At 41.4% G+C, this 144,179-nt stretch overlaps 2 protein-coding genes, 1 non-coding gene and 2 pseudogenes across 11 annotated transcripts; 1 reads left to right on the top strand and 4 right to left on the bottom strand.

The window, feature by feature from the left end:
• Positions 1–23,997: 23,997 nt before the first annotated feature.
• Positions 23,998–24,106, bottom strand: Gm26327. Its single transcript, XR_003946923.1, has one exon. It is a non-coding gene; the product is annotated as a U6 spliceosomal RNA (small nuclear RNA).
• Positions 62,796–65,993, bottom strand: Gm2058 (predicted gene 2058; annotated as a pseudogene).
• Positions 70,758–71,335, top strand: Gm17983 (predicted gene, 17983; annotated as a pseudogene).
• Gm33989 (predicted gene, 33989) lies at positions 73,910–110,070 on the bottom strand. 9 transcript variants are annotated; one of them, NM_001378669.1, is made up of 7 exons: positions 109,996–110,070; positions 109,420–109,501; positions 101,168–101,272; positions 90,672–90,798; positions 90,438–90,498; positions 89,419–89,633; positions 73,910–89,312 (listed from the first exon to the last, which is right to left on the bottom strand). In NM_001378669.1, the coding sequence occupies exons 4-7, from the start codon at positions 90,703–90,705 to the stop codon at positions 87,067–87,069; spliced, it is 2,556 nt and encodes an 851-aa protein (NP_001365598.1). In that variant the 5' UTR covers positions 90,706–90,798; positions 101,168–101,272; positions 109,420–109,501; positions 109,996–110,070; the 3' UTR covers positions 73,910–87,066. The 9 variants fall into 9 exon arrangements, with proteins under 9 accessions (NP_001365598.1, XP_030099020.1, NP_001365596.1 ...); XM_030243160.1 differs by having other exon boundaries at positions 101,168–101,276; positions 109,996–110,003; NM_001378667.1 differs by lacking the exon at positions 101,168–101,272.
• A 4,014-nt stretch (positions 110,071–114,084) lies between these two features.
• Zfp619 (zinc finger protein 619) lies at positions 114,085–136,734 on the bottom strand. The gene is made up of 4 exons (NM_001004139.2): positions 136,636–136,734; positions 120,581–120,707; positions 120,325–120,385; positions 114,085–119,761 (listed from the first exon to the last, which is right to left on the bottom strand). Exons 1-4 carry the CDS (start codon positions 136,636–136,638, stop codon positions 116,467–116,469), a joined length of 3,486 nt encoding a protein of 1,161 aa, NP_001004139.2. The 5' UTR covers positions 136,639–136,734; the 3' UTR covers positions 114,085–116,466.
• Positions 136,735–144,179: the final 7,445 nt, after the last annotated feature.

The raw sequence follows: 144,179 nt of genomic DNA, 5'->3' as shown, positions 1-144,179 counted from the left end.
GCAAGGGCTATTCCAAAAGCTGTTGCCTGTCTGTGGGATATGTTCTTCTAGCTGGACTGATTTTTCTGGTCTTAGTGGGAGAAGATGCGCCTAGCCTCACAGAGATTTATTGTGCCAGGGTGGGAGGATACCCAGGGGGCTCCCCACCTGCTCAGAGAAGTGGGGGGAGGAGAAAGGACTGTGGGAGGTGGCAGTGAGCAGGATATAAAATGAATAAGTAAAATAATAATAATAATAATAATAATAATAATAATAATAATAAAATAAGGCTGCTAGGTTTGGATTCTGGGCTACTCGTCCTACACTCAGCAGCAGCAGCCTCCCCAGTCTCCATCCTCACTGATGTAAGAGAAATGCTAGACACGCTGCTTGCTGCCATGACTGTACAATTCTCACGTTCCCAAAGGAAGCTTACCAAGCACCCCATCTATCAACGGCTGCGAGCAGCACACCTCATACCCCCTCTCTGACACATGGAACTCTCCTGAGAGCTTGCTTCGTGCTGTCTATGCTATTATTCACTCTCCTAATAAATCTCTTACACAATAGGACAATCTACCACTGTTCCTATTGAACCTGTAATCTGAGACCTTATAACAAAGTAGCTGGAATGTACAGGAGAGGAACCCAGAAGAATCAACCCAAAGAAAGTACACACTAGAAAGCCAAAATGAAGCCTGTTACATTGCATGCTGACTTAAAACAATAAGATATGTATTTCTACCAGAAAGAAAAGGGTCTGGGGAACCTAAAGGAATTTCGGTCTGAACTCTTAGCTCTTTCTTCAAATGTAAAACAAATCTTTATGCGCCTCTGTTTATTGATCTTTAAAATAAAAAGTCACTAAGTCATATTCTCTGGGATGCTTAATATGCACTGTCAGTTTGACTGGGTTTGAAACCTGTGGGTATGCCTGTGAGGGTGTGTCCAGAGAGGATTAAGTGGCAGGAAAAACTCACTGTGAACGTAGGTGACACCATCCCATACACTGGGGCCCTAGATGGAATAAAGAGGAAAGGAAAATGCCAGCTAAGTGCCAGCTTCCTACGTCTCTCCACTTTCTGTCTACTACCACACAAGTGCTCTGCCGTGCCCTTGTTGCCTTGGTGGACTGAATTCTCTTTGAGGCATTCTGTTTCTGCTTTCCAGAATGTCATTAATGTTCCACCACCATTGCTACTCACCGTAAGGTTTTCATGACATCGTGGAGCAGGCAGCCATCAGCACGGGTGTCCTAGGCATAGGATATATAACAGCATTTCTGGACAGTAGGATTCCCTCAGTGGCAGCCACTAAAATATCCCCAAGACTTGGCTTCCTCGGTGAGACTGCAACCAGTTAAACAGCTTATGAGTTATGTGAGATCAAGAAGTGCCAGCTCTTTGCCTTCTTGCCCTCGCCTTGCTAGCACATCCATCCCTTCACTGGCATTAGAGCCCACTTCTTCAAGATTCCACCATAGAAAGACCAGCCTTATTGGGACTGAGCCACTACTAGACTCTTTGATTTCCCATTCAGTAGCCATTGTTGCATTATTTGGACTGCAGCCTATGATGCATTCCAATAAATTCCATATATACATACATATATATCTGGGGAATCAGTAAGAATAATCTGAAGTAATGACATGGGTCCTCCAAAGGCCCACTCAGAAGATTTTTTTATTTTATTTTAATTGAAAATCTATTTTTTCATATACTTTTAATATAATATATTGTATCTATGGTTTCCCCTCCCTCAAGCCTCTCAGATCATTCTCTCTTTTTTTTTTCTTTTTTTTTCTTTTTTTCTTTTTTTAGGGGTTACCTGAATTTATTCCCACGGAAGATTCATTGAAGAATAAAATGGAGCTTGTGAGTAAGACAAGCAAAATGTGGACATGTGTTGAAGTCACGTGATAATTTCTTGAAGATTTATTAAACTCATATACCTCTCACATCTCAGACCACTAAAATCCATACCCTTTTCTTCTCTTGTTAGAGCACAAACAGTTATATAAATAATAATTAACAATAATAATACTGGGGTAGACAAAACAAATAGAAAAAAAAAGCCAGAGACAGAATACAAGAAACATAGACACTGATGTATGTGTATACATTAGCACATACAGAAAACCCATAATGACAAGATTGAGAGCCATAATATATAAGCAAAAGACCTGTAAGGTAAAAATAAAATAATGCCCAGACAGAGTACATGAGACAGAAAAGAAAAAAACTCCAAAAAACAAAACAAACCAAAACCATTGTGTTAGTTTTGTGTTGGCTACATACTGCTATGGGGTCTGTCCATAATTGTAGGTCCAGTGAAATTCTATTGGAGAAAAATAATTTTTCCTTTGTGAGCAGTTATCCTTTCTACTAAAAACAGATATAAAGGGAACTGTGAATATGGAAGACAGGCATTTGATACCCAAGGTTCTCTTTAGCAAAGAGGATTAACTTACTTTACTACAATGTGTTAAATTAATATTTATTTAATAAATCCTGGCCAGGGGGTTGCTACCCACCTCAATAATTTATGTTCCCAAATGAAAGACACACACAGTCTTTATATTTTAATATGCTTTAAGCAGCACAATAGCTAGGTGACTGTCTAGCCTCTCTGCTGCTAAAATCTACCTTCCGCCAACAATTCTAAGTTCCTACATACTAATTCCTATGTTCTATCTTGGCTGTGTCAGACCATTTCATGCGGCCCTCTGGGCCAAGCTTTCTCCACACTCTCCTAAAACATGGTGGAGCTCCTTCTTCCTCTTCCTCAAGGTCCCAAGCCTGGGAAATGTTAATATCTTGCCCCTCTCTCTCCTCCCCAGCTATTGGCTGTCGGCATCTTTATTTACCAATCAGAACCAATGGGGGCAGGTCCCAGAAGCTATGTGCAGACTCTCTTGTGCAAACAGTTTTTAGAGGAACATAATTAGCACTCGTAATACAAACAGCTACAACTATGAATGCCTCTGTCTCCTAGGACTTGTTTAGATCAGAGTTTCAGCAGACAAAAAGAGATTCCTCTTATCAGCCAGATCTCTGCTCAGCTTCTTGTTATTCTGTAGTACCATTCTGCCTAGGATAGTCGTGCTCAAATAATCCTGTCATGCCCTGCTGGGAACTGGGCATCGTTATGAATGCCTTGATGTGTCATGACAGTATAATTACAAAGAAAAAAGAAAGAAAGAAAGAAAGAAAGAAAGAAAGAAAGAAAGAAAGAAAGAAAGAAAGAAAGAAAGAAAGAAAGAAAGAAAGAAAGAAGAAACAAAGAAACAAAGAAACAAAGAAACAAAGAAACAAAGAAAGAAAACAAAGAAAGAAACAAAGAAAGAGAAAGAAAGAAAGAAAGAAAGAAAGAAAGAAAGAAAGAAAGAAAGAAAGAAAGAAAGAAAGAAAGAAAGAAAGAAAGAAAGAAAGAAAATGGAAAAGAAAAAGAAAAAAAAACAAGACTGGACTCACATGCTAGAATAAACAAGACACGGGAGGAAGGATTGTAGAAACTGGAGAGGCCTAGGACTCCAGGAGAGCACTGCCCACAGAATCAACTAAGCAGGGCTCATAGATGCTCACAGAGATGAAAGTGAAAGTCATGGAGCCTACGTGGATCTGTGCTAGGTCCTCTGCAGATATATTGTGGTTTATTTTAGCTTGGTGTTCTTGTGGGACTCCTAATAGTGGGAGTGGGGATGTCTCTGACCTTTGCCTGCTTGTGGGACGTCTTCCCTCCTTCTGGGTTGTCTCCTCCAGCCTTGATAGGAGGGTTTGTGCCTAATCTCATCGCATCTTGTTATGCTGTGTTCTGTGGCTCTGTGGCTCTTCCACTGACTAGCAGCTGTACCACCGCTGCTCTTCCTCCAAAGAATAAAGTCCAGGATTGCAGCAGATAAGGAAATGTAACCACAGTGGTGCTGCAGGAACAAAAATGCTGCACGGAGCTCCTGAGAAAGGAGACAAGGCCCTGACAGCAGGGCCCACAGTCAGCATGCCTTCTGCTTGTTTGTTCATTGGAAAGTTAAGAGAAAAGCATCTGAGACTGAAAGAGCAATATGTGCAGCAGCCCAGAGGCAGGGAAGAGCAAGATCATCAGCTCTGGGTATAGGGCTAGATAGACAGAGACCTTTAGAAAAAGGTGCCTTACCCTGCAGATGCAGAACTACACATTCAGTTAGTGCTGTTAACTATTGAAACGTTTGAGAATGGACATGGACTCCTCAAAGCGAAAAAATGGAATGTCACTTCTTTCTTCCTTCCTTCTTTCCTTCCTTTTTTCCTTCCTTCCTTCCTTCCTTCCTTCCTTTCTTCCTTCCTTCCTTCCTTCCTTCCTTCCTTCCTTCCTTCCTCCCTCCCTCCCTCCCTCCCTCTCTCCCTCCCTCCTTCTCTCCCTCCCTCCCTCCCTCCCTCCTTTCTTTCTTTCTTTCTTTCTTTCTTTCTTTCTCTCTCTCTCTCTTTCTCTCTCTCTCTCTTTCTTTCCTAAGATAGGCTCTCTCTCTCTCTCTCTCTCTCTCTCTCTCTCTCTCTCTCTCTCTCTCTCTCTCTCTCTCTCTCTCTCTCTTCCTCTCCTCCTGTTTCTGGATCAAGATGTAAGCTGTCAGTGATCTGCTCTAGTGTCATGACTCCAAATTAAATGCATTTTTTTATAAGTTGCCTTGGTCATGGTGCTTTATTGTAACAGTAGGAAAGTAACTCAGACAAAATCTCTGCCTCTTTGAGTTCCTGATTTGGCTTCCCTCCATGACCTGTAAGATCTAACAAACCCCTTCCTCTTCATGTTGCTATTGGCATTGATGTTCCCCAAAGGAGCAGAAAGAAAACTAGGAAACACATCCTCTTTCCATATGGAGAAACTCAAAGAAGTAATACAAATGTAAATCAAGAAAACACCCACAGGAGCTTAAAATGGGGTTTCTGTTGAGACTGGGGTCCTCCTCGACCTTTGCTCTGCTTACCTCCCACTTTGGATAACTGGAGCTGTCAATCATGGTGAGGTTAAAAGAGAAAAAGAAAAAAGAACAGGCCTCTGTGGTAAGAGTTCAGTAGAATTTCTGTAGGACTAAAAATACCTGCTGACATAATCAGTAGTTAATATCAGTGATAACAGTAATTATTGCAGAGAACAGTAGTGGCAGACAAAGCAACTATGGTGTTGAAAAAGAGGTATTCCTCATGAATATTAGAAGTCTTTTAAGAATTAGACATAGGGTATCCGATTGAATAAAAAGGCAATCATCTGCAATAGATCCTACTATGGCAATTGGTGCCGCACGCCACATAGAAAGCCTTCCTTCTAAAACTGAGGTTCCCGGAAAGTTAGCTGGAATTGGAAACCAAGTGAGTTCATATTGGTGAAAACTCCCAGTGGGGATGACTTTAAGCTAGGGTTTAACTCTTGCTCCATCAATCACTGAGAAGCAATGTGACATTTTACCATCATGCAATCCCACTGTGATTTTACTTCCCTGTCCTTTAAAATAATAATGCCTCCTTTGGGAAACTGTAAGAACTCAATAAACACATATAAAAATTGTTTTTTTTCCCCCTGTGAGTTTTATGTAGGCACTGTTTGCTTTCATTCCTTCTGTGCCCTTGCACAAATTCCTTCTCAGAAAGGTACATAAATGATGTCTTCCCCTCTTCCCAAGTTCTCAATGACAAACCAGACACTATTCCACCAAAGTTCACTCTGGGAAACCAATGAGTTTATTGGGATTCCTTACAGGGTATAAGTGAGGGGTTACCTACAGACAATAGGCCACAGCTGAAATGCTTTACCCAGCAGGGATGAGAGCTTCTATAGCACACAGACCCCTGAATCAGTCTTCCACAGAGTATATGCTGTAGTCCCTCCCCAGACCATATGCAATAAGGTAAAGACACATACAATAAGTGGTATGGAGCACCTCGATGCCGTGTGAGAGTCACATGCCCTTTCCATCCCTCTAAACAGAGTGTGTGTGATGGCTACTCTTGGTTGTCAGTTGACCATACCTGGAACTAGGTAAAACCCCAGCTGCAGGGTACATCTGTGAAGGATTTTTTTCATCATTGGATCATTAGAGGTGGAAAGGCCCACCCTAAATTCAGGTCACAGCTTCTCATGACAGCCTAAATAAAGGACATGGAGAAGGAAGTTTCCTCTTTCCCTGTGTGCCCTTACTTTCACTGACATGTTCATTCTCTCACTGGGATTGGAAGATACTTTGGGGGGCGGGGAGATTCAAGACGTCTAGCCTTACAGACTGAACAGCTATTGGATTCTTGGGTTTTTCCCTCCAGAGACAGCCTTTGTTGAACTCTTTTAAAATAGTTGATTACAGCCTGTAAGCCACTGTAATAAAACCTGTTCCTTAGTGCATATAGATTCATTCTATCAGTTCCGTTCTCTAGAGAACCCTAACTGATACAGGGCACAATCCATCAACAAGTCCACCTGGGATGGCCTTATGTGCAGCTATACACCCCAAGATGGTAATTGCTTTACTCAGAGGATAGGCATTCATAGCAGATGGCTCCTAGGCCTTATTAAGTTTTTTGATTTTTGTTTTTTTTTGTTTTTGTTTTGTTTTTTTTTGTTTTTTGTTTTTTGTTTTTTTTGGCTTGCATAGTAAAGTCAGTCTACCACTGTAACTAGGGCTAGAAAATGAAGTTCCACTGTCTAATCTGATCTTCACATAGAGAAGCAAGTTCTTATCAAACATTAAAATTATTTGCTTACTATTAAGCCTAATGGAGGATAAGAAGGCTATTTGAAAGGAACTGTGTCACTGCTGGCTTCTCAATCCCTGTAATTCTTACCTGATTGACTCATTGGTTAATACTGTTTTTTAATCCCTAGTAATCTCTGTTCACTCAAGACTTTCTTTTAACATGGGCTCTCTTCACACATGCTGCCTCTGCCCTGATCTACTCAATGCCTGACCCTACCTGCCCATGGGGATTGGAGTTGAGATGGCTCAGAATCAAGGACACAGACTCTGAGAGCAAGCTCGTCTGAACACTGCTGCAAGCTCCTTAAATACCCTCCACCTGCACCCTACTGGTCCCAACAAAGCTTTCCAAACAGCAGTTCCCAATTGGCTGGCATTGGCTGCATCAGCAATCCTTGGTCTCTCAGTCTTCAATGAAGTCCTCCTGCAGGAGATGCCTTTGTGGCTGCACCATCTCCTAGTATTTACATAGACATGGCTACTGCTGTTCCTCCTACATACACAATCTAGATAGAACTTAAAGTTAAAATCCTGCTGCCTCCTCCTCAATGCTACACCACAGGCCTCCTTGTGGGTTTTCAGTGGCCTCACAGGAATTGACTACATGGTCACACATTGTGCCAGTGAGTTTTGTGTCAAGTTGGCACAAGCTGGCGTCATCTGAGAAAGGGAAATTCAACTAAGAAAATGCCCCATCATATTGGCCTATCGGCAACACTGTGGGACATTTTCTTATTTATTGACTGATGTAGATTAACCTACCCCACTCTCAGTAGGGCTGTCCCTCATAAATAGTCCTGGGATGCTTTAAAAAAAAAATCAAACCGAGCAAGCCAGGAGGAACAAGCAAGTAAACAATATTTCTCCATGGCTTCGGCCTCAGGTTTTCTCTCCTGGTTCCTTCCCTCCTTGAACTCCTGCCTTGGCTTCACTCAGTTTATATAAGCTGGGGTATGTGAGCCATGCAAACCCTTTCCTCCTCAGGTTGCTTTAGATCATGGGGTTTATCACAGCAATAAAATGTAAACTAAGACACATCAGTACTCCTGGGTTTGGCAGAACGTGCACTTGTAGAATTCTGTACTTTCTGATAGATCTGCTTTTAAGGGGTTTTTAGTTTTATGCCATCAGCCAGCCTTGGAAACAGCACTGGCTTCACTGTTGCTTCTCAGGCCAATGATGATGTGAGGATCTAATGCCCCTAAATCTACACCCTCACACACGCCTACACATGCAAATCTCTGTGAGCACTACACAGGACACATACTTCCATTGGCACATGCCTCGATCCCAGTTGTCAACATTGAGCCCAAGTCCTCACAGTTGTAAGAATTAAGGAATCCCAGCTCACTAGGAAAGGTGGAAACTATGCATAAATTAAATGTTGCAATAACATATAATCTAGAATAATCTTAGGATTCATTAAGCCTCAAGATTTACAGAGATATTCATTTTAAGTCTCATCTAAAATTTAAGTGGCTAACACGCCCTTCTGTGACTCTCATTTGCGGGAAGGATGATGTCGTTCATCAGCACACTTAGTGTTTCCCTCTGGGGCAAATCAAATTTATCTGCAGTCATAACAAGCTTAAGCGTTATGGCATCGTTCTAGTTCTTAAAACAAGGGCTGTACCTTGCAACAGAAGACAGCTATGTGTGTGTTGGGAGTTGCCCTGGGAAGGCTTTTGAAGGTAAAGCATGAAAGGAACCTCTAGGGCAGGCATCAATCCCTTAGGTGGTTTTAACACACAGAGAACATCACTGGCACTTCAAATATAAAAATATACAAAATATACAAAATACATTTTATATATGCAAATTGGACCTAGGATCCATACCTTATCAGGGCTTTGGGGATGACAAAGGGCTTCCCTGCTGTGCCCTCTCCAACCTGTTCACCATTTCTGTTCACCCATCTATGTCTCTGATTCTTAGCTTTCTCCACCCCACCTTCTTTCTGCTCTGTAGCCTGTTGTAGCCATTGGAGATTTACCTTGTGTGTTTCACATGACCCTGTCACCTTCTCCTCTATCCTCGTAGGCATCCATCAGTCTTTTTTAAAAGACTTGACTATGTAGCTTATCTCACACTCGGGTTGCAAGTTTCTCTTTAACTGAGTACTTTCCAGACCTACTCTTTGGGAGGAGATTAGAATGTTGCCAGCACTGAAATGGTTCTGTAATTGACAAAGCCCAGATGTGAGGGGTCCTGAATGAGACTCCTTCTTAGTGAATGCCTAACCCTGACTGCCTGAACGGGTATCTGGAAGAATGATATCCTGTCTTCTTGGATAGGGAGCATACTGTGGAGACCCCCCCCCCAGACAACTCCTCCCAAATGATGTGATCTCTCAGAGTGTACTATGCAACAATATACTTTCCTGTTGTTAGGATTTTCTCCATTCTTGGAGCCCCTCCTGATCAACAGTAATTTCTCCATTTCTAAAAAATGTTGTGGTTGAGCACTCTCTGTTTCAAATCTGCAAGCTCCACTATATGTAGACTCTGCAATAGAATTTCAGGTGCAAGAAATTTATTAACGGGTCAGTGTTGGGAATCGCTGATTGCTTCATAGTTCACTTTCAACGAGTTTTCTCCAACCACTACCACTATTATCCAAGAAAAATCAGTTTCACCTATCTCTTGCCACCTTTCAGAGTCACAGGGTGCATCTGATACCTCTTGGAAAAGAAACATCTTTATCTCCACTGAGGAGGAAGTCTTTTTCTGTGGCTCTCTCATTGACTTCTCCCACAACTAACGCAGACGTTGTTTCAAAACAGAATTGAGTAAACTACATCTCATGCACCAGATACATTAATAAGTTAATATTCTGCTATTATCACAATAAATCTGAGGCTACGTGATTTTGGTGAACAGTTTTGGAGGTTAGAAAGCCCAGCCTGCACGGCGTAGGTTCCCCCACCCTCTGAATGGCATCATGGTTGATAGCACCACAATAGCAAGAACAGATGCTAGAGGGAGATATCCCAGGAGACAACAGCAAGCCAAGAGAAGGACCGGTAATGAGGCTCTTTCTCTTAAAGTATTATCATCCTATCAGCAACACATGTGCTTGGGATATACAATCAAACAACCTCCAAACCATAACCCCAACCCTCTGTTATGAATACAGTGCGGTTGGAATGAAACCATACTCCTTCAAGTATCACCTGTGATTGCTTCTGTGAGGCAGAAGCATGGGTGAGTACTTAAAACAGAGATCACATGGTTCTCAGAAGCTAAAATATTTATCATCAGATTCTTTATGGATAGGGCATGCCCACCCCTATTTTAAAGCAACAAGCCAAACTAACAGAAATAACACTGTAAAAACACAGATCCAAACAGGGCTACCTGCATGACATGAAAAAAGCAGTCAAAACCATTCTACATATCAGCCTTGAAAATGTTCATCGTGCCCCGGGGTGTCCCCTGAACTCTCATCTGTAGACACTGAAGCTACTTCTGGCAAACTCACGGTCTGGAACTTTTGTCAAACAAAGCAAGCTCTCTGTCTTAGTCAAGGGCTCTATTCCTGTAGAAAACATCATGACCAAGAAGCAAGTTGGGGAGGAAAGGGTTTATTCAGCATACACTTCTACACTGCCGTTCATCACCAAAGGAAGTCAGGACTGGAACTCACACAGGGCAGGAACCTGGAGGCAGGAGCTGATGCAGAGGCCATGGAGAGATGTTGCTTACTGTCTTGCTTCTCCTGGTTTCCTCAGCTTGCCTTCTTATAGAACCCAGGACCGCTAGTCCAGGGATGGTACCACCTACAATGAGCCCTCCTGCCTTATCACTAATTGAGAAAATGCCTTACAGCTGGATCTCATGGAGGCATTTCCTCAGGGCAGGCTCCGTTCTCTGCGATAACTCCAGCTTGTGTCAAGTTGACACACAAAATGATCCAGTACACTCTTCCTAGGGCATACATACCTTAACCATATACACATCAAGGCAGGAAGATGGGAAGCAGTGGTACTAGTATTCACTCTCCTGTTCCATTCAGGAAAGCAAAGACTCCTCAAATCCCCTTCCCAATCACCCTCGGCATTTTAAACTATACCTTATGATGACTTGGCTGCAGAGTGAATAGCTCCCTCCTCAACCTCATAGCAGAGAAGCAGGATCCAGATAGGGATTGGAAAACAGATGTTCTCTTTCACCAAATATTAGTGTTGGTCACTGTGGTGGTTTGGATGAGAAATTTCCCCATAGCCTCGTGTATTTGAACATTCAATCCCCAGTTGGTAGCACTGTTTAGAGAAGTTGTGGGGAGGTGCAAGCTTGCTGGAGGAAGTATGTCACTGGGAGCAGGCTTTGAGAACTGATAGCCTGCTTTCTAGTTAACTCTCTCTTGTTGGTATTTATATGCAGGCTTCCTGTGCCTGCCACCATGCCTACCAATCACTGCCATGTCTCCTCATCATGATGAATTCTTATCCTTCTGGAACCATAAGGTAAAATAAACTCTTTCTTCCAGAAGTTGCTTTTGGTCATGGTGTTTAACGGAACCAGGGACGCCTGATGCAAAGGGAGTGCACTTAATGTAATTTATTGAAAAAAAAAAAAAAAAGACAACAAAAAACCAAAATCACTTCCCAGCCGTACTGAAAAAAAAAAATTCTCATTTTAACAGTGTAAGAGCTTTGCAATCAAATTAAATGATATGGAATAAGAGTAGTGAGAAAATATGGTACCTTTTCTTTCTTTTTTTGCTTTCTTTCCTTTTTAGATAAAGGCTGAATAATTCACTACACTTAGTCCAGAAGTTGTTACAAGCTGTTCAATTATTTGCAGACCAGGTATAAAAGAAGATGCCCAGGGGATTTGTCTGGTGTGTTAACACATTATTATTTACACCAAGGTGACATTTTATTAGCCAGGGGAAACATGAGTCACCTCCCAACCCATACACATGTTTTGCCACATTCTTCTCTGAGTGCATGTGTCTTAGCTCTGTCAATGATAATGAAGTCTAGGAAGCAGGCACCTGCTGGGGTCCTTAAACTTTTCCTGAGAAAAATATACATAATTAAGGAATTGTGGGCACTCACCTCTGATTTATTATTAAAAAGGGCACACCTTGAGCAGCATTTGCTCCCTGGCTTGGCATTAAACAGACAAGTGATTAAGTGCCAACATGCTGGGGGTCTCCCAACATGTTCCTCATGCTTGCCACAATCAGCCCACCTGTTCTCAAGGAGAGAAAGAGGAACGGCACAGCGCGCCAGAATAGAAAGTGAAAGTCAGACATCTGTGAGCCTTCTGGACACCCACTGCCTCAGGCTTAGGGTTTTTTGGTTCTTTTTGTTTTGAATTTGTATTTTAAGAGAGTAGAGGTCACAGTTAATGGCATTCTGGGGTTGGCCTGATCTGGATTCAAATTCTGTCTGCAGTACTTTCTGAGCCGAGGTGCCTTTGCAAAATTGGATGCTGGTTTCTACCTTCTAGGATTTCTGAGAACTTTGGGAAGTCTCCTGGGCATCTACTTGCTCGTGTTCACACTTCAACTCAAGCATCATATCCACATTCAAGACAGCAAGAGTTGGGTGGTGGTGATATCAGTCTTATCTCACACACACAAAAAAAAAGTCCCTCCAACAGCAACAGGACAATATTAGTGTCGAGCTTTTCTATCCTCGGTGACATTTAGGTTACTTGTCTTGTGGCTGTGACAAAACATCCTGACCAGAGCAACTTAAAGGACGAAGGTCTTATTTTGGTTCACAGTTCCAGGGTCCAGTCCATCATGGCAGAGAAGTCATGGTGGCAGAAGCTGATGGAAGCTGATCCTACTATATCCATAGTCAGGATGCAGAGACAGACAAAAACTGGTGATCAGCTGACTTTTTCTTTTTAGTTAGTTTTCTATTTGTTTGTTTATCTTTGAAACACGGTCTCACTATGCAGCCCTGGATGGCCTGCAACTTGCCATGTAGATCAGGCTAGCCTCTAACCCCCTACATAATGAGGCTGTGGTTGGAAGCTGAACATATTATCAGCATATTAGGAAGACTCTAGACTAGATTAGACTAGACAAGGCTAGCCTAGACTAGTCTAGAGAGCAACAGCTCCCTGATAGAGACTGAGTAAAATCTTTCAAGAAACAGCTTCCTGAAAAGCTATCAAAAATCCTCAGTGCTGGTAAGCTGGAGAGGAGCTGAAAAAAGCTTTGAGCTGTCACTTACTTGCAGAGGGGAACATATAGTCCAAAAGGGAGTGTCTTAGTTAGGGTTTTACTGCTGTAAATAGACACCATGACCAAGGCAACTCTTATAAGGACATTTAATTAGGGCTGGCTCACAGGTTCAGAGGTTCAGTCCATTATCATTAAGGCAAGAAGCATGGCAACATCTAGGCAGGGATCTAGGTACAGAAGGAGCTGAGAGTTCTACCTTTTTTTAAAAAATATTTTATTAGGTATTTTCCTCATTTACATTTCCAATGCTATCCCAAAAGTTCCCCATACCCTCCCCCCACTCCCCTACCCACCCACTCACACTTTTTGGCCCTGGCATTCCCCTGTACTGGGGCATATAAAGCTTGCAAGTCCAATGGGCCTCTCTTTCCAGTGATGGCCAACTAGGCCATCTTCTGCTACATATACAGCTAGAGTCAAGAGCTCCAGGGTACTGCTTAGTTCATAATGTTGTTCCACCTATAGGGTTGCAGATCCCTTTAGCTCCTTGGGTACTTTCTCTAGCTCCTCCATTGGGGGCCCTGTGATCCATCCAATAGCTGACTGTGAGCATCCACTTCTGTGTTTGCTAGGCCCCGGCATAGTCTCACAAGAGAGAGCTATATCTGGGTTCTTTCAGCAAAATCTTGCTAGTGTATGCAATGGTGTCAGCGTTTGGAAGCTGATTATGGGATGGATCCCCGGATATGGCAGTCTCTAGATGGTCCATCTTTTCGTCACAGCTCCAAACTTTGTCTCTGGAGAGTTCTATCTTTTTATCTGAAGGCTGCTAGGAGAAGACTGGCTTCCAGACAGATAGGACTAGGGATTTAAAGCCCATGCCAAGGTAACACACTTCCCTCAGCTAGGGTTTTAAAGCCTAGTGTGTGCCCAGGTGACACACTTCCTTCAACAAGACCACACCTATTCTAACAAGGCCACACCTCCAAATAGTGCTACTCCCTGGGTCAAGGATATGCAAACCACCACAGAGAGCATGTTCCAAGCTAGAAAAGCATGAAGATGGCTTCCTAGTGCTAGAGTGACTAAGAAGGGCTAAAAGAATTACAGAGATGCTATGGGGAGTCGGGTAGGGTTGGGACAAGAATTTAAATGGCAAGAGAGATGGGGTGGGGAGGATTTTAAGAGAGAGACAAGCAGAATGAAAACCTGGGTGAGGTAGCTCACATTAGTTATCTAAGCACTTGGGAAGATGAAGCAGGAGATTAGCCACTCATTCAAAGCCAGCCTGACTTACATAGTGAGTTCATAGTGAGCTTGGGCAACAGGGACAAAACTAAACAATCAAAATACAGAATGATCTCCTAAATTACATTTCCTCAAGTATAATGCATTAATTTTGGATGAACTTTCTAAAATTCATTCAATCTCTATATCAAGCATACAAATTATAAGGTTTGTCCTAATTCCAGAGCATGTGTGAGGAATGAAAGGGGCCATGTTAGTCAGACATGTTGCTGTAGCAAAATACCTGACACAGAAATGAAAAAAGGAGAAGAAATGACTCTTCTGAGGATTCCTTTAACTGTCAGCTGCTTTTGAGTGGTTGGGCTGTCTGAGCATCTTGGGGGATATGGAAGAAAAGAGTTGTCATGTCATCTATTAGGAAGAGAGAATAAGGAAGAGGGGAAGAAGAAGGTGGGGGCAGTGAAGATGCAGTGTCCAAACACCCCTCCAGTGACTGTTGGTTAAGCATGTGGACCTGTGGAGGGACATTCTACATCCAAATCCAGCAAGTAGAGATCTGAGCAGCTCTCTCATTGGTCCATCTCATTTCTATCACTGGTCTAGAGTTATAGCCTTACTGAATCTTCACTTAGAGCAAAGCCTTGGCTGGTTCTATTTCACAGAACCAAAATTCAGGAGATCAGACGTTTTGGTGGCTTACTCCGGGCCTTCTCTAGCCCTCTCTGGCTGAAGTTCCTGGCAAAGCTCATGGGTAGGAAGAGTCACAGGCTAAGTGAAGAAGGAAAGAGTTGACCTGGCCAAGCCATCTTGATCACATCATTACCTCAGCACCCTCATAGTGACACTTGACACTTGTGTTAAACTCATGGGACTGACAAGCTCCTTCCTTGGTGGCCTGTGTCACCCCTCCCACTTCCATCTCACTTCCCTTGTCCTCAGCTATAGTGCCTTGACCCTCGTCCATGGTTCCTTGTTTTTTCTTGCCTGGAGGACTGGACACTCCCACCTCTGCCTGGGAAAGGCTCTTCTGTACTGGGGTTGAAGAAGGTGACTGCAGTGTCTGGATATGCACCTTGTTTTCCTTTGCTTTGCTTGCCCACCAGTCACAAAACTGTGGTCTCATTGCTTCCTTTAGGGCACCCTGAGGTTGTCTCCCTTCACTCTTGTTTGTATATTGTAAATCCCTCATTATATTTGTATTGCTATAAAGGGGCTCCTCTTGGAAGCAGGCCTAACTTATTTAACCCATAGTTTCACTGTGTACATTGTATCTGAATAAATGAATGTTCCCTGATGCCAGAGGTGGCATGCCTGACTATAAGCAAACCAATCACCGAGTCCCTCCATAAGGTAGAAGGTTTTACATGTGCCCTCCCACTGAGCTGCAGACATAGGCCTGGCATTCCTATTTTGCTACCATTCGCTAGCTTCTCTACGGATGCCTCATTTTCCTATTCCTTATCCTTATTCACTATTTCATTCCTCATTTGCATATTACAGTGGCTTTATAGTTGGTGTGTGCAGTGGGTTCCTGTATCACACTGATACAAATAACCATGTCCTTCAGTGTTTTCCCACTAAGGAGTGATGTTACCTTTTCTTTTTCTATTCCAGCCCACCCTCCAAAGCGGTATCATTAGCTACAGAATATCTTCTGACTTAATCGAATAAAGTGTTTAACCCATTCGGATGTTTTATTAATTTCTTAAGCTCTGGTTATTCCAGAGCTTCGACCCTACTTGCTGCCTTAACAACCTCATTGCTATTCTTCAAGTAGGACCTCTGCAATGTGATGTGGGAAGATAAGGCTCCCAGCGATCTGTTCACCAATGCGCCGTGCATGTGCCCACCTCATGCACATGCCAGGAGGGAAATGAGGAATAAAGATCTGCATATGCCTTCCAGTGGCAACTGTAACAGCCAGTCCAGCAACTGGCCTAACCAGGTCTGGAGCAAAGGGCTGACTTTAGGAAGAGTTGGGAAAGCAAGGGCTTTTTTTCTTCAGTCGGCTTCCTCTAATCCCTGACAACAAGCACAATCCTTATAAAGGCAAATTGGAATTTTTTTCAACATTTTCAAAGGCATGTGCCACAAGGAGTCCCAAAGCAGAGTGAAGACTAGGTTCAAATTCTTTAGCAAGGAATTCAAGCCCTCATGCCCTGGCCTCCGCTCTCTCTGAGGCCTTTGCTGCCCACTGCCCAACTGTCACACTTAGAGAAAGAAAAGTGTGACTTAAAATGGGAGGCATAAACAAGATAAGCAATATTCGAATGTAGTCTCTTTAAAATTCAAAATTACTGTTAAAAATGTTCATGATAAATAAAATAACACACACACACACCCCAAATGATACTGGAGATAAAGATGCTGACATCTTTGAGTTCATTGGTGAATCAACAAACCCTGTTACTAAGGAAAGACAAACGTGTGCGCGTACGTTTCTGATGTAGTCTGCTCCGTACTTGGTATGTCTCACTTCTTACTGTGTCAGATTCCTCAGCCCCCGTGGCATGGCACATACACATGAGGCTCAGGGGGAGAGGAGAGAGCAGCCTGTGAGTCTCTCTTCTTGTGGGACTTTCCAGAACCTGCCTTGACTTGGTGCAGATGCCACATCTACAGCCAGCAACTCTAAGAACAGTGGTGATGGCCCCCCAGGTTCCATCTGCATGGAGCCCACAGCCTGATGAGGGAGGTCGTGAGGCAGTCGTAACTGAATGCTGTCATTGTGAGTACCATGTCAGATGTCACTGGAAAATAAACACAGGATCTACCCTGCCTGGCATCACCCTTTGTCTTGGACTGAAGCACAAGCCTAGCTCTAGGGATGCCTTCTGGTTTTCCAAGTATACCACCATTTTTTTACATTCCCTAACCTTTGCTTGTGCCTTTTTCTCCATCTAGTCATCTTCCAGCTTTTACAAGCATGAGTGCCAGAGTAATTGTCCAAGCATGGCTTCTCTCATGCCATCATGAACTACTTTGTCAGTCTCATGCCACTGGTGTTCCAATGATGTCCGTCATGGTACTCACAATGACAGGGAACCTGCACCCATGAAATCTCAACAGCACGGCTGCCTAAACATGACCTGAACAATTCTGACACCAGCTGGCATCCCAACATAGATAGAGAATGATCTCAAACAATTAACAACTGCTGAGAAAGAATTAGTTTTCCCCAGGAACAAATCACTCATTGGTCATCCAATAATAAGTGAACTACCCTAAAATTATCTACGTACAAGCAATGCTAGTCAAACTCAGCCTGTTGTGTTTATATATTTATCATTTTTATTCAAATGTGACAACAAAGGTTAAAGAAGTGGAGGCCATGAATTTGGGAAGGAGATGGAACAGGAAGGAGGAGAAGTTGTGAGACGGGGGGTGATGTCATTATGTTCCAATTCAATTTAAAGAGTAAAAATTAGGACTGGAGAGATGGCTTGCAAGGTTAAGATCATTGACTGCTCTTCCAGAGGTCCTGAGTTCAATTCCCAGCAACCACATGGTGGCTCACAACCATCTGTAATGAGATCTGATGCCCTCTTCTGGTGTGTCTGAAGACAGCGACAGTGAACTCATTTCTCATATCAATAAAATAAATAAATCTGAAAGAAAGAAATAAAGAAAGAAAGAGAGGAAGGAAGGAAGGAAGGAAGGAAGGAAGGAAGGGAAGGGAAGGGAAGGGAAGGGAAGGGAAGGGAAGGGAAGGGAAGGGAAGGGAAGGGAAGGGAAGGGAAGGGAAGGGAAGGGAAGGGAAGGGAAGGGAAGGGAAGGGAAGGGAAGGGAAGGGAAGGGAAGGGAAGGGAAGGGAAGGGAAGGGAAGGGAAGGGAAGGGAAGGGAAGGGAAGGGAAGGGAAGGGAAGGGAAGGAAAGGGAAGGGAGGGAGAGGGAGGGAGGGAGGGAGGGAGGGAGGGAGGGAGGAAGGAAGGAAGGAAGGAAGGAAGGAAGGAAGGAAGGAAGGAAGGAAGGAAGGAAGGAAGGAAGGAAGGAGAGGTGGGAAGACTCAAAAAAACCAGAAATTCGAAGAATATGAGAAATAATTAAGACTTCATGCTGATATTTTCAAATTGCACAGATAGTGCTACATACAGCCTAGGTCCAGCCTGTGTAGGCTCTTTGGCTGGTGGTTCAGTCTCTGAGAGCCCCAAGGGTCCAGGTTAATTGACCCTCTTGGTCTTTCTGTGGAATTTCTATCTCCTTCAGGCCATCAATCCTCCCCTCAATTCTTCATCTCTCTGCCTCCTACTATCCCAAAGACCAATGAGGTGACCTTAACTGATTCCCAGTGTTTGTCTGTGGGTCTCTGCATCTGACTGAATCAGCTGCTGGGTGGAGCCTCTCACAGGACAGCCATGCTAGAGTCCTGTTGGAAACATGACAGTATCGTTAATAGTGTCAGGTTAGTGTTTGCCCATGGAATGTGTCTCTTGTACAGGTTATTGCTTGACCTTTCCCTCAGTCTCTTCTCCATCCTCCATCCCTGCATTTCTTGTAGACAGAATAAATTTTGGGCCAAAATTTTGTGGGTGGGTTGGTGTCCTTATCGCTCTACTGGGGTTTCTGCCTGGCTACAGGAGGTGGCCTCTTCAGGTTCCATATCCCCAATGCTATGAGGCCCAGTTAAGGTCACCCCATTGATTTTTTGGGTGCCTCCCCTATCACAGGTCTCTGGCATGTCTTCAAGATGCCCCCACCTCCCCAACCCCACCAGCTGCAGATTTCCATTCATTCTCATAGTCATCTGGTCATCTCTTCTGTTCTTTCCCACACCTGATCCTGAAAGCTCCCCATTCCCCTCCCCATGCCCTCTCCCATCCAGTTCCCTCCTCCATCCATCTGCCTCCTACTGCTATTTTATTCCCTCTTCTATGTGAGATTCAAGCTTCCTTGCTTGGACCGTCCTTCCTGTTTATTTTCTTTGGGTCTGTTGATTATAGCTGGCTTTACGATTAATGTCCACTTAAGTAAGTGAGTACATACCATGCACATCCTTTTGGGCCTAGGTTACCTCGCTCAGGATGATATTTTTTAGTTTCATCCATTTGCCCATAAAGTTCATGATGTCCTTGTTTTTAATAGCTGAATAGTATTCCATTGTATATATGAACATCATTTTCTTTATTCATTCTTCAGTTGAGGAACAGCTAGGTTGTTCCCAGTTTCTGGCTATTAAGGATAAAGTTGCTATGAACATAGTTGAGCAAGTATCCTTGTGGGGTGGTGGAGCATCTTTTGGGCCCAGGATTGGTATAGCTGGGCCTTGAGGTAGATTTATTCCCAGTTTTCTGAGAAGCTGTTAAATTGGTTTCCAAAGTGTCTGTACAAGTTTGCACTCCCACCAGCAATGGATAAGTGTTTCCCTTGCTCCACATAAGAGTGTGCTTTTCAACTGAAAGAGTCATGTGGAGATATTAGCACTCAACCAATGGACAGAAGCTTGGGACCCATGTGGTTGAATTGGGGAAAAACTAGAAGAAGCTGAGGAGGAGGGCGGCCCCATGGGAAGACCAGCAGTCTCAACTGACCTGAACCCCCAAGATCTTTCAGACACTGAGCCACCAACCAGGCAGCATACACCAGCTGGTATGAAGCCCCTAGCACATACAGCAGAGGACTGCCTGATCTGGCCTCAGTGAGAGAAGATTCACCTAACTCTTGAGAGACTTGAGGCCCCAGGTCAGGGGGCAGACCAGGAGGGGAATGAAGTCTGGACTGTAAATAAGGATTAAAGAATAGAAATAAATAAATTTTTAAAAGAGTAAGCTTTGCTTGATCTTACAGCACCAAGAGTCAATGAAAAAGGAGAGGTTTCCTTCATGGAATAATGCTGTTCTAAAGAAAAGGAGGAAGGGCACTCAGTGGGCAAGAACCAGAGAGAAGTCAAGACGTCTCAGAAGCCAAGCCTACAGTCCACGTCGTCTATTCTCTCTACTGTTCCATTGTTCTAACGTTTTCTACTTTTCTACTTCATGGTCTGTCTTCATGGTGTCATCTACAAGAGCTCAGGGGAAATTTCCTTTCTGTTTTCTTCTAGCAGTTACAGTTTCAGCTGCTATTTCTCAGTCTCTCATACTCTTCTGTTGATTGTTGTACATGGTGTAAGATGAGAGTTCACATTCACGCTCCTACATCTGAATATTGAGTCTCCCCCACAACGTTTCCTGGAAAGACTGTATTTCCCCACCGTGTGTTCTCTGCATCTTTGTAGAAAGTCAGTTGACGTTGAGTGCTCATGTGTGCTCCACACTTCTGTCCTGGTTTCTGTCTCATTTTTTTATGCTACTTCCATGTTTTGATTGAAATAAATTGATTCTGAATTAGAAAACACGCTGCCTATAACTTTAGTTTTTTTGTTTTTGTTTTTTTGTTTTTAGTTAAAATTAGTTATGGGATATTAGTACTATACCATTAAGATGCTGGAACTAGACATTACCTCCCAGACACTGCCACCTTAGTCCCAATGTGCTTGAATTGTCATAGTTCTTTTCTTGGAGTCTGCTATGAACGTGGCAAACACAAGGCAAGCAATTCATAGTCCCAGGCAGTGTGTGTTAGTAAAGGAAGATTTCTGAGCCATGCTGTGGGGAAGCTCTCTTTGTAGAAGCAGTCTTTTACCTCTCCCTATTAAAGAAAAAAAAATGGGCTATCCAGAAGCATCTCTTTAATAACACGTAATTTCTAGGGGTTGGGGAAATGGCTCAATGATTAAGAGAACTGGCTGCTCTTCCAAAAGACCCAGGTTTGATTCCCATCATGGTTGGTGACTTGCAACCATCTGTAACTCCAGTTCCAGGGGAATCTGACCTTCATCTGACCTCCATAAGTATCAGGCATGAAGTAGTGTATAGACATATGTGCAGGCAACATACACACACACACATACATATAAAATTTTAAAAAAAAACCTGCAATTTCTAAACATCCAGAAATACAAGGTAAGTGATTTTTCCATATGTGCAATAGTACCAAGAGGTGTCCTTAATCATGTCACAAATAGTACTGTAAGTCATCTTACACATGAACACAAAGTCCCTGTGCATGAAAATGAATAAAGTGGTTTTCAATGTGTACATATACGGTTTCAGCCTGGTCCAGGATGAGAAGGCGCTTTCTCGAGGAGATTGAACGCCTGCCTCACTGGCACTCTACTGACTTTCTTCTTGTCAGCAACCCAATTTTCCAAGCAGTGAGGAAGCCCTTGATCCCACAGCTGAGCTTTTGTCTTTATGAGGAAGAATTAGACTCTTCGGGTTGACACTTTAATTCTTCCAGCCCCTCTGCTTCTCAGTCAGACGTAGCTGCAGTTATCCTGGCAGAATGCCCAGGAACCCTGGCAACAATGGGGAGGCTACTCACAATGGAAACAGTGTCCCCACTACAATTACACAGTCCACAGCCACAACAAACACAGACAACAGGCAGTAGACTCCTCAAGCATTCAGGGTTTCTTTTTTACAAGATTAAACAAAACTTTTGAAAGAGTGTACCAGTGCATAGAAAGTCAGTGTGCATACTACAGCCTGTTTGCCCAAGACAGTCTGTCCACTTTAGTGCACAAAGGGAGCACGTCCTCAGATAAGAGTTAGTAGGAAAGAGGCTGGAGAGATGATTCAGCAGTTAAAAACTCTTTCTGCTCTTGCAGTGGATCTGGGCTTCCTCCCCAGCGCACACACAGCAATTCCTATGTGTCTGGTGCCTGCTGAAGTCAGAAGAGGATGTCAGATCCCCTGGAACTAGAGTTGCAGATGATTATGAGTCACCATAAGGTGCTAGGAATTCAGCCTAGGTCCTCCGAAAGAGCAGTCCAGGCCCTTACCTGATAAGCCAGTTCTCAACCCTTAGGATTATTTCTTGAATCGAAGCTTTCATAAACTTTGAGGAAGAGGTCAGATGTTTACACGAGAGCCTGCTTCTCTAACTAGTCTTGAGCTCCTTGATGGATGGAACAAATTTTAGTTGAAATGCAACATGGCTCCAAGAATAGCACCAGTGAGGGGAAACAGCCCTCCATGAAATCTAGGAAGATTCTGAAGAATCTGGACAGACATAGGTGTTTCTGGCTTCAGGGAAAGAGCAACAGAAGTTGTCAACCTGTTGTTTTCTCTTTTGCTAGACATTCCTTCTGGGACAAACTCTATGATCTTATAACTTCTCAATCTTAATAGAGCTGTGCCTCTTGATAGCACTCCAGAAAGGAGAAATCAGTCAAGTGAGAATATGCTTCAAGATGAAGAGACGTTTCCAGGATAGCTTGTGTCTGGAAGAATCCTCAGTGACCTCCTGGGCAAACATCTTTAGTGCCCACTCAGTGAGCACACTTGGCTGATCCTGCATGGTGCATAGCCAACGATGGCTTTGTTGGACTTGAGCCTCCACCATAGAAACCATAGTACTATTTGAGACTCATACCTGCCTGCCTTTTGCAGCACAGACCCACACCTCTGCCAACCTGAGGATCCACACAGGCCTGGGGTGGCTCAGTCATAATTGCATTCATTAGCTTGGGGGAGAGGGCATATAATACTAATTATTTCCTTGCTTCTGTGCTTTCTTAGATGAACAAATCTCTTCAAGCATGAATTCATTTTTCATCTGGGTGGCCAAATAATGTCTTACTTCTTATGATAAACAAGGCAACAGAGCATGACCAAAGGAGTCTCTCTTTGGAGGACAGAGTGGACAATACTCAGACACTGGGTTGGTGGGTAATTATTTATGATTAAAACTCTAGTTTTTAATTTTTTTATTTTGTTTGTTGTTGTTGGTGGTGGTGGTGTGTGTATGTGTGTGTGTTGGTTTGTTATTTTTTTTGTTTTGTTGTTGTTTGGGTGTTTTTTGGCATGTGATCTATATGCGATATGTCTTTCTGTTGAAGACGACATAAGTTTCCTGAATCTATTGAAAGGAAGAAAACAGGTCTAAGCATGGTGGTAAAGCCTTCTCCCTATTCTTCCTTCCATTCTCCACTCCATTTTTATTCCCTCAGATTCTGCCAGCCCATCTGGAGCACTTAGCTCTTTGGCTTCCAAGTTGGATTGGGATGGGATTCACTAACTTGCTCTGCATCTCAGCTCCCATTTACCCCTTGTGACAGTTCCTCTCGCAGAGAAAAGGGGCATGACTGCTCTTAAAGCCTAAGTGTGGTAAGTACAGTCTTGCAGTTCTAGACACCCGTCATCTTTCCCCCTGAGAGACACATAGGTTACTATAGTCAGACTGTGAGCCTCTCTCTCCTTGACATTGCTTTCCTACATGGAGATCCAAAGCACAATTTGTAGTTCCACTTCTTTAACTCCTGATGAAGTCAACCTAGGTTTTCTAAGATGATGGGGTTAAGGGAAGACTGTATAAGCACAAAGCAACCCAGGCAGTTAAATCAATATCCTCCCAATATTTTGTGTAGTAATATCCTCCCAATAGAAACACTCCTTCCTGGAGGGATCTCAAACACTCATAAGACTCAAGAATTAGAGAAAATTCAAGAATCTCCTGGAACTTACAGGACCCACAAGGCCTCCTCTCAAGACACAGCAGTAGACAATCACAAAAGAAAAAAGAGTCTCTACCTGTCAAGCTGTTTACAAGTTGTGAAGACAGCACTAGGAATACAGCTTTCCTGAGTGCCACCCACTCTGGAGTGGATTTCTAGTGATGAAGCAGCTTTTAAGTCACTGATACTCCTGTAAGTGGCCCCATGTACCTATTTCTGTAAATAACAGTAAACTCATTGCTTTACTAAATTTGACTTTGGTAAATTATTTCTATGGTCTGTCATCAGTTAAGCCATCAGGATAATGTCTCACTAGAAAAGTCCCACCACCATCAAATGTTCAGTGATTACCTCTGAAGAAGAGAGATTATGCAAGATTATTCTTTCCAACAATACTTTCTTTTTTCTTTTTTTTAATATGGAACACTTCACGAATTCTTGTGCGTGTCATCCTAGCACAGGGGCCATCCTAATCTTCTCTATACCATTCCAATTTTAGTATATGTACTGCCGAAGCAGGCACACTTTCTTATTTTTTTAAATATCATACATATATTATTTGACTGATTTTTATTTTAAAAAAAGCACAAAGCAACCCAGGCAGTTAAATCAATATCCTCCCAATATTTTGTGTAGCAATATCCTCCCAATAGAAACACTCTTTCCTGTAGGGAATCTCAAACACTCATAAGACTCAAGAATTAGAGAAAATTCCGGAAGCTCAGAATAAACCTGCCTTTGAGGTATATATCTCCACAAGTAAGGCAGTGAATGGATTCCCCAGCTCCCAGTGGTTATCTCATATGTTTCTTATCCAACTTATTGCTTTTTATTACAGGTCCAATGTCACCTGTGTAGTGGTTTATGTTCTGGCCCATAGAAGGAACACAGATGTCTCTTAGAGTGCAGTCAAACAGCAACACCGGCCCCGCTCCTGTCCAGAGTCATAGAGAAAGCATTAATTCTGCCTATCTCTGCTTAAGTCAAAGCCCAGTTCCACTCACAATGACTCAAGAACTCACACTCGGTCCATTGGTCAGGAGCTCCAAATAATCTCAGTGGAATGTCAAATAGGCCATGAAGGAGGACAGGGGAATCACAGGTACAGCTAGCTGCTCTGTACCACTCCCTACCTTTAGAGTGAAGGTCCCTCCTCACCCCATTTTACACTGCACCAATTCTCCTGACTGTGAATTCTGAGACATGGCCCCAAAAGGAGAAGCAAAATTCTACACAACTATCCTTTCTGACTGCCTCTGGGGTATTTCCAAACAGAACAACAAGCTTTACAAAGTCCCTTTCTCCTTCATGTTCCATACCTCCTTCCTCCTCTTCTGCCCCAGACCTCGGTGGATACTACAGACCACACCCAACCAGGCTATATTGCTCTAAAATGTCCATTAGTCTTTTGGGATTTTTTTTTCTGTTTCTTCCCCATCTCTCTCTCTCTCTCTTTCTCTCTCTCTCTCTCTCTCTCTCTCTCTCTCTCTCTCTCACACACACACACACACACACACACACACACACACACGCGCGCGTGCGCGCACACACACACATACACACACACACACACACACACACACAACTCTATAGTGTCCATAAGACATAAAACAGTTGAAATCACTAGCTCAAGGAATATTTTTAAGGACAGACAAGATCATCTGATCTCTTCAGTCTTAAAAAAACCAAAATGTTGAGCTGGAGAGATGGCTGAATTGTGAAGAGTACTTCCTGCTCTTCTGGCATCTAACAGAAAGATTCACAGTCACCTGTAACTTCAGTTCTAGGTAATCCAGCACTACCACCCCACCCCACACAGCCATCCACACCCACACCCACACCCACCCCTGCATGTGCTCCATAGGCACATGCACTCACATTAGTGCACATACAGACAAACAGACCGGGACACATCAACAAAAATAAAGAGTATTAAATAAAACAAAACCTAAAATAAGAACATCATCAAGTTATTTTGCTCATCTTAGAAATGAAGTAGAACTACAGAGATTGATTTTTCTGAATAACAAGTCATCCAGATGGGCACATCACGGGGTCCAAGAAAAATGTCCCTACCCACTGGGCTCAGCATTGAGACAAGCACCTGCTCTGTGCTTAAGCACATAGATTGAACCACTCTGTGGTTGAAGCTTAAATCTCTGTGCTACTAACTGCTTTCAGTACATCCATAGTTATTCAAAGTACTAGCTATGACCTAGAACTGTATTATCCCTTATCCCAACTCATGTTCCTCATGAATAAAGGCTTCAGTATTTTTATCTCTATCCCATGCTTGATCTCATATGTGTGTGTGTGTGTGTCTGTGTGTATGTACACATATTGGAATATATATGCATATGTATATATATATATATATGATTTATGATTTTTTTATTTTGTATGTGTTTGAATGTTTTGCTTCCATCACCACATCTCCTGGAACTGGAATTACAGATGATTGTGAGTGCCACATGAGTACTGGAAACTGAACTCAGGTTCTCTGTAGGAGCAATAAGTACAGTTCACTACTGAGCCATCTCTCAAGCCCCTTCACTGTCTACGTTGAGCATCTCGGCCCTGAGCACCCCAGCACACCACCTTGCACTAGCTTCAGTGATACACACTACATTGGTGTTAGTTAGCTTCATGATTCTTGCATGTGGTGTAGTGACCTGAGGCCCTACAGACTCACCTCCAGCAGGCTGCTTATGTGACCACACTCTACATTATCCTTGGACTCAGCAGTGAGGATAGTGCAGATGACCCTGAAGTAATCACAACTACCATCCAGATCCAGATTCAGGGAAGTCAAGCTTCCACATCCCCCCTGATATCTAGACACATTTTTTTCCTTCCTCATAGCTCTTTACTCTTCTTTCTCCTGCTTCTCCATCTCTCAGGTCACTCCTTGTGACTCAGGAGAACTCATCTCATTCTTTCAGTGTAAACTTCCATTGCATTTTGAAATTCTCTCCACAACACTTTAGCACTTAATAGCATCCATGTTAAAACAAGAGTTCTCTCTAAAGTATGTGGGCCCCTGTAATAGTTTGAATAAATATGGGTCCATAGACTCATGTATTTGAAGGCTTGGCCCATAGGAAATGGTACCACTAGGAAGTGTGGCCTCGTTGGAGAAGGTGTGGCCTTGTTAAAGGAAGTGCATCACTGTGGGGCTGAGCTTTGAGGTTTCCTATGCTCAAGCTCTGCCCAGTGTGGAACACAGTCCCTTTCTGCTGCCTGCAGCTCAAGATGTAGATCTCTCAGCTGCTCCAGCACCATGTCTGCCTATGTAGTCCTATGCTTCCCAGCAAGACAATAATGGACTGAACCTCTGAAACTGTAAGCCAGCTCCAATTAAATGTTTTCTTTATAAAAGTTGCCTTGGTCATGGTGTCTCTTCACAGCAATAAAACCCTAAGACAGCCCCTCTCTGTATTTCTCTTTCATCTCCAATTGTTTCAGAAATTCCAGTCTTACCCATGAGGACTATTTTCTCACCCGTAAACATCAAAAGTCCATTAAGACATTTTCCCCCAGTGCTGCCATGTTAATAGGGATAAGTTGTCTCATTCTTATTCCTGCTGCATAAAACAAATCCCCAAACCCTAAGATGATCCCCCTTACCCACAAGTGATGAGGGAGGCACAGTCTCAAAACTGGGTATCTTTCTAAATTGCCATAAAATTATGAATTACGGAAACTCCAGTCAAACTTCAGTTATTCAGAATTGCACTTTACATGAATGGGGCTGTGCAGAAGGAAAATGGCCTTTTTTGCAGGAATGGCGAATTTCTATTGTAGGACAATCAGTCTTATGCTGAAGCAGAGAAGAGAAGGAAGCCATATGTAAATCAGAAAGCACCCACAAACAAGCCACCTTTGCAGAGCAGAGTGGTAAATTCTCTCATCCTCCATGTGCCCACTAGACACTGGTGTAAATTCAGTCCCTGCCTGAGCAGAAATTCCCCAGTAAACAGGTATAAATGTAGCTTATCTTGCTTTCACTTAATGAAACCTCACATGCCCCAGAGTGTCCATTTCCTCTCTTGCTGGCATCTCAGCTTCCCCCTAGTGTGGTGTGGATTTAAAACATCTTCAGGAGATGCACGTAGTAATGTGCACCTGTAGTTCTGAAACAGGATGGACAGATGGAAAATTATCAAACCAGGGAAAGGATAATGAGCTTTTCAACTCAAGCCAGGTTAGAACTTCTCACCAGTTAACACTTGGGGACCTCAGCACAAGTAACAAGAACCACAAGATTGCCTACATAGAGACAATATTCCTTCCACTGAGTGGGAATTGAATTCAAACTAACAAACCACAAAACTGCAGATTCTATAAGGCTTGTTGACTAATTAGAACTTCTGTAAATACGAAGGGCTGAGATGTTGCAAGGTTAGAGACACGTTATCTTAGCCAAAATTCTGGCCTGTACCTCCTCCTGTCCAGCAACTGACAGTTCCGCCTGGTGAAGATGCTGAGGCAGGAGGATCAAGTGAGTTCAAGGGTCCAAGTATCACTTGAGGCTCACCTGAACAACATAGCAAGATCATACCTTGAAATAAAACCCAGCAACAGCAACAAGAAACAACCCCGAAACAGACAAATGAACAGCGAAAATAACCACTCCTCCCTGGAGACGTGTGGTGTTAACCTGGCTATAAGAGCCAAAACAGAGCCAAGAAGCTACATCTCTCAAATAACAGTTTCCAAAATGTTTGCATTTAAGGACATATTACGCAAAGTTTCCTAAATAGAATAAAATGGATCTTAGCTGTCGAAATCTCCCAGAACAAGAAGAAAACCAGAGGTGAAAATAACCTGTCCCAGATAATAAAAAATAATGAGAAATCAGAAAACCCTCCAACACCACTGGTGGGAATTTAAAATGCAATTAACACTTTGGAAAAGAGTGTGGCCACCACTCAAAAGGTTAGACATAGAGTCCCATATGACTGCAGGAACTGTGTTCCCAGACACTAGAGCAGGGAAGTTATATTCCTACAAAACATACACAAATGAACACTATACCTCTAGATGTAGGAAAAAATGCCTACTCTGTAGTGCCCTGAGCAACACTAGAAATACAGTTTCTCTTGCTCTTCAATGTGGGACCCATCGGCAAAGCTTAAAGCTGTTTTCTAGAAATTTTGCTTAAATGGTACCCAAAACATTTAGCAACATCCAGAGACATATTTGGTTGTCATAGTTACTACTCACATCTAGTAAATAGAGATTGGGGTTGTTTGTATACATTCTACCACACACAGGATATCTACTTACAGTAAGGCATTAACCATCTCAAAGCATCAATAGTGACGAAAATCAAGGAAATCTGTCCTAAGGAAATAATCAGACAAATATAGGTTTAAAAAAAAAGTTCTTGTTATATGCAGAAAAGTGAAATTTGCCCGAATGCTCATCAAATATATCATGTTTTCAAGTGTTATTAGTAAATGTAGTTGCTAGGCCCCATCAAAATAACACTGTATTTATATCATCCATGGATAAGGCCAACATTCAGTTGCTTTCTGTTCCAGCCTTGTTTATAAAGCTTTGTTCATATGTCTGTGGCTCCCAGGACAGTCTTGCTTATAAAGGCAGCTCAGTAAGTCTTTGCTGATGAGCACCTATGAACTGTCATTAAATAGTAAGGTTTTCGTTTTGTTTTGTTTAATGTGTTTTCTGTGTTCTGCCTACACGTATGTCTGTGCGTCGTGTGCATACGGTGCCCATGGAGACCAGGGAAAGCGAAGCAGACCTTCTGGAACTGGAGTTACAGAGGCTTGTGAGCTAATTATAATTCGGCTCTAAAGACTGACGCTTCAGATGCTCTCATCGAACTGTTTCAGCTGAGATGAATGTCTAACTCCATTTATACCTCTGACATAAAAGGCTTTTCCAGAGAAATCTGAGTTTTCCCAGCATTGCCCAGTCTCAAACACAGGAGTTAGAAGGTGGCTTGCAGCCCAGTTACCAACTCTCTGCCCGTGCCCAGGTACAAGGGGTGACAGATTCCCTTCATACCAGTGGCTCTCCTGCTATGAAATGGCCCTGCTGTGTGATGTTAGTGTCACTCAGTAATCCAAAGGTTAAGGACAACAGTACCCTACACTCTGTCCCCCAAACCCAACAAGGCTGCCAATCCCTTAAAGCAGTGGCTCTCAACTTTCCCGATGCTGCTGTTCTTTAATACAGCCCCTCATGTGGTGACCTCGACATAAAATTATCCCATTGCTACTTTATGATTACAATGTTTGCAACTGTCATGAATCATAATGCAAATGTCTAATATGCAGAGTATCTGATATGTGACCCTCTAAAGGGGTTGCCACCCACAGGTTGAGACCCACTGTCTTAATGGTCCCTGGTCCTTTAAAATGACACTATCATTTTCTTGTACTGTCCTTTTTTTAGAGCAAAGAACATTCACATATATCTTTTCTTTTCATCTGAGAGTAGTTTCTTTGGTATTATTTCATTCTCTGTGTCATTTTTTAATTCCGCATCCCCTATTTTAGGAGTAAGCATGGAACTGCTTCCAAAGCTTCGTTTTGGGTTGCTTATATGTCACATCTACCTGACAAGACTCGGATGGGCAGTGATAGCCTAACATAAGGTAAATTGTTCTGATTCCTACTTGGGCATCTCATTTCAGCTTGATGTATGGGGCATTAAGGGCCTACCCTTACAATGTTTTAGAAGACAGTGCAAATTTTGAGTTTTATGTAAACTCCTATGGGCTTAATTTCTTTTTTTCACACACACACACAAAAAGAATAAAAAGTTACACATGCCAAACCAAGTCTATCCATTGGGACACCAGTTGACACTATTTGAACACCAATCTTAAGTTTCATATTGACCCTAAATTTCTGTGTCCCCAGAGAGCAGAGTTTGGGTGGACAGAAGGACAAACCACTGCATTCAAGTGAGTTCACCTTGCTCTCATGGCTTTCCTCCTGCACTCCAGAAGCAAAGACTTCTCTAAAGCTAAATTGCCATTTTCTCCATATCACGTCTGTTTAGAAGTCACATTAATTACACTCCCAAATTAATTTTCTCCTCTAGTCAACTGGATAATAGGAGTGCAGGTCCTATTCCTAGGAAGGGTGCTTTGAAATTTCAAAGTTTGCCATGACCCAGATTGCCTAACTCTTCACTACCCTAAATTCTAACAAAGATGTGGAGCCAAAGTCACTCTGAACTTAGTGCTGCAACAAAAGACGTCCTCCCAGGAGCAGTGGGATAAAATACTGCCCTTAAAATCATTGCAAATGCCAGCTGTTACCCTACCAGGCACTCTAAAGCCCCTGCCCCAAATTCCTACCCTCAGCCTGCCACCTTCTGCCCAGTGCATCTATTCGTCTCACCCTAAAACTTTCTGCATCAAATTTCTAGCACATCTCTCCAGACTGCCAGGGTCAACACCTGCTCTACCAATGAACAAAGGCAAATCACTCTTCAAGGTGGTAGGATCTGACATGCTGGAGACACCTGCCACACTGTACAGTATTTGACAGAAATAAAGTCTTTGGACCAATGCCATTTTTCAGTCCCAAAAGAAATTTTACACAAAAATTCAACAAGGCTTATTTCTTTTGTGCAGAGGGAGAAACAGAAGTATAGAAAGGTCACTGTCCCCATTCACTCTCTATTGCTGTCATAAAACACTATGATCAAAGCAACTGCCTTAGTTAGGGTTTCCATTGATGTGAAGAGATGCCATGACCATGGCAACTCTTACAAAGGACAACATTTAATTGGGGCTGGCTTACAGGTTCAAAGGTTCAGTCCATCACTGTAATGGTGGGAAGTATGGTGGGAAGCATGATGGTGTGCAGGCTGACATGGTGCGAGAGAAGGAACTGAGAGCTCTACATCTGAACCTGTAGCCACTAGGAAGAAAGTGAGATACTGGTTTGAGCATCTGAAACCTCAAGGTCCACCCCAAGTAGCACACTTCCTTCATTAAGATCACAACTATTGCAACAAGGCCACACCTCCTAATAGTACCACTCTTGAGAGACCAGGCATTCAAGTCTACAAGTCTTTGGGGGCCATTCCTATTTAAGCCATCACAACTTAGGGAAGAAAGGATTTATCTGAAAGACAGGCTTATCAGCAGGAGAAGCCAAGGCAGGAAATCAAGGCAGGAGCCTGGAGGCCAGAACTAAAGCAGAGACCATGGAGGGACACTGCTTACTGACTTGCTCTCTACCATTTGCTCAGCCCGACTTTTTTATACAATATAAAACCACCTACTTAGGGATGGCCTTGCCCACCGTGGGCTGTGTCCTCCCATATCAGTCATTAATCTGGAAAACACCTCTAGACTTGCTTACAGGCAACCCCTTGAAGGCATTTTCTCAGTTGGAGTTCCCTCTTCCCAGATGGCCCTGGTCTGCATCAAATTGACAAAAACCCAGACAATTGCTAAGCAGAAAACAAAACAAAAGAAGCAAACAAAAACACTTCTATTTTTGAACTTCCATATTGATAGAGCAATCTGGGCACTGGGCCCAATCCTACCTTCCCAAACTCTCCCATCAAATGCTACTAGGCCCAGCACTAGAAGACTCTGGCAAGCATCATCGCAGAGAGTGAATACCTCACATAGTCAAGATTTAGAACAAGATGAAATGTATGCAGAGAACACTGAGCAACCATGAAACATTGGAGAGGAGGTAGCAGGACAAACAATGAGCCTGCCTAAAGAGAATTCACCAGCTACAGTTCCCCAAAGCCTGTTCCTGCTTACTGCAGGTTACTGTACATATATGGCAGGCCTGCCCAGGCCTAAAAGTCCCTTAAGTTTGTATTACTTTGCTTAGCAGTATGGAAATACTTAGGGAGGATCCACTAGGAGGGTTAAATGCCCTGGAGGCATGATGCCTGACTTCCCAGCAACTCAGGAGGCTGAGGCAGGATCACCAAGCATTCTAGCTCTGCCTTTGTTATGGAATGAGTTCAAGGCCAGGCTTGGCAACTTAGAGAGGCTCTGTCTCCAAAAGTAAAATGAAATCTCAGTGGCAAATGGCACGTTCCAAGCGTCTACAAAGTCTTGGGTTTTATCCTCAGGGCTGAAAAGGAAACCAGTGAACAACAGCCTGATAAAAGAAGCCTGAAGTGAAATAAAGGACGTGCATTTTCAAACAGAATACAGGGATTTAGCAATCCATAGATCAAGAATGAAGACAGGGTGGCTTGGCAATAATATACTAAACTTGCTCGGGAAATAAATTTTACAGAATAGTGCACTCAAGAATGAATAGTGCCATGACCTGACTTGTAGAAACTGTAGAAAGAAAAAATTGTACTTTCAACATAATTAAAGTTTAGGTTTGCTAAGCCTATGCTTCTGGTAAATTCTGTTCATTGAGATTGCTGCCAATTCCACCCTATTCCCATAAGAAAAGGAGACACCTTCAGCTCCCAACTGGCCACTATGCTTACTCCCATTTCAAAGAACACGAATCTAGTGGGCAGTTCAGTGGAGGGGCACTGAGTCAGGGCTTCCATGATTAAATCCTAATTCTCTTATCAGAAATAGTATAAATCTGCCAAGCATCAGAATAGTCTCCAAGCCATGGCTGTATTGGAATAACTACAATAGTGTTGTGACTTGGTGATTCTCCCATTTGTCCAAAACAATCCAAACTTGGAGTTCCTGTTTAATCATGTTTAATTGCTCTTAGTATAACTTGGGGCCATGAAAGCTGATGAGAATCCCAGGTCAGGGTTGGTTTCCTTTTGTACCTTAGCTTAAAAAAGCCATGTGCTTTCTTTCTTCCTTTGTTTAGTGCTGGAGTGATTTTTCCCTGGGATGGTATATTAATTCTATAAGAAAAAGATGGTGTGTGAATTCACAAGTGGCCACTCATATGAAAAGGTGTTTTCAGGAGATGATAGCAGGGATATAGGTTGTCTTTTTGCTGCCTCTTCTCAAATCTATGTAAGCAGTGGAGATATGAAATGTAGAGCAGACACCTAGGGAAAATTTTAGGGTTGTGCTCAGATTTAGTGCAATCTCTAAACAGCACACTATGATTGCCACACAGATAATCAAACAAGAAACTTTAAAATGCCCTCATATGTAAAAAAAATACACTTCTTTAGAAGTAATTAATGAAGAACAAACAGTAAAGTTAGGTTCAAGAACCCTGACACCACACCACAATAGCCTGGGCCACATTGATGGATGATCTTCCTTGTGGTGGTGTGAATGGACATGGCCACCAGAGGAGTATATATTTCAATCCTTAGTCACCAGGGAGTGGAACTGCTTGGGAAAAGATTAAAGATGTGGCCTTGTAGGAGGAGATGTGTCACTGGGAGTTGGCTTTGGAGTTTCAAAAGCTCATACCAAGCCCAGTCTCTGTCTTTCTGTCTCTCTCTGTCTCTGTCTGTCTGTCTGTCTGTCTCTGTCTCTCTGTCTCTCTGTCTCTCTGTCTCTCTGTCTGTCTCTCTCTCTCTCTCTCTCTCTGTCTCTGTCTCTCTCTCTGCCTGTTAGCTGCAGATCAGGATATAAAGCTCTCAGCTACGGCCCAAGCACTACGCCTGTCTGTTTCCCACCATGATGATCAGATCTTGAACTAACCTCTGAAAGGTAAGCAAGTATCTAATTAAATATTTTGTTTTGTAAGAATTGTAAGGTCGTGGTGTTTACTCATAGCAATAGGACAGTAACTAAGACACCCATGTTGCGTTTCAAGCCTAAAAGGTCCTTGGGGAGAAGTTTCCCCTTAGCAAGAGCACAGAGGCTTAAGGAGTTAACGGTTTTGAAGTTTGCTGAGTTCTTTGACAGGAACTGCTACACCACTATAAAGCAGTCTCTATTTGTGTCTAGTGTGGAAGTCGTCTTTTTCTCTCTGATAACTCCCTTCTATCCAGCTGGTGCTAAGAAAACCACCAAGAAGGTCTCTTCAAGAGGTCAGGCAAGAAGGCAGCTCATACAGCCTTTGCACTGAGAGCCTTAGATCCTTTCCTTCTTCGCCTAATGCACCTTGGCTAATTTTGCCCACACAGCATTACTGGTAGCACAGGTAATTCTGCTGCAATGATGGATACCATCTGAAGCTAAAACCTTTCTCCGAGAAAATGAATGCAAATAGATTCCGATCCTCAGAAAGAGCTCAATTAGTGTGAAGCTCAGCATGCTTCCGTTTCCACAGTGCTCCAGGCTCATTCCATTCCGCTGCTATGGAAGGACCTCTGACTTTAGAGTAAAACTGGCAACAAGAGCTGCCATAGCCAACCCTGGAGGCCAGCAAGCCTCCTGATTCTTCTGTACATCTTCTACAAGCCCAACAAGGGGAAGTATCCTTGTTACTAAAGCTGCTACTAAGGTCAACTCCATCAGGACATTGAGGCACCACTATACAGACCTTTCCACAGCTCTTAATCCTGTGACCACCTGAAGGACAGGAGTGTGGGTCTGTCTCCCTTTTCCCTGGGGTCAATGACCACTGGCCCACAGGAACAAAGGGAGCTGAGTAGTTTCAGACGACTTGTGAATAGGAATGGAAATATCAACATTCTGGGATCAGCTTCAGGAAGGCAGATCAACTTTATTTGGGGTGAATCAAGCGTTATATAGTTTGGGGGTCGGGGGTAGGAATATGCAAAGTAGGCAAAGATCATTGGCTGAAGGCTAACGTACTGAGATGCCTCATTCGCATGCGTAGGCATTTTAGGAATCTCAAATGTTTGCTGAGTGGGTTTCTTATTGGGAGAAAAGAGGCTGAACCTGTAATCTCACCAAAGATATACGGCATTCTGAAGGTTGAGGGTATGGGTGTTTCAAGCTCCCCAGACAGTCAGAAAAGGAGTAGCCCTGCTGACAAGCAGAGTCTGCCATTTTGCACTGAGCATGGCTTTCCAGACGTGTCAGACTTCTACCTTAGCAGGGCTCAGTACAGGAGCAGCTCTCTCAAGCTGCCAGAAACCAGCCCTTGTCCACGTGACCCCCAGCAATGAAGAGTTAACAAAATGATAACTGAGGAAAAAAAAAAAGATGGACAGGAAGCAAATGGTCAGACTTGATGTGGGTGGGTACTTGTACTGGCTTGTTTTGTGTGTCAACTTGACAAAAGGTAGAGTGGTCAGAGAGGAAGGAGCCTCAGTAGAGGAAATGCCTCCATGACATCCAGCAGACAGGCATTTACTAAAAACTAGTGATCAATAGTAGAGGAGGGCCCAGCTCATGGTGGGTGGTGCCATTCCTCACCTGGTTGTTCTGAGTTCTATAAGAAAGTAGGCTGAGCAAGCCAGAAGAAGCAAGACAGTAAGCAGCACCCTCCTTGGCCTCAACATCAGATCCTGCCATCAGGATCCTGCCCTGTTTGAGTTCCTGTCCTGACTTTGGTGATGAACAGCAATGCAGAAGTGTAAGCTGAATATAAACTCTTTCCTCCCCAACTTGCTTTTGATCATTTTATTTTGTTGCAGCAATAGAAACCCTAACTAACATAGCATTCTTACAAGGTGGAGAGGTAGGAAAAACTTGTGGGCTGTGCACAGATCACTTAACAATTCTGCAGGGCAATGTTACTGTCTCCAGTTTGTAAAGGAAATAACCCTTCACTGGTATCTCAAAGATGTTAACAAAGAAGTAGAGGGCTGTGCATGATAATTTTCTTTAAAAAACGTGTAATTCAATTACTTTAAGAGAAAGAAAATCCAATTGCTTTAGGAGAAGGAAACCACCATTTGTTAAACAACAATAATAAATTATATAATGTTTTACATTAAAAAAAAGATTTGCGACTGCTGACTCCACTCATCAAATTGAGGAATGTCTAAGTAATATGGAAATACAGTGACTTGGCTTAACAAAGTAGTGGTGGTGGTGGGGGGAGACTTACAGGAGTGCTCTATCACCAAGACAATATGAGTTTCCAAAAACAAGGAATGGAAAATCTTGTTAGACTTTCTAAATCCCTAAAATGGAAAAACCCCAGGGCTCTGTAAAGTCTAACCTAATATCAGTACTATGTGGAAGGGGCAAAATGTTAATTTGCTCCACCCGTAGAGAGGATTTGTCTCACTATCAAATTTTAGATATAAACACCAAGCTATAAAAATAGCTCTCTGATATGACTCTAAACATTTTACCAGTGACAATGGATTTGAAACGCATTTTAGAATAGCAGGGGCATAAACAGATTTCGAGTGCTGAAGGCTTAATTTTACTTTAAAAACAGTTTAACTGCTGTCCGTGGCTGCATCACCTTGAACGTGCCTGATCTCATCAGTGTCAAACTGTCAGCTGTCTTCTCTGCGCTGTATTTGGCACCATGCAAGCACTTAAAAGCTGAGGATAGGGATGCTTTCTTAATGTACCAGAAATCACATCGGTGCTAATATGCAGAACAGGTGGCGAGAAAATGTTTACGATATCGACACTAAGTCAGTTTGTACAAGTGTTGATGGAAAATAACACGGATCCCATAGCCCCAGTGATGGTCAGACCTAAACTGATCCATTACCCACTATGTTGGTGAGAATTTTGTCAGCCTTCTATGGCATTTTGACACAATTAAAAGCAGAAGCCTTGGCCCTTGCGGTCTGGGACCCAGTTGCATGGCAGCAAAGACGGTCTCAGGTAACCCTGGTGGTCAGAGAGCTGGATCCCCCTGTGTGGGTGAATGAGAATGCAGGGAGATGAAAACAAGAAAAGACAAGGCAGCGCCAAGGAGATTGGGATGTGTAAATGAATGAGTGCTTGTGGCTCCTAGAAGACCTGTGGGTCTCTAGTAGCTTTGGGGAGTCCCATGCAAACATCAATGGTGCCATTTGGGATCGTCTAGGTTCCCCTGCCTGTAGGACTCCTGGTAGGCAATTGTACCCATTTTACTTTCTGTTACCAGAGTTTCTGCCCAATTGTGCCTGTATCTGACTCTGTGGGTTCAGAAGTAAACAACCCAGAAAGTGTGGCTCACCCTGGGCAGCAGCTTCCCAGATTTTCTTTGTAATTTTTCTTTCTTTCTCTTTCCTTTCTTGTTGGTATTTTGTCTGAACTCCACCCCCACAGTTACCTGGCAAGAGCCAGGTGGGCTTGGCCCACTATAAAAGGGGCTGCTTGGCCCCTCCTCTTTCTTGTTCTCTTGTCTCTCTGCCTCTCTTACCTCTCACTTGCCTCTTGCCTCCGTCTCTCCCCATTCCCTCCCCACCACCACTCACCCACCCAACACCATCACATGGCCATGGCTGGCCTCCATGTGTCTATTCTCTCCTTCTCTCTGCCTTTCTCTGCCTCTGCTACTCTCTTAACTCCCCTCCCCATGCCCTGAATAAATTCTATTCTATTCTATGCTATACTGGTGTGTGAGTCTGGTCCCTCATGGGGAAGGGATACCTTGGCATGGCCCTGCTGAGGCACCCCCTTCTCCCACACCCCACCAGAACATATCTTACACACCCCACCAGAACATATCTTAATAGCTTTCTCTTTTTATGATCACAACATTTCTTTTTTTAAAAAAGAAAGAAAGAATTATTTATTTATTTATTTATTTATTTATTTATTTATTTATTTATATGTATATGAGTACATTGTAGTTATCTTCAGACACACCAGAAAAGGCCATCGGATCCCATTACAGATGGTTGTGAGCCACCATGTGGGTGCTGAGATTTGAACTCAGGACCTCTGGAAAAGTAGTCAGTGCCCTTAACTGCTGAGCCATCTCTCCAGACCCTAATTTTTCTTGTATTCTTTTTTAATTTTTCTTTTATTTTATATGTACAGATGTTTTGCCTTTGTCTGTGTACCACATGTGTGCCTGATTCATGAAGAGGCCAGAAGCTGGTGTGGAACCCCCTGCAACTGGAGTTACAGCCAACTCCTACCCCACCCCCATCCCCTCCTCACAGGTTTCAAACTGGCAGTCTACTAGGCCTAAGAACTGGACAAATCCAGGCAAGTCAGTTAAAAAACAAAACAAAACTAAACAAAAACAGGCTTCAGGCAGCTAGTCAAAAACTAGAAGGTGCCCAGCCACCTAGCCTAAAGCAAGGACAATGGGTCAGCAAGTTTCCAGACCTCCCCAATAACAACCCCAACCCTGGTAAGATAAAGGCCACCCCAGAACCCCCTAATGTGTTAAATTTAACTCTAGCCTTTGAGCTCATTTCTCTCTCTCTCTCTCTCTCCCTCTCTCTCTCTCTCTCTCTCTCTCTCTCTCTCTCTCTCTCTCTCTCTCTCTCTCGGTAATGGGGAGATCCCAGCATGCTGGACTTCTGCAAAATAAAACACTTGTTGTGTTTACATACTATTGAGTCCAGGTGTTATTCTTCAGAGAGTCATGGACCCTTACAGTATATATGTGGCGGTCCTCTGTCTCAAGTTTGTACACTGTTAGTGTTCTCACTCATGTTCTACCCACTGAGCTTCCTTTCTTTCTCAGCAACTTGGCTTGGGCACATTCCATGTGTTATATGAAGCCCAGGGGAGGGGGTGGGGGACAATACTCTCACTGCCGGCTGGCTCTTTTCTTGTTAATCTAGGTGCATCTTTCTGTCAGCCTCACAGGTCCTCTCCCTGGTCCTTTTGGGTGTTTCTAGAAAAGCCCAACTACAGTGGCAGGAAGCAGATCTGTGGTTGCCATTTCCCACTTAGAGGCACATGACTAAATGCAAACACAGAAAAAGGAACTTCTGGAAGCACGGACATCATATTATGACACTCAGGCAATTGGATGTGTTTGTCAAGGCTCAAAGAAATGTACACTTTGGCATTTAGGTCTTACTTCAAGGCCAATAAAGTGACCAATTTTATTTTAAGTTCTATACATGTTCCTTATATGTTTGGTAGGATATTCTATAGATATGTTAAAACCCGTGGATTTGTGGTATAATTTGCAGTTTGGATAACCTACTTAGATGTAGTAAGGACTGCAGAGAGAGTCATGCAGTCAAGTGTTTGCTGTGCAAGCGTAAGGACCTAAATTTGATCCCTCTGAAACTCTGGTTGCCAGGGAGCAAGCAAGAGCTAGACCTAGGCCCCCTACATTTTTATAGCAAGTGTGCAGCTTGGTCTTCATGTAGGTCCCCTAGCAAGTGTAGCAGGGTCCGTCTTGGTCTGTGTTCCCTGCCATTGAATCCCCTTCCCCCTACCTGAACTACCTGATTAGGGATCAGTGGGAGAGAATATGCCTAGTCCAGCTGGAACTAGATGGCCTGGGGAGAGGTGGTACCAAAGGGGGAAGGCTCCCTTTCTCTAAGGAGAGGGGAGGGGCAATGAGGGAAGGGAGTTCTAAGAGTGGGACTGGGAAGAGAGAAGGGGAGGAGGGCTGTGATTTAGATGTAAAGTGAATTAAAAAAAAAAAACAAAGAAGAAGAAGAAAGAAAATAAATCTGGTTGCCCTGGTGTTCACCTGAAATCCCAAAACTGAGGAAGTCAAGACAAAAAGATCCATGGAGTTTGCTGGAGATCCAGCATTACCCATCAGTGAGCTCTAGGGTCAGCAAAAACACTGTCTCAAAACATAAAACAGAGAATAATTGTAGGTACACTATGCTGTACACAAACCTGCACACACACATGTGTACATGCATGAATATTTGCACACACATACAAACACACAGGCTAATCTAGACATAAGATGGAGTATTGAAGACTCCCACTATTAGAGTCAGAAGATATGTAGTCACTTATTTCTTTTAATGTTTATTTTATAAAACTAAGTACCCCCAAGAGTCAGTGTATAAAGGACTGTTATAACTTCCTAGTAAATGTTCCCCTGTTAATGTGAGTCACTGTGCTGGCGTGTTGGTAGCTTTCATTTCATTTGCTAAGTAGATTGATTTTTATCCTCTGATTTCCGGTTTTCTTGATGCCTGTCATACTTACATGAGTTTCTTTGAGACAACATACATTGGTGTCTTGTTTTGTGATCCCCTTAGTTAGTCTGTACCTTTAAATCCATTTGAATGCTGAGTCATCATTGCGAAGGTTTGCTGTTAATGGCGAGGTCCAGCTGGTTTGTTTGGGAAGTTCTTCTCTTCTGTCTCCATACTGGATGCTCAATGGCTCCCTGTGTTGGTCATGACTGATTCCCTCTCAAGTCTCCTGTGATCATCTGTCTCTTTCATGCAAATGCCTCTTTCCTGTGGATGGACTTGACTGCCTGTATAATATTCCTTTTTAAGAATTTTCTGCAGTGCTGGCTTAGCTATCATGAATTACCTCAGTTTGGGCCTGTACAGAAATATTCTTATTTTTCCATAAATTTTAAAAGTTAACTTTGCTGGGTATAACAGTAAAAATGAACTGTATCATTTCATGCTTCCCTGCCTTTTAATGTTACTGGTAAAAGGTGTGGTGCTATTCTGATGTTAAAAGGGGAAGGATAGCAATAAAGAAGAGAGCATGTATGCTAGAGGCAGTCATCACAGTACAGAAAACACTGTATATTGTGTCTAGAAGAAAGAAGAGTAGACCTCAAACCCTTTCCAATGAGATACTACTTATACTAATTGGGCACATACAGTATGAAGATATACACATTAGATTTTTAATTAAAAATTTTTTTCAGAAATAAACTAAAATGAGCAATAGAATGAAGTAGAAGCAGAAGGCATAGCGCTGAAGGTCAGTACTTCCTCCTGACTGAAGGAAGGCCCACCCCTGCTTACTTTAGTTCTGTTTTCCAGGATCTGTTACCCATCACAAACGGTCTGTGATCGATACAGCCCCTCTGAATACGGTATACTGAGCCCCTTCCCAAATGTCTGCTGCCACTGCCACAGCCGAGCAGCTTGAGTCTGTGGCCTCCATCCTTGTGGCACACCTCCCTCCACCGCACACTTCCAGGTTCCACCTAATCTTCTCCTGGCAGTTGGCATACTTAGTGTGGGAAGAAGGTAAGTGCAGTTCTCAGCCTTAGGTCCTTTACCCCATGTCTGAGGCTATGTCTGAGTTGCTAATCTCTTTTCTTCTCCTGGGTCCACACTGTATAGATCCAGTCTTTTGAGCTATCCAGTGTTCCCAAGATCCTGCCATCCGACCAACCACTAAAGCACATCGGGTATTTACTGTTTACACAAACTAAAAACTAAACTTTTTTAGATATAAAATAAAGGAGAAGTACAATGATATCAGGAAAATGGCCATACTAAAAAGAAACTAGGAAGGCATTAACGTCTGTCACATGGCTACAAAGTCTCTTGATCCTCTAGCAAGTTGTAAAAGAATACACAAAAATCTAAGTTCCAAAATAAAGTAGAAATTCAAAGAGGGAAAATAAAGCAGGTAAAATAACTTGTATAAACAGTTTTCCAAGCAGTATTTGTCTGAAGTTCTGCATATTCAATCATTGTTTTTGAGATCTCTTTGGGATAAAACATTTTTTAAAAAACAATTCCATGTATGTTGCTAGGGATTGAACTGTACCCGGTCTTGGCCGTCCCAGGCCAGCAATCTAGCACTGAGCTTTTATTCCCCAGCCCTTTTACACTTCGTGTTTTGAAACAAGGTCTTAGGAAACTGCCTAGACTAGCACTGAATTTAATCAGTCTGCAGCCCAAGCTGGTCTTGAGCTTGTGATCCTCCAGCCTTGACCACTAAGTAGCTGGAGTTACAGGCCTGCACTCTCATACCTGGCAGAAAAATACCTCTTAATGGTGAAACAGTAAATCTAAGGAATTCTTCCCTATTTAGTAGTATATGAAAAAAATAAGACTTAATACTTATTCACATTTAAGAAAGAAACCTAACAACACACAAGGTGGGGAAAAAAATTGCATTCTTCCCAAAGCAGAAACAAGCTACTAATATCCTGTGTATTTACATATGCCTCTTCAGAAATACACTCATAATGTAACTGGGGACATACGATAACATTCCATGTGGTGGCTTGAATGAAATGTCTCCCCTAGTCTCAGGTATTAGAATACTTGGTCACTGTCATTTGGTTGCACTGATTGGGTCTGCTTAGCAGTATGTCCTTGTTGGAGAAAGGGTGTCACAGGGAGTAGGCTTTGAAAGTTTAAAGACATGTCATTTTGAGGTTCCTTTCCTTGTTTTGTGCTTATAGTTCAAGATGTGAGCCCTCAGCTTCCCTCTGCTGCCACACCTTCACGCCATGGTCACGGACTCTCACATCTGTTATTGTAAGCCCAAATAATCTCCTTCTTCTATAAGTTTCCTTGGCCCTAGAACTTTCTCCCAGCTATAGAATAGGAACTAATACATTCCGTTTTTACTATTTCCTCACTGTATTTTAATCAGTAGACATATTAAAGGCAAGTGTTTTTCAGTGTGAATATGTTTACAAGATGTGGCTCGCAACAAACGCTTAAGTGATATTCGTCACATAAGCTAATCATTTCAACGGTGCAAGAAATATGATCAGAATACGGTGAAAGAAAAACCCGTTCTTTTTAATGATTCACAGTAGTAATCACTGAAATATTCTGCATACACACTGACTCCAAACAAAACATTTCATATCTGCTTCAAACCAGCAGTTATCTGCTCCTCTTACAGTGATTGCAGAATTTAGCATAAAAATCCATCCCGCTCAGGTTCCTGAAAATGAGTCTGATTAAACAGATAACTTTCCAATCATAAAACCTTTTCTTTTAAGACAGGTATTATGCAAATACAGTGGGGAAATCAGAATCACTATAATTGGGATGTGGCGACAGCCCTAAAAGAGCACTGCATATGTAACGTGTATTGAATGTTTTGTATGTGCCTCTTGCCCTCCAGACTCTCTTCATCCTCTTTGAAGTGCTAAGTGTATTTGTTGGCAGATTTCAACGTGGAAAAAGAAAAAACTATGTATAAAAGTAAAAATTTGTCCAATTACTCCCTACTGTTAATGCGTTTGTGGCCAGTCTTACAAAGGACTATTTGAAGCATACAAGTAGAAACAAAGTGATATTTCACTCGAGCTTAGTTAAATATACAAAATGCAAAATAGACGTGCAGTTGTTGACCTAAAAACAGCTCTTTCCTCAAAGGGAACAAGAGACAATATAGCCAAAAATTAATGACAAGGTCTCAGGAACACAGATCTGGGTTACCCCAAATTTCATGTTCTAATGTGGAAACATTTGTGAAGCTTTTATAGTGACAGAAAAAAAGAAGAGAGTTATAAATTGAGAGACTTTTTAAAAACAGGTGAGATGTGCACCAATCTCTCTGCCATCCATAGCCTTCAATGCTGCTATCTGGTAACAGTCTTAGTTTTTGATTAATAGAAGTTAGTGGGTCAATAAGAGCACATTTTAAAGTTGTTTTGTTTTGTTTTGTTTTGTTTTGTTTTGTTTTTCAAGATGTTAAGTCAGAAATACAGATGAAAAGCTTTCTCCTTTGTCTCTTCTCTCTGCCTGTGTGCCCTTTCTCCCTTTCTCTCCCCCTCCCCCTCATCACACATCTCCCCTGACCTCAATTCTTGGTAAGTGAACTTACCCTAGAGCAGCTTCCCAACAAACCTGCCTTTAATCTAATCTATGCTGGCTGAAAGAGGAAAAATAACCTTTCAGATGGTGCTGAAACTCGGCAGAAGTTGAGTCTCCACCCTGCTGGGCCAGGCCCCTAGCTGGGCTAAGACTACTTCTTTCTACTCTCTGCTTGAGGAGATTGACTTTGAGCTCGGGCAGTGACACCCCCAAGATCTCCAGGAAGATATGGGCACAACATGAAAGAACTCCACCTGGACTGTGGTATGATAACCACTGAGAAAGACTGCTCCATTGTCTCTCCAGGTATTGAGGTCCGGCCTGAACTGTGCACAAACAGGACACTGAATATGCCTTGTGTTGCTTAAGTCAAAGCAGGGGAGTGGTTACAAGTTGTTAGTAATCTTGATTAGAAAAGAAAACAGGGAGCTAGCTTAGACTAAGGAATTTCTCTTTTTCCCTTCCTTCTACATATTCTTTCTTTCTTAGATAAAGGGAAGGTAGTTGAGAAGAAAAAGAGGTGGGCATGGAAATGTGATATAGGACAATAGGACAAAGAGGTAAATTACTGAATCTACTCTTCAACTTAGAGCTATTGCTATTATCAAATAAGGTTAGTTTTCATTTACATTGATATGCACTATTATATATTGATACAGGTATAAGGTTTTCATTGGTACAAATCTGTGTATATTGATACACAATTTAAGTTTAATTTTGTTAGAACATAATGTATGTATGTTTCAACTCTTGTATAAGGTACTGTACCTATGTAACTGATTTAAAAATACAAGGTTTATTCCCAGTTCTTTTACTAGGTCTTATTACAAACTGTTTAGGATAATTAAATAATATAAGTTAATAGTCAATCAAACTCATTGCCATGTCAGATATTAGACTAGATTATCATACAAATGTAAATCCTAGGTTAAACAGATAATAAATATTTAGAAACAAGTAATGTTTACCTACTCAGGTGTACAATAAATAGATAGATGAGAGAGAGAGAGAGAGAGAGAGAGAGAGAGAGAGAGAGAGTTCAAACAACTCAGAGACATACTGAAATGGCATTTCAAAATATTTTTATTGATCTAAGGCTCCTTCAACTTGAGACATGTCAGTTTCTGGCAGCACCCCATTCCGCTTGGAAAAAGGATGAGCATTGAAGACTCTCCATTAGGAGATAACTTCTAATGTGGCAAAGGAAATGCCCTGTCCCTTCTGCAGACAGAATGTTGTCCTACATGGGGAATGTGAATGCAGGCAAAGTCATCTGTCAAACTCTGCCAAGACAGGGTAAGCAGGTCCTTCAAATTTCCTACTTTACAAATATGTCTGAGCCGGGCATGGTGGCGCATGCCTTTAATCCCAGCACTTGGGAGGCAGAGGCACGCAGATTTCTGAGTTCAAGGCCAGCCTGGTCAACAAAGTGAGTTCCAGGATAGCCAGGGCTATACAGAGAAACCCTGTTCAAACAAACAAACAAACAAAAAATACCAAATATGTCTCTCAGATAATCTGGGCCAGAAGGCTGGATATGATGCTCCAGGGTTGTAGAAATGTATTGGGTACTGTCCAGGAAATCAGCTATTTCTGTCATTTCTATAGTTTTGGAAGCTGCTTGCTCTGCACTTCCTGCATACTCAGGTAATAATTTTCCTTCTCAAGTCTCTAATGGGTTGAAAACTAAATAGTCATAATCTTTCAATTAAGCTAAAGTTGTGAAGGATCTAGGAAGGCATGTTAGTATCTAGGTGATGTTTTAAGAATGTTAAATGCAAGTTATGTAAGTCAGAGGAAGTTGTGAATGGTTGTTTTGAGTTGATGATGCAAGTTAGGATAGAAATTGAGTTAGATACAACATCTGAACTTACAAAGATAGGTGAGATAGTAGAGTTCCTTCTCCAAATATTGCCAAGTACAAATGGATTGGACATTATGAATGTAATTCTTACCTGGTAGTTCTTGTAATTATTTTTCATATATATAGGGTTTTTTTTATTATAAGAGAAAGAGCCTTTATTGGACTAAAAGGGGGAGGTGTTGGGATACACTGTGTATCTGTCCTTCCTCACCTACCTAAGGCATTCTCTGATCAGCTTTAATAAAAATCTGATGGCCAGTTAGCTGGGCAGGATTGAAATCTGGGAAGGAGAAAGGAACTCTGAGAAAAAGAAAGACAAATAACCCTTTGCTAGGAGCCATGAGAGAAGTCAGACATGACTATGGGCTTGGAAGACATAGTTAGCCTTGTAGATGGATGGGGCTATGAAATTAGGTTAGCTCAGGCAAGCTAATTGAGGATCTTCCCAGCTTAGGCCTTGAAATATTATAAGGCCTATGTGTGGTTATTTGGGGAATAACTGGTTAAGGAATAACTGCCACTATATTAATTTTCAACATTAATGTGCATACAAAATATTAATAGCCATTTTACAATCATCACCTAAGTGAATAGGCTTTTTAAAGAAAAAAGCACAATATAAAATACTATTAATATTTTTGCACATAGCAGATATGCAATGTGTATCATCTGTTATATATATTAGTTATGGATCACCATCTGGTAAGATTTTGTCTTACTTTTGAGCAACACCCCATGTATTCACACTAAAGACATCATAAAATTTCAAAATCATAGAAATATCTCTTCTTAATAGATTTATGTCAAATTTTACACTTAACTTCCAGAATTCGGTATGGTTATTTATGACTTCTGGCAATTACAAGATACTTCCATTACCAGTGTAGGAAGAACCCATTCCACTATACTCTCTAATGGTAGTTTCATTTTCAGTATGCCCCAAATAGGTTTTCTGCAGTGATTTCCCTGTAGTTGTTATCTAAGCACAAATATCTACTATAAGTCATGTGTTAGAGAGGAGAATGAATGAAAATTATATAGATAAAACTAAAAAAGGAATGAGGCCACATATAAGTGAACAGCAGGAAATTAAACTTCCATATTTGCTTCTCTTAAGAAGTTTTGAGAAGATAAAATCACAGCATGAGTTGTTTAGGAACAAAAGCACAAGTCCAAACATGATATGTGATTTTTTTTTTGCATCATACACTTTATTAATAAGAAGCTATTCTGGTAAGTAGTTGAATGGGTGCGTTTAAGTTTTAAACATAAATATACATGACCAAAATGAACATTTGTAAACTAAATTGAATTCATAAATCACTCCAAATGAGCAATAACTGTAACTGTTAAAAGCAATTTATCATCTGGGTATAGTGGTGCATACCTTTAATTCCAGCACTCTGGAGGCAGAGAGAGGTAGGTGCTCTACCTTAGTTACTTTTCTATTGTGCTCTGGTTAGTCACCATGAGCAAGGCAACTTATAGAAGAGAGAGTTGACTTGGGGCTTATGACATCAGAGGGTTAGAGTCTGTGATCGTCATGGAGGGTACATAGACAGTAATGTGCTGCAACATGAACTTACATCAGATCCACAAGCAGAAAGAAGAGAGTACATTGTGGATTTCGAGAGTCTTTTGAAACCTTAGAGTCTGCCCCTAGTGACACACCACCATCAACGAGGCCACACTTCCTAGTTCTTAAACAACTGGGGACCAAATCTTCAAATACATGAGTCTATGGGGGTGCCATTTTCATTCATACCACCATAAAGATCTATGTGAGTTCAAAGTAGTCTGATCTACCTAAGTTACAAGTCAGCTAGGTAGCCCAGAAACTTAGAATACAATTTGCAAAACACAAGAAAATCAAGAAGAAGGAAGACCAACACGTGGATACTTCATTCCTTCTCAGAAGAGGGAACAGAATACCCATGGAAGGAGTTACAGAGACAAAGTTTGGAGGTGAGAAGAAAGGATGGACCATTCAGAGACTGCCCCACCTGGGGATCCATCCCATAATCAGTCTCCAAACGCAGACACTATTGCATATGCCAGCAAGATTTTGCTGAAAGGACCCTGATATAGCTGTCTCTTGTGAGGCTATGCCAGTGCCTGACAAATACAGAAGTGGATGCTCACAGTCATCTATAGGATGGAACACAGGGCTCCCAATGGAGGAACTAGAGAAAGTACCCAAGGAGCTGAAGGGGTCTGCAACCCTATAGGTGGAACAACAATATGAACTAACCAGTAACCCCAGAGCTCGTGTCTCTAGCTGCATATGTAGCAGAAGATGGCCCAGTCGGCCATCATTGGAAAGAGAGTCCCCTTCGTCTTGCAAACTTTATATGCCCCAGTACAGGAGAATGCCAGGGCCAAGAAGTGGGGGTGGGGGGGTGGGGGAGCAGGGTGGGGGGAGGGTATAGGGGACTTTTGGGTTAGCATTTGAAATGTAAATGAAGAAAATATCTAATAAAAAATTGAAAACAAACAAAAAATTACCAAGAGGATACTGGAAAGATGACTCAGAGGTCAAGAGCAACGCCTACTCTTCCAGAGAACTCAGCACTCATGTGGTATCTCACAACCATTTGTAATAACAGTTCCAGGAGATCTGACGCCCTCTTCTTGCAGGTACTTTGTGACTCTTCTTGTCTTTGCTGGCACTTTGCGCATGTCATATATAGGCACACAAGTAGGCAAAACAGTCATATACACAAAATACTAGGTACAAAGGTATCCACAACGTATACAAAAGCATACAACAAATTTAAAAATACTAAATGTATATATCTATTATTAGGATTAATATAGGGTGTCAAGAGGATGAAATAGATGAATGAATAAAACAATGTCAGATGATATGCGCAGATAGAAACGCTATATGAAACTCATTACATTTTGCTGACTTTATTTTCTTTTCCTATTAAAAAAAGGAATTAAAATGTTACTTGGACTATTTTTCATTTTTAATAGTTATATTTTTCTTTCTGTAAACCACCTCTGCTAGTTAGTTTTTTTCAACTTGACACAAGCTAGAATCATCTGGAAAGAGAGAGCCTTAGTTGAGGAATTGCTTCCATCGGATCGGTCTATAGGCAAACTATTAACAAAGTCAGTGCTTACTTAAATGCAGCATATGAGAATTTTAGTATGCGATTGTTCATACTTAGATTCAGGTTCACTGGAGTTAGCAAAGGAATTATACTATTTCCACATAACGGCCAGAACAAACAAATACTAATAGGAATTTATAGACATATAAATATATGTATATAGACATATATACTATATATATGTATGTATATACATACACATGTATAATATATAAGCATATATATTGCCAGAGAACTTGGAAAATGCCATAATGCCTGCAGACATCCCACTCAAGCAATGTGAGTATTACTCTCAGCACCTTCATTTCTCACTTGAAAATAGAGCCCTACTACATATTAAAAGAATCTCCTTTGAGCCAGATGTGACTATCCACAAGTGTAATCCCAGCACTCTCGAGAGAGAGGCAAAAAGTTCACTGCAAATAGAGGTCAACCTGGTCTATATAGAACGTCTCAAACCAGACAGAGATATAGAGATAAATTCTGTCTCAATTTTGTCTTCAGGTATATTTTCTAAACATTAAGACAATCCATACAGGCTGAAGAGTAGCTGAACAAGCAGAGATGCCCATCACCAAGTCTGAGGGCTTGAGTTTAATTCCTGGAACCCACAGGGTGGAAGGAGAGAGCCAATTCTCAAAAATTATTCTCTGACCTGCACACATGTTCAGTGGCACACACATGCAAACATATACGCATGGACACATGCATGCATGTGTACAATGCACATGTGCACATGCTCATGGAGATGGTGTGGGGAGTGATGCACACTGTACTAGATAGTATTATGTCAGCTTGATAGAAGTTGTAGTTATCAGGGAGGAGGGATTCTCAATTAATAAAATGCCCCTATAAGATCTGGTTGTGGGGAAGTGTATAGGGCTTTTTTTTTTTAAGTTAATGATGTTGTTAGTAATAAGTAAGTTAGTTGATGGGAGAGGGTCTAGCCTGTTGTGGGAGATGTCATCCCTGGGCTGGTGGTTCTGGGTTTTATAAGAAAGCAGGCTGAGCAAAACATGAGAAGCAAGCCAATAAGCAGCACCCCTCCATGGCCCCCGCCACAGCTTCTGCGTCCTGGTTCCTGCCCTGCATGGGTTCTTGTCCTCACTGCTTTGGATGATGAACTGTGAGAAAAATAAACCCTTTTCTCTCCAACTTGCTTTTTTGGTCATGGTGTTTCATCATATCAATAGTAACCTAACTAAGACACACATACACAAAGTAAATAAATAATCAATCGTTCAGGCATGCCTCTAGTCCCAGCACACAGGATGTAAAAGAAAAATGAATCTCTTTAAATTAGAGGCAAACCTGGCATACATAGTGAGATCCAGGTTATCCAGGATAATAAAAATAATCTAACTAGAAAAAGCCTAGGACCAGATGGATTCACTTCAGAATTGTAACATACCTTCAAAGAATAAATGATATAAATACTACTCAAGCTATTCCATCAAGTAGAAAATGAAAGGATTTTTCCAAGCTTTCTTTAGGAAAACAATTATTACCCTGATCCCCCAAACCAGGCAAAGACACAAAGAAAGAAAATCATAAAAAGCTTTTGACAAAATCCAATATCCTTTCATGATATTGATTCATAGAGAATTCATAGAAAATGGGAATCCTAATAATAAATAACATAATAAAGGCCATAAATGACAAACCTATAGTCAACATAGTACTAACTAGGGAGAAACTTAAAGCATTCCTTATTAGATCAGGAATAAGATAAAAGTGTCCATTTACCCTATTACTGATCAATATAGTACAGGTGTGGTTGATAAAGCAATGATACAAGAGAAATGAATAAATGGGGACTGAATGGAAAAAGAAGAAGTCAAAGTAACAATGCTTGAAAATGATTTGATTCTGTGCATAAGAGCCCCTAAAGACTACCAAGAAATTATCAGAGTTGAAAAATACTTTCAGCAATGTTATCAGATATATATATATATATACACACAAAATCCCAAAACAACAATAACAACAAAAACCCATAGTCTTACCATAATCTAATGACAAACAACACTGAGAAAGAAACTGGAAATTATCCTATTCATGGTAATCACAAAAAATAGCTGGAAATAAAAGTAACCAAGAAAATGAGAGCCCTCTATGATGAAATGTTAACACACTGAAAAAAGAACTCAGGATGATCCTGGAGTGTGGAAAGACTTCGCACATTCATGTATCAGAAGAAATAAAAGTGTAAAAAATAAAATGGTCTTCCTACCAAAAGCGATCTACAAGTTAAAAAGTAATTTTAATCAAAATTCTAGGACAATTCTTCATATACATAGAAAAATGTCTTAGAATTTTATATGGAAGTACAGAAGACTCTGGATTGCCAAAGCAATCTTGAACAAATCAAAGATTGCAGAGCTAAAGTAGTTTTTTAAAAGCGTGGCGCTGGCTAAAATAGACATGTAGACAGATGGAACAGAATAGATGACCTAGATAAAGATTCACACAAATATGAATACCTGACCATTTGTAGATGCCAAAATACACACTGAAGGAAAGAAGCATCCACATATAGTATAGGTGATGACTTTCTGAGCAACAGGACTCTGGGACACTACAAATGGGATCTCATGAAACTAAAATCCTTCTATACAGCAAAGTAAACTTTTCTTCCTTCTTTCTTTGTTTCTTCTTTCTTTTCCTTTCCTTTCTTTTTCTTTCTTCCCTCCTTCCTTCCTTCCTTCCTTCCTTCCATTTTTTTGAAACAGGCTTTCACTATGTAACTCTGGCTGTCCTGAAACTCACTATGTAGAATAGGCTGCCGTTGAATTCACATAGATCTGTGATGTCTAGAATATAGAAAAAAAAAAACTAAGAAACTAGACATTGAAAACAAACAAACAAAACTCAGCTCAGTCAAAAAATGGGATATTGAACCAAACAGAAATTTCTCAAAAGGGAAATACATATAGCTAGTATAGCCTCCAATATGAGTTCAACATCCTTATTTACTAGGGAAGTACAGATTACAATGAGTTTGAGATTCTATACTACCCTAGTGACCATCAGAAATACAAATAATATACATGATAGATTAGATGCGGGAAAATAATAATCCTAATATATTGTTGGGGGACTAAAAAATAATGCAGCTACAATAAAAACCAGTTTGGGACTTCCTCAAAAGACTAAAAATAGAATTACCAATAACCTCAATATATGTCTCCTAGGCATGTCCTCGAAGGAATTTGTCTCTCACTACAGAGGTTTTTTTTTTCCCCCACATCCATGCTTACTGCTGCTGTGTCCACAGTAATTAGAAATGAGATACTCAGATGCCTGTCCACGGATGAGTGAAAATGTGACAAATACATACAATGAGATTTTGTTTAGTTAGAATAAAAAGGTAGTATAAAATTTATAAGCAAATTGATGGAACTAGAGTATCCTATACTGAGCGATGTAACCCAGACTCATAAAGGTAAATACTATGTATTCTAGCTCATCTGTAAACCATGTCTTTGGATTTTTTTATTTTTTTTTTAGATTTGTTTGTAGAACTTGGAATGTCTGTAGAGAGCTGGAAGAGGGGGAAAAAATGGCCCTGTCGTGGAGGAAGAGGGGGTGGAGAAGAGGTCTTAAGGGGAGTGGGGATGATAGTAAAACACATTAAATACAAAACAGTGGGAGAAAATACTGGACGTGACAGGTTTGAACAGGGATGGGTATGAAGGATGTGGGAAAAGATGAAGTTCAGGGGAAGCCTTAACCAAAACTAATAATGTATCAAATTACATATAAATGCACTACTTTATAAGCCAATTTAAAAATATAATTTTAAAAAGGAGTAACTCCAGTTCCACAAAGCGTGGTGGTGCCAGGTGTGGAATATCTCCCTAGGAATTATAAACTTAGAAGGCTCCAGAGATACCCAAAACCACACAGATTATAGTCACTGCTCTTGTTGCCTAGCAGAGCTATTTCCTAAGACCATATTGCTTAAGACAACTCATACATTAGCTGCAAAATGCAGAGAAGCCATACTGGACCTGCTGGAAGCATCCTCCCTGCTGGCTAGATTTCTTAGTAATGAGAGTTGCTATGCTGGCAACTGGAGGATAAATGCCAGTCATGGTGATACCACCGTTGGGTTTTGTACACCATAATACCTCCTTGCCGAGCAGAGCATCCTTCCTAGTGCAATCTAGGGTAACCAACTGATTTCTGGTTGTCCCTGAGGTCTACGTCACAAGAGGGAATTCATGCTTGGTAGAATATAGATTGAGAGGCAGAGGTAGCTGGATCTCTGTGAATTCGAGGACAGCCTGTTCTACATAGTAAGTTTCAGGATAGCCAGAGTTACATAGTGTGACCCTGTTTCAAAGAATGAAAGAGAGAAAAAGAGAGAGAGAGAGAGAGAGAGAGAGAGAGAGGGAGGGAGGGAGGGAGGGAGGGAGGGAGGGAGGGAGGGAGGGAGGGAGGGAGGGAGAAAGAAAGAAAGAAAGAAAGAAAGAAAGAAAGAAAGAAAGAAAGAAAGAAAGAAAGAAAGAAAGAAAGAAAGAAAGATAGAGGAAGGGAGGGAGGGAGGGAGAGAAGGAGGAAGGAAAGAAGGAAGGAAGGAAGGAAGGGAGGGAGGGAGGGAGAGAGGGAGGAAGAAACAAAGAGTCAAAAGCCAAAGAAAAATTAAAAAAAAAAGAAGAAGAAAAAGAAAGGAAAAAAGAGAAAGAAAGAGTCAAAAGCCAGTTGCTGAGAAAGTCATAGACATTATGGGTAAATTTGCTCTTTTTGTTTTGCTAAATAGGCATGTTTTTAAACTGCCTCCTAAATATTTATGTTTATACCCATAGACTAGTGCCTCCTTCATCCTTAATTAAAGAAGCTTCTCTTTGTAACAAATTGTAGTGTAGACTAAAGGTTAGTGATGGTGCTGAGAACAAGAGATTGTTGAGGAGGCAGGCTTAAAGGAGACACACATATCATTCAAGACTAGAACATCACGGATGAGAAGGGAGAAAGAATAGAAGAGTCAACTGTTGATGAATAGGACCATTAAATGCTGCCTCGTGGATGTTACATGGCAGTGGGACTGATATGTTCACAGCTACTGCAGTTGTCTGCATGTGCTTGCACACAACAAAGCTTGTAAACTTTCAGTCATGGAGGGGAGTGGCTCATGGGACCCAGTCTTGGTCAAGATAGATGCTTTTGGCATTCAATGTTTTTTTGTTTTTTGTTTTTTATGTGTGTGTTAGTTATGGTTTCTATTGCTGTGATAAAATATTACAACCAAAAGCAACTTGGGGAAGAAAACGTTTATTTGATCTTATAGGTTATAGTCCTGATGTCAGGGCCAGAACCTAGAGGCAGGAACCAATGCAGAGCCCATGAAGGAGTACTGCTTGCTCTCCATGGCTTACCAAGCCTGCTCTCTTATACCACCCAGGACCACCTGCCTAGGGTAGCACCACTCACAATGTGCTGAACTCTTCCTCATCAGTCTTCAAGAAAACACCCCACAGGCCAATCAGGTGGGGGCATTTTTTAATTGAAGTTCTCATTTCCCAAAGAACTCTGGCTTGTGTCAAGTTGACATCAAACTAGCCAACGCAGTAAATAATAAGAACTGTACAACTTCTCAGCTATCAAGCAAAAATATTTCTAAGTGTAACAAAAATACCTATAAACATATAATCAGATAAGTGGATACAAAGTTCATGGAAGAGATTATAAATGGATTTGAAGGTAAAGTACACTATTTTTCTCATTACCTACGGTTTAAAATAATTGCTTTCTTTCTCAGCTAAAGGAATAATAACTATCTATGCCTCCTGCCAGAGATTTTCAACTCTGGCTTAATATCAGACTTATTCAAAGAACTTTTTTTTAAAGATTTTTATTTATTTATTATATGTAAGTACACTGTAGCTGTCTTCAGACACTCCAGAAGAGGGCATCAGATTTCATTACGGATGGTTGTGAGCCACCATATGGTTGCTGGGATTTGAACTCGGGACCTTCAGAAGAGCAGTCGATGCTCTTAACCACTGAGCCATCTCGCCAGTCCTCAAAGAACTTTAAAAAAAAGATATAGGTACTCAGGCACCACAGTTAGATCTTTCCATATAGCCTCTGTAAATAAATATTTTAACACTTCGCAGAGATACTCAAGTGTAGCCAATGTTGATAATTAGTGCTTTAGCTGATATTTTTACTTAGTTTTGTCTTAAATAAAACTAGTAGAGAACAGGACCATGTTGTAAACAAATTTGTATCAAAATATGGTAAATACTCAGAAAAAAATGTAAAAATTTTTAGTTTATTTATTTTATATGCTTGAGTGTTTGCCTGTATGTACACCACATACATGCGTGGTGCCCTCAGAGGTCAGAAGGGCATCAGATCCTCTAGAACTAGAGTTATAAATTGTTATGAACTATGATACGAATGTCTGAAACTGAACGCAGAGTCTTCTTAACCACCAAGCCATCTTTCTAGTCCCTCAAAGAATATTTGAACCAACAACAACAAAAAAGTGTTTTTTTCCTACATTCTAAGTCAAGTACGTGGCACTTGAAAATAGAGGCTTTGTCTGCCTTGGTAATCTATTCTTATTTAAGAATACCCTCGTAATGGCTGGTCTAATGTCAACTTGACACAAGCTAGAGTTATCTGAAAGGAGGGAAAACTCGATTGAGAAAATGCCTCCATAAGGTCCGACTGTAAGGCATTTTCTTAATGCATGATTGAAGGGGGAGGGCTCAGCTCATTGTAGGTGCTGCCATCCCTGCGCTGGTGATGCTGCATTCTATAAGAAAGCAGCCATGAGAAGCAAGCCAGCAAGTATCACCCTCCATAGCCTCTGTATCCGCTCCTGCCTCCAATTTCCTACCTTATTTGAGTTCCTGTCATGATGTCCTTTGGTGATGAACAGTAACGTATAAGGTCAAGCCAAATAAACCCTAACCTCCCCATTTTCTTTTTGGCCATGGTGTTTCATTGCAGCAACAATCCTAGAAGTCCACTTTGCGAACAGAAAATTAAGGAGTGTATGATTGTTGTTTGGTTGGTTGACTGGGGTGTTTGTTTGTTTGTTTGTTGTTTGATGGCTTTTGTTCTGTTTATTAAGTTGTAGAGATTAACTCTCAGTTTTAAAGAGGAGTTTCTTATTGTTTGGATATTCCATGGTCTAGAAGGAAGGCACATCTGCATCTCAGATCCCCAAGTTTTTAAATAGTACATTTTGAATTAGAAAGGAAAACTATTTTCCTCTAACTGGAAAATCAAGACAGGATTGTTTGGGTTCTGTGTGCATCTGGCCTATGGATAGCTTTACTCCTTGCTTACATTTGATATCATTCTGGTTTCTCCATCAACTATTGTCATTGTTAGGAATGGATCTGGGGTTCCAAGAAAATGACCACACAATCCAAAGTAATTGGGAAAGGTCGAACGTGTCTCTTCTATAGAATGTCGCTCAGCTGCACTAAAGCAGGCATGCCTGGCTGGCCCTGCTGGGCATTTATTCCCATACCTCATTTTGTGTGGTCAGAGCACAGCCTCACATTTTCACTCACTCTGATCTCAGGGAAACACTTTGTGGGGAAGTACTTGTCATATGTTGTCTTTACAAGTTTCTTTAAAGATGGAACTACCTTTGTTTTATTTTAACACTTTGATTTTTTAAAAAAAGTACACTTCATTTATCATTCCCACAGTAATCAGAATACTGAAGGACATTATTACTGGTTCCCTGAAGATTCCAGTGAGCAGAGATAGAAACTGAATCTTTATACTGTGTTTTATTTTAAGAGGCAGCAATCTGAGAAGACAGTGAATTAAAACCTTGAAAATCTGCCTTTCCTTTCATCTTTAAGCAGTGACTACACCCTGAGGGAAAACAAAAGCGATCAATCATTTCAACTCTTACTCTTGCCCCTCTGGGCAGGTGGCCAGGCATGTTTCCAAGTCTTATGGAATTATTACTTTCTCCCTATCATCTCTTCTGTGCGTGTAGTGGGAGTGGGTTCCACTTTCCTCCCTTGTCATTTCTGCATAGCGGGGAGAGTTCACATAAAATAAGGCCACTGAGTTTGGCATTCTTCCTAAGCCTTTGTTTGTATGATATCTAGAATGAAGGTTAACTCAGAACAAAACATTAACATATAGAAGGACAGAGCTACTTGCCGTATGCACATCCAGATTTCTTCCAACAGAATGAAGCATAAATCTTTTTGCAATGTTTTCTACAAAGAGTGCTTAGCTGTAAAGTCTACCCCATAATGAAACTCTCTCCTGTGGTCCTCTCCTCTGCTCGCCCACCTGCCAGTAGTATATAAGGCAAATACACAGCTTATTTCTTACATGTACAGCCAAGGCTATTGAGTGAGAGTGTGGGTTTGTTTTTTTTGTTTTTTTCACCAAATAAAGACTGATTCTGGCAGATGCACATTCCATGGAAGACAAAAACCAGTAATTGGTGTTCAAGTCCAAAGGTATCAAACATGGGAAAATATAGTGCTAGAAAAATGCTAGAAAATTCTTGCATTTAAATAATCATACTTCCGCAAAATAGGATACTCACAATGAGAAAAAGTGGGAAAGCGAAGTAGAAATCACAGATAATTTATGAACGAGACATACTTAATTCTAAACCAGGTAGATATATTAACTCGACTTACACATTTTTAATTTTGTTGTTATTTACTTCGTAAAATGAGGACACTTAGTCAAACTTGGTTCCACAACAATATGAAGCCTTACTACCTTATACTATATCATTAAATCAAATCATCTCACACAGAGAAGAAACAATATCTTCTACAGATCTCCTCTGTGTGTAAATTCTAATATTATTCTGTTTGAGCACAGCTTCCTGCTCATGAATACATCAAAACATTACTTCTCTTAGACCACCATCTAGTGGAAAGATAAGCAGCACACCAAGGCAATGCCAAAGAGCTATTTGAAGGCACATGCTGTATTTATCTTTCTGGGTGACCTCACTCAGGATGTTTTTTTTTCCTAGTTCTATTCATTTCCTTCTATTTTCTAGCAGCTGAGTGATATTCCATTGTGTAAATAAACCACATTTTCTTTATCCATTCTTCATTTGAGGGACATCTGGGTTGTTTACAGTTTCTGGCTATTATGAATAGAACAGCAACAATCATGTTTAAGCAACTGTCTTTGTGGTAGAATGAGGTATCTAGTGGTATAGAGGGATGGTAAGGTACGACCATATTGATTTCGATAGTGGCTGTACACATTTGCACTCCTAGCAGTAATAAGTAACTGTTCCCCTTATTCTAAATCCTTGCCACCTAGGGCCGATACCTGTATTCCTGATTGTAGCTATTCTGACAGGTATAAGATGAAATCTCAAAGTAGTTTTGATTTGCATTTCCCTGATGGCTAAGAACATTGAATTTTGCTTTAAATGTTTCTCAAACATTTGAGTTTGCTCTATTGTGAATTTCCTACTTAGGTCTGCACCTCATTTTTGAATTGTATTATTTCATTTTTTAAAATATCTAATTTCTTGAGTTCTTTTTTTCCATTTTTATTAAATATTTTCTTCATTTACATTTCAAATGCTATCCCAAAAGTCCCCTATATCCTCTCCCCTCCCCCCCCCGCCCTGCTCCCCTATCCACCCACTCCCACTTCTTGGCCCCAGCATTCCCCTGTACTCGGGCATATAAAGTTTGCAAGACCAAGGGGCCTCTCTTCCCAATGATGGCCGACGAGGCCATCTTCTGCTGCATATGCAGCTAGAGACATGAGCTCTGGGGATACTGGTTAGTTCATATTGTTGTTCCTCCTGTAGGGTTGCAGACCCCTTCAACTCCTTGGGTACTTTCTCTAGTTCCTCCATTGGGAGCCCTGTGTTCCATTCTATAGATGACTGTGAGCATCCACTTCTGTATTTGTCAGACACTGGCATAGCCTCACAAGAGACAGCTATATCAGGGTCCTTTCAGCAAAATCTTGCTGGCATATGCAATAGTGTCTGCGTTTGGAGACTGATTATGGGATGGATCCCCAGATGGGGCAGTCTCTTAATGGTTCCATTCTTTCTTCTCAGCTCCAAACTTTTTCTCTGTAACTCCTTCCTTGGGTATTTTGTTCCCTATTCTGAGAAGGAATAAAGTATCCACACGTTGGTCTTCCTTCTTCTTGATTTTCTTGTGTTTTGCAAATTGTATCTTGGGTATTCTAAGATTCTAGGCTAATATCCACTTATCAGTGAGTGCATATCAAGTGACTTCTTTTGTGATTGGGTTACCTCAGGATGATATCCTCCAGATATCCTCCTGACATCCATTTGCCCAAGAATTTCATAAATTCATTGTTTTTAATAGCTGAGTAGTACTCCATTGTGTAAATGTGCCACATTTTTCTGTATCCATTCCTCTATTGAGGGACATCTAGGTTCTTTCCAGCTTCTGGCTATTATAAATAAGGCTGCTATGAACATAGTGGAGCATGTGTCCTTATTACCAGTTGGAACATCTTCTGGGTATATGCCCAGGAGAGGAATTGCTAGATCTTCCAGTAGTACTATGTCCAATTTTCTGAGGAACTGCCAGACTGATTTCCAGAGTGGTTGTACCAGCTTGCAATCCCACCAGCAATGGAAGAGTGTTTCTTTCTCCACATCCTCACCAGCATCTGCTGTCACCTGAATTTTTGATCTTAGCCATTCTGACTGGTATGAGGTGGAATCTCAGGGTTGTTTTGATTTGCATTTCCCTGATGATTAAGGATGTTGAACATTTTTTCAAGTGCTTCTCAGCCCTTCGGTATTCCTCAGTTGAAAATTTTTTGTTTAGCTCTGTTATATATCAGGAACTTGTCACAATTTCCTTTCATAGAGGACTTCATAAGAGATTTTTCTTCTATTTGTCTAAGAATTTCATAAATTCATTTTTTAAATAGCTGTGTAGTACTCAATTGTGTAAATGTACCACATTTTCTGTATCCATTTCCATGTTGAGGGACATCTGGGTTCCTTCATCCTGAGTCAGGTAACCCAATCACAAAAGAAAACACATATAATATGCACTCACTGATAAGTGGATATTAGCCCAGAAACTCAGAATACCCAAGATATAAATTGCAAAACACATGAAACTCAAGAAGAAGGAAGACCAAAGTGTGGATAATTCAATCCTTCTTGGAAGGGGGAACAAAATACCCATGGAAGGAGTTACAGAGACATAGTTCAGAGCAGAGACTGAAGGAATGACCATTCAGAGACTGCCCCACCTGGGGATCCATCCCATAAACAACCACCAAACCCAGACACTACTGCAGATGCCAACAAGATTCTGCTGACAGGAGCTGATATAGCTGTCTCCTGAGAGGCTCTGCCAGTGCCTGACAAATACAGAAGTGTATGCTCACAGTCATCCATTGAATGGAGCACAGGGTCCCCAATGAAGGAGCTAGAGAAAGTACCCAGGGAGCTGAAGGGGTTTGCAGCCCCATGGGAGGAAGAACAGTATGAACTAACCAGTAGCCCCAGAGCTCCCTGGGACTAAACCACCAATCAAAGAAAACACATGGTGGGACTCACGGCTCTAGCTGCATATGTAGCAGAGGCTGGCCTAGTCGGTCATCAATGGGAGGAGAGGCCCTTGGTCCTGTGAAGGTTCTATGCCCCAGTATAGGGGAATGCCAGGGCCAAGAAGCAGTAATGGGTAGGTTGGGGAGTGGGGGTGGGGAGGGAGGGGATAGGGAATTTTTTGAGGGGGAACTAGGAAAGGGGATAACATTTGAAATGTAAATAAAGAAAATATGGTTATATGAAGGACCCAGAACTCAAATATTTATTGAACCAATGAAAACTCATTATTTGAACTTTTCTAGTCACTGGCCAGAATTTGTGCCCTCAACATGAAACATGAATTTAACTAGATTACTCACCTTTACTGGCTTAGTTTTGTTTCTAGGTGCTATGAAAAAATATCCAGACAAAAGCAATTCAAGGGAAAAGGGCTTATTTCAGCTCAAAGATTAAGGGTATAGGCAATTAGGGCAGAGAATTCAAGGCAATAGAGCTTCAAGCAGCTAGTCATACCATACCCATAACCATGAAGAAGAGAACAATGGCTACTTATTCCATTTACAGTCCAGGATCATAGCCCAAAGAACTTCGTCACCCACAGTGGGTGGGTCATTCTATCTCAATTAACATCCAAGTAATCCCTCAGGGACAGAGTTAGAGACTGGTGTCCTAGGAAATTCCAGATTCTATGAAATTGACAATTGACATCGTCATTTAAGTTGCTTTTCTCAGGGGACATTATTGTAGGAGGACTGATTTTTGGAGGAGACATTTTGTCTTAGCCATCTATGTTGTTTGTGATAGGACCTAGATAGCCAGAATTAGGTTGTTAGTAGTGTTTCTCAGCAAGGCTCTCTGGCTTAACTTTGCTAAGTAGGTATTTGAATCTCTTTTTGCTGTCATTACAACTTGTCAGGTTAGCTGAATGGTAGAGTTCAGATTATAAGATACAGAAATGGCAGATAACGTAATAAAATCATGTTTTCTAGACATAAGAGGGCAATTACACATATGAACTTAGAGTGGTTATGACAGTATGCATAGGACCTGAACAATATCCCAACATGGAAGCAAATAGTTATCACAATGTCCCATCACTAGCTGAGGAGCTCATTGGCAGTTCCATGCATGCTAAGCAAAAGAGTCAACTCTCTTTAGGGTTGCATCCCCTGAGAGGCTGTTCATATTACATTAGATGGCCTCACACCCAGGTATTTACTCACAGCACAAAGTAGATTCAGTATCTCTTTTAAAAAGAAAACGCACACACATACACACACCACATGGTGGTGGCACACAATTTTAATTCTAGCACTTGGGAGGCAGAGGCAGATGGATCTCCGAGTTCAAGACCAGCCTGGTCTACAGTCTGAGTTTCAGGAAAGTCTGGGCTACACAGAGAAACCCTGCCTTGACAAAACAGAAAAACAAAACCAAAAACCAACCAACCAAACAAACAAACAAACAAAAAAACACCACTCATTTAGGGTCACAGTGCAATAGTAGAATGTCATCATGGTACATTGTATTGTCACAAAGGCACATTGATATATCATAATAAGGCAAGGTGATGGCATAAAGTAGTATTTTATACATGTTTACATTTTTGAAGTCACAGTGAAGCATTGTGACATCACAATGGACATTGAAATATTAGAATTGAGCATTGTGCTGTCACAGTGAAACACTGTGAAGACATAATAGGTTTTGTAATGTCAAAATCACACAGGGATGTCACCTTAGAAAGCTGTAATGTCCTAATGGAAAATGATAATGTCACAAAGGAGCATTGTAATGTTCTTTGCCACATTATGTTGGCACAGTGTGGGTAATGTGATGTCCCAGTAGGGTATTTTATGTAAAAATGGAACTTTGTAGTGTCATAATTCATACTCTGATGGTACAAGTGGACACTGACATTATAAGTAACATTTGGATGGCATATTGAAGTATTGCTAACATAAAAAAATTAAATTATCAGAATTCTCCTTTGTGATGTCACATTAGAATATTTTGTTAGCATACTGGAGAATTGTAATGTTCCATGGGGGCATTAATATATCAAAATTGAGCATTAACATACCATAATTTGTCTTATGATGGCACACATGGGCACTATGATGTCATGATGCAATATTCTGGTAGCACAATGAAGCTCTGTGATGGCATAATGGAGCATTGTAAGGCTTCAAGTTATCATTACTTGTAAACAGAGATTCTTATAGTTAAGATGCACAATTTAAAAATTGTGATTTCGGTCCAAGTGGTTATTTTTTTTTTCTGGACTTTTTTTTTTTTATTGAGGGGGAGGTAATCAGAATACTATTTTTATACAGTATTGAAAAAAATACATTTTTTTATTGTCTGAACTCACAATCACCACCCAGCAGTTCACGCCTGCTCTAGGTAGCACCCACATGAAGGCTATAGCATGAGCAAAGAACTAATCCGCAGGGAAGCAAGCTGCAGGGCCAGCAGAAACCCTCCTAATCACACAGAGGACAGCAGGCCACGTAAGCAGGTACACAGCACACAGCTAAAGCCACCTTTCAACAAGCCAGGGTGCCAGAGGACATGAACCAACCCCAGCACTACAAAACTGCATGTTCCCCAAAGAAACCTTTTGCTTCATGCCCGTAATTAACATAAAATAAGTAAATTATTTGTCTTTGTATTTAGGAAAATAATCACGCTAAAAGTTGTACTTTATATGGATTTTCAAAGGAAAGACTGATTGTGCTTTTTGAATTAAAAAAAAAAGATAGGTGTCTTCCAACCTCATTGACTTAACCCTTGTGGAATATAGCACTTCTAAACTAAAAACACACATCAAAAGAAAGGTTAGTCCAGTGGGACATTCAAAATGTCTTCAGGTCTTACGATTGGCTACTTCTACTGTTCTGGTTTTGTCAAAAAGAATACAGAGCAGAGCTGCTGTCTACACTGTCTCCAAATTCCCTCCAGAGTCAGGTCTGAAACTGCTGGGCACACTGGATGGCAGTTAGCCGGCAGCATGGGCCAGGCACCTCAAGCCATCTGACTGGCTGTTACCTTGGAGGGTCAAAGTGTCCCCTCAACCTGCCTCCGTAACAATTCTCGAAAGTAGTTCTTCCCCACCTCCGGCCACTTTGGTACAAAAACTTCCGTTTGTTTCAGCTGTTACCCATTGCAAATTTAGGATGTTCTGGGTCTCAGACGCCCAATCTACCCACTCCCGTAAGCAGTTGGCAGCTTCCAGGAGAACTAAGGCTGGAGGTCAAGGGTCGCACAGGGGCTCAAGCAATGGGGCCAGTCTTCCTCCACCTGATGGTCCACTGAGCCTTGTCCAGGGAGGAGACTGTCCCTTGGTAGGTGAAAATTAAATCTGTAACCTGTCTAGGTACAATTCACACAAATTAAGAAAAAAGAAACACAAAACAAAAAACCAAAACCGCGTCCAGTTTCACAGCTCAGTCCAGGCAATGGATCAACAGGCCCCGTGCTAGGATCAGATGTCACTCTGTGTCTTCATTCCCGTCTCCTCCAGTCCTGCTCTCTCAATAATCCCTGCTGGATGACAAGCTGTACCCCCAAAAGACATGGGTTCAGGAAATGCTCCCCAAATGTTCTCCAAGGCAAAACCAAGGTGGCTGCAGGTCTGGTAGCAAGGAGGGCAGGAGTCTACCTAGAAAAATGCACTTAAATCCGAGTCAAAAAAAAAAAATCAAAAGCCCTAAGTCTCACTCAACTCGCTGCATCTTGCTGCTCCTCACCAAGGACCACTCAGGACTAGGGAGCAGCTGGCAAGGACGGAGCAGCCTCACAGGCTCTCAAAGCACGCGTCTCAACCCCTTCCTTCCCACTCTGGAAAAGCACTGTTCTATCTTCATCCAAGAGCTGGTAGATTTGGTTTGTTTCTTTGGAACCATCAATAAAAAGAAGCAAACTTTTCCTGTTTTCCTCATGTTTACCTATGAGAGTGGCAATCTTTTGACAGTTCAGTAGCACATAGGCTGACTTGGCCAAATGGACTTATGAATGCATGCATTCGGACTGCATATTGCTACCAAAATGGAATGTGGGAATATGCTATGCACCTCAGGTTGAGAAATGACCAAGAAATCAAGATCTAAAGGGTGATATATAATATATATATATCAATGCTATTATTCATAAAAACCTTGTTTAGTAATAAAAAAATTGCTTTGTTTAAATATGAATATTAGAGTCTGCTTCTCATGGTTAGGAAATAATAGTCTTTCTGAAAAGCAGATGCCTTTTCTACTACAACTCCATGTCCTGGGCCTCATCTTCTGAGAAGTCAGACATAGAACTCTCCGATGAGCTGTCGCCAGTGCCCTCTTCCTGTTCCTTCAGGGCCTCTTCCGTTGCGTACTTCTGGATGTACTCTTTTTTTTTTTTCCATTTTTTATTAGGTATTTCGCTCATTTACATTTGCAATGCTATACCAAAAGTCCCCCATAGCCACCCACCCCCTCTCCCCTACCCACCCACTCCCCTTTTATGGCCCTGGCGTTCCCCTGTACTGGGGCATATAAAGTTTGCGTGTCCAATGGGCCTCTCTTTCCAGTGATGGCCGACTAGGCCATCTTTTGATGCATATGCAGCTAGAGTGGATGTACTCTTTAATTTTCTGCTTGTACTCTTCTGGTCGGTGGAGGTACATGGCTGCAGCGTCACCATTGAGAGGATCTATGGGGTTAGGATAGGCCAGCAACTGGGGCAGGAAGGACTCAAATATATTGGTAAGATCATAGAGAGCTGTCCAAGTTTGATTAATTACATCTAGACACACAGTTCCTGACGCTTCATCAATGTTGGGATGGAAAATTTTATTCATGAATCCTATAGATGGAGACTTGAAAGGGTATTTATCAGGAAGGTCCACTCTCACTTTCCACACCCCGCCTTCATATGGTGTTTCTTGTGGTCCGTAAAACTTGACAACGAATTCATTGAGTCCTCCTAGGATTGTAACCTCATGTTTGCTTTCAATGAGCTTGACTACGTCCGTGTCCATCCGCCTCTTGCCGGGACTGGGGGATGACATGGTGTCGCCGCTGCCGCTGCCTCCCGGTCGCCTGCGCCGCCGCCGCCTCTCTCCCCTCCTTGGCCCGTCTGTCACGGGCTCCGGGCCCAGCTCGCAGGGCCCCGCGGCCTCGCCGGCTCCTCGGCCGAGGTGGCAACACCCACGCGGTCCCGTGGGGTCCGCTCAGCCGCCGCCCCCCGCACGGGGGAACACCGGGCACTGCCCCGCCGAGTGGGGACGGGGACCGAGGCGCCCGCTAGGGCTGCCCTCCGACTGAGGCTCCGCCGCGGCCCGGGCTGCCGCTGCTCCGCGCCGTGCGCCGCTCCCTCCCGCCTGCGCTAGCTCGTTCGCCTGCCAGCCCGCTCGCTCACGCTCTCGCCAGCTCCCAGCTGCTTCCTCCACAAGCCGACGACTCCAGCTCGGTCGACCTCTCTACCCTAGCCTCCCCAAGTGGTTATTTTTAATTAATTAATAAACTCACATAAAACAGTTTAGCATTATGATGACACATTTTAGCTTTGTGGCACATCTATAATATAAAACAAACTAGTAGCAAGGTGACACAAAGCAGCATTGTAATGACACAATATTTTATTGTGGTAGAAGGAAGTATTATGATGCAAAAATTAAACAATGTGATGTCCCATTTTCACATTATGATGACAATTTAGAGCACTGTGATATCACAATTCAGTACTGGGATAGCAAAATGGAGCTTGATAACATTGTAATTCATCATTCTGATGTCACAATTTAGCACTGTGATGTTAAAGTCAGTATTGAAATGCATGGGAAGCATTGTTGTCTTACAATGCAGCCTTAGAATGCCACAATATGTATTTTGATGTCACAGTGCAGCATTGAGATGGCAAACTGATTTTTACGATGATACAATATACTATTGTAAGACAAAATACAGAATTGTAACATTACATTGTAGCATTGTTATAGGATTATGGATCATTGTGATAGAGAGCTTTGTTGACAAATTATATTATTGTGATGGGAAAATACAACATTGTTTTATCACAATATTGTCACGTTATAATTTGGCACTGCAATGGCACATGGAACATGTTAATATCAGAATTCAGTATTTGATTACAAAGTAGATAGTTTGGTTGCACAATACAATACGGTTATGGCAGAAAAAAAAAGCATTATGATATCACACTTCTGCATTGTGGTAACAAAATGGATCATTGTGACCTTGTCATATACTATTGTGATGCAGTACTGTGAGTACATAATGAATTTTCATAGTGGATATGAATGCAATATCGTAATGTAATAAATCAGTGTTGTGATGGTATGATCCAGCATACTGATGGCACGGTGAAGCTTTTTGATGTCATAAGACCACATTATAATACCAAAATTCAGAAGTGGATAGTTATCATTTTCTGTAGTTAACATTTTCATAGCACAGCGAACATCATGTTGACACATTATTCTATTATATTGGACAACACAGCATTATGATGTCAAAATTGACCATTAGGAGGGTTCAAAAGAGGTCAGATGTCATAATTCAGGATTGTGGTGACACAATAGAACATTCTCATATCACAACAGAATACTGTGGTGCCACACTGAAGCAGTGTGATGGCACATTGGAACACTGTGAGTACATGTTGGGGCCGGCCTGCGGCTCTCATGTCCGGGTTCGAGCCTGGAAGGCATCTTGGAACGGGAAGAGAAGAGGGAATCTAGGTGGATAGAGAAATAATGGAACCAAGACAAGCTAGTCTGCTCAAGGTTCAACTTTTTAATGGCGGACACGCTTTATAACGGAGAGGGGAAGCCCATTCCCGCCAAATCATCCTTGGAGCCCAGCTGCAGGTGACCAAGTGTAGTCTCCGGAATAGCTAGGCAGACACCCAGCAGGTAGCAGCAGGGGCAGAGGCTGAACAATAGAGTAATCCAGGGAGGCAGGCTCCACCCTAAGTAATCTCCTTAGTGGCAAGCAAAGTCAAGGTCTGGCTCAGCCTGCTTCAGGCTTGTTGGGGGAGGTTACAAGTACACACTATTTTGATGCGATTGATGTCTTGTAAGCTAATGGAGTATTGTGATGATGACTTACACAGCTGTGATGACATAATGTAACTTTGTTATGACATAATACAGCACTGTGCTTGTAACTGTTACAATCCAGTGTAACAGACACAATGGAACTCTGTGATATTACAAGGCCACATTATCATACAATGATAACACTAGCAATTGCAATAATTAGCCTACCCCCTGTTCTAGCTCTAGTCTTATCTCTAAACAAAACCACAACTGTATTAACAAACCTAACACCATCTCAGACCTAATGGTAACTCTTTACTATCAGTAGTGGTTTAAATAAGCTTGGCCCAGGGAGTGGCACTAACATCATGTGTGGCCTTGTTGGAGTAGCTGTGTCCTTTTTGGAGGAAACCTGTTACTGTGGGGGAGGCCAATGTGACCCTCTCCTAATCAAATTGGAGTCAGTCATCTCCTATCAGTCTTCAGATGAAGATGTAGAACTCTCAGCTCCTCCTGCACCATGCCTGCCTGTATACTGCCATGCTCCCACCTTGATGATAAAGGACTAAACCTCCTAACCTGCAAGCCAGCCCCAATTAAATGTTATCCTTATAAGAGTTGCCTTGGTCATGGTGTCTGTTCACAGCAGTAAAACCCTAAGAAACCTTCCCAAATTAGTTTTAATCATAATACTTTAAGACAGAAATGGAAAAATGAACAAGACTACTATCCTCACTTCAACATTAAACAAACTTAACATTAAACTCTAGACCTAACCCTAAGTATTCCTCAAACCAATCCCCTAACACCAGCCTTACCACTAAGCTTAAGCATAAACTCTCTCCTTAACCCTAATATTAATCCTAACTCAAACTCTAATCCTAACCCAAGTACTATCCTCAGATCAAATCCTAATGTAAATTGTAGATTTAGCTTGAGCCTTAACCAAGTCTCTAATGTAACCCAACACTGACAATAGTCTTAGACTTACACTAAAACTTAACCCTAAGCCACCCATAACGGTGGATGTACCATAATCCTAATATGAATTATATTTTTTGCCCTAACCCTAACTTTTCCCTATACTTAAGTTAAACCCTAAACCAGTCTTAACCTAACCATAGACATACTATACACATTTATAACCTTAATCCAAACCCAAACTTAACCCCTAACATTCACCATATCCCTAACTTTAACCTTAACCCTAGCCTCTTCCCCAATCCTAAATCTTACTATATATAATCTTAGCTTTAGACCTTCACCATCCAATCTAGAACTCTATTACTCTAACACTAATATTAACATTTAACACTAACCTAAATTCTATCCTTACTATAGCCATTACTCTATCACTAACCATAGTCCTAACTTTTACCACGAACCTAAGATTTACCCTAACCCTAATCATAACCCTAGCTCTCAAACTAAACCTCATTTCATTCCTAACAGAACCTTGAGTGTCGACTTAAACCTAACCTATAGCACTAACACTAAACTAACTATAACCCTAACAATGGGTTAGTCTTTGCCCTGACCCTTATCCTAACAATAACACTATTCATAACATTAACTCCCAGCCTAACCCTAAGAGTAATTGCCTAAACCCTCACCCTACCCTTTACCCTGGCATTAACCTAACCCTATATCTAACCACAATTCTAATACTACCCTAGCCCTAACCCAAAGCCTAGTCCCTAATTCTAAACATAACCTTAAAAGTATCCCTAACTTAAATCATATTCAGAAGCCCAACACTAACCCTATATCTAACTTCCTAATTTTATTCCTAAAGTAACCTTAACCCCTCAAACTAAACTAACCTTTAAAAGTATCTTTTATTTGCCTCAGTCTCCTAACCTAGGCCTAGTCCTAGAAGCTTCTGGTCTCCATTCAATCTTATCCAGGCTTAGAATGTTCTGCCTCAGACTTATTGTTGAATAAACTCACCCTTTCCCCCTTTTTATGAACTCTTGTTGGCTGGCTCAACTCAGCCATCCTGGTTTGAACTCCTCTCCTAGCTGACGTATTCAATCTGGCCTCTCTCTCAGCCTCTGAATTGCTCTGCTGTCCTCATATTAATTTTAGCAATCTTTTCTAATCTTCTTGATCTTTCTTATTCTTTGGCTCATTCTGTCTTCACCTTTGTCGTGCTTGTTCTCCAACCTTTCTCTGTAAAACTCTCCTGGTGAAGCTGCCTCCTTTTTCTCACTCTGGGCTGCTCTACTGTCCCTCTCAACTCTCCTGCACTGCTCTCCATGGACTCTACAGTATTTCTGTACTGCACTCTCTTCTTCCTGGACTGTTTCTCTCTCCCTTAAGTACCTTCTCTTTCTTCTCTCCTCTCATAAGACTTGGGCATATCCTGTTCTGTCAAGTCTTCCACTGGTTCTTCACTTTGCCACTCAATTAGACATCATTTTCAAACATGGGTGCTTCCTCCTACAAACTAACTTTACCCGTCTGTATTCAAGCCAAAGGGATTAAAGGTGAATGTTAAGTGCTGAGCCACACCCTAACTAGAAACATGTCCAGATATCCTGTAATACTAACCAATGAACTAACCCTAACTCCAATACTCACCTAGAGCTTCACCTAGATCTACCCATCTAACCTTAACCCCAACACAATGCCAACTCAATACTTAACACTAACCCCAACCTTAATCCTAATATTAACTGGCATCTAAGCCCAAACTATGTTCCAACTCTAATACTATCCTTAACCCTAAAACTTCTCCTAGCCTCAGCCCTAAACCTAAACCTATGCCAAGCCTCACCCTAACACTAATCAAGTCTTAACCCTAATCCTAGTACAATCACTAAACATACAGCTACACTTAACCTCCTCATTCCTAACCAAAAAACTGACTCTAACCATGACCCTTACAATGAAACTATATCTAGCCTATCAATAATTCTCACCTTAAAACTATTCACTCAAATCCTAACCTTAACATACCACCAAATTTAGTCTTAACACTAATTCTAACACTAACAGTACTCTAACCCAAATCATAACTCTGATATCCAATTAAGTTCTACTACTCTTGCCAACAATAATCCGATCCCCATTCATACCACCATCCCCAATTCTAAAGCTCACCTTATTCTTAACTTGAACACTAAACCTATTTCTATTCCTAACTGTAACACAGAACTAACACTACCTAGACCCTAGCTTTTTCCAATCAGCACTGAGTCAGGACAATTGGCACAAGTGCTGCCCTACCAAAAGAAACAGAAGTATGAGCTGGGATGTCCTGGGGTCAACACTAAGATTGACCTTTGATGTATACACACAGTCTGAGTTTAAGGAGGCAGTAAGGAGTGCTGTGTGCCCTGAGAGTGAGTGTGGGGAACCTTTCCTGGAGCTCTGAGTGTTTTACTTGCGAAACAAGGATCATTGGCTGTCTACAGTGCATCCCATAATGAGCTGGTCTGCACCAAGACCCTGGTAAAGAACTGTCTTGTGCTTAGTGACAGCACATCATACTGGCAGTGGTATGAGTCCCAATATGCCCTGCCCCTGGGCCACAGGAAGGGGGCCAAACTGATTTCTGAGAAAGAAGAGATTTTACTCAAAAAAGGATCAAAGAAAATTCAAAATGAATATGATGACAGGAAGCAGAACAATAAAATTAGCTGTCTCAGGAGGAGCAGACCCAGCAGAGCAAGCGTCTTGCCTGTATTGTCTAAAGACGGAGGCCAGTGTGGCAGAGCAGATAGCCATGTGCTAGGTACAAGGAGGAAGATCACACCCCAGAAAAGCAAATGAGCCATCATTTGCAGCTCGTGTAATAAAGGTGTTTATTGTTCTATGTTAAAAAGAAAGAAAGAAAAAGAAAAGAAAAACCTAACCCTAACCCTAATCTTAGCCTAAATCTATCCTTCACAGTAACTCTACTCCTAACTCCTAATCAAACACTAAAACTAATATAATTACTAACCTAGCATAGCCCTAACAATAAAACTAACCAATCTTGGACCCTATACCAAAACTAAGCAATAACCTTGTCAACAAACCATAAAATTAACATAGCTATACTAAAAATCAAACCATATATATAGGTCTAACTGTTGCATTCATGCTAATGCTCAACATGGTGGGGGTTGTTTGCATGTATATTTTATTTGTTTGCTTGTTGTTTTTCTTTTCTTTTTTGTTTTTGTCTTGAGACAAGGTTTCTGTATGTCCTTGGCTGATCTGCAATTTTCTTTGGAGATCAAGTTAGCCTTGAACTCCCAGAGATCTGCTTCTCTCAGCTTCCCAAGTGCTACAATTAAAGGGTGCCACCTCATCCAGCTTTGACATAAACTTTTTATAGGCCCTAACCAGAAAAGTCCCTAGCTTGAACCCTAAATCTAACTCTATTCCTATGCTTAGCCCATATCCTAAACACTAACTATAAATCTAGCTCAAACTGTAGTGGCACTCTAATACCAGCCCTTAATATAACCCAAAATTTAAACCTAAGGTTATTTCTAATATACATCCTAACAGCAACCTAAATTGAACAATAACACTTAGCCAACTCCTAACCCTATTAACACTTATCCTTACTTTAGCCCTAATATTAAAATGAATCCAATCCATAACCATAACAATGGCATAGCCCTAACCTTAACATTAATCTTAATTCTAAGCCAAACATTATCATTAGTACATCACTACAATTAAAACTAATTGGCGACCATAGCACTAACACAAACCCTAGCCATAACTCTAAACAAAACTAATCCAAAAATCAAACCCTATTTGACTTTAACCCTAAACCAAACCCTAAACCTGTATCTAACTCAATTCCTAATTCTAACCCTAAACTAAGTACTAACCCTAACCCTATAATTAAGCCTTACATAACCTATCCCTAATGGTAAACCTAACCCTAGTCTTTGTTGTTGTTGTTGTTGTTGTTTTTTCTTTCTTTTTTTTTTTTTTTTTCCGAGACAGGGTTTCTCTGTATAGTCCTGGCTGTCCTGGAACTCACTTTGTAGACCAGGCTGACCTCGAACTCAGAAATCCGCCTGCCTCTGCCTCCCGAGTGCTGGGATTAAAGGCGTGCGCCACCACGACCAGCAACCCTAGTCTTAACATTGGTATGAATTCTTATTAATTCCACTCTACCTACATGTAACTTTACCCCCAACCTTAAAATTAAAACCTGATTGACCAGGGTCATGGTCCAAATTTGGGAACTGAACCATCACCCTGAATTAAAATCCTACAGGATTTTTAAGCCCAAAATCCACAAATATTTGTACCAAGTTATTCAACCAATCTCCTTATTTAGGAATAGGGGGATTTCATTATCCTGCTCCCATTGGTTGGGACTGTGGCAGGGGACTTGTCTTGTCTAATATTCATGTCCTAACTTGTCTACCAGGATAGGACTTGTCTTAACTTGCCAACCAGGATGTCAATTACCTATGTACATGCCTTTCTGCCAAGTAGGATGCCAGTTCCCATGGAGGTCTTGGGAACTGAAATTTACTCAACCAGTATTTAAAATGAAAGTTTATTCCAAATAGTTTCTTATATTTGGTGCAGGTGGGATCCATCCCAGGAACAGCTTATACCATAAAAACTTATACATTGTGCAGGAAGTGCTGTTGGGTGGTTGGTTCATGTCCAGTCCTACTGTGGGTAACTATACAAAACAGTTCTACTGACTTCTATGGTGACTGGTTGCCAAGGGGACAAACACAACAGAATATGTAATCAATCTTGGCATTAGAACATTTCCTAGTAACAGCAGAAACATATGAGAAAGTTTCCTTATAATGGCAGACTAGCCAAGTAACTGTTACCTAGGCCTTAACATTTTTACCTAGGTTTCAACTTTTTATCTAGGCCTTAGTGTTTTACCTAGGTCTTAACAAAAATCTATTTATCTATCACAAAGAAGTGGTCACAAAGTCCATGCCTAACCGAGAAAATTTTGCAACTTATAGCTGCTGGGAAAAGGAAAAATCAGCTTTATCCAATGGAGTGTGTGGTGGTTTAAGTAGGTATGGTCCCATAGACCCATGTGTTTGAATCCTTGGCCGATAAGGAGTGGCACTATTAGGAGACATAGCATTGTTGAAGTAGGTGTGGTCTTGTTGGAGGAAGTGGGTCAATGCGGAGGTGGGCTTTGAAGTCTCCTACACTCAGGCTATTCCCAGTATAACACACAGTCTCCTGCTGCCTGCAGATCAAAATGTAGAACTCTTGGCTCATACAGCACCATCTCTGGCTGCATGCAGCCATGCTTCCTTCCACAATGATAATGGAAGTGTAAGCCACCCTCAATTAAATTGTTAGAGTCCAACAATCCAAAACAACCCAAGCAGATACAAACAAGAGTCCAGAAAAATAAGCTCTTTATTTGAATTAGGCAGCAAAAAACTGACCAGTCGGGGACAACAGCACAAACTCAGGAGCGTCATATATCTTCAAAACTTCATCTTAGTATTTAAGGAGATGAGAATATTTTATTGTACTCAGGGCGATACTGATGGATCAGGGGCACAGCTTGGGAGCTGAAGTGTGACCTAGAGCCAAAATGCTACAGAGTTCTTAAGCTTCAGAACCACACACATCTGTGGCAAGTTATCCCAACAATCAGGATGCAGGAATAGGAGACTTCCTTAGGAATGTGTCTTTGTGATACACTTACCCTATTCCCATTCATTGGGTTATACAACTGTGGCAGGTCAACTTGACTATTATTATTCATGCCTCTTTCTGCCAAGCAGGATGTCAGTTACCCAGGGAGGTCTCCGAAGTTTAAACTTTATTTGACCTCAACTTAAAATGGAAGTTTTATTCAAAATGGCTTCAGTTTGATTCCTTCTTACACCCCTTCACCACTTGTCTTTGTACAGTATTCAAATCCTTGTTTCAGAATAAAGGAGATTATGTTGGACTCTACAGCCATAAGCTTAACTGAGTTGAGAATGCAAAGCCCTTATGAGGAGCAGCTCCAGCCCAGAACTGGCAAGGGCGTCCTGCTAGACTGCACTAATGAGGCAGAATTAGCTGCCATAGACACATGCCAGCCTAAGGAATCTGAAGATTTTTCTGGAGCAGCAGAGTATTAAAAAAAAATTGTAGAAAGAAATATTATTTTGAAAAGAAGAAAATGAAGTCCTTAAGGAGAGAGTTAGAGATTAAAAGAAAAACATATTCTATGTTTAAAAAAGGGAGAAAAACACAAAGACAGAGGGCACTTGGACCCTGAATAATTTTATTCTGGTTATCAGAATGCAAATGATGATTGTAGTTGTACATATTCTCTTTAAGAAAGATCAGAATAAAGCAGACTTAGAGAAAGAAATGATTGAAAGATGGAATGCTAAATCAGAGGACATATAACAGAGTTTAGAAGGTTCTTTGAATCAGAATTTTAAAATCTTCAAAAGAATCCAATCTGGAACATACAGTGACAGCAGAAAAGGTAATTCCAGATGGGGAGAACTCATACAGGGTTAAGGAATTAGAATGGCAGCCCATAGAGCTGTAATATACTGGGTTAAGAATCTAGATTCTGCTTAATGATGCTCCCTTAAAGCAATGTCATTCAATAACTTAAATGATTCACTTTATAGAGGTTAAAATTTTTAAATATGTATGTGTTGATATATCATACAGTTGATACATGTTCTGAATTCCAATGGGATTTTGCCTTGAATTCTGAAAAAGATGGTTCTGAGATTGCACATTTATTAGAGATGATAACTATCTTGGAAATTCCTTTACATATTCGAGCTGATGATGCTTCAACACATGTATCCCTTAAAATACAGCAATTTTTTTTAGACACTATGGTATAAAACATGTTACAAATATAGCTTACAATCCTACAGGCCAAGCAGTTATGGGGAGATCTAACAGGATATTAAATGAAATGATCATAGAATAAAAGTGGGTAACAGGATAGATTACATACTGCTTTATTAAGTTTAAATTTTTTAAAAGTTAATGAACCAAAAACAACAGCTGCTGAGATATAGTGGATTATGGAAAAACAGCTGCACTAAATCAGCCTGTGTATAGTAAGGATGTCTTAACTTCAAAATGGAAGGATGGAAATGTATTATGAAGAGGGGAGGGGAGGCGAGGCTTTGTATTTGTTTCCACAGGGAAAGGAAAACTATGAATTCCTTCCAAGTTGAAAAAAATCAGATTTGAAAGAAGGAGACCCCCTGAAAATCTTGGCTGCAGACAGGAAAAAAAAATCAATAACAAAACAAGTAAAATATATCCTGATCTCTCTACTTGGGATCAGCTCTGAGACTGGCTGAGACAAGAAAATGTCTCCAGCCAGAACTTCAGCTGTGCATAGCCAACACATCCTTTTGGCTACAAAATCCTCTAGACTTATCACTCTGTCCTTCCAAATGGCATCGACAGAATTTTATATTGCATTTTGATTATACAATCCAAACTAATTTATAAAGAAAGATGCCTTACCTGTTCAAAAAGAAAGCAGAGAATCATCTTTAACTGAATTGTGCACACTGCACATTCCATGCATATGTTATTGTAGAAATGTATATCACCTTTAAGAGTTTTATGTTTACAGACACCAGTGAAGTCAATGCAGACCTGAAGCGATCCACCGTCGGAGATGTTAAAGTGCTGAGATGCTGAGACATATTTATTCCATTATGCTGTTTGATCCTACTTCATACCTACTTGATGCTGTTCCCTCAAAAATCTGTATCTGGGAAAGTTTCAAAGACAGCTAGCTATATTGTCAAGTATCACAGACTGCTCCAGTCAGGACTTCCGTTAAGCCCTGATCTTTCTCAGCATACAGAGACTGGACAGCAAATGTTACAGCTAGCTTTCTTAAGGCTGACCAATATCCCAATTTGGGGGAGGTGTGCAAAAAGAAAATGATGCCCCAAATCAGCAGGAAGCAATTTTAAGAGAGTGATGCCCTTGTTCCCAAGAGGCGGGGTAGATGGGTTTTGGCTACTCAGTGGAAGATGGACATTTATCATCATTTAAGTGGGCGTGGTTACTAGTCGTTCTGGTATTGGACCGGGAAGGTTAGGCACAGAAGGTTCTTTTCTTCTTGTTCTTTCCTCTCTCTTTCTCTCCTATCTACTGTCAGGGGTAAACGCGGGGATGTAAAGAAACTATAGCATTTAAACTACAGCATTTAAAGATGTTTTATTATTAAAAGGCCTTTTTGACAATGAGGCAGGTCTGCTCCTGGCAGTACCCCCACTGTACATCCAGGAAGATGATGAGCATAGAAGAACCTCCATAAGGAGTTTGCTTCAAAACTGGCAAGCTAGTCACTTGGTGAGAAGCTGCCCTGTCAACTGCTGACAGTTTGCTGTCCAAGCTGGACAAATGAGATACAGGGAAGTTGACTGCTGAGTTTTGCCAAGACAAGATAAACAGTCCTTCAAAATTCCTGCTTCAAAGAAAAGGTATTCTGGGCCAGAAGGTCAAAGATGGATGCTGCTACAACACAGAGAAACTTTTGTGACTGTCCAGGCAGCCAGCTCTTCTGTCTTTTCTGTAGTTTGCTCTGCTTGCTCTGCACTTCCTGCATATTCAGGTACTATTTACTCCTTCTTAGGTCTCTGATGGGGTTGACAACTACATAGTTATAGTCTCACAATTAAGCAGAAGTTGTTTAAGATTTAAGAAAATGTTCCTAAGGTCTAGGGTATTTTTAGGTTGGCAATACAAGTTATAATAGAAATTGATTTATGTATGGAACTCGAAAGTCACTAAGATAGTAGAATACTTTCTCCAAGGTTGACAAATACATATGGAATGGACACGGTGAATGTAAATCTTACCTGATGGCTTTCATAATTGTTTTTATTGCATAGTTTTGTATTGTTAGAGAAAGAGCCCCTTTTGGACAAAAAGGGGGATAGTGGAGGGAATCTTTATGTACCCTGGGGAATCATCACCTGTCAAATAAAAAGACTGTGGCCAATGAACTGAGGCAGGAGTAGAAGGAGGGAAAGAGAGAGGATTCTGGGAAATCGTCAGGCATGGGAGATTTGTCATGAACACTGATGAAAACATACGTTCAAACCTGCAGAGAGGTAACCAACCACATGATATAACTTAAGAGTAATTTAACAGGATAATTGAGTTGTGAGCTAGTGGAAACAAGACAAAGCTGTTGACCTAGACATTTGTTCATATAAAAGAATTCTCAGAGTCACTATTTAGGGAATTTGCACCTAGGTAGAAATGCCCATAATCACAGGTATTTAGCATGACTACAAATAGCGTTCTGAACATCGTAAAGAAGTTGATCATTTTTTAAATTATCCCTAACAATTTAAAATGAAATGGCAATTTCTTAATTAAAGCTCTTTTAGTACGAGATAACACTTTAAAACATAGAGACTAAAAACTTACTTTTTCTTTGATCATTACATGGGTATTATAGAACACAACAGGGTATTTTGTTTTGTTTTGTTTGTTTGTTTGTTTTGCTATATGATTCAGCTTACCAAAATAGGTATAGCTTAACAGTGCTAGTAAAAACAAGGAGGTCAGCACTATATCTTTAAATCAGCTTCTGTTAGGCTGACTAGACCAATAGACATATTTTTAAGACACTGATTTTCAATTTTTCTAAAATTCTGTAACCCTTTTATATTCAAGTTCTTTGTCAGACTGCACAAGGTCAATGTTTCATTGCATTATAAAACAGGAATTTTTCAGTCTCTGGAATTCAGTTGTGGCCCTAATTTTTAGCGTTTTATTTATCCATTCATCAATTACAATAAAATATCTGTTAAACTTTTAAATGTCCCATAGCTTTATAAATTAAAACATTTTAAAAAGCCGTTTTTAAAAGTATTGTTTTTAAACTTTCTGTAAATTTTTAAAGCTTTCTTTAAAGAAGTTTAGAATTGGGTTGGTGAGATGGCTCAGTAGGTAAGAGCACTGATTGCTCTTCCAAAGGTCCTGAGTTCAAATCCCAGCAACCACATTGTGGCTCACAACCACCCATAATGAGCTCTGACACCCTCTTCTGGTGGGTCTGAAGACAGCTACAGTGTACTTATGTATAATAATACATACATCTTTTTTAAAAAAAGAAGTTTAAAATCTATCAATTGTGTGCTTTTGCAATATCAAAATAAAATACCATTTTTAAGAGTAAAGGCAGACAGAGCACAACCATAACTTTTAGAAGGCAAAACTAAGTTTTAACAGTGTAAATACAGTGTTTATAAAATCAGTACTAAGTGGGTTACTTTTATGTTACAAAATTTGGCTGCCAGCAAGAGAGTTCTTCCATATGGTTGCATGGAGGTGTAGCTTTAATTCCTCCTCCTCCTCCTCTTCCTCATCTTCTCCTTCTTTTTTGTCTTCCTCCTCCTCTTCTTTTCTTTTCTTTTATTTCTTTCTCTTCTTCTTTTCCCTCTCCCTCTCCTTCTCATTTGGTTTTCAAGAGAGGACAGAAATTACACATAAATCTTATCCCAATGTAAAAGTAACTTTGTAGACCTGTTTCCTTGATTGGCTCCTGACATATGCCGCTGTCTAGAATGGCTCTAACCCTGAGTTATGAGTTTTAAGTTAACTTTTGTTACAGGTGATCGATTTTTAACCTTATGCGAGCCAATTATAACCATAACCACAAGCCAAGAGTCTATAACCAAGACATACAGAACATTAGAAACTCATACATTTAAGACCAGACAGAAACAAACATGTAGTGCCACATAAATTTGTACATTTAAAACAGACAAAATTTTCCTTACTTCCTCCAGCTGTAATTCCAAGGGAGCAGCAGCACCTTGTTACCTGCTGAACTAAATTCTCATGGTCACAGAGATGTTGTTGCACGAGTAGCCACCAGCTTCCTTACAGGAGAAAGCTGAGGAGCTCCTTTAAGAGTGGCTTGTACAGGTCAGGCAGGAGGCAGGGATTCACTAGCAGTGATCGGCTCCTAGCTGCAGGTGCAGGGTTCCAAGGGCAGTGCCAATTTATGAGATTTTTGTTGTCCCAATTCAGCTATTTTTTTCTGAACATCCTTGAGATGTGGTGAATGACCAACAGATGATCTCTGGCCCATTTCTCCAAATATAAATCACAGATTAAAAATCAAACTAAACAAAACTATAGACACATTGTATATACCAGGTGTTCCCCATTGGAAACCAGTGAGAGGGCAAGACATCTCCTGTCCACCTCTGACTCCTATTGAAAATGGAAGTTTTATGCAAAATGGCTTCAGTTTGGTTCCTTGTTACAAAATGTTTTCCTGTATAAGAGTTGTCATTGTCATGGTGTCTCTTCACAGGGTGAAACCCTGAGACAGAGTAACACTGAGCATGACAACTGCACCTAATATGAACTATAAGCATAACCCTAGTCCTAATCTGGAGTGCAATAACCCTAACCCAAACTCCTAACTATATCCCTTATCCCAACCTAATCCACAGATCCACAACCATGTATTCAAGATTCTGTTTTCCCAAATGTACATTTTGGGCATTCTTGTAAACAAAGAAAATCGAACAGGTGGTTGTAGTTTTATTGGCTTATACATGAGTCCTCAATTCTATTTCATGAATCTATGTATCTAGGTTTTTTTTTGTGCCAATATTATGCTGTACTTATCACTACAGCTCTGTAGTATAACTTAAAACCAGACATAATATCTCAAACAGCATCCCTTTTAAAAGATTATTTGCATTCATGTATGTGTATGTATGTGTATGTCCCTGGTACCCCTAGAGGCTGAAAAAAGGTGTCACATTCTCTTGTAATGGTGTTACAGTTGGCTAGAAGTCACCAAGTGAGTGCTATGAACTGGAGTTGCTCTTAACTGGCAAGCTATATCTATATCCTCCAGTATTATTATTATGTTCAATATTGCTTTGGCTATTCAGTTTTTTGTTGGTGGTGGTGGTGGTTTTGTTTTGTTTGGTGTGTGTGTGTGTGCGTACATGCTTCCATATTAATTTTAGGATTATTTTTCTATTTCTGCAAAGAGGCATTTGTAATTTTATTGCGATTATCTTGAGTCCGTATTGTTAGCCATTGTTACAATAGTAATTCTTCTGATCCAGGAACACTGACCAAACACAACTTTCGAAGAAAAGGATTTATTTCATCTTGCACTTCTAGATCACAATCCATCACTGAGGTAGTCAGGGTAGGAACTCAAACAGAAACCATGGAGGGATACTGATTGCTGCTTTGTTCTCTGGCTCACTCTTGTCATGCTTGGCTAGCTTATTAGACAGTTCAGGATCACCTGCCTAGGAATGCAGTAGGCTGGGTTAACCCACGTTACATTTTGGTAACTACGATTAGATATGGGAGAGCAGCAGGATTGGTGATGAAGTGGGAAAAGTAGCAGGGAAAGAAAACTTGGGATACTGTTACAAGCTAACATAGTTAATTAAGCACGGTTATTTTAATTAAGTATATACTTAGTATATTATTGTAAATTAAGTATAAGTTAAATAAGTATGTAAGTTAATTAAGAAAGGTTATACAGATTTTTATGTGTGTATGCCTGTGTGAGTTCGTGTGCACTGCAAGAGAGCAGGTGCCCATGAAGACCAGAAGTATAGCCCTGGAAGGTTATAAACAAAGTACAAAGGTGGCAGTAGGAGTGGCTCTAGAGGACCTGAGATTGGTTCCCCACACCCACATAACCACTAATCACCATCTGTAAGTCCTGTTCTAGAGAACAGGATGCCCTCTTCTGGTCTCTGGAAATGTGGTACAGAGACAAACACATAGACAAAACACAAACATAGGGTTTTTGTATAAAAGAGGAGAGGAGAAGTATGAGATAAGACAAGACATACAAATAAAAGGGGATAGGATGTAGGTGAAGCATAGAGAGTCCTTTAAATCCTTGGGTGTGAACAAGCACTACTATGAGCATACATGCTAGAGTAGAGGTTACATAAGAAATTTTTAAAATTTTTATAGGATGAGATTGCTGACACAGTCACACTGAGTTAAAAGTGGTTTTCAGATATTTCTTTTCCTAGCTAGCTGCACATGGTGCCATGAGGGGAGGCATAAATGGGCTCTGTAGCTTGTGTTCCAGGTGACTCTGGCATGTGAGGGAACATTGGAAATTCTTTCCTGGTAGATCCCTGAAAAGTCCATTTTGACCTCTTCCAGTCCTGCAAGTTCCATGTATGCAGAGCATCACTTCCCATGAAGTTTCTACTGCTCTCTCAGGGCTTAGTGTTACCAACTCAAGATTCGTGCAGACCCAGTATCAGTTCTCAGTGTGTCTGCCTGCTTCCCTTCAGAGATCTCTCAGGCTTAGTAAGTTTATTTGCAGTCCCTGCCTATTGTAGGAAAGGAGTTTGTGTATTTTCTTGAGCTTCAGTGATGAGGCTTCTAAGTAACCATGCTACCCAGGAAAACCAGTGCTGTATTATGATGGAATGGAGTATTGCGTCTGGAGAATGGAATACTGTCCTAGCAAGTGGAGCACTATGATAGGTACAGTGGAGAATTTTAATAGGTAGAGGAATGTGATCAGGCAGTGGAATACTGCTACAGGATTGAGATGGGATCCTGGAACAATTTGGTGGAACATAAGAACACTATAATGGGATAAGAGGACATTGTGACTGGATTGATGAACATTGTAATGGGATACAATGAGTGGTGAGCTGTGATAGAGACGAGAGATTTTAAGGAATCACATGAGCGTTGCAACGGGACAAAAGAAAATATGGGGCAGAGAAACATTGGGATAGAACCTGAGTATTGTTGAGTAGCTTTAGAGACTAATTTAGATCAATTTAACATTGTGATAGGACACTGGACCACTGTGATGAGTACAAAGGTGAGAGAAATTCTGACATAATAGGACAAAGAAATATTGAGACTTGACAGCTGAGAAATGCAATACAATAGAGAATTGTGATGAGAACTGGAACTGACGTGGGTAGGTGCACATTTATTGAGTAGTGCAATAAAAAAAAATCACTCTGAACAGTAAAACACTGACAGGCCAATGGAGGACTGTAATGATGGTGCAGCACTATGACATGACAGAGAGCACTAGGGTAGAAGAGGACACATTGTGACAAGACTTCTAAATGTATGGCAATAAATAAAAATCCTGTGAGTGGTTGGTCAGTAGAACATTGCTATGGGACAATGAACCATTACAATGGGACAGGAGTGAACTGACCAAAAACCAGTGGGTCAGATGTGGTGGCTCACCCCTTTAATACTAGCACTAAGGAGGCAGGGAGTTTGAGGCCAGCTTGGTCTACATATCAAATTCCATGCCAGCTAGGACTACATATCAGAAATATTTCAAGGGGAGAAACAAAGCGAGATATTGTGATGGGTATTGTGGTGCACTGTGATAGAAAATGAAACATGGAAATAGGATGGAAGAGCACTCATGATGGGCAGCAATATATTGTTATAGAACAATGGAGACTGATGCAACGAGTAGTGCTGAGCTATCACAGTAGTACATTGTGATGGCACAGAAGAGCACAGTGATTAAAAACAAAAAACCCAAAAAGATAAGTATTATAATGTCACAGTATAGCACTGTTACTGGGCAGTTATAATTATGGACTGTCCAGGAGTACTGGTATAATGGTATAGACGAGAGGCACAGTGGACCCTTGAGATAATGCAGAAGAACCAGGTGATGAGGCAGAGGAACATTTGTGCTGAAACAGTGGAATACTGATAGAACAATTGAGCACTTTAGCTGGTACACTGGTGCAGAATAGAAAAACTGGACACTGATGGATAGGGGAGCGCTATGATTGGACTATAAAGCACTATAATAGAACAATGGAAGACAGCAGAGTTGAGAGCATGGTGATGTTAACTTGATGGATATTATATGACAGAATATTGTGACAACAGGTGAGTTTTATGATGGAACACAGGGGAACAGGGGAATAGAGACACTTTAGTGGGACAGAAACACTGTAGTGAGACAGAAAAAGAACATGATGGGACAATGGATCACTGTTATGGGCAGACTGATGGGTTTTTTTAAATCACTATACAATGTGCTTTAAAAGCACAAGGTGTTGCTGCCACGGTAAGTGAGATTCATCTCATATGAAGCAAAAACAGTTTTAGGCCTCTGAAACACCCCCTTAATCCAGACCTCTTCCTACCATGGCTACTGACTTAAGAAGTCCTAAGGAAAATATACTTCTAAGACACTAAGTTTCAAGGCAACATTATTCATTGAAAGCATCTAGAGTACTGAAAAGAACACACTTCACAACCTACCAGTTAATATGAATTGTTTTCCAACCTAACACACTTCTTCATATAGAAGTCTCTAAACATAGGGAGGTGTGGTAGTTCGAATGAAAATGGCCCCATAGGCTCACAGGAACTAGGACTACTGGGAGGTGTGGCCTTGTTGGAGTAGCTGTAGTGTTGTTGGAGGAAATGTGTAACTGGGGTCAGGCTTTAAGGTCTAGCAGCTCAAGGCAAGCCTAGTGTCTGTCTCTTTCTGCTGTCTGTGGATCTAGATGTAGAACTCTCAGAACCTCTCCAGCACCATGTCTGCCTGCATGTCACCATGCTTCTTGCCATGACAATAAAGGACTAATCCTCTGAACCATAAGCCACCCCTAATTAAATGTTTTCCTTTTAAAGAGTTGTCATGGTCATGGTGTCTCTTCACAACAATAAAACCCTAAGACAGAAGGCTTGTTTGGAAGACAGAATGTGTTGCTGCTTCACAATCCTAATCCTTTAATCCTAATCTCTTACTCTAATGCTAACACTAATCACCTAACATTCCAATGCTGACCCTAATCCTAATGTTATTCTCTAAATTACCCTAATTCTATCCTTAATCCTACTCTAACCACAGTTAATATTATCACTACCCCAAACTCAACCAATACCCAATTCCAACCCAAACCCTAATGATACACAACACAGTGTCTCATATTCAACCACACTTTACATTACTCTTAACCATATACCAATCATTAATCCCTAATGCAAAATCTAAATGTAAATCTAGAACTTTAACCCCTAATCCTTGTACCCAACATCTAGCCTTACCACCATTATTTACCATAATCCTTAACTGTAAAAATCCTCTTACCTTAAATTCCTCTAATCCTAACCCTGATCTTTAATCTTAACTCTCTCTATATATATACTCTGACCTATAAACAGAAGAAAACAGAACCTCCAGGTATCAACATGACAGAAGCAAAATTTTATTTGGCCACTCTTCCCACTGCATGAATCAGCTTCTGGCTATACGGCTTCTCTTTATACACACACCACACAAGACGACTGTAAGATAAAACATTCTTAAAAATAAACCTATTTTAAAAATTCTTTAGTAAATATAATTTTACTATTTATTAAAGGTTAAAGCAAATTTTCAAACTAATGAGATGAGAGGCTTAATTTTACATACAAATCTTACCTGAATGTGGCATTTGCCTTTAATCCTAGCAACTCAGGAGGCCAAGGCAGGTGAATCTCTGAATTCAAGGTCAGCCTGGTCTACATACTGAGTTCTAGGTCAGAGCTACCTTGTCTCAAAAAAACCTTGGCTTAATATTTTAGAATGCAAAATATAGAGAGCCAAGTTGTCCAGAGTTGAATCATGAATGCTGAGTGCCCGTCATATAAATTAGTACAAAATGGCAAAAGTACATTTAGAACCATTTTAGAAACTATTGTATCATCCCAAACAAAATAATCCTAAACTAAAATTCACTTAAAAAAACTTTCTAAAATACATTTTGGTAAGTTAGAAAATTTTACAAATCAAGCTTTCTAACACAGTATAGTCCAAGGTATACTAAATTCTTACTTGCACAATAATGAGTGTCTAGAAAAGTATCAAATATTTTTAATTTTGCAAAGTGAAAAAGTTTTGAACTAATCTACTAAAGAAAATTTACAGACAATAAAATCTAAGTCTAAAGTGTTTATAAAGTTACTAGTAATATCTTAGTATACAGCAATGTTCTTGACATTGACTAAATAACTCACTGACAAGAGGAACAGCTAGTCCAGAAGACTCCACTTAAAATATGGGGCCTTCATTAAGTGTGTAGCACTTATCTTTATGCCATTATGCTTTCATATATTCACATCAAATATTTTCAGTTTCCTAAATAAGTAGTTATCCTTGCCTAGAATAAGCATTAAATCAACATACTGCCCGTGTTTGGGGCAGTATGTAATATATTTGTGTTAGTTGATATCATCTTTAGATCTAGAATCCCCTGGAAGATGAGCCTCAGGGTTTGCCTGTAAGGGATTTAAACTGAGACAGGAAGACCCATTGTGAAGGTGGTGGCATTATTCCCTAGGTTTGGGTTCCAGACCGTATAACAGAGAGAAAGGTAGGCAATCATGGCCACTCATCACTGTTTCTTGACTCCAGGTGCAATGTGGCAAGCTGTCACATGTTACTCCTGCTCTAACTTCTGTGCCATGTCAAACTGTGACAAAGGAAACCCTTCCTAACTTGTTTTTGTTGGAACATTTTATCACAGCACCAGGAAAAGTAACAGAAGACACAATGATCTTCAGTTATAAAATTGTCCAGCAACATATCTATCACATACTATCTCTATTGTTGAATACTTAACAACTTTCATTCTAATGTATGCATCTCTGAAAGAAATGGCAACTCATTCTCTTGGGATTTTTATTCTTTTAGTAAGAGTACTGGGGATTGAATTTACAGTCTCATGCTTGCCAGCTAAGTATTCTACCTACTTAGCAACATACCCCGTACTCTTCAACTTTTGATTGCAAAATGGGGCTTTCATTGCTTGGTCAGGTCCTGAGCTTCAAATTCTCTTCCACCAGCTATCTGAGTAGCTAGCACTAGAGGGCTGCACCACCACCCCTTCTATGGTCACCAGTAATTGCAAATCAAACACAACATATCCCTAACCTTACAAGAATACACTCATAAAAATCTGAGCATTACAGGTGAATTTGCATGAGGATTGCAAAATACACATGGTTTACTTCCAATCGTCTTCTTCATGACTTTCAGTGTAGGTAAGTTTTACAAACTTTACTTTCCAAACTATTTTCAGTCTGACACTTATTCTTATAAGAGCTACCTCTATTTGCATTATCATGTGAGTATTCAAGAGGATATATGGAAAATTAGTTATCCTCATATTATATACATTCCAAAGGTATTCCACCAGAGATGTTCAAGGCTTCAAACGGAAATGAACATCTTTTGTTTTTTGAGACAGGGTTTCTCTGTGCAGCCCTGGTTGTCCTGTACCTTGATTTGCAGAGGAGGCTGACCTTGAACAAGAGATCTGCCTACTTTTGCCTCCCCAGTGCTAGGATTAAAGGCATTCACCACCATATCAGGCTTGGAACTGAACATCTTAAGTCACTGATTATTACTGATAGGTCTTTCTTCAGTAAGTCTACGATTAAAACCACCACCACCACTTGTTTTATAGCACCAGAACTTCTTCCCAGGAGTTACTTTCAAACATAAAAAAGAAACTGGAAAGCCTAAAAATTTTTGCTCACTGTCCAGATTCCTGGGCTTTTTCTTCAGCGTGAGTTTTTCCATGTCTTTGAAGGGACCGGTGACATCTAAAGCCCTTACCACACTGTGTACATTCATATGGTTTTTCGTGACTATGAGTTCTTTCATGTCTTTGAAGGGAACTGTGACACCTGAAGGTTTTATCACATTGTTTACACTCAAAGGGCTTTTCTCCTGTATGGATTCTTTCATGTACTTGAAGAGAAGGGAGCCGCCAGAAGGCTTTACCACAGTCTTTACATTCATAAGGTTTTTCCTCAGAATGAGTTCTTTCATGTAATCGAAGGGAGCTCTGAACTCTGAAGGCCTTACCACATTGTTTGCACTCATAAGGTTTCTCTCCAGTATGCGTTCTTTCGTGTCTTTGAAGAAATGAGGGATAAATGAAGCTTTTACCACATACCTTACATTCGTAGCGTTTCTCTGCAGAATGAGACCTTTCATGCATTTGAAGTAAATATCGAGACACAAAAGATTTACCACACTGTTTACATTCACAGAGATTTGCTTCAGCTTTCTTTCTTTCCTGTATAAGATTACTAAGACTGAAAACATTACCATGTTGCTTGCATCCATAGGATTTTTCATGAGTGTGAGATAGTTCATGTACTTGAAGATTGCTGAGGACTGTGAAGGCTTTACCACATTGTTTACATTCATGGGATTTCTCTCCTGTATGGATTCTTTCATGTAGCTGAAGGGTATTTGAACAACTGAATATTGCACCACATTGCTTACATTTGTAAGCTTTTTCTTCAGTACGAGCCCTTTCAGGTATTTGAAAATAACTGAATCTTCTGACAGTTTTATCAAATTGTTGACATGCATAGAGTTTTTCTCCAGTATGAGTTAGTTCGTGTAACTGAAGAGTACTAGGACAACTGAGACTTTTACCACAGTGTTTACATACATACTGTCTTTCTTCGGTGTGAGTTCTTTTATGTATGCGAGCATAAGTGAGACTCCTAAATGTTTTACCACACTGTTTACATTCATAGGGTTTTTCATCAGTGTGAGTTCTTAAATGCTTCTCAAGTAAACAGGGAAAAATAAAGGACTGGCCACACTGTTCGCATGCGGATTTACATGGATAGCATTTCTTTCTAGTGTGAATCTTTTTATGTCTTTCCAGGGAAGAGGAATAAAAAAAGGCTTTACTACATAGCTTACATGCATAGGGCTTTTCTAGAGTGTGAGATCTTTCATGCACTTGGAAGGTACTCCAATCTCTGAAGATTTTACTACATTGCTTACATTCAAAGGGCTTTTCCTCAGCGTGAGTTTTTTCATGCCTCTGAAGGAAAGGAGGACATAGAAAGGCTTTACTACAGACCCTACATGTGTAAGATTCTTCTACTGTGTGACCCCTTGCATGCAGTCGAAGGGAACTGTGGCTTCTGAAGGCTCTACCACACTGTTTACATTTATACGGTTTCCCCCAAGTGTGCGTTCTTTTGTGTCTCTGAAGAAAGGGGGAACAAAGAAAGGCTTTACTACAGATCCGACATTTATACGTTTTTTCTCTTGTGTGAAATCTCTCATGTGTTTGAAGTAAATATGGATAAGCGAAGGACTTACCGCATTGTTTACACGCGTAGGCTTTTTTCCTAGGATGAGCTATTTTATGTCTCTGAAGGGAACAGTGACTTCTGAAAGCTTTACCACATTGTTCACAATCATAGCACCTTTCTCCTGTGTGAGTTCTTTCATGTATTCGAAGGTAACTTTGACATTTGAAAGTTTTATCACACCGCTTGCATGCATAAAGTTTTTCTCCATTGTGAATCCTTTCATGAACTCGAAGGGAACTGGGAGAACAGAGGGTTTTTCCACACTGTTTACATTCGTAGGGGTTTTCTTCAATATGAAAGTTTTCATGTAACTGAAGATAACTGTGACACCTGAAGGCCTTCCCGCATTGTTTACATTCATAGGATTTCCTTCCAATGTGAGTTAATTGGTGTAATAAAAAGGAACTCTCATGTCTAAAGGATTTTCCACACTCTTCACACTCATAGGTTCTTCCTGCACCATAAACTGTTTTATGACTCTGGAGGGAACTGGAAGAACTCAGAGCTTTACTGGATTGTTCACATTTGTAACATTTATCTTTACTGTTGGTTCTTCCATCTATAGAAAGCGAACAGTGGCAAGCGAAGGCCATTCCACACTGTTTATAGGATTTTTCAACACTCTGACTTTGTTGCTGTATTCCACATGAACCTGGGAAATCAAAAGATTTTGAAAACATTTCATTTCCATAAGGTATCATTAAATATTTTGTGAGTTCAACATTTTTTACATTGTCTACATTTATATTGTTTCTTACCATGTTTGTGTTCAGATGGTTTGTCCCCTAAGTGAGACATGATGTGCTCATTAAAGGATGAATGACACGTGAAAACTTTTCCACACACACCACATTCAAATGGTTTTACTTCAGTAGAAATGTCAGTACTCCTATGGAAATCTGGTATCCAGGTAAAGGTTTCTTGAAACTGACCACCTTCTCTGTGCTCATAAATTGCATCTATCATGCAACTTCTGTAAAAAATTATAAACATGTTAGCAATGTCTGCTTCACTAATGATTGCCTATTTACCAGAAGGTGTTGTGTTTACTCTAGTCATAAAAGTTAAGGAAACTGTATGCTTTTGCCACTTGAATAGTCTCAAAAGAAAAGAACTGATGATTCTACAATATCCACCCAAAGAGCTACTACCAAAACAGCCCCCACACAGGTTGGAGAGATGGCTCAGTGGTTAAGAGAACTGGCTGTTCTTCTAGGTCCTGAGTCCAATTCCCAGAATCTATATGGTGGCTCACAGCACTTATAACTGTAGTCCCATGTAATTCAATGCTCTCTTCTGGTGTGTAGATGTATCTGCACATACTCATGTATGTGAAATATATAAGTAAATCTTATATATATAAAAAGCTCTAGTCATATAAGTGTTGTCCAAGCAAACTATTTTTTCAAAAGGATACACTGAAGTGTACATTTTTGATGAAATCATTCTAATGATAAATACACTGTAAAGCTCTGACTTTTGTTTCCTTTTTGGATTTTATCACTTATTTTATATGCACGGGTGTTTTGCCCATATGTAAGTCTGTACATCTACCCATGCATGGTGACTGCAGAGAAGATGAGAGCACTGGATGCCCTGGAAATGGAGATATAGATGGCTGAGAGCCATCAGGTAGGTGAGGTGACTGGAAGCACAGCCATTGCCCATGAAAGCTGAGCCGTCCCTGCAGCTCCCTCTGCTTTCTGCTTGCAACTTTTCATAACATATCTAAGAGTTTCTGAAGGAAAACTTTCTTCTACATGTATATGAGAATTACCTTAGGAATCTCCAAGAGTGTTTGTACTGCTCGTCAATGTTCTTGTCTTCCCATTTGATGCCTAAAATCGAGATTTAATCCCCCATCACAAATTATTAGAAATAACAGAAAAATGAATTTCTTGGTTTGACACACACTGGACCCATTCCCGTTTACTAATTGATTTCTTTCCTTTCCAAATCACAGAACCAAGGAACATTTGTTCTTGTACAAAATGAACAGTGGCATTCTTACCTATTGAAGAAAGGTTATTGCAGGTTTCCAGCATCACATCTCTGTATAGTTTCTTCTGAGAAGGATCCAGCAAAACCCATTCTTCCTGGCTGAACTCCACAGCCACATCCTCAAAGGCCAAAAACTCCTAAAACATCCCAAATATACACAGGAGAGAACAGATGAAACTAACAGATCTAGAGATTTTACACTCAATTGATAAGATGTCCATATAAGTTTGTGTACTCAGGAATTTATCTAATTAAATGAAAATTCTAATGCCAGCCCTGAGATACTACAAAAGAAGACAGCAACAGAGAGTTCTAGAACATCCAGGACTACACAGTGAGACCCTGACTCCATAAAGAGAGAGAGAGAGAGAGAGAGAGAGAGAGAGAGAGAGAGAGAGGAGAGGAGGAGGAAGAGGAGGAGGAGGAGGAGGAGGAGGAGGAGGAGGAGGAGGAAGAAGAAGACGAAGAAGAAGAAGAAGAAGAAGAAGAAGAAGAAGAAGAAGAAGAAGAAGAAGAAGAAGAAGAAGAAGAAAGAGAGAGAGAGACAGAGAGAGAGACAGAGAGAGAGAGAGAGAAAGAAAAAAAAAAGAAAGAGCATAGTAGGAACCCACATGACTGTGCTGAGAGGTAAATGTGCTGCAGGCCACCCCATGTTTTCTTCCTAGAGTAGATTTCTACCTATAACAACAGAATTCTGCTGAATGATATACAGGAAACAGCCAGCAATAGCAGTCAAGAGGCTGCTTTTACTTACACATTTCTATACACAAAGAGTGGGTTTTTTCTGGTATTAGGGAACCTAAGATTTTGGGAGACATCCCACTAACATAAATGGTAACAGCAGTCTTATTATTCTAAATGACTACATAAACACAGCAATTTTCTAAACTGTTAGCTTTTTGAATGTTCTATACATTTAGAGTTACCAAGAAAATTCCCCACCACCCCCAATGATGCGGGCAATGAGTCTACTGAGTTTCTCTGGAAGACAACACTTCATGCATATTGTCACGTATTAAGTGAGGAACTGATTACACCAAGAAAAAAACATTTAGAAGCCTCAAAAGTAATTTATACCATGCAGAATTTACCACAGCAAGAATGACTAATGATCCTAACAACAACAACAAAACCAGCATCTATTAAGTAAACAGAAATGCAAAATGAAACACTAAATGGTATTCTTGACAAAGAATGCAATGTTGTCAAGAGTGTTGACATGTGCTTATAGTCCCTGCTACTTGGGAGACTAGTAAATAAAATCACTTGCATTCAAGAGTTCAAAGTCAGGCTATACTCTATTGCAAGGCTTCCATCTCAGGAAGGAAGAAGGTAGTGAAGAATAAGTGTGATCAAATATCATCTCTTCTGAATTACACCTTTATAAAATCACATGAAATAAAAACAAAAAACAGAAAAACAAAAAAACAAAAACAAAAACAAAAACAAAAACCAGAACAGACTTGTAACAGGAGAGAAGCCCAGAGGGCCAGAAGAATGAATGGAAACCTTCAGTGGTCAGGAGTGGGAGGTCAGGGGGAGTCTCTAGGAAGTCCCAGAGACCTGAGGTGGGGGAGGTTCTCAGGAGTCAAAGTGGATGACCTCAGCAGAGATGCCTAACAGTAGGGACATGGAACCTGAAGAGGTCACCTCCTGTAGCAAGGCAGGACTCCCAGTGGAGGGATAAGGACACCTACACACCCACAAAACCATCAACACAAAATCTGTCCCATCTAGAAGAAATGCAGGGACAATGACGGAAAAGAGACTGAAGGAATGGCCGACTAATAAGTGACCTAATGTGAAACCCATCCCATGGGCAAGCACCAATCCCTGACATTATTAATGATATCTGTCATGCTTGCAGACAGGAGACTAATATACCTGTCCTCTGAGAGGTTCTACCCAGCAGCTGACAGAAAGAGATACAGATATCCACAGCCAAACATGGACAGAGGTCAGGGACTCTTATAGAAGAGTTGAAGGAAGGACTGCAGGCCCTAAAGGGAATAGGAACTCCATAAGAGGACCAACAGAGTCAACTAACCTGGACCCCTGGTAGCTCTCAGAGACTGAGCCAGCAACCAAAGAACATACACGGGTGGGACAAATGTAGCAGATGTGCAGCTCAGTCTCCATGTGAGTCCCCCAACAACTAAAACAGACTCTCCCTAAAACTGTAGCCTGATTGGGATATCCATTCCCCAACAGGGCTGCCTTGTCTAGCCTCAGGGGGAGAGATGTGCCTCATCTGGCAAGAGACTTGATGTGCCAGGTTAGGGTGAGACAAAGAGTAGGGCCCCCCTCTCAGAGGAGAAGGGGAAGGAGGATGGGGGAGGGAGTCTGGAAGGAGAGGCTGGGGGAGTAGCATTTGGGATGTAAATAAATAAATTTAAATTTAAAAACCACACTTATCAGTAATTAGTTTCTCAACTTTCTATTGATCCAAATGCTAAGAAATTGCCAGTCTTCTAAACAATAAAGTGATGGTTTGCCTAAAACACAGCAAAGACTTTCAAACTACTCCATAGACACAAAGAGACAGAAATAAAAGTGAATTTCCACGTTTTGAAGATTTAGTGGCACTTCATAAAAATGGCCAGATTTAAAAAAAAAAAACCTGCAAATTTTCCTCCACAAGATAGGGTATTCAGATATTTACCTTGGTATCAGATATGGACCACATCATATGAAAGCAAGTCATCCTTCACTCACTCCCTTATTATCTATGCAACTCCCTCTGTGGGCCTCCTGCTTCCTTGAAGTATTTCAATGACCTCTGTCTGTGCGTGCCTTTGAGAATCCTTTTGACTGACTGTCGCTGGTGGCCTTCCAGGTGTTGTTTTGCCCAGCATTCTGATGACTTACAAAGGGACTCTCTTCTTACCTCTGGTGTTTATGATGATCAGCTAAAGGTACCTGGTTTAGGTGACTCTAAAGCTTTGTCTCCCATCAGAGGATGAGGGAAGGAAGTCCTTTTGCACCCTCGAAGAAAGACATGCTTCTCATTCAAAACTGACGGGGCACAGGTCAGAGGAATTCTTTGTTGATGTTAAGGTCATAGGAGTTGGGGGAGGGGACCACTAACTGCTGTAGTCTACAATTTTTAGGGACTTCATTTCTCCCGTTCTCTAACTCCATCGCTCTCTCCCTGTTAAGTCTCCTGTAACTCTTCCCCCTTATCCAGATACACTCTACTTTCACATAAATGTTCACAGGAGCTTGACACAGAGAATTCAGGAAGCAAATAAAAGCTACACTCTGACCTTCAGAAAAATATTCCTTATGTTGCGTGTGATGGTGCATATCCTCTAATCCCAACACTCAGGAGGTAGAATCAGGCCCATTTCTGAATCTGAGGCCAACCTGGTCAACATAGCAAGTTCTAGGCAAGAACTAAATGGTGAAAACCTGTCTCAAAAACAAAACAAAAACAAACAAACAAAACCCCCACAAATCTATATATAATTTGTGAGGTGGCTAGTGGGGACCTCAGCACTAGCCAGATACTCGTCTCTTCCCCTATCTGAACTGTCCCGAATCTAACAGCTGTGATCATTTTACCCAAAAATTTCCACTCCCTTCATTAAGGAATTCAAAGGTCTAATTATAGTCTTTTGAGTTAATCTGGCCAACAGGTTTATATAGTTTTATTTTTAAATTATTTTTGTGTGTTTGCCTACATTTGCCTTGCACCATATGCATACCTAGTGTTTATGGAGACCATAATTGGCCACTAGATCCCCTTGGACTGGCAGTTATGAGCTACCATGTGGGTGCTGGCAATAGAACCTGGGTCCTTTGGAAGAGTAGCCACTGTTCCCAGCCAATGAGCCCTCTCTCCAGTACCTATTTATATCACTCTAACCACTTGCTATGTGCACACAAAGAAGTTCCATACCTAGTCTTCAGTAGGGATCTAAGCCATTGAGAGCCATAATCATAACCCTGATAACAGAGATACAGTATCCACAGGAAACCCAAATATCATATCAAGACTCCTACATGGGAGACAATGGGGAAAGAACCCTTAGGAATATGATTCCCTGATTCTTAGAAAGAAAAAGGCTACTATCAACTCCATGAACAATGTCATGATATGAACATAAACGAAGGAACCTTCCAAGTACACTGTTCTTTTTCATTTTAATATAGGTTGGCTGAAATCATGCACCAATACATTAACCTGGCTAAAGGAAACTTACTTGTGTATTTTATAAAACTTCTTCAAATATTAGACAAAAGTTTCAAAAATCAGAACAGGGACCCCAAGCTCCTTTCCTCCTACTTTCCTGATACAGCCTTTAAGATTGTATTTAAGAATTAAGGGGACTCAGGGGCTAGAAAAGCCAAACCATGAGATTAAAGGGATTACTGTGGCAACTTCTCATTCTCTGAGGATTTCAGGAAGCCCAAGCATTCCATCTAAATGCGCCCCATTCAGTCTAAGGGAATTAACTTATCTTTGGGACAAAGCAACCACTCTGATTATCCCTGTGGTCAATCACAGTATTTCAGCTGTGAGAGCACAAAGCAACCCAGCTATCATAAACCTTCCATGAGACCATTCTAAGTTAAAAACTGGAGGGCCACTAGAATCCACCTCTTACCATCTTGTATCTAAAACTCTCATGCTAGGGTCAAACATGAAAGCTGACAATGCCCTAACTCTGGTCCTGTACAATAGGGGATTACTTCCCCTTGGAAGACATGACCCTGGGGTTATTCAGGTTCAAGTTTTCCTTGGTACTCCATGCATAAGCCTCAGATGATCCAAGAAATATCAAGGGCTATGACTATACTACATTCTCCTCCCTGACGACCTTTCTAATTTAACATTTGGGTCCTTAACCTTCCTCAGTCTTCCTCCCTAGTATTAATGGCAAACTCCAACCAGAACACTATAAACCTCTTTCAACATGTGTGATAAACATCTTTCATTCATTCCTTTTTGGTTCTACCCAGCTGCCCAATTCCCTTCCTAAAGGGCATTTCATCCAACCTCCAGGCCCATTTATGGCAGGGCCATTTATCACATCTGAGACCCTAAGCCCCTACCCTATAAAGGCCCAAGAATGTCTAGAGCTGCACCATTCTCCCTTATCTCTACTATGGACCCCTACATCTTATAACAAGTTCCCCTTCAAGTGTGAGGCATCTCTAATCCCAGATGCTAACAGCCCCTTCTGTCAAAATTGTCACTAAAGACTTAACAACTTTCTTCAAAGGCCCAATTAAAACCTAAAACTTAGAAGAGTTACAACTTTTTGTTGACACATTCTCAACTGTGAACCCAGACTTTCCATAGGTCCTAATCCTGACACTGTAAGAAGAAATATACTCTTAATATCATCTAGCTTTATCGTTTACACTTTAAGGATGCTTTCTTTCTGTTTTTGAATCCACCCAGATTCAGTTCTTATTTGGCTTTAAATGGCAGGACCACTTAACCCAGATATTAAACCACTCACCTGGAGTGTCTTGCCTCAGGACATATGGGACACCCTCTACCTCTTTGCCATGGAAGAAAACCTTTCTTCCTTGACATTTTCATACAGAAATAACCTCTTTTAGTACACAGATCATTTTTTAACCTGTAGTATCAGACCTCTTACCTCACATCAGAACACCATTATCACTCATCAGACTAGTCTCATAGAGACATTTAATTTCCCCTTCTAAGGCACTAATCCCCCTACTAATGATTTTCTATCAGTAGGCACAAGGAGCCTTCCCAGACCCATAAGATATCCTGTAAGATTTCCAACCACGAAAGAATTAAGAAATAACCTATGACCGTGACTTATCTGTCTACAGTTAAACCTATTTCACCCTGGAAACTCAAGAAGCTTACTTATGTGAGCCTTTTGGAGACTTTTATTTCCTATTCCAACGAGGCCAAAGTAAAACTCACCCTATACACCTGCAACTCCAAGTGTTTCTGCTTTCACCTTTCTGAGTTCTAAGATTGCACAAGCCCTACCTTCTTATTCCTTTGATGTCATTTCAGGGGATCTATCCTAAACCTGCTTCAGGAAGTTTAAATTATGCCACAGCCACGGATATTACCCACTTCAAGTTATGATACCCATGTTACTCCTTTACCCTAAGACCTCAGAGCTAGATACCTACCATTCTTCCCATCTTTCCAGCCGCTGTGCTGTCAGGCTCCTTATCTCTTTGTAAAAGCCATGTTATGTTACCACTTTTAATCATTATGACTTTTGTTAAAGATACATATAAACGGCTAAAACCACATGATGTCAATAAATTGTGGAGGGATGACTCTTAGAGACTTGGAGCTAACTTTTCTAACTCTTGCTTACTGGTTATGATTGGTGGTGTTATAAGTAGGAAGGCCCCTCTTAACTGTTTGGTGCTATGGATACCTTCCAGATCACAGGCCATTAAGTTCCAGATGCTACTGCCTCAGAGATATACACATTAACATAGCATGGATGTGGCTATCAAGACAACATTCAATGGTGAACCTTGCTTTCCAACTTGAGGCAGGATCTCTCATTATTGCCACTGCACTACATATGCCAGACCAGCTTCCAGGGGACTCTTCTGTCTCTCTCTACCACCTCACCGTATGTGATTATATACATGCACTACACATCTGTGTTTTATGTGGATTCTATGGGTTAGAACTCAGCTCATCAGGATTAAGCAGCACATGTTTTTTACCCACTGAGCCATCTTCTAAGTCCAAAATAGAGTCTGACTCAAAGTCTGGAGGTTCCCTACTGTCTAGTACTCTATAAAAATACTTTAATGTTTGGAGTGCTTGAAATAATTCATTATCTTCTAATTTTAATTTTCTTTCTGGCCACTTTCACTCAATCCCATAGCAATAACCCCATGTAGCATGGCTAATTCTGAGTTTAGGAAAGATTGCCCTTTGATGTCTAAATTACTGTAACTCTTACTTGTGACCAACAAATTCATTTACTGTTATTCTAGTATTACACTAGGGTCTTTTTGGTTTGGGAAAGTAAATGTCTCATCAGTGGGATAGTTAGTCTCAAGAGACAACTCAACAGAGCACCTCATTAGAGTCTCAGTAAGGGGACAATCCAGGTCAGGTTTGCGTGTGGGTGTGCCTATGGAGAACTGTCTTGATTATATTAACGGAGGCAGCAAGACCCATCCACAGTAAGTGGCACCAGCTCCTATGCAGGAGTCGCTGGACTACATCCATGTAGAGTGGGGGCTGAGCACAAGTAAGCATGAACATAGTCATCCTCCCTCTGCTTAAAGCTCTTGTCCTTCTTCCCCTCAAGGGACTGTAACCTGCAATGATTAGCAGAATAAGCCGTGCCTTCCTAAAGTCGCTATTATTAGGGTACTTTACCACAGCATCAGAGGGGAAACTAAGAATTTAGTAACAATCCTGATAGTTTCCACAACTGGTTTCTTTCATTCTTTCTTAAGCTCTTTCATTTCTTCTCTTAAATGAGTTAAATTGCAATTAAAACAAACTGTCCACCTGTTACTAGTTTTGTCTAGGGCTCCTAATTTTTTTTTTTAATTATTTATTTTATGTATGTGAATACACTGTTGCTGTCTTCATACACACCAGAAGAGGGCATCGGATCCCATTACAGATGGTTGTGAGCCACCATGTGATTGCTGGAAATTAAACTCAGGACCTCTGGAAGAGCAGTCAGTGCTCTTAGCCACTGAGCCATCTCTCCAGCCCTAACTTAGCATGATTAAAACTAAAAACAAAAAACAAAAACAAAAACAAACAAACAAACAAACAACAACAAAAAACAGGCACAGTGGCACACAACTGCAGAGGCAGCAAATCTAAGTCCAAAGCCAGCATGGTCCACAGAGACCCTGTCTTAGCAGCCCCACCCCCAACAACTACCACCACTACCAAACAAACAAACAAACATCAAATGCTCCCTCCTGAAGAAACCATGACAAACTGAATTGTCAGAATTAAACATAACACCAGCTGGAAGACCAAATGATAGTTTTTCTCAAACATTTACTACTTTGTTGATTCCTTGATCCTCTCTTCTCTTGATCCTCTCTTCTTTTCCCTTGAAAATTATTAGTGTCTCTACATTAACTAACTAGGGAAACTTTTAGATCAGATTTCTATGCTGGTAATGGGAAGAGCTGCCTGCAGTTATTTTCTCCTGCTGTGCATCATCAGGCTTGTCCTGGCCATTTATGATGATGTAAGGAAGTACAAAACACTAAGTGTTCAACTCTTCTGTCCTCCTGACTGAGCCAATAAAGGTTCTTCCAACCCAGAAACAGGATATATTTTGAGGTATCACTAAAACTTATTTAAAATCCTGAGGCTTGAAAGATGGCTCAGCAGTTAGGAGCACCGGCTGTTCTTCCACAGGACCCAGGTTCAACCCCTGATGCCCACGTGGCAGCTCATAAATGTAAGTCCGCCTCCAGGGGACCTGACGCCCTCACAGGAACGCATATAGGCAAAACACCAATGCACTTAAAGGAAAAATAAATAATTAAGTCATTTTAAAAGTTATTATAAATCCTGGAGTAGTCAACCTGACACTTCCACCCTAGAGAAAGGGGAAGGGGAAGAGGGAAAGGGAGATGAAAAGGGAGAATGAGAGAGGGAGAGAGAGACAGAAAAAGAGACAGACAGAGAGTCACTCTTAATTTTGGCACCTTTATGATTAGGCACTGGGAATCCCTAAGCTAAAGGCAACACATTGGAAAACAGGGATACGAAATCAAAGTCTTAAGTAACATTCGGTAAAGGAGAGGTCTCGAGAGATTAAATATTTCAACAGAATCAAAAGTACATCTTACAAAAATTTATGCCACAAAGCACAAATATTTGGGAGAGATTAAAACAATAAATGTCTATACTATAAAGGAAGACAGCTGCAAAATAAATCATTCCGTAATAGGAAGCTAGAGAAAGAAGAAATAAATCAAGCCCGGGAAAATAACAATTAGAGAATAAAATTGTAAACAGGCAGTCAAGAGACAACCAATCACTCTAAAGCTTCGCTTTTCAAAACTGTTAGGTCTCCAGCCGTGGGTTTAAAGAGATGAGTGATCAGAGTGTGGAGGACGGACGACTTACAGCCATACCACCCTGAGCACGCCTACTCTCACGCTCTAGCTGATCTGGGAAACTAAGCAGGACTATGCCTGCTCAGGACTTGGGTGAGAGAATTATACAGGGCCATCATTAGCACGAACATAAAAGAACCATAAAAGCATACTGTGAACAACTCCAGACCACATACTTAGTAACTTAGAAGAAATGAACAAATTCTCTGAAAGACAGAGAGACGGCCAATATGAGTAGGCCTATATGTGCTAAAGAAATGAAATCACTAACTCAAAAAAAAGATATACAAGATGCAAATTATTTCAACTATCAAATTTTTAACAATTAAGATATGGCACTAATTCAGTAAAACATCTTCTAAAATGGCAAACAAACTGTGGTTCAAATTTTGAGGCAACATTACCAAAACACCAAAACAACACAGGAGGAAAAAAAAAGAAAAGAAAACAACAACAACTAAAGAATGCTCAATGCAAAAAACTCAACAAACATCAGTAATCCAAATCTTCAAGTGTATTTCTAAAATAATTAAAAATGAGGCAGTGTGGTTACATATGCCTATAACCCCAGCATTTGGCATGCTGGGACAGATCTCATGTGAGTTTGAAACCAGCCTGGTCTGCAAATAAAAAGCCGATCTGAAACCAGGCTGGAATCACTGCAGATACAGAAAGTCAGTTCAGACTTCAGACTGTGGACAAAGCTCCACGGTAGAACACATGCCTAGCATTACGCAAATAGCTGTTTTCACCCCCATCAGTACCAATTTTTAAAATGTAACCACCAAACTGAGAAGCAGAACAGAAAAACCACAACACCATACGAGTAACTGTAGACAAAACAAAACAAAACAAAAAAACAACCCTATACTGCCAGAGAAGGAAAAGTACTACTGAAAGTGTTAAATAACTAAAAAAAGTAAAGTTCTCTTTGGCTTTAGAAAACCCAAGAACCAACAAGAATTTAGGAAACTAGGAACTTGTAGAGCTGCAAGATCAATATACAAACTGTATGTACATTGGCATTTGGATGGAAAATTAAAACCACCACACAGCTTATATAGCAAGGATAAAGTGAGACATATTTGCATATTAATGTAATTAACATCTGTACACAAAAATCATACATTTCTAATATAAAAACAATCAAAGACCTTAGTAAGTGGAGAGATTTCCATGGTTTTGGGAAGAAGCCTCAAAATTATGACAGTTGTCATTTTGATCTACAAATTCAACACATCAAATCCTCACAATTTATGCTAAAAATAACAGAAAGTTGATCTAAACATTATCTTGTAAGATATACTCAGAATCGGATCGAATGTTTGACTACTACCACGAAGCCCTAGGTTCCTTCCCCAGAAACACACACACACACACACACACACACACACACACACACACACAAAGGGGCTTATAGTCACACACCCTTAATCCCAGCACTCTGGAGGTGGGTTTGGGTAGCGGGATCAGAAGTTCAAGGTCCTCCTCAGCTAAGAGAAAGTTTGAGGCCAACTTGGGAAACCCGAGATCCTGTCTCAAAAAAAGAAAAAGAAAAAAGTTAACACGATACTGAAGCATTAACAGAACACTGCCTGACTTTAAGACTCCCGATAAAACTGCAATAATCAAAGTAGTACAGTATTTCAAAACTAAGAAATAACAATTTAAACAGTCAGAAGCAAACCCAAAATACAGTAAGTGACTTAACAAACTAGTAAAACAAACACGCAGATATAGACCAAATATTGGGTAGACTTTACAACTTTCGCAAAAGTAATTTAAAGTACATTCTAAGCCTAGACAGGAAACGTAAACGTCAGAACTTCTATAACTCGAAGAAACTATAGACTACCCTCACTTAGCTAGCAACTGGCCCTCGGGACAAAAAAGAACATAGGCTCTGAGCGCTCGCACAGCTGCGACGTCACCAACCCGGGCGTCCCCAGCGCAGGGCGGAGCCTTTCGCTACTCCTTGCTCTGCGCAGAAGCGGCCGAGAGGCGGAGCTGCCCAGAGGCCGCCGGTCCAGGGCCTAGGTTGCTTCGCAGCATGTCGGCCCCGCCCCAGTCCCGAAGAGCGCCCGGCACACCGGCTCCCGGGGCTCAGTCGCCGCCCCTCCCGCTCTGGGGGCAGAGGCCCCTCGCTCACCATGGCGCAGCTTCCGAGCTCGCCCACGTTCCTCTCAGAGCTCCTGGTACCAGCGCCGAAAGCGGGGCCCACTCGTACCCGTGTCCGCCACGGAGAACCTACACACAACACTGCAACCAGAGAAGACCCGCCTCCCCGCCGCCTGCCAGATATCCTGATTGGACAGCCCGCTTAATACTCTGATTGGCTAGCGAGGTCTGAATGCTAGAAGCAGCTCCCTTAGGAAGGAAGCCCAATTCGAAAAGACAGGGAAGGTGCATTTAAGGACTTGCGCTTGCTTCTTGCATTCCTTGCCTTTCCTCCTAGTCACAGGGTCTCTAGTGTTAGCATAACTCGCTACACAATAGCCCACGAGTGATCTTTGCTTCAGCTGGAGGGGTGCCCAGGCGCACCCAAAGACACATGAGAACAGGTCCTGAGGTCCTCTAAGGATCAACAATTTCAGTAAAGCAGGCCTAGGATGCTCAACAATAGTAGAACATGCCACTCCCGGTACTGTAGGCGAAGCCTTCATCCAAGCACTAAAGAGGTAGGGCTAGGAGGATCAGCAGCAGTTCAAGACTAGCCTGGGTTACATCGGACTGTCTATAAATGACACCAGCCAAGAGGGGAAAAAAGGAGTTTAGAAAAAAATAGTAGTGATTAGATCAGCAGTCTGTGAAATGGGTAACCCAACAATAACACAGCCCTCAAAAACCCCAAAACAGCACTAATGATGTTTCAAACTCAAAAGTTGAGTTTTAAAAAAAGATGTTTGTATTTTGTTTGTGTGTGTAGAGTAACATATCCCCTGAAGCTACCGTTACAGGCTGTTTTGTGTACTGAGAACCCAGGGGCTCGGAGACAACACTCAGAAGTTGCTGTTCTTCCATACCCTGGGTTCTACTGGAAAGATTGAAGGTTCAAGAAATGGAGGCTGGAGCCATAGCTCTGGGGTTAAGAGTACCGGTTGCTCTTCCAGAGGACCAGGGCTTCATCCACAACATGGCTCACAATTGTCTAACTCCAGTCCCAGGGGACTCAAACACCCTTTTCTGGTGTCCAAGAACACTGCATGCGTGTGGTAAACAGATATAAACAGGCAAAGCACACATACACATAAAAGTAACAAGATAATAATTAAAAATTAAAAAGAAAGGTCAAGGCACGACGGGGCTACTTGAGCAGGACTGGGTTCAAGGCCATCCTGGAGAAATTAATGAGATCTTGTCTCAAAATTAAAACATGTTTTAAAAAAGGCTTGGGGACTGAAGACGGCTCTGGGGTTAAGAGCCCTTTTTATTTCAGAGGAACTGGGATCTCTTTCCAGCAGCCACATCTCTGTTCACAGCCATCCATGACTCCAATTAGGGGATCCTACAGCCTCCCTGGCATCAGGTATGCATGCGCATGGTCCACAAATGAAATAAATACACCCAAAAATGTTTTTAAAAGAACCAAAAAAACAAAGCTAGACTAAATGGCATGAAACTATAATTCCAGAACTCTGGAAGGCAGGCAGATATTGACGTTCTAGACAGCCAGATCTACAGAGCAAGTTCCAGGACAGACAGAGAAAGCCCAGCTTAAAAGAAAGAAAGAAAGAAAGGTGGGCTTAGCCTAGCATGTGAGAAATCCTAAGCTGACTCTCCAGTGTCTCACTACCACAAAAAGGAAAGAGGTATTATCACCCATTATAGAAACAGAATTGATTAGAAGAGAATAGAACAGCATATTGAATAATCTAGATATAATCGACAGATTTCTACCATAGTTCAATCAAGGAAAATTACAAAAATCTTATTAGAAAATATACCCAGTGAAAAGATGGAATCTATCATCAAAACCCTCAACAACTGACTATATCACATATTTGAGGGAGACATAAGAAATCCTCTACAAGCTCCGACAAACGACTGAAAGATAAGTACCCTTCAACTCATTCTGAGACCACTATCTGGTTCAACGCCAGACAATGGCATTACAGGAAAAGAAAGCTACAGAGAATGGCCCCTGAAATCTTTAACAAAATACTAACAAAGGAATGTTCAGCATGTGAAACTATTATAAGTGAAGTCTTTTCTTCCAGGAGGCAATAATGGTTTGCCATAAAGGCATTTGCTGTGCTATACCGTGTTAGTTGAGGGAAGAACACATTATGGGAGGGACTCTACCAATATACAGTAATAATAAATCTTACCTTCATGATACAAATGGGCATAGACTCTGTTTGAAATGAGAAATGTTGGGGTATATTAGGACACATAAATACTCAGTTCTTGAATTAGGGAGACTGAGCCAGAAGGATCAAAAGTTCCAGGAGACTTTGGGCCACAGAGTAAGACCCTATCTCAAAGATGCAAAAGTAATGCCGGGCAATGGTGGCACACACCTTTAATTCCAGCACTTGGGAGTCAGAGGCAAGCGGATTTCTGAGTTCAAGGCCAGCCTGGTCTACAGAGTGATTTCCAGGACAGCCAGGACTACACAGAGAAACCCTCTCTCTCTCAAAAAAAAAAAAAAAAAAAAAAGAGCAAAGATGCAAAGATGCAAAAGTATAAAAACATTGTTGGGACACAAAGGTCTTTTTGCCCATAGATCCTTAGGGAAAACAGGAATGTTAAACATGTTAAACATGCAGTAGTAGTGTCTTCTCAACAGAGGAGATAAAATAAAATACCTGCACCAGAAAGCTGATAGTTGAGGTTGTTAATGACCTTTTTGCTTTCTGTAGAGACAGACCTCACCCAAAATGTTTGTAAGATGGAACCAAACTGAAGCCATTTTAAATACAACTTCCATCGTGAATAGGGGTCAAATGAAGCTTAAGTCCCCAAGACCTCCCTGGGTAACTGACATCATGTTTGGCAGAAAGGGACATGTACCTGGGTAACTGATATCCTGGCTAGCAAGTTTAGACAAATGTTAATGTTGTCCTGAACCCCAAAAGACCACCAAGGAGCCAATTCTGATGCGATCTCACTAGGGCCTCTTCATTATAAGCTCCAGCTTGGGCTTCCTGCCAACCCTGGCACAGCAGGATGGGAAGGTGGAGCCCCAAGCCTAGTTTCAGGCAAACATTTATAGAAGCAAGCAAACAAGCAAAGGGGTTTTTAGCCTAACACACTTTTGATTGGGAGGCGGGGCATTATGGCCTTTAACATAATTGGCTGGTGTTGGGAGCCAAACCATAAGCTTTACTTCTGCTTTTCTCCTGATTGGTGGTTGTTAGAAGGTGAAGTACCAGAGGCAGGCTTATAACCTGGAGGTGTAGATTTGTTGGGGAGTAACCTGGAAAGTGATGTTTGGTGCCAATTTGTTAGTTAACTCGAGTTCAATCTTAGGTCAGTTTCTCTAAGATGGAGTCTGAATCCAAAAGATCTGGTCGCTCACTAGACAAGTGAACCTGTCACAGTTGAATAACTCAACCAATTGGAACAGGATAAGTATACCACAAAGACATGTTCCTTAGGAAGATGCCTATCCCTGAATCTGGATTGGTGGGAATATGTTACTGTGACTTAGCACAGGTGTTTGTGGATTTCTGTAGAGTTATTTTTAATCAGCAACCTGGCTACTCTGGCTGGAATACGGGCACATCCTTAATACACACCTTTAATCCCAAACAAGAAGGTAAAAGTTGGGAGAAGAGAACAGTGAGTTTGTAAGTTTTGTGTAGGTCAGCAGAGGTAGCTAAAGCCAGAGAATGAGAAGAAGCCAGATTAGAACACATTGCCAAACTTAGCATGAGGCCAAGCAGAACAATTCAGTCAGAACTGTGAGAAGCAGTTTGAATCAGTCAGCTTGGAGAGGAGAGTAAACCAGAGCAGCTGAATTGAACCAGCCAGTGAGAGTTCATCAGCAGGAAGTCTCAGAGGCTGCAAACCTTCTAGGCCCAGATAAGATTGTACAGAAGCTAGAAGCTTTCAGGACTAGGCTAGGTTAGCAGTTTTCAGGCTTTAAAAACTCCATGATATTCTATCCTGTGGTTGTAGTTCAGCTCCCCAGTTTGTTCTGTGCCTCTGACTGATCAGCAGCAACCAGAGTACAATACATTTTTCTCATCTGCTTAAATACTAAGATCAATGTTCGAAAATGCAGTCAGCTCCCAAGTCCCTTCCTGGTCAATTTTTGCTGCCTAACTCAAATAAAGATATTGCTTTGCTAGACTCTTGTGACTACTTGGATTGCTTTGGAATTTTTTGACCCTAGCAGTTTACCAGACCCTCCTTCCCTAGACATATATCTTTAGCTCCCAGTTAACAGACCCCATCCTCAGGGGAGATGTCACATGTACTTTAAAAGGACCTGCTGACCTCTATGCTGTCTCATCAGAGACCACACTAGATTCTAGGTCTTTTAGCTATAGAGTCTATCTTCGTAGTCACATATACTCTGTAAAAGCATTTCTAAGCTTTATCGTTGCACAGAAACTTGGAATAGAATGATTGTTGCTTGGAGAAACTTTTCCCCAAATTCTATCATGTTTGATATTCTATTACTATTTGTTACGGTTTGTACATGTTCCCCTTGTGATGGTTTGTATATACTTGGTCCAGGGGAGTGGCACTATTATGAAGTGTACCCTTGTTGGAGTAGGTGTGTCACTGTGGGTGTGGGCTTTAAGACCCTCATCCTAGCTGCCTGGAAGCCAGTCTTCCACTAGCAACCTTCAGATGAAGATGTGCCTCTCAGCTCTGCCTGTACCATGCCTGCCTGGATGATGTCATGTTCTTGCCTTGCTGATAATAGACTGAACCTCTGAACCTGTAGCCAGCCCCAGTTAAATGTTGCCCCTTATAAGAATTGCCTTGGTCATGATGTCTGGTCACAGCAGTAAAACCCTAACTAAGACACTATTCCATATTTATAACCACCTGGCATCAGACTCCCTGAAGTTTGATCCAGGTTGATGAAGTCAATGTGAATTGAGTTTTCATTCTCATCTCTTCAAGGTTAGCTTCCCTGCAGGGACCTCCTCAAATGGTGACATGACATTATGAATGTACTTAAAAATGTTGACTTATGACTTATGTCCTTAAAACTATTGAAATAGTAAATAGGTATGCATATATTACCATAAAATGCTTCAAAGCTAAAACAGAAATCAACAAAGATATAATGTCACTGTCTTGGATTTTTAAAAAAATAAAATAAAACCAGATAAATGAGAACAAACTGCTGAACATTCTACTAACGGAAACTAACAAAAACAGCAGACCCAGAGAAAAGGAATAGAACATCACTGAGCTGTGGAAGAAGGGCCACGGCAAGTGGTAACTGGATTTCTTGAAATGCAGTAAAGATAGAAAAACAACTAAATAATGTTGCTGAATTTCTCAAATTAAGTCAAAAGTATAAACTCTGCTCTCAATCTCTATCAAACTATCTATCTACCTATCTTTTTACACCTTGCTTGCTTGAATGCACTCAAAGATCAATAAAAACAAACAAACAAACAAACAAAAAAACCTACACCAAAGCCCTCCATCATCAATTTATCTTAAAGCAAACTTTAAAGAAAACTTTAGACAGAGAAGGGGGAAAATGAAGGCACCTACTTCAGAGACATGAAATGCAACTGTGAACATTCTTATCAAAAACAATTTGGGCTGGAGAGATGGCTCCGCAGTTAGGAGCACTTGACGCTCTCCCAAAGGACGTGGGGTGAGTTCCCAGCTCCCACATGGCAGCTGACAGCCTTCTACAACTTCAGTTCAGTGCCCAGCGATCCAGTGCCCTCTTCTGACCTCCTCAGTCACAAGATATATACATGGATGCAGGCAAAATACTCATACATCTAAAATAAATCAGTCTCAAAATACAAATCAGAAGACAGTAGAACGTCATCCTTACAGATCTGAAAGAACAAACTGTCAACTAAGAACTCAACTCCCTGGGCTGGAGAGGTGGCTCAGCGGTTAAGGGCACTGACTGCTCTTCCAGAGGTCCTGAGTTCGATTCCCAGCAACCACATGGTGGCTCGCAACCACATGGTGGCTCACAACTATCTGTAATGAGATCTGATGTCCTCTTCTGGTATGTCTGAAGACAGCTACAGTGTACTTATATATAATAAATAAGTCTTTATTTAAAAAAAAGAATTCAATTCCCATGAAGGAAAAATTAAGATTTTATTCAGGCACAGTGTATAAGCCAGGATTCTCTAAAGGAATACAAAACTAATAGAATGAAGATATATGCATGTATAAAAGGAATTTATTAGAGTGGTTTACAGGCTGTAATCAATCTGGCTACTCCAACAATGGCCATCTCCCAAAGGAATGATCAAGAATCTGATTGTTGTTCAGTCCACAAGGCTGAATGTCTCAGCTGGTCTTCAGTCTACACTGGAATTCCGGGATAACTGGAAGTTAACACTCATGTGTTCCTGATAGGTAGGCAGTATTTTAAGAACATGTCACATGGCTGGGTGTGCTACTATATACCTTTAATCTCAACCCCAACTCTACCTCAGGAAGAGGCAGAAGGAGCTCTCTGAGTTCAAGGTTACCCTGGTCTGCCTAGCAGGTTCCAGGGCAGCCAAAGAGGTAAGAGCACCCTCTACCACCAAAAAACAAAAACAAAAACAAAAAACAAAAAACAAAAAACATAAAACAAAAAAACACAACCAACCAACAAAACAAACAAAACAGCCCTTCTATATAAAATATATTATATAATATATATATATATGTACAACATATATGCATACATATTATACTGTATACATACACACACACACACACACATATATATGAGTGGACTGATAGAAGTGGAATGTGGATCTGGGAAGAACAGGTGAGGGGGATGAATATGATCGAAATATAATGTATGAAATTCTCAAAGAATAAAAACAGTAAAAGTCAGACAGAGCATTGCAGAACACTCCTGAGACGTTTCCATTACTCCACCATCAAGGTACAGCATGCTGAACTATTTCAGTGTCTGGACACTGAGTTTTGCTCACATTTAGAAAACCTATAAAGTAACACTGCAGAGTACCAAATATCTACTCTCCAAGGCCTTGACAACAATCTCAAAAGTGAGAGGCACGGGGGGGGGGGGGGGAGCCTGAGGGAAACTGATTTTAAAAAAAAGAAAAAAGAAAAGTGATTTTTTTCCCAGTAGTTTTTTGTTTTTTTTTTTTTTCCCCCGAGACAGAGTTTCTCTGTGTAGTCCTGGCTGTCCTGGAACTCACTCTATAGACCAGACTGGCTTCGAACTCAGAGATCCGCCTGCGTCTGCCTCCCAAGTGCTGAGATTAAAGGCGTGCGCCACCATGCCCAGCCCCAGTAGTTGTAAAAGTCTGGAAAAGCCCCCCCCCACCCCCCACCCCTCCATTTCTCCTTCTCATCCCCTTCCCAGCCAGCCACAGAGTAAACATTTGAGTAGGAAAATGCGTCTCACTTTGGAAAACAGAATTCCCCACTGGAGAGCACGCACGTTCTACACAAATGCAGAAAACCCGATGTCCTAAGGAGAAGCCACTTGTTCCCTATTATCAAATAAGTCACTAACTCCAAACTGTCTTAAAGTCAAAACCACTCACTGCGAAGTATGAAGTACATGTTTACAGAGCTGTGGCCACCACCCTCTTTCTATCTTCGTCCAGGGCCTGACACAGGCTGCAACTGCACAAAGGACAGAGAGCTTGGTCAGCAATTCTCCACGCCCCGCCACAGAGAGGGCTGTAGACACAATCAATCCTCTTTACTGAATCTACGACAGACTTTCTGAGGTTCAGGCCAGAAAAGTGGCGGACTTGGCCAGGATCAGAGACAAGAGACTGCTAAAACGGGACGGACAGGGACAGCACAGTTCTAAGGAAGGGGACTTTGAAAGATCATCTTAACTTGGGCCTGGAAATCTTTCAGAAGGGACCCTCACGGACAGGAAAAGACGCCAGGGAACCCAAGGGGAAAGGAGACGCGAGAGGAAAGGAGGAGTCCGAGTGGACAGCAGAGAGAGCTGCGGGCGAGAGTCCAGATCGCTGTTTCCCCGCGCCAAAGACACTGTCCCGATCCGTCCCGCGGCTACACTACGCGCAGTCGCGCAGTTGCAGACAAGGACCCCAGCAGGGACCTGGCATCTCACAGGGCCAGCACCCGGCCTCCCTGCTCCTCACCGAATGCGCGTGAGTTGCTCCACTCGACAGCGCCTTCACCGCCCGCTTGCAAACGCCACTACCGACAACTCAATCGGGAGCAGGGCGGAGCCGAGGAGAGCTAGGCAGATTCCGGAGTGGGAGGACTTTCAGGAGCCCCAGCGTTAGCACAGGCTCTCCAACCCAGACCTGGGAGGGTTTCAGTTCTCTCTAGGCAGCCACTAGGAGGCTCGAGAAGTGGGCGGGGAGACTCCAGTCTGAGTCCCACAGGAGTGCACTCCACTTTTCTGTGCACCTTGTTGAATCCTCGTAAACCTGCCTTAACCTTCCAAGTGATTACAGGCCTGTGTCACCCTGCCTGGCTTGGGTGGCTTTATTTTCAATTTTAATGAATCTCTAGGTTGGAGGGATTAAAAAGAGCGGTTACACATAACTATAGTAGAAAATCTCTTATCTCTGTGAGTCTGGGTTTCCCCCTCTGTAAAATGCTATTCCCTTACTCCTTTGATAGGATTATAACATAATCGATCATCATCATCATCATCAAATGTTGCTCATAGAGGGAAGTCAGTGGAGTTTAAGACATGAGATATGCATTTGATGTTGGCCATCTTCTGTCACTGTTCTAGCCAGAGCCTGTGTCCTGGCTACTCTAATGAAATAAACAGCCACTGCCTCTCATCCTCCCATAAAATAAGAGTTAAATTAGTAGTGACAATCAGCCAAGTCCTGGTGGTACATGCCTTGCCTTAATCCTAGCACTCAGAGGCAAAGACAGATGCATCTCTGTGATTTCAGAGCCAGCCTGGTGTACCCAGCAAGATCCAGGACAGCCAGAGCTACAGGATAGACACCTTGCCTCAAAATTAAATAGATAAATAAATATGTAGTGCTTTGTATAGTAAAGCCTTTATGTGTGGCTTCAAGTGAAGTGTGTCGTAAAGCCTTTGTGTCCAGCTTTGAGTGAAATACTTCAGCAGAGCCTTTGCTATGTCTGGATTCATTGGTAGAGGCTGAGAAATTGCTTCCAGGGTGCTTGAACCTTGAAGAAATGTCTCCCTGGAGAGTCTACACTTGTTACTACATGAGAGCTTGCAGCTGCACAGACTTTGGTCCTAACACATTCCTGGCCAACTTGGAGGTCTTACTTTTGATTATAGTTAGCCATGGTCAAAAGGAACGGAAATCTGTGTGGATTGTCTGCTCTGCTCTCTCAGGCAGCAAGGTCAAGATAACATTGGTAGCTGGAACCTTTCCCAGCCTACTTAATTTTGTGTAAGAGTGAATAAAAGTCACTGGTGTAAGCTGGTTAGGGTCAGTCTTTTCCAAGAAGGCTTGAGCCCCTCTGCTCCTTCAGAAAATGAAGGCTTTGCATCTTAGCGAGCTTCTCTCTCCACTGTGGCACCTATAACCATCAATCAATATAAATAAGTAAGGGAAAGACAGAAAAAGGATTTATTTAATGTGGTTACATTCGGAAGAGACATGACTATGTCCCTTAGTCCATCTTCAGGGTCCTACAGCAGGATGACACTTAAGTAGAGGCCAGCAATAAGCTTACCTAAACAGTCCAGCCAAGGCATGAGGTGAGGTGTAGCCCACCCACCTCCCTACCTTCAGCTCTTGTCTTGACAGTATGGCGGGAAAACAGACTTAGACAAGTCTCCCATATACAAGGTCCTCCTCTGGTTTTCCTCGGCCTTTGCTTCTAGGATGAGATTCTTGGAAACATTCTAATTTGTTTCAAGAGTCTGTTGGCCAGAGAGAAAGATACAGATGTCTCTTTAGAATATCATTCCTGCCAGGCAGGCTGAATCACATAGACAATGGGGTGGCATGAAGATCTCAGCAGGGATGGCAGAATCAGGACCAAGCCATGCTGTCTCTAACAGCTAGACTGCTGCTTCGGGAACTATGGAAAGAGTTTACCTTACTATATTGTAATCCCATCCATGACACCTCAGGAAGCAACCTATGAGCTCATTTACTAAAAGGAAAGAAAGAGGCTTTCATGAACTGTTGGAGATGCAACTTTAGACGTCATGAAAGTTGTATACATAGCTGCCGCAACATTTACCCACGCTTTCCTGAAGTGCCTTTCTTGCTAATAACTATGCTTAAATTCTCTTTGTCATAAATTTCAGGGCAGAATAGATGGCTGAGTGGGTAAAGTGTCTGCCCTGTAACTAAGGAGCTGAGTTCCCATCCCCAGAACACAAGAAAAGTCAAATATGACTGTGCAGGTCTGTAACTACAGTGAACCAGGACAAGACAGGAGGCAGAGACAGGAGAACCCCTAGATAATCACAGCCATAGAGCAGCAACAAGAGACCCTGCCTCAAGTTCAGTGGAAGGTAACTTTAGCCTCTAACCTTCATCTGGATGCCATAACTCACATGCAAACACACACACACACACACACACACACACACACACACACACACACACACACACACAGAGTATTAGTTAGGGTTTCATTGCTGTGAACAGACACCACGACCAAGGCAACTCTTACAATAACAACATTTAATTGGGGCTGACTTACAGGTTCAGAGGTTCAGTCTATTATCATCAAGACAGGAACATGGCAGTGTCCAGGCAGGCATGGTGCCAGAGGAGCTGAGAGTTCTACATCCTCATCTGAAGTCTGCAAGCAGAACACTGGCTTCCAGGCATCTAGGGTGAGGGTCTTAAGCCCACACCCACAGTGACACACCTACTCCAACAAGGCCACACCTACTCCAACAGGGCCACATCTTCTAATAGTGCCACTCCCTGTTGCCAAGCATATACAAACCATCTCTCTCTTACACGCACACACATGCACACACACCAATAGACAAACATAAAATAAAACTCACCTCTGATCTGTATTGACTCAAGATCTTTTTAACAATGCAGTCAAGAATTCTGGCTTCACTAAAGTGGAGGTTCCAGAAAAGAACTGTATTACTATAGAAAGCAGCATAAAGCTGTGTTTCCCTTTCTCTTCCTCTAACACAATTGCTCGCTCTGTCTGACTATTCTAATGTGCCACTTAAGCTGGACTTGTGGTAAAGCCCGCTGGCAATCTAGCATTTGTGAGATAGAGGTGGGAAGACTACTGTGGATGTGAGGAAAGTCTGGGCTACAGAGTGAGACACTGTCTGTCCTACCAAATAAGAAATCAACTAATTAAACCTGAGTAACAGAGGAAAAGAGGCACTGGAGGGTTACAGTAATAGCTTTCAAAATCACTTCAGGTGCCCGTCGTTGATTTCTTTGTCATCATCATCTTCAAAAGGTGATTTTTGCTTTAGGTGGGCACTCCTAAAGTTACCCTAGTCAAAGCGTCCCTTATAGACATGCCAAAGAAATGTGTTTCCATGGCTATTCTAAATTCCATTAAGACGACATTAGCTCTCACATGAATTTTAGCCCAACCCTATAACTCAAACTCTTCATTCCTAATCCTACCATAACCAAAATCTAAACCTAACCTTTCCATGGCTCTGGCTCACAAGTCACTAGAGGAAACTTAGACGAAAATTCCCAGAAAATTTTATGTGGGAGATCTGCACACTGCACTAATCAGTTCCTGGTAGATTCTCTCTCTCTCTCTCTCTCTCTCTCTCTCTCTCTCTCTCTCTCTCTCTCTCTCTCTCTCTCTCCCTACCCCCACCCCACCCCCACTGCCATAAAATACCACACTGATGGAATTTGGAAATCTGTTTTGACGTGGTTAAGGTGATGCAGCCTATCATGCCATGAAAACAAGATGACAAAGTTCCCATAGTAGCCAGACTGCATGCCTGCAGCTTCTCGCCTTGATAGTAAAAGGACAAAGAAAGAAATCCAAGAACTGGGTCATGGTTGTAATTCTGAAAGCCTGATTTTCATGAACCTAGTTCCTCCAGGGAGGCCACACTTGCCAAAGGTTTGTCAAGGCCTAAAACAGTGCCATAAGCTGGAAACCAATGGACTAATTCAGTTTTGGTTTTGTTTTATTTGTGACTCCCTTTGTGTGAGAAACTGTAATGCATGCCTCAGTAGACAGGTTTTATGAAGTGAGTGTTCAAATGAAACATTTACTTTTTACAAATGAAAGAAATCTACTTAAAAACAATTTGGTAACTAGATAATTTTATCATTTATTATGAAAGTTAAGCTTGTACATTAATAAAATAGGCATACTTATTTTTACATAAAAGAGTAAATCTTGGCTGAGTATTTGATAATGCAGTGAACAGGGAATCAATGTTTTTCAGAGTTGATACTTTGGCTTTATACTTGGAAAATATAAAGAACATCACATAAAATACTAGGCAGAAATACAGATAGGACCATTTCATAAGTTGTTAAAAATATTTTTCATTATTGAAACCCAATAATTATTGAATGATTCTTTTTCAATAAAATACAAGTCAGTAACTCAGGCAACTTTTAAAGGTAAACTCTACAGTATAATGGAAAGATAAGTTAATCTAGTACTTACATGCTGATGAATGACACTGGAAAAACAGGACGGTCTGTTTCCCACAACGAAATCATTATTTCCATAAGAGCCGAAAAGTCTGGTTATTTAGTAAAAGTACTTCCGTTTGCAACATTCAGCAAGTCTTGTGTGTGAGCTGAGGTGCTTCAAGGAGCTGTTAGTAGGCATTGCATGGGATGACATCACATGCAATGCCAATGTCATATGATCAGAACAAAGGAAGGTGCAGTTAATCATACGATACAACGTAGGGGAGTGATGTGGGAGCACATGAGAATCAGTGCATATAGATCTGAAAGCTATACCAACCCTCCTGCCTCTGTTCTAAGTGACAGCTGGTTTTCACAATGTTTTTAAAAACGTATTTATAATGCAAAAATATATATAGAATATGCATACAAAGAAATAGTTTTAAACAATCATAAAATGGCTACATTTTAAGCACTGTTCTCACAAAAATCAAAAGTATTAAAATTATACACACTGTATAAAGCTTTAAGTTAGTTTAATATTTAGGAAAACATCAATATACAATAAACTAAGTCTATAGTATTGAAACTTTACAGTAGATTAATGTGTCCTAGGAGTTTATATTCACCTAAGTCTCTGATTGAATAAAATCCAGTCCTCAAAACTCCACTCACAATAAGTACTCTTCATAGATACAGCATTTACTTTCATGCCAAATGTTTTTTTGATACATATTTGTTGGTACCATGCCTAAAATATACAATGAAGCGACATTCCACAGACTAGTGGAGTACTGATACCATGTAGCATAAGTGTATGGTGGGCTACACTATCAGGTACATCTATGGTAATTAAGAGATTGTCTAGCAATCTGCATCAGCTATTTCTGCAGTTAAAGTTCATGTCTACACTTAGGAAACTTTCACTTCAGTGTTTTCCTGTAAAAGAAATGGAAATTCATCACCTAGGCGCCTTCTCATTTCTCTTATGCTAGGACTAGAAATTACACTGGGAGACCAGAGCTCAATTAATGAGTGGCTTTGGTTTTCTTTCCAATTTTTTATTGAGACTGGTCTCACTAAGTTGTCTGGGCTGGCCCTGAACTTGCTATCAGCTGCAGCAAACCAGAGTACCCAAGAGTACCGGCCTGATCTATCAGGGGCAGCTGGGAATATCTTCAAATGCAAATCACTGGAAACCACCATACATTCATAAAATGCATAGCTTTTTATTCATGTTATAAAGCTTTTAGCATGATTTGCTTCAACATTTCAACACACATAGTGTAGAGAGCCGCAATAACATTTACCATCTTAAGATGGTGCTGGCTCCGCAGTGCCTTATACCACCTAAACAAAGAACAAGCTATATGCGCATGTGCTAAAAGCAAAAACCCGCCAAAAGTCACCAGCCCATTTCCGGGCACGGTCCATCCCCCAGGGCACTAGCCCAACCCCTGGGGCGTTTAGCCTATCCCTAGGGTGCATGAGGTTCGTGGGTGTAGCTACCAGTCCTAGTTTAGACACGTCACGCCTTAAGGGTATTTAAGCCACATACTTTCTGAGCCTTCTTTGTCTACCACAATATGTTATGAAGTAAAGTTAACCACGGAAGAATCTGGCGTGTCCTGTGTGTGTTTCTGCGGGCGGGAACAAGCTCAGGATACACATAGATTTGTAAGATCCCCTAATCAGAGTTATCACATGATTTTTAGTATTGTTAAAATACAAGCTTTACTTCCCAAGTGACTACCTTCATTAGCTTATGTATTTTTTAGTAGATCTAAGAAATGAAATACCATATTACATTCTGAGTTTTAACACCAGGTAGTTTCATGTCTTCAAATGGAACTGAGGGTCTTAGCACAATTCAAGGGTTCCCCTCCCCCAAATGAATCCTTCTAAACTTTCCATAGCAAACTACAGCAATAACAACAACAACAAACTTCAGCATTTGTTTTACATTCATTAGCTCTTTTTCCCAGTACTTTCACACATTTGAAGAGAACTAGGTAGTCTAATCTAGTTTGCATTTACAGAGCCTTCCCCTCAGGTGTGTGTTTTTCTGTGTCTCTGAAGGGAACGGTGACAAGTAAAGGCTTTCCTGCAGTCCTTGCACTCATAGGGCTTCTCTCCAGTGTGAGATCGTTCATGAGTTTGAAGTAAATATGGATACGCAAAGGACTTACCACACTGTTTACATTCGTAACGTTTCCTCCCGGCATGAGCTATTTTATGCCTCTGAAGAGAACTATGACTTATCAAGACTTTCCCGCACTGCTTGCATTCATAGGGTCTGTCTCCTGTATGCGTTTTTTCATGCATTTGAAGGGAACTGTGACTTCGGAAGGCTTTAGCACATTGCTTGCATTTATAAGGTTTTTCGCCGGTGTGAGTTCTTTCGTGCATTTGAAGGAAACAGGGATAAAGAAAGGCTTTACTACATATTTTACATTTATAGAGCTTCTCTCCGGTGTGAGATCTCTCGTGCATTTGAAGGTAGCATGGATAAATGAAGGACTTCCCACACTGCTTGCATTCGTAGGGTTTCTCTCCGGCGTGAATCCTTTCGTGTCTTCTAAGGGAACTCTGACTTCTGAAGGCCTTACCACATTGCTTACATTCGTAGGGTTTTTCGCCGGTGTGGGTTCTTTCGTGTAACTGAAGAGAACTTGAACAGCTGAGAATCTTACCACACTGCTTACACTCATAGAAACCACTGTGTGTTTTTTCATGAATTCGAAGGTAACCCGCACTTTTGAAGGTTTTGCCACACTCTGCACACACGAAGGGTTTTTCACCGGTATGGGTTCTTTCATGCGCCTGGAGGAGACTGTGACATCTGAAGGTTTTACCACACTGTGTACAGTCATAATGCTTTTCTCTAGCGTGGGCTCTTTCGTGTAGCTGAAGGGAACTGAGGCCTTTGAACGCTTTGCCACACTGTACACACTCATAGGGTTTTTCTGCGCTATGAATCCTTTCGTGCCGTTGAAGGAAAGAGGCACAGATAAAGGCTTTACTGCAGATCATGCATTTATAGGGCTTTTCTGCAGTGTGAGACTTTTCATGCTTTTCGAGTAAATACTGATAAAGGAAGGACTTAGCGCATTGCTTGCACTCGTAGGGCTTCCCTTCGGCGTGAGTTTTTTCATGGACCTGGAGATTACTGAGCCGGCGGAAGGTTTTGCCACACTGCTTACACGCGTGCGATTTTTCTTCACTGTGGACCCTTTCGTGTACTTGGAGGGAGTTGGAAGAACTGAGGGTTTTGCCACACTGCTTACACTCATAGAACCCACTGTGAGTCTTCTCGTGTATCCGCAGGTTACTGAGGCTTTTGAAGGCTTTGCTGCATTGTTTACAAGCATAGGGTTTTTCACCGGTGTGGGTCCTTTCGTGGACGCGAAGTAAACTCCGATACCGGAAAGCTTTCCCGCAGAGTTTACATTCGTGGGGTTTTTCGCCGGTATGAATTATCTCGTGGACTCGGAGACGGCTGAGACCTCTGAAGGCTTTCCCGCACTGGTTACACGAGTAAGGTTTCTCCCCAGTGTGGGTTCTTTCGTGCAGTTGAAGGGAACTCGAGCAGCTGAGAATTTTCCCACACTGCTTGCACTCGTAGGGCTTGGCTTCAGTGTGGGTCCTTTCGTGGACGCGGAGGTAACTGAATCCCCTGAAGGCTTTCCCACACTGTTGACACACATAGGGCTTCTCTCCCGTGTGTGTCCGTGTGTGTAACTGCAGGGCGCTGGAGCAGCTGAGGGTTTTGCCGCACTCTTTACATTCATAGGGCTTTTCCTCGGTGTGACTTCCTTCATGTATGCGAAGGTAACTGAGACTTCTGAAAGCCTTGTCACACTGTTTACACCTATAGGGTTTCTCACCAGTGTGGGTTCTGACGTGAACTTGAAGTAAACACGGGTAAACGAAGGACTTACCACACTGCTTACACTCATAAGGCTTTTCGCCAGCATGAGACACTTTCTGTCTTTGAAAGGAACTTCTATCTTTAAGGTCTTTTCCAGACTGCTTACACACATAGGGCTTTTCTTCACAGTGAATCCTTTCATGTCTTTGGAGGAAGGAGGAGCATAGAAAGGCTTTACTACAGATCTTACATTTATAGGGTTTCTCTCCGGTATGAGATCGTTCATGTAACTTAAGAGAACTCTGACCTCGGAAGGCTTTGTTACACTTCCTGCATTCGTAGGGCCGTTCCCTAGTGTGAGTTCTTTCGTGTCTTCGGAGGAAAGAGGGGCACAGGAAAGCTTTACTACATAGATTACATTTATATGGCTTCTCCCCGCCGTGAGACCTTGCATGCAAGCGAAGGGAGCTGTGCCCTTTGAAAGCCTTACCACACTGCTTACACTCGTAGGGTTTTCCCCCGGTGTGAGTTCTTTCATGTCTTTGCAGGAAAGAGGAACAACGAAAGGCTTTACTGCACAGGGGACATTTGTAGGGCTTCTCTCCAGTATGGGATCTTTCGTGGGTTTGAAGTAAGTAGGGATAAATGAAGGACTTACCACACTGCTTACATTCGTAGGGTTTCTTCCCAGCGTGGACTATTTTATGTCTTTGAAGGGAACTGTGGCTTCTCAGAGCTTTACCGCATTCTCTACACTCATAGGGTTTCTCTCCACTGTGAGTTCTCTCGTGGACCTGAAGATTACTGAGGCGTCTAAAGGGCTTAGCACACTGCTTACATTTATAGGGTTTTTCTCCTGTATGAGTTCTTTTATGTCTTTGCAGGAAAGAGGAACAAAGAAATGCCTTACCACATGTCTTACACTTATAAGGCTTCTCTCCCGTATGATGCCTTTCATGCATTTTAAGTAAATAGGGGTAAACGAATGACTTACCACACTGTTTACATTCATAGGGTTTTTCCTCAGCACACATTCTTTCCTGTCTCTGAAGGGAACTGTGACATCTGAAAGCCTTTACACACTGTGTACAGTCAACATGCTTTCCTCCATTATGAGTTCCACTGCAAAACGGCGGGTAATTGAAAGGACTCAGAGTTGTACCACCTGGTTTACATTCAGAAGGGTTTTCTTCAGTGTCAGTTACTTCGCTGCTGCAAAATGAGCTGGGGCAAATAAAGGCTGTTTTGTTTATAGTATATCCATGGGGCTGCTCTCCACTCTGAATTTGCTCACCAGTGCCACATGAACTTGGAGCACCCACAGGTTTTGAATACACTTCATATCCATACGCTCCGCTCACAGTGTGGATTCCCACGTATATGTGAATTGTTGTGAGAGAACTGGAGTGATATGGCTTCTCCCCACAGTCCTCAAGTGCGTATGGAGTGTATCCGGAGCGGGTTATGATGTTCCTATTGCAGGATGAATGAGACGAGAAAACAAACAAACTACAGTCACATAGTTCCACTTGAGCAGAAATCTCTAGACTTCTATTGATATTTGATTTCTTGGAGGTTTCTCCAAATGCATTGCCTTCTTTATTCTCACAGACCAAACCTAGCATTTGACGGCTGTAAACACGGGCAGGAATATTACTAATGTTTGCTGTACTGATAATCATTTAGCTATTGGTAGGTCTTAGTCTCCCACCATTGCCTAAATCAGAGAAAGTGTATGCCGTCTGCAATATTTAAATATTCTCTAACTAAATAGATTGGTGATACTGTAACACGGCTCTTCAAGCTATTCCCAAAACAGCAAAGATCATACATGCATTTTTCTCAGTACTTTTTCCAAGTGAACTGTTTTCAAATCTGGACAGCTTTCTTACATGGAATCACATATTTTTGTAAAATTTTTATAATGGTGAATAATTTAAATTTGTGTTTGCCTTGCTGACTTGTTCATAAATTTTCATAACATATGAAGATTCTCTCAAAAGATATTTTTCCCCCAGCTAATACATGTAATTTACCTTATATTTTTCCCAGGCTGTTTATACTGGTCTTCAATGGTCTGGTATTCTGATTTGATTCCTAAAATGTAGACCCAGAAAAAAAAATATTACCAATGACCAGAAAGTACAAAAAAACTCTAAGTTCCTAGGCTTGATGCACATTGTACCCATACCTGATATAGTCACATAATTCTTCCCTTTCCATATATTCCAAATTACAGAATGAAGGAACACTTGTCCAATTGAAAACGTAAAGGGCTATCAAAACTCTTACCCACAGAAGCAAGGTTACTGCAGGTCTCCAGCATCACATTAATGTATAGGTTCTTCTGAGAAGGATCCAGCAAAGTCCACTCTTCCTGGGTGAAGTTCACAGCCACATCCTCAAAGGTCACCAAGTCCTAAAATGTCCCATATGTAGACATGAGAAAATGGGCAAAACCAACAGTACTGTGTATAATTGATAAAATGTTCATATAATTCTGCAGTCCCCAAACTTTTATTTAATGGCAGATCGTTCTAATGCTAAGATTGACATGTTCAGATAGGAAATTGCCAAAATAATGAACTAACACTCTCCTCTCATTACTGCAATCAGTGGCTGGAGTGTTCTACTGGGGCTGAGCCTATTTCTCTATCTAGAATGGATTATCTCACACCTGTGATAACAAAATCCTACTGAATGACGGAGGAAAAAAGACTACAGTCAAAAGACCGTGTCTCCTTGGCACAAAGAGTAGCTTTACTCAAATACATACACCTGAGGCTGTACAAGGCATTACCAGTATAAACAGCAATAGTAGTCACTCAGTCTAAATGATTACGGGAATCATTCGGCATTTTCTGAACCCTTGTTGGTTTTCCAAAATGTGCCATACACGGCAATAAGGAAAGAATCTATCCCCACAGTGCGTGTAGGGTAATAAGCCTAACGAATGTCACACAAGTTGTCAAAACTTGTTATATGGGGAACCTGTGCTATGTGACTATAGCAAGGGAAATATTAAACCCTGAAAGCAGTTCACACTCACCCAGACTTAATAAAGCGGTCAATGTGAGAAATAATAATGACCACAAGAGGAGAGCTTTTAAACTTTTCATATGTTCTCTGATAATTTTGCACATAAGTATTTATGTACATTGTTTGTATGCATTGCTCACATTTACCCCCACCCTCCTCCTCCTCCATTCCCTCTGTACCCTAGCACATGCCCTCCCCCATCTTCACGTTCTCTCCATTTGTTTTGTTTGTAAAGATTTATGCTTATGGTTGTTTTGCTCGCATATATGTCTATGTACCACATACGTGGTACCTGGAGAACCCAGAGGAGGCATAAGAGCCCCTGGAACTGGGTTAAGACAGCTACCCTGTGAATACTGGGAACCGTACCCCAGTCCTCTGCAAGAGCAACAAACGTTCTTAACCACTGAGCCACTTCTCCAGACCCTTGTTTCTGTATTTGCTTTTATTACCCACGAAGTTCAATGAGTTCTACCTGCATGTATGCCAACAACCTCCTAGCAGCCATACACCCAAAGGAAAACTTAATCTCTTCCATTAGCATCTATCCATTGCTGATAACTCCCAAGAGAGGAGCTGAGTCTCATTAGCTGGTGATTGTATGCGAGCATTATTGATGGGCTTGATTTTGTGCGGGTCTTACGCAAGTAACCATAAATGCTGTGAGTTCCTGACTCCATGTCATAGGCAGAAGCCAGCACTTCACAGCACTCTTCCATACTCTGGCTCCTTCGGTCTTTATGATCCCTCTCTGGTCATGTTCCCTGAGTCTTGAACTAATAGAGAGCAAGTTTTTAATATCTGTTCAGTAGATGTCAAAGGAAAGAGAACAATTAGATAACACATGTTTTTACAAGAACTCAAAGTAGGCGGGTGTGCTATTTGTTGTAGTCCCAGCTGCTGGGAAACCTGAGATTTAGAACCACTTGGTCCAGGATCTCAAAGCTGTCCTGTAAAGATCCGTATCTCAGGAGGGAGGGAGAGAGGGGAAGAGGAAGTCAGTGTCACTAAGGCACAGGGATCTGCTGTCTCTGCCTCCCTTTGACTCTTAGCAAAAGGCCTCCACTTCTTTCCATTGGTGCCCTCCCCTGCCCTCTCTGGGATCTCACCCGCTGCTTCCATGAAGTATTTCAACACATTCTTTGCTCCCTTATGTCTTGGTAAGTTATTTTTATTGTCTGTGTGAACATTCCATACATGAACGGCTTACCTCAGGACTGTCTTAGTTACTGTTCTATTGCTGTTAGAGACACCATGACCAAGGTTAACTCTTATAAAAGAAAGTATGTAACCCGGGTTTCTGAATTGGGTTTGTGACCTATCCCACAGAAACTCAGACTCAAATGTAAACCTGATCCAACACTCTTAGCTCAGGAGGTTACAGGCCCTGGGGAGGAAGTTCTTGTTGTTTTGCTAAAAATCATATTGTAAGATTGCTTTAAATATTCATAATTATACCTATAAATTAACTCTGCCGGCAATCTTGGCCAGAGAAGCTTCCCTCAGCAGTGGTCAGCATAAGCCTAGACAGGATTTCTGTGTCAACTTCCCCCAAGCCCACAGAACATCATGGAGGGATGGAAAGAATACAGGAGCTGGAAGGGTGCTGAAGAGAACTGTCAAATGCTATCTTTGACGCAGTCACTACACTTATTCACTGAAGTTATAAGTGCAATAGTAATTGGATTCAGTAGGTGTGATGGTTTGTATATCCTTGGACCAGGGAGTGGCACCATCTGAAGGTGTGGCCTTGTTGGAATAGGAGTGACCTGGTTGGAATGGGTGTGTCACTGTGGGTGTGGGTATAAGATCCTACCTCACCCTAGTTGCCTGGAAGTCAGTCTTCCACTAGCAGCCTTTGGATGAAGACATAGAACTCTCAGCTCCTCCTGCGCCATGCCTGCCTGGATACTGCCATGCTCCCACCTTGATGATAATGGACTGAACCTCTGAACCTGTAAGCCAGCCCCAATTAAATGTTGTTTTTTATAAGACTTGCCTTGGTCATGGTGTCTGTTCACAGCAGTAAAACCCTAACTAAGACAGTAGGTTATTAACAGAGAGAGAGAGAGAGAGAGAGAGAGAGAGAGAGAACACAAAGGAGGAAGTGTGACACATTGAGGGTTCCTGTAAGGAATGACAGGGAAGAGTTGGGGGTGCCTGGAGGGAGTAGGAAGGACTTGGGGTACATATAATGTTTTACACTTACAAAGTTGTAAAAGAATAAATAAATAATATTCCACTTAAAATACAGAAAATAAGAAAAATTCAATTTAAATATTCTGTTCTAGACGGAGGCTCATTAAGACTCGGGAGGTAAAGAACTTACAAGCCTCGGTCTCTAAAACTCTTTGGATTCCCGGTTCACTGGACTCGAGCCTAGGTCAGAGATAACGGAACGGCCTGAGAAGCAGGGCAGACTAGAGATGGATGATCTTCACATTTCCCACCAATCACAGGCAATTAAAGTTCCGACTAGGGGTGAAGAGGTGGCTCAGTGATAAGGGCATGGGCTGCTCTTCCAGAGTAACTGGGTTCAATTCGCAGCACCCACGTGGCAGCTCACACTGTCTGTGACTCCAGTTCCAAGGGAGTCTGATACCCTGATAAAGACAAAACCCCAGTGCACATAAAATAAGAAATAAATAAATTGTTAACAAAATTTACTCCTTCATTAAAAAAAAGAAAAAGTTCCGTTTAAAAGCCACCCTTCTCAGGAGAAGGGAACTATCCCACCTTTGGAATAAATGAGCCATTCCTATTATACCTGTGGACAACTGGTGCATTCCAGCCATGAATACTCAAAGATGCCTGCTAAGAAGTGTCCTAGGAGCCCATGTCCCACACCTAAATTGGAGGGTACTGGGAACAGAACATTTCCTCTCCTTTAGAATGGGATGGGCCATCTGAAATTTTAAAAGAATTAAAAACTAAGAAGACTTCATGCTCAGGTCAAACTTGAAAACCAACAAATGCCACTAATTCTGGTACTGAGGCTGTAGACGTTCCCACGTTTTCCACGTCTATGACGAGCCTAGGATAACTCTAGACGTGGCAAAGGTTATGCCCATACTGCCAATTCATGAACTACACTGTTTCCCCTGACTAACTTTTCTGGCTTACCATTTTAGTCCTCAGTCATCCTTACTGGCATGAATGACAAAGCCAGGCAGCACACTTCATATCCCACGTTATACCCATGGGACAGCTTTTCATTGTTTTCTCATTCTATCAAGTTAATTGATTCTCCTACTAGGGAAAGCCTCACATCCAAATTCCAGGGCCACTAAAATAGTTAGTGGCTCCAGAGGCCTATAGGGCATTTCTACCTCAGAGTCCTATGTCCAACAAAGGCAGGGGTCACATAGGGCCCCCAACACTCCAGATAACTCAGAGTCACAGGTCCATCTGATCTCAGCTCAGGCCTTGCATAAGTGGGATAAAATAGAGCTAGGGTCAGATTCTCCTTTCTAGTTTCTCCTGTGCACCTATGGATTGGACATACTTCCCCATTCCCTCTTTCTTCATGGGTTCTTCTGACAACAGCTTGTGCTTAGTAGCTGAGGGGAGGTCAAAACTAAATCCAGAGGACATTTTTTTTTTTTTTTGAGACAGGGTCTCTCTATGTAGAACTGTCTATCCTGGAGCTTGCTACGTAGACCAGGCTGGCCTCAGTCTCTGAAAAGTAGGATTAAGAGCATGTTCTACCATGCCTGACCCGCCCCCTTTAAGTTTCAGGGTACTAAAGGGTCCTCTTTATAAAAGTGAACATTTCCAAACAGATGGTCTTCTTCATGCCATGATATAATGAAGACAGAAACCCAGGACCAAAGAAGTAAAAACTCAACTATCAGTCAAGGTTCTTTAGAGCAGCAGTTCTCAACCTGTGGACTTCAACCTTTTTAGGATTAGACGACCCTTTCATATGGGTCACCTAAGATCATCAGGAAACACAGATATTTACATTATGATTAGAAACAGTAGCAAAATTACAGTTATTAAGTGGCAAAAAAATTATCTTATGGTTGGGGGTCACCACAACATAATAAACTATATTAAATGGTCACAGCATTAGGAAGGCTGAGAATCACTGCTCTGGAGGATCAGAATTTAAAGGAAAAAAATATATGGGGCTGGAGAGATGGCTCAGTGGTTAAGAGCGCCGACTGCTCTTCCGAAGGTCCCGAGTTCAAATCCCAGCAACCAGATGGTGGCTCACAACCATCAGTAACGAAATCTGATGCCCTCTTCTGGCAGCTACTGTGTACTTACATATAATAAATAAATAAATCTTTAAAAAAATATATATGTATGTATATATGTATATGTATGTTTGTTTGTATATACACACACAAACACACACACATCTATATTCCAACCATGGCTGTCAACCAACAGAAAGTCCAATAATCCAGTAGTTGTTCACTTCACAAGGCTGGATGTCTCAGATGGTCTATAATATATACCTGAATCCCAAAGTAGGCTCTAATGCTAGTCAAGGTATAGACTTGCTAACTAGCAAGACTGAGAGCAAGCAGGCAAAGAAAACACAAGCTTCCTTCTTCCATGTTCTTTATATAGGCTACAGGAAGACAGTGTGACTGAGATCAAAGGTGGATCCTCCCACCTCAGAGAAACAAAACCCTTCACAGATGTGCTCAGCCATTTGGGTTTTAGTTAATTCCAGATGCTGTCAAGTTGATGGTGAAGAATCAACCAATCTAATAGATACCTCCTTTGCTCATGAGTTTCTGAGAAAAGGAACTAGAGCTAAAAAAAATCTCCAGGCAATGCTCTAAGAAAGGCAACCAAGAAGACCTGGAAGACCTTCTTCTGTTTTACAGCAAAGGCTCCCTGAAGCTGTGTCCTTACCGAGTGAGATTTCTTCCATCGAATAGCCTGTCTATAAATAGAGATAAAAGATGCCCTCAATTAAACAAAAGAAGAGTATTAGATTGCCCTATAGTTTGATCTCTTTATTAGAGGAAAAGTATTTACTATGTATGCTGGCAAGCTTTATGACAACTTGATATAAGCTAGATTCGTCAGAGGAAGCTTCAATTGAGAAAATGCCTCAATAATAATGATGCCGCTGAGGCAGCACACAAGCCTGTATTCGTTGTCTTAGTGATATGAGAGAGCCCAGTCCACTGCAGGTAGGACCATCCCTGGGCTGGTAGTCCCAGGTACTATAAGAAAGCAGGATGAGCAAGCCAAGAGGGGCAAGATAGGAAGGAGCACCCTTCTACAGTGTCTGCATCAGCTCCTGCCTCCTGCATCAGGACCCTGCTTGGACTTCCTTTGATGATGAACACTGACATGGAAGTCTTTTGGTCATGGTGTTTTATCACAGCAAAGGTAATCCTAACTAAGACATTAAGTTTTTCACATTGTCTGCAGACACATTAAAAAAATCAATAAGAAGGCTTCCAAACAGTTAATCACACCAGTTCTACCTAGGGAGTGTCTCAGGTTAACCATTAGTAAAAGCAAACACTTCTTTTGGCCTGACCGCCTCAGTCATGTGTTCTGCCATGTACCCATGACCTTACAAAATTTAAAGATATCATAGGATGACCCTTTAAATTCAAATATTTTTGTTGGTGTTAAGTTTTATGTGAATTTATACCTATGCATCATGTGTGTTCAATGTTCAGTGACACCAGAAGAGGGCATCAGATCTCCTCGGACTGGAGATACCTTGCTGTGAAACATCAAGTAGGTGCTTGAAATTGAACTTGGGGCGCTGGCGAGATGGCTCAGTGGGTAAGAGCACTGACTGCTCTTCTGAAGGTCCTGAGTTCAAATCCCAGCAACCACATGATAGCTCACAACCATCCGTAATGAGATCTGATGCCCTCTTCTAATGTGTCTGAAGTCAGCTACAGTGTACTTACATATAATAATAATAAATCTTTAAAAAAAAAAGACACTCCTGGCTTATGACATCACCTATGTTTCTTTGTGTATTTCCTTCATGGTTACCTCGCACACCAGAATGGCTCAGCCCTGTGACTGCATCTTGCTCACTGGCCAGTATCTGTAATAGTAGCTGGTACGGAGCGGGCGTGGTGGCACACGCCTTTAATCCCAGCACTTGGGAGACAGAGGCAGGCGGATTTCTGAGTTTGAGGCCAGCCTAGTCTACAAAGTGAGTTCCAGGACAGCCAGGGCTACACAGAGAAACCCTGTCTCGAAAAAAACCAAAAAAAAAAAAAAAAGAAAGAAAGAAAGAAAGGAAGGAAGGAAGGAAGGAAGGAAGGAAGGAAGGAAGGAAGGAAGGAAGGAAGAAAGAAAGAAAGAAAGAAAAAGAAATTGAACTTGGGTCCGGAAGAGCAGCCAGTGCTCTTAACCACTGAGCCATCTCTCCAGTGCCATTAACTGTCCTGTTTCTTATAGGACCGTAAAAATAAGATGTTTTCTGTTTCTTGTCAATATCTGTTAGTAATATATGACCCCAATAGATGACAAAAGTCATCTAGACAAATCTGTATCAGTTATAGGGCAGACAGGTGCTTTGGGTCCAGCCAGTTGTCACTGAGCTCAACAGCAAGTCTCCTACCCACTATAGACGACTGGGCTGTTTTCCAGAGAAACAAATGCCCTGTATGCATTCATTATAGTGGCAGATTACCATTTGTTGTTGAGCTCACAGAAGCTGGCTCTAGAGGTGGTATTTGGTCCTCAGACTTCAGACTCAAGCATGTTTGTCTCAATGTGCCATCCAAAGCCTCCTCCCTTAGTCAGTCTGGCCCTGGTTCTGTGGCAGGGAGAGAGAACGACAAAGGAGCCCAAGAATACCTAAGGAACTATTTTCAACAGAGATTATTATTATCTCATAATAGAAATATAGCTACAATAAAAATGGCTAATAAAATAGTTAGTCAAGGAGAGAACAGAGAGGCCCCTCTGTCTAAAATTAGAATCTCTCAAGAGTAACTCCAGTATCTTAGTTTTAATTGGGTTTCCTGGGATGAGTTTTGCAGGACATTGTAAATAAACATTAATTTAATGACTTTTGTTGTATCTGCTGTTTCTGTCTGCTACCTAAAACTTCTAAACCAAAATCACAGGAACAGCAAATGTACTCTATAAATTTATGAAGACTTGTTTTCTGTTTTCTTTAGAATTTACCTGGGGGCTTATATAGTATTCTAGTATATGCACAGATAATGCTAATTTATTACATTTAATTGAATACATACTAAGTATGTAGTTTGACTCAACTTTCTTTTACTAAGGTATGATCACACAGCCTGTTCTTGGTTTTCATGAATTCAGCTGTGCTAATCAAAAGATCACAACAGCTAGTCTTACTGACTATGTTTTTCATAAAAGGACGGCCTGGGCAAGGTCACTGGACCCTAAGTAACTTTCCATCCCTTCTAGGCAATTGTATGTAACTCTGCTCTAATTGCACATGGACTCCTGGATTGGGAGAAAAGCTAAAATACAGAAGCTTGGGAAGGCTATGGGAAGGGCTCCACCCTGTCAATGAGAAGCCCATGCTGCCAGGAGACTGCCTCTAACCGAAAATGCATGCCAAGTCAACCTATGTCCTGCCAAGCTTCATCCGTGTACAACAGTAGTGACAAGTGCCAGACTGGTGTAACCGAACTTCTGTGTATTTAATAATCATAAATGGAGGCTATGCTGATATGTGGTCAGAGAAGTACACAGGAATATTTTCCCCTTCTCCAACGTCAAAGAGTTAGTTCTGAGGGGACTGTGGGACTTCTCAAACCATTCTGGACCTCTTAGAAGTCACTTATTCTCTTGTTCAGCGAGGTCATAGAGACCCCAGCATGTGAACGCCAACATTATACAAAGAGGGTCAACACAGAGGAAATTTTCCTCAATGCTTCCAAGCAAAGCCATGGTTAAGCAAGGCATATCCTCACATAAGGGGGCAACTAGTGCAAGGAAGGCTAAAGGAGCTAGAGGCCACTCCAAGCGCCAGTGACCACCCAAGGACCAGATCTGCGAGTGGACTTGGCAGTGAAAATATAACTAGGTGACCACAGTGGTACACAGCTTTAATCCCGACACAGCAGGAGGCAGAAACAAGTAAATCTCTAAGTTCAGGCCTGCCTGGTCCGCATCCCAAGTTCTAGGACAGGTAAGGCTACACAGAGAGACCTTGCTTCAATTAAAGAAAAAAAAAAAGTGCAGTTAATTTTGGTTGCCTACATAGTTGTAAGCATCCAGCAGAAAAGTCTCACCAAAGTCTAAAATGTTGGTTTTCTAACTGAGCAATGAGTTACACTGCCCAGATACTAGAATAGACATAAGTCTAGATCAACTTGCCATTTAGACAACTATCTCACTAACAATTTTCTTCTTGATAAGAAAAAAAAAAAATGACCCATCATGGTGGTACATGATGTAATCCCAGCATTGGGAGATAGAGGCATGCGGATCTCCAGAAGTTTAAGACCAGCCTTGTCTACACGGGGAATTCCAGGCCCTCCAAGGCTACACAGAAAGACCTTGTCATGTGCATACATACATATGTATATGAATAAAAGTACACTGCTTAAAAAATAAGCCTTCATACCTGGGCCCAATTCAATATAGTAGTGTCTACCTACAGCAGTAAGAGATGAGCTGGCTATTTATTTTAACTTAAAAATCAAATGATGGTTAAATATTCTCTCTCCCTCTCCCCCTCCCCTCTCCCCCCTCCCCTCTTCCTACCTTCCCCCTCTCAATAAAATAAAATAAAATAAAACAAAACAAAATAAGTCCTATACCTGACAGTTGGGGTCCTTTAGATTGACTCCCAAATCATTGCATTCAAAGTAACAAATTCAGTTTAAAGTCAGACAAGTCACCATCCCCATTCCTACCAACAGTTAGGGTTACTAATGATCAAGGACAGAAATTGGCCAAGCAGTTCAGTATACAAAGACATCAGAGAAATCTGGGCATAGTTGCACAAGCCTGGCATTAATCCCTGCAGAGAAAGCAGGGCTATCTCTAAATCCCAGGCAGTCTAGTCTACATAGTAAGTTAATGGACAGTCAGAGCTATAAAGTGAGTGAGACCTATCTCAAAGGAAGAAAAGAAATAAGAAGAAGAAGAAAAAAAAGGCCACAAAGAAAAGTAATCAGTTTTGTCCTAGACTAAAAGCCAATTAAATCTTTGGTAGGGCTTGTCTCTTACAAGAGAAACCAGTTTCTTTAATATGATACTGTAAGCTTCTTACCAATGGGGAAAATGACACTAAAAGCAAAGGGGAAGGAAAACAAAAAAAGGAACTTGGTTCTCCTAGAGGCTTTTTGGCTTCCCCCTATGAATTGCTGTTCCCCATCTGGCTGCCCAACAAATGGCCCTAAGACCAAGAAGTTGCAGGCGGGGGTGCTATTGATAGCTATTGATATTCTGGTGAGATATTCAACCCAGTGCTGCCTGAGACTCCATGGTAAAGAAGCAATGGACAATTCATACCTACCCTCATGTTGGTGGAGGACACCAGACAGAAATATGATTCTCCTAGAAATAACTGGCAGGACTCTGGTACCTGACATTCACCGGCTACTCATGTGGGGTCAACAAAACATTCTGAGACAAATATATGTTATACCTAGATGGAACAGCCTAGCTAGGACGTCTCAGCCAGATGGCAGATTTGTGTATGTACAAGTAAATCCAAAACAAAGAGCCCTGACTCAGGAAGGGGTCTGGACAAGAGAACAAAACCCAGGCAAACTTTAAGAAAACTGACTTCACTAAGATTGGCCTGTCTGGGGAGGGCGAAAGTACTTGCTAATTTTTATAGATATCTTTTCGGTATCCAACTGTTCAAATAGTAGCTTAAAAGCTCCTCCAGGAACTGGTCCTCTGATTTGGCCTCCCCCTAGCAATGGGGTCCAATAATGCCCCAGCTTTCATAGCCTGTACCTCTCAATTAATAGTAAAAGCTTTAGAGACAGATTGGAAACTTCATTGTACATGTGGACCTTAGAGTGATAGGCAGGTTAAAAATGAATAATAATTGTGTTGGTTTGAATATGCTTGGTCCGTAGGGAGTGGTACTGTTAGGACATGTAGGCTAGCTGGAGGAAGTTTGTCACTGTGGGGGTGGTCTTTGAGACCCTCTTCCTAGCTTCACGAAAGCTAGTGTCTCCCAGTTGCCTTCAAATCAAGATGCAGAACTCTCAGCTCCTTCTCCAGTACCATGTCTGCCTGATGCTTCCATGTTTCCTGCTATGATTATAATGGTCTAAACCTTGAAAATGTAAGCCAGCCCCAATTAAATGTTTGCCTTTTATAAGAGTTGCCTTGGTCATGGTATCTCTTCATAGCAATGGAAACACTAAGACAGTAAGAAACAGGACATGAAGAAACACTAACAAGATTCTCATTAGAGTTCAACAAAGGGTAGACAGACATTCTTCCTTTGCTTAGCTTTGGGGCCACTATACCTCATTTAGGGAGGGATTTAACCCTTATGAGGTTATGTTTGGAAGACCTCCCCGACTCTTCCCCTCCTCTCCCCTTAGTGACCAGACTTTATAATGCATTCCTTTCTCAACTCACTACAGGCCCTCCCTTCACTTCTCCATGCAGGCTACTCATGGGACTATCTGAGAGACCCAGCTGACCTCCAAGTCCACCACCAGTCTCTCCCGTAACTTCAGTGATACCGTCTGGGTCAAACAGGTAATGAAAGTAGTCTTGAAACCAACTTGGAAAGAACCATACAAGGTGGTTGCTAGCATTATACCATGGATCCACCACACCCGGGACAAGAAAGCAGAAGCCACAGACACCTCTGCCAAATGGACTGTCTCCCAAACTATCGATCCATTAAAATTAGGGTCTTCCCATTTCCTTCCCCTCCATCTCTTCCTGGGTTGTATGTCTGGTATGAGTACAGGATCGTGGTGCAATACCCACTGGCCTCAAAGCCTGAACCTGGAAAGTGAGAAAGACAGATCCAGGGAAGGTATCAACTAGTATGACTACAGAGCAGCAACACATAATCATCTTGACCTCTGCTCATTGAGGTCTACTTTAAGTGTTGTTTCATTGCATTGGAGAAAGGAAAGATGTGGGAGTTTTATCTTTGGAGATAGGAATACAGAGTTTACAATTCTATGCATGCCTTATACCTCTGGGCCCCCCAGTTGCCAAAAACAAGAGAGTTTCCATTCCAAAAACTGAAAACACAGAGATGAATAGATAGGAAGCTACCTTCCAAGAAATACAAGATAGGAAAATGTAATCCAATGGCCATAAAATTAAAAATCTGGAAATCCATTAAGAAAGATTCTAGCCTTTGGAAAACCTGGAGTATCAGACTATGCCACAGGAAGGAATCCTGTGATTGAGTTCATCATTCCCAGGCTGAAATCTGCCAAAACTGCTGGTTATGCTAATGCTAGCTATGCCCATACGAGACAGGGATAGAAACTAACTAGACTGTCAGTCCCTTGACCAACAAAGCTCATTTTGGCTGGGGACAGCCCAGATTAATGTTAGAGGACTTACAAGGGACTGAAACTTGTCTAATATCCAAAACCTTTAACCTAGGCATGTCCCCTTATTCTGATGCCTGTTGTTCAGTCTTATGGGTTAATTTGTCTAGATAACAACATTACTGAGCCCCCAAGACTATTTGGTGGGCATGTACTAATGGTGTCGACTACATGTGCCTCTTCTGATGCTTTCCAAACTAAGTAGACAAGTTGGTCAGGTCCTAAACATATTAAAAGTTTCCATTTCTTGATTAAAACAACAGTTAGATTCCCTTGCAGAAATAGTCCTAGAGAATTGAAGAGGTTTAGACTTCTCATGAGATAATGGAAAGTTTCTATATATGGCTTCGGAAGAAACCTGTTATTTTGCATTCATTGATTAAGAATAATAGAAAACATCTTGCCATCATTGGGGAAAAAAATCAAAATGAGAAAAAGACAAAAACAAATTGATACCAGTCTCTTTTCTCTTGGTTTCCCTGGCTACTACTCTGCTATCAGTATTGTCTGGACCTTTAATTCTCATTCTGATTGGATTAACAGCAGGGACCTGCATCTTCATCTAGATGGCTAATTATGTGTCAGTTTAGTATCTGGGGCCAGCTTCAACTCCTTAAAGCAGGATAAGTCCACCACTCTAAGCTCAATGGGGAATGTAACAGGCTCCCAGACTTTAGTAGGCTGCAAGATCTTAGCACAACTAACTCCATGATTCTCTATCAATCAGGTCAGAAAACTCAGCCCATAGACCAAATGAAAACAAACCCTTAACCTATCAAAGTCCATAATTGTGGGAAAGTCTCTAAATGTACTAACTTAACGTTTAGATCTGTAGATCCACTTCTGGCTAACTGTTCTTGTTAACTGAACTATGTCAATCCAGAATGTTGATTTCTTGTACTTAAAAACACACCCTGAGAAAGGCTCAGTGGTACACTGGGATTCTGACTACCCAGTGTAGTCACTAGCTGCCTAATAAAAGCATTCTATTGGCTTAAGCCCACGTCAAAGAAGTCTTCTCTGGTGGATACCTGTGATGGTGTGTATATGCTTGGCTCAGGGAGTGGCACTGTTGGGAGGTGTGGCCTTGTTGGAGTAGGTGTGGCCTTGTGGGTATGGGCTTTAATACCCTTGTTCCAGCTGCCTGGGAGCCAGTATTCAGCTAGCAGCCTTCAGATGAAGATGTAGAACTCTCAGCTTTTCCTGCACCATGCCGGTCTGAATGCTGCCATGCTCCTGTCTTGATGATAATGGACTGAACCTCTGAACCTGTAAGCCAGCCCCAATTAAATGTTGTCCTTATAAGAGTTGCCTTGGTCATGGTGTCTGTTCACAGCAGTAAAACCCTAACTAAGACAATACCTAAAACCCCATGGGGTTGGAGAGGCTCATGGGTTAAGAATCTTTGGCTCTCTTGCAAAAGATCTGAATTAAGTTCCCAGAATCCACATGTAAGCCAGATACTAACTTTGATTCCAGGGGATCTATACAGACAGACATTCAGGCATATATTCATAAACATAAAATCTTAAAAATACAAAACCTTAAAAAAAACAGGGACAAGGTGATATTGAGCAGAAAAATATAATTTTGTCTTTGACCACAGAAAATCCCCAGCCCCAACAAAAATTCAAGGAAAAAAAAAGCACTTGAAAGGCAAAGGCAGGCAGATCTAAAAAGTTCCAGAGCTACAGGCTGAGATCCTGTCTCAATTTAGAAAAAAGAAAAAAGGAAAAAAAAATGCAAAATTACTCAATTAATGACCTATCATTTTCCTGCATATCAGCACTGAACATCTGATTATATCATTTAAAAGCATCATTTATATAGCACCAAAGATAAAAGGAGTTAGAAATACATATGACTTTAATAACGATCTATAAACACAAACTTTAAATTATTAATTGAAAAGTTAAATGAGCGCAAAGATTCCAATTGTGGACCAAAAGCTTTAAAATTATGTTACTTCTCAAATTAAACTATAAACTCAACACAGAACTCAAGAGACCTCAAGAGATAGTTCAGCATGTTAAAGGTGTTTGGTGCCAAATCTGAATTCCTGAGTTTGACACCTGGGGTCCATACAACGTAAGAACCGATTCCTGAAAGTTGTCTTCAGATGTTCACACATGCTTGGTAGTGTGCCCACCAGTCTACACACACAAACACATATATACGCCATTTTTTTTTTAGAGATTTGTAGATTCAACACAATCTAAAAAAGAAGTTCTAGCTACTTAATAACAAATCTAATTCTATCGGTTGTATGCAAAGTCTAAAGCAGTGGTTCCCAACCTTCCTAGTGCTGCAACCCTTTGACACAGTTCTTCGTGTTGTGGTGACCCCCAACTGTAAAATTATTTTGTTGCTACTTCATAACCGTAATTTTGTTACTTGTATGAGTCATAATGTAAATATCTGATATGTAGCATGTGTGATATAAGACCCCTGGGTCTTTTGACCTCGCAAAGTGAAATTGAACACAGGATGAGAAAACTGCAGTGTTAAAGAGAAAGCTAAGTGGTTAAGAAATCTTGTTCTAGCAAGGGATTCCCCATTGGGTTCTCAGCACCCGTGGGGTTCACAAACATCAACTCAAGCTCAAGGGACTTACCGCCATCTTCTCCCCTCCGAGGGAACTAGGCATTATGTAATATGCATACAAAACATTCAAACATATAAAATACATAAATCTTAAAAATAAAGATTGTGCGGGAAGGGAAAACACATGAGACTGGTAAGTAGCACAGTTGGTATAGAGCCTTCTGAGGAGCAGGAAGAAGCCTTGGGTTCCTTTTGAAGCACTACATAAAGACAGAAATGGCTGACACATATCTTTAGTCTTTAATCGGGTGGTATTGCAGGTCTAGTTTCTCTGCGTTATCTTTAAGAGGTTCCGTACTTCGAGTTTCTTTCACTTTTTGAATTACACTCACTCTTGCGGTGAGTGAAAAAAGAAAGATCAGAAGTTCAAAGTTAACCCTCGGTAACACAGCGAGTTTAAGCATAGACTGAGTCATGAGTGTCTATCTCTAAAGAAAACAGTCAGCACACTAGAATAGGTCACACACACACACACACACACACACACACACACACGCGCGCGCGCGCACTATCATCTGACTGTAAAACTTTGTTTAAACTACAATAATAAAAGCAATCTACTCTGGAGAATGTTCTCAGCCCAGCATCTTTAATCAAAGCATTCCGGAGGCAGAGGCAGGATATCTGTGAGTGCATGCAAGGCCAGCCTGGTCTACAAAGAGAGCTCCGGAGGGAGCCAGGACTTCGTAGAGAGACCCTATTTCAAAAGCCAAAACAAATGTCCTATTTCACAATAAAAAGATAAAGAGAAAATTAGGAAATAAAGGTAAAAGAATACAGTTAGCTGTTTTTGACAAAGAAACAAAGAAAACTCAAGGAATTCCCTTCATTAATAAATATTAGTGAGCCACCTTAACATCTATATGTAAGAAATTAATAAAGGACTTTATAACTGTCACGAAAATTAACTCTAAGTGTATTCTAAACCTAAATAATGAAATGCGAAGTACAGAACCTCTTAAAGATAACTGAGACGAACTGGACTCACAACACTGCCTAAGAGCCCGTAACAAAGTGACGTCACCCGAAAAGGCGAGAGGGGCGGAGCCTCCTGCCACCGCGCTCTGCGCTCTACGCAAGCGCGGCCCGAGGGGCGGAGCTGACCAGAGCCGGGGCCCAGAACAGCGCTTCCGCTCCAGCCGCAAGGAGGCTCCACCAGACGGCCTCCCGGGGCTCAGCCCGCCTCTCCTCCCCGTCTGAGGACAGCAGCCCCTTGCTCACCATGGCGCGGCTTCCGATCTCGACTGCACTCTCCCCACAGGTCCTGGCAGCGGAGCTCGCAAGCGCGGCTCAAGTGGCACCTCGCTCAGCCTTAAAGGGGAACCCGGAGCATGGCGGCGAAAAACCCGCCTCTCGCCGCTCGGCAGCGCCCTTTATTGGACAGCTGGTCTGGCTGCTCTGAATGGCTAGCAAGGCCGGAGTGACAGGAGAGAGTGGAAGCGAAGAGACAAAGGCAGCCCAGCGGGTCCTTGTGGCCCGTGGCTTGTCCCCCGAGTACACACGTGAAGGAGTTTTCCTTTTAGGAACTTACTCCTGCCTTCCAGAGCTGGACCTGCCGTCTAGAGTCGTGCGTTCGCACTGTCCACTACACGCAATGGCTAGTATAGGGATCGCCGTGAATTTTTATACAAAAGGTTAATTTAAAAATTTTAATTGCATGTATTTAGTTAAAAGAAAAGTGTGGCAGAAGAACATGTGTCCCACAGAGCATGAGTGGAAGTTAAAGGGCAATTAGCTAGAGTTGATGGCCCCTTTGCACCTTATGGGTCCTGGGGATCGAACTCAATTCATAGGGTTTAGAAGCAAGCACCTTTACTCGCTGAGCCATTTCGCTTTTCCAAAAGTTGATTAAAAAAAAAAATTTAAGCGCAACTGTTATTTACTTTTGAAAGGGAGGTGGGGATAAAGAGACTGCCAAATTTAGAGACCAGTCTAGCTAGGTCCTGTAATCCCAGTACATGGGAGGCTGAGGCAGGAAAATCAGGCATCTGACAAGGCTACAGACTGGATTCAAGGCCAGTCTCAGAACAGAAACACACACAACACAGAAACACTCTGTAATACAATGCTTCCATAGCATGGTTGAAACCAGAGGTTGAATCTTGGGTACCCACCTCAAACTTGAAGGCAAAAAACTAATTACAGAAATAAATAAAAGGGCTGGAGGATAGGAGGTTAAAGAGTGTGTATTGCTCTTCCAGAGAACCTTAGTTCTCTTCCCAAGCTCACACATCTGTCAACTCACAACTGCCTGTAAATTCAGTTTCAGAGGAACTCATGCCTTCTACTTTTGCCCATGAAATAAAATGAAATCTAATAAGATACTTATCAATTGATACTGAGAGGTAAGAATGTGGGTTCATGGGCTGTGATGGCGCATCCCTTTAATCCCAGCGTTCCTGAGGCAGAGGCAGGTGGATCTCTGTGAGTACAAGGCCAACTTGGTTTATTTCAGCTGCCAACAAACTAATGCCAAGAAAATGAAGCTGGGCTTGGGGGCAAGGGACTGTAACCTCAGAACTTCAAAGACTGAGGCAGAGCTGGCCTGAGCTATGGAAATACCCTAAACTAAAATTGTTCAAACATCTCAAACATACTCCACCTATCATATAATAAGCACTTGATAAATGTCTACAGAAAGTAAATTTTAAGTATCAAAAAAAAATTGTAAATACCCAGGAAGCTCCCAGAGACTGAACCAGGAGCATACGTGGGCCGACTCGAGGCCCCTGGCACATATATAGCAGATATATATTCCCAGTGGGAGAAAATGTGCTTAATCCTCAAGAGACTTGAGGCCCCAGGGAAGAGGGAGGCTTGGTTGGTGGGGGGAGCACACTTGTGGAGACAAGGAGGAGGAGGAATGGGATGAGGAACTGTGGGGAAGGGCATGGGGGGGGGTGACTGGAACGTAAATAAATAAAATTATTAAAAATTTATAAAAATATTAAATTACTCTGCAGGATGACAGAATGTTTTGGAATCAGAGCATTGATGGCTGCATGATATAATATCAACAATCAACCCAACAGTTTAGAATTCTATGCATGAATTCTAACCCAAGAGGTAAAAAACTGTAATGAACCCCAAGATTGTATTATTTACTGGTGGGAAAAAAATTCCTATTTCTAGTTGTGGTGTGGCTTAGCCCTTAGCACAGACCTTTAATCCGTCTGGGTGGATACAAACATGCCCTTAGCACACATGTTGAATCCCAAGCAATAAAGGTAAAGTTAGTTTGTAGAAGGAAGCACCCATGTTGGAGAGTGATGTCTAATTGACTATCAGACAGAATGACACATCAGAGAAATATCTGACAGAATAGGATGTGCCCAACTATCACAAGAGAGATGAAAGGGAAACTAAGAAAAAGCAGTGCAGAGAGAGGGAGAAGGCAGTTTTACTGGAAGAGTTTTATAGAGACAGTTTAAAGAGAGAAAAAGCTAAACACAAAACAAGCCAGAGAATGAGAAGGAGCCAGAAGATTAGAACAGGTTGCTAAGAGTTAGTATGAAGCCAAGCAGAGCAATTCAGTCAGAGGCCAAGAAAAAAGACAGTTTGAATCAGTCAGCTTGGAGAGGTGTTATGAGCCAGAACAGCTGAGCTGAACCAGCCAGCCAGAGTTCAGAAAGAACAAGAAAGTGTGAGCTTATTCAGCAGCAAGTCTCAGAGGCTGAAAACATTCTAGGCCTAGATAAATTGTATGGAGGCTAGAGGCTTCCAGGACTAGGCTTAGGTTAGCAGATGGAGGCAGTCAGCCTCAGAGATGACAATTAATACAGATGAATATTGTCACTTTAACTCCATGGTAATCTTATAATCATGGATTTGTTATAACTAAATTTAATGTACATTAGAAAATTGGACTATAAAATAACAATGTAGGCTATACTAGAAAATAAGATCACTTTTGAGCTGTTTTAAATAGTACCTGTCAGGTTTTGGCGAAGCACGCCTGTAGTTCCAGCTACTGGGGAAGCTGAGGCAAAGACAGCCACTGTGAAGCACATGTTGTTCTACCTTACGTGCTTCAAGAAAAACAAATCAGAGCAGCAGCGGTCGCCATCTTGGTTCCGGGACTCAGCAGAATTTAGGAAATTAGTCTGAACAGGTTAGAGGGTGCGCCAGAGAACCGGACAGCTTCTGGGACGGGCAGAAGCACAGAGCCGCTGAGGCAGCAGCCTGGGCGGGCCGCAGATAACCGGCCACCATCCGGACCAGAGGACAGGTGTCCGCCTGGCTCGGGAGACGGCCTCAGCCTCAGCAGCAGTGGTCGCCATCTGGGTTCCGGGACTCCGCGGGACCTAGGAAATTAGTCTGAACAGGTTAGAGGGTGCACCAGAGAACCGGACAGCTTCTGGGACGGGCGGAAGCACAGAGCCGCTGAGGCAGCAGCCTGGGCGGGCCGCAGATAACCGGCCACCATCCGGACCAGAGGACAGGTGTCCGCCTGGCTCGGGAGACGGCCTCGGCCTCAGGAGCAGCGGTCACCATTTTGGTTCCAGGACTCCCTGGAACTTAGGATTTTAGTCTGCACAGGTGAGAGTCTGCACCACAGAAGCTGACAGCTTCTGGGAACTGCCAAAGCAACACAGCTTCTGAGAGAGGCCCTGTTTTGGGCCTTCTTCTTCGACCAGGAGGAGGTCCAAAAACAAGATATCTGCGCACCTTCCCTGTAAGAGAGCTTGCCAGCAGAGAGTGCTCTGAGCACTGAAACTCAGAGGAGAGAATCTGTCTCCCAGGTCTGCTGAGAGACGGTAACAGAATCACCAGAAGAACAATCTCTAAACAGAGTCAACTATAACTACTAACTCCAGAGATTACCAGATGGCGAAAGGTAAACGTAGGAATCCTACTAACAGGAACCAAGACCACTCACCATCATCAGAACCCAGTACTCCCACTTCGCCCAGTCCAGGGCACCCCAACTCACCCGAAAACCTAGACCTAGATTTAAAAGCATATCTCATGATGATGGTAGAGGACATCAAGAAGGACTTTAATAAATCACTTAAAGAAATACAGGAGAACACTGCTAAAGAGTTACAAGTCCTTAAAGAAAAACAGGAAAACACAATCAAACAGGTAGAAGTCCTTACAGAAAAAGAGGAAAAAACATACAAACAGGTGATGGAAATGAACAAAACCATACTAGACCTAAAAAGGGAAGTAGAAACAATAAAGAAAACTCAAAGTGAGGCAACACTGGAGATAGAAACCCTAGGAAAGAAATCTGGAACCATAGATGCCAGCATCAGCAACAGAATACAAGAGATGGAAGAGAGAATCTCAGGTGCAGAAGACTCCATAGAGAACATCGGCACAACAATCAAAGAAAATGGAAAATGCAAAAAGATCCTAACTCAAAATATCCAGGAAATCCAGGACACAATGAGAAGACCAAACCTACGGATAATAGGAGTGGATGAGAATGAAGATTTTCAACTCAAAGGACCAGCAAACATCTTCAACAAAATTATTGAAGAAAACTTCCCAAATATAAAGAAAGAGATACCTATGAACATACAAGAAGCCTACAGAACTCCAAATAGACTGGACCAGAAAAGAAATTCCTCCCGACACATAATAATCAGAACAACAAATGCACTAAATAAAGATAGAATACTAAAAGCGGTAAGAGAAAAAGGTCAAGTAACATACAAAGGCAAGCCTATCAGAATTACACCAGATTTTTCACCAGAGACTATGAAAGCCAGAAGAGCCTGGACAGATGTTATATAGACACTAAAAGAACACAAATTCCAGCCCAGGCTACTATACCCAGCCAAACTCTCAATTACCATAGATGGAGAAACCAAAGTATTCCACGACAAAACCAAATTCTCACATTATCTCTCCACGAATCCAGCCCTTCAAAGGGTAATAACAGAAAAAAACCAATACAAGAACGGGAACAATGCCCTAGAAAAAACAAGAAGGTAATCCCTCAACAAACCTAAAAGAAGACAGCCACAAGAACAGAATGCCAACTTTAACAACAAAAATAACAGGAAGCAACAATTACTTTTCCTTAATATCTCTTAACATCAATGGTCTCAACTCCCCAATAAAAAGACATAGACTAACAAACTGGCTACACAAACAAGACCCAACATTTTGCTGTTTACAGGAGACACATCTCAGAGAAAAAGATAGACACTACCTCAGAATAAAAGGCTGGAAAACAATTTTCCAAGCAAATGGTATGAAGAAACAAGCTGGAGTAGCCATCCTAATATCTGATAAGATTGACTTCCAACCCAAAGTCATCAAAAAAGACAAGGAGGGGCACTTTGTTCTCATCAAAGGTAAAATCCTCCAAGAGGAACTCTCAATTCTGAATATCTATGCGCCAAATACAAGGGCAGCCACATTCATTAAAGAAACTTTAGTAAAGCTCAAAGCACACATTGCACCTCACACAATAATAGTGGGAGACTTCAACACACCACTTTCACCAATGGACAGATCATGGAAACAGAAACTAAACAGGGACACACTGAAACTAACAGAAGTGATGAAACAAATGGATCTGACAGATATCTACAGAACATTTTATCCTAAAACAAAAGGATATACCTTCTTCTCAGCACCTCATGGTACCTTCTCCAAAATTGACCACATAATAGGTCACAAAACAGGCCTCAACAGATTCAAAAATATTGAAATTGTCCCATGTATCCTATCAGATCACCATGCACTAAGGCTGATCTTCAATAACAAAAAAAATAACAGAAAGCCAACACTCACGTGGAAACTGAACAACACTCTTCTCAATGATACCTTGGTCAAGGAAGGAATAAAGAAAGAAATTAAAGACTTTTTAGAGTTTAATGAAAATGAAGCCACAACGTACCCAAACCTTTGGGACACAATGAAAGCATTTCTAAGAGGGAAACTCATAGCTCTGAGTGCCTCCATGAAGAAACGGGAGAGAGCACATACTAGCAGCTTGACAACACATCTAAAAGCTCTAGAAAAAAAGGAAGCAAATTCACCCAAGAGGAGTAGACGGCAGGAAATAATCAAACTCAGGGGTGAAATCAACCAAGTGGAAACAAGAAGAACTATTCAAAGAATTAACCAAACGAGGAGTTGGTTCTTTGAGAAAATCAACAAGATAGATAAACCCTTAGCTAGACTCACTAGAGGGCACAGAGACAAAATCCTAATTAACAAAATCAGAACTGAAAAGGGAGACATAACAACAGATCCTGAAGAAATCCAAAACACCATCAGATCCTTCTACAAAAGGCTATACTCAACAAAACTGGAAAACCTGGACGAAATGGACAAATTTCTGGACAGATACCAGGTACCAAAGTTGAATCAGGATCAAGTTGACCTTCTAAACAGTCCCATATCCCCTAAAGAAATAGAAGCAGTTATAAATAGTCTCCCAGCCAAAAAAAGCCCAGGACCAGACGGGTTTAGTGCAGAGTTCTATCAGACCTTCAAAGAAGATCTAATTCCAGTTCTGCACAAACTTTTTCACAAGATAGAAGTAGAAAGTACTCTACCCAACTCATTTTATGAAGCCACTATTACTCTGATACCTAAACCACAGAAAGATCCAACAAAGATAGAGAACTTCAGACCAATTTCTCTTATGAATATCGATGCAAAAATCCTCAATAAAATTCTCGCTAACCGAATCCAAGATCACATTAAAGCAATCATCCATCCTGACCAAGTAGGTTTTATTCCAGGAATGCAGGGATGGTTTAATATACGAAAATCCATCAATGTAATCCACTATATAAACAAACTCAAAGACAAAAACCACATGATCATCTCGTTGGATGCAGAAAAAGCATTTGACAAGATCCAACACCCATTCATGATAAAAGTTCTGGAAAGATCAGGAATTCAAGGCCCATACCTAAACATGATAAAAGCAATCTACAGAAAACCAGTAGCCAACATCAAAGTAAATGGAGAGAAGCTGGAAGCAATCCCACTAAAATCAGGGACTAGACAAGGCTGCCCACTTTCTCCCTACCTTTTCAACATAGTACTTGAAGTATTAGCCAGAGCAATTCGACAACAAAAGGAGATCAAGGGGATACAAATTGGAAAGGAGGAAGTCAAAATATCACTTTTTGCAGATGATATGATAGTATATATAAGTGACCCTAAAAATTCCACCAGAGAACTCCTAAACCTGATAAACAGCTTCGGTGAAGTAGCTGGATATAAAATTAACTCAAACAAGTCAATGGCCTTTCTCTACACAAAGAATAAACAGGCTGAGAAAGAAATTAGGGAAACAACACCCTTCTCAATAGTCACAAATAATATAAAATATCTCGGCGTGACTCTAACTAAGGAAGTGAAAGATCTGTATGATAAAAACTTCAAGTCTCTGAAGAAAGAAATTAAAGAAGATCTCAGAAGATGGAAAGATCTCCCATGCTCATGGATTGGCAGGATCAATATTGTAAAAATGGCTATCTTGCCAAAAGCAATCTACAGATTCAATGCAATCCCCATCAAAATTCCAACTCAATTCTTCAATGAATTAGAAGGAGCAATTTGCAAATTCATCTGGAATAACAAAAAACCTAGGATAGCAAAAACTCTTCTCAAGGATAAAAGAACCTCTGGTGGAATCACCATGCCGGACCTAAAGCTTTACTACAGAGCAATTGTGGTAAAAACTGCATGGTACTGGTATAGAGACAGACAAGTAGACCAATGGAATAGAATTGAAGACCCAGAAATTAACCCACACACCTATGGTCACTTGATCTTCGACAAGGGAG

This window comes from Mus musculus, chromosome 7 (genome assembly GCF_000001635.26).
Source record: "Mus musculus strain C57BL/6J chromosome 7, GRCm38.p6 C57BL/6J".
Lineage (NCBI taxonomy): Eukaryota > Metazoa > Chordata > Mammalia > Rodentia > Muridae > Mus > Mus musculus.
This window is presented reverse-complemented; position numbering and strand designations above follow the sequence as displayed.

Bases quoted from the DNA above. Each gene is read 5' to 3' on its own strand.
- Gm33989 (NM_001378673.1), bottom strand. The intron at 90,499-90,671 runs GTAAGAATGCCA...TCTCGATTTTAG, and splicing joins CAATAACCTTTCTTCAATAG to GCATCAAATGGGAAGACAAG. The intron at 89,313-89,418 runs GTAAGAAACAAT...TTGATTTCCCAG, and splicing joins ACCATCTGAACACAAACATG to GTTCATGTGGAATACAGCAA.
- Zfp619 (NM_001004139.2), bottom strand. The intron at 120,386-120,580 runs GTAAGAGTTTTG...TCTACATTTTAG, and splicing joins CAGTAACCTTGCTTCTGTGG to GAATCAAATCAGAATACCAG. The intron at 119,762-120,324 runs GTAAATTACATG...ATCCTGCAATAG, and splicing joins CAGCCTGGGAAAAATATAAG to GAACATCATAACCCGCTCCG.